Source organism: Oncorhynchus nerka, linkage group LG10 (assembly GCF_034236695.1).
Source record: "Oncorhynchus nerka isolate Pitt River linkage group LG10, Oner_Uvic_2.0, whole genome shotgun sequence".
Lineage (NCBI taxonomy): Eukaryota > Metazoa > Chordata > Actinopteri > Salmoniformes > Salmonidae > Oncorhynchus > Oncorhynchus nerka.
In genome coordinates, this window is record NC_088405.1 from 71,334,620 (window position 1) to 71,478,798 (window position 144,179).

The 144,179-nt window shown below is 42.4% G+C and overlaps 6 protein-coding genes across 9 annotated transcripts in view; 5 read left to right on the forward strand and 1 right to left on the reverse strand.

Moving 5' to 3' along the window:
• Window positions 1–7,843: 7,843 nt before the first annotated feature.
• On the forward strand, window positions 7,844–43,550 carry LOC115135948 (histone-lysine N-methyltransferase, H3 lysine-36 specific-like). Its single transcript, XM_029671201.2, has 23 exons — window positions 7,844–7,916; window positions 11,722–12,548; window positions 14,497–14,638; window positions 14,862–15,034; window positions 15,151–17,359; window positions 17,593–17,705; window positions 17,793–18,048; window positions 18,235–18,323; window positions 18,451–18,496; window positions 18,720–18,922; window positions 19,122–19,259; window positions 19,423–19,546; window positions 20,466–20,666; window positions 20,974–21,153; window positions 21,348–21,504; window positions 21,833–22,038; window positions 30,724–30,836; window positions 30,958–31,227; window positions 32,781–32,897; window positions 38,617–38,758; window positions 39,062–39,168; window positions 39,436–39,637; window positions 39,918–43,550. Exons 2-23 carry the CDS (start codon window positions 11,739–11,741, stop codon window positions 40,553–40,555), a joined length of 6,636 nt encoding a protein of 2,211 aa, XP_029527061.1. The 5' UTR covers window positions 7,844–7,916; window positions 11,722–11,738; the 3' UTR covers window positions 40,556–43,550.
• A 358-nt stretch (window positions 43,551–43,908) lies between these two features.
• LOC115135949 (ras-related protein Rab-24-like) lies at window positions 43,909–51,973 on the reverse strand. The gene is made up of 9 exons (XM_029671202.2): window positions 51,586–51,973; window positions 50,891–51,071; window positions 50,704–50,772; window positions 50,428–50,506; window positions 49,007–49,074; window positions 46,026–46,125; window positions 45,872–45,922; window positions 45,687–45,746; window positions 43,909–45,533 (listed from the first exon to the last, which is right to left on the reverse strand). Exons 2-9 carry the CDS (start codon window positions 51,002–51,004, stop codon window positions 45,469–45,471), a joined length of 606 nt encoding a protein of 201 aa, XP_029527062.1. The 5' UTR covers window positions 51,005–51,071; window positions 51,586–51,973; the 3' UTR covers window positions 43,909–45,468.
• Window positions 51,974–60,222: 8,249 nt separating this feature from the next.
• LOC115135950 (membrane-associated progesterone receptor component 1-like) lies at window positions 60,223–64,709 on the forward strand. The gene is made up of 3 exons (XM_029671203.2): window positions 60,223–60,559; window positions 61,318–61,473; window positions 61,964–64,709. The coding sequence occupies exons 1-3, from the start codon at window positions 60,265–60,267 to the stop codon at window positions 62,056–62,058; spliced, it is 546 nt and encodes a 181-aa protein (XP_029527063.1). The 5' UTR covers window positions 60,223–60,264; the 3' UTR covers window positions 62,059–64,709.
• Window positions 64,710–79,819: 15,110 nt separating this feature from the next.
• On the forward strand, window positions 79,820–81,507 carry LOC115136485 (cytochrome c oxidase subunit 7B, mitochondrial-like). The gene is made up of 3 exons (XM_029672064.2): window positions 79,820–79,929; window positions 80,957–81,072; window positions 81,254–81,507. Exons 1-3 carry the CDS (start codon window positions 79,893–79,895, stop codon window positions 81,335–81,337), a joined length of 237 nt encoding a protein of 78 aa, XP_029527924.1. The 5' UTR covers window positions 79,820–79,892; the 3' UTR covers window positions 81,338–81,507.
• Window positions 81,508–92,193: 10,686 nt separating this feature from the next.
• Window positions 92,194–120,624, forward strand: LOC115135951 (phosphoglycerate kinase). The gene is made up of 11 exons (XM_029671204.2): window positions 92,194–92,446; window positions 98,461–98,511; window positions 98,639–98,794; window positions 98,993–99,137; window positions 108,937–109,040; window positions 109,256–109,375; window positions 115,653–115,767; window positions 116,658–116,837; window positions 117,181–117,358; window positions 117,645–117,743; window positions 119,865–120,624. Exons 1-11 carry the CDS (start codon window positions 92,382–92,384, stop codon window positions 119,903–119,905), a joined length of 1,254 nt encoding a protein of 417 aa, XP_029527064.1. The 5' UTR covers window positions 92,194–92,381; the 3' UTR covers window positions 119,906–120,624.
• Window positions 120,625–139,811: 19,187 nt separating this feature from the next.
• The window catches only part of LOC115135952 (angiomotin-like), a 65,902-nt gene continuing 61,534 nt past the window's right edge, over window positions 139,812–144,179 (forward strand). For all 4 annotated transcript variants that reach the window (XM_029671206.2, XM_029671210.2, XM_029671208.2 and 1 more), the window contains exon 1: window positions 139,812–140,148. The gene's annotated coding sequence lies outside the window, so the exon portion shown is untranslated. The remainder of the gene's footprint in view (window positions 140,149–144,179) is intronic.

Consider the following 144,179-nt stretch of genomic DNA (forward strand, 5'->3'; position numbering starts at 1 on the left):
GCCTTGTTCTCAAGTTAGAGATATGCTCAATGCATGTGTATGGAGAGAGTGAAGAGCTCTGTGAAAGGCAGAGAGGATGTTCAAGGCAGTCTTTAAAAACATATCTGGCTAGTGATTCAGCCGAGGGCGTCATTACTTCTAACTTTTTGCTGATGTAAAAACGTCATTTTTCAAAATCTCAAAGATGATGATTGATCTAGTTAATTTGACAATTATGAAAAAAGCAACAGTGTAATATCAAATCCCTTCTTGTTTTATTGTAATTCTTCATTACATAAGTAGGTTGATGTGTCCTGTCCATCCCAGTCTGTTACCATTGTTTAAAACTACAAGCTAAAACTAAAACTAAAACTAATATTGTTTTAGACAGATTTTGAAAATAAATCTGAAAAACTGCGTTTAGATTATATAGTACCAATGGAGTTGATGGAGTGCTCAGATCCCCCTCTGTTATCCCCATAAATAGTGCATGTCATTTTGCAAACACAGCTACTGTATAAGAGATTCCCTTACCTCCCCTTAAGGGTGTTAATGTACCTACAGGAGAAAGTTCAAAGCAATCTTGTTAACAGCAAGCGATTGAGCAGCATAACTCCTGAAGAATTTCAACAGGGGCTATCCGCATGTGGGCTACAAACACAGACAGTGTATTATTTGTTTTCCTAACTGGCTAACAACGTTGGACTATGTTAGAGAAGAGACTGCCACAACAAACTGCAGCTCCTCACATTACAGTTCATTTATCAGCTGTGCCTAATACTGTGCCCATTGGGATATGTAGGAATGAATGGGTCAGAGGCACGTTACTTGAGTCCTGTCAACAGATTTGATGGGAGAGGGTCCATATGTTCCTTTCACTCATCATGTTCTCTATGAATTCACCATGATGCAATCAAATCAGTCCCCAAATCCCAGTTTACATGAAACTATCTTTGTAAATCAAGGTCTCTCTCTCTATACTCTCTGTGTGGAGAGATGGGTAGAATAATAGGGCAATAAAGAGAGAGAGAGAGCGAGAGTATAGAGAGAGAGTAGAAAGAGAGAGGGAGAGAGAGAGAGAGCGATAGAGAAAGATAGAGAGCGTGATAGAAACAGAATGGGATAGAGAGATAGACGGGGAGAAAGAGGAGAGAGCTGTCACAGGCAAGGACAGCTGACAGCTGAGATCGGGGAGGTGAAAGGTCGGGGGTGGAAGCAGCGGGGGAGTGGAGAGGAATTTAAAACAACAGGAAGAGTCTTCCACATACTGAGTTCCGGGAGGGAGAGGAGGATAGCGTGGGCCTCCGGAAACTCTCCTTTGTGAGATAGGGACAAAACTTAATCAGCGAGCGACCTCACCCCCCCCCACACACACACACACACACACATACATACACACATACAGTGGGGAGAACAAGTATTTGATACACTGCAGATTTTGCAGGTTTTCCTACTTTCAAAGCATGTAGAGGTCTGTAATTTTTATCATACGTACACTTCAACTTTGAGAGACGGAATCTAAAACAAAAATCCAGAAAATTACATTGTATGATTTTTAAGTAATTCATTTGCATTTTATTGCATGACATAAGTATTTGATCACCTACCAACCAGTAAGAATTCCGGCTCTCACAGACCTGTTAGTTTTTCTTTAAGAAGCCCTCCTGTTCTCCACTCATTACCTGTATTAACTGCACCTGTTTGAACTTGTTACCGGTATAAAAGACACCTGTCCACACACTCAATCAAACATACTCCAACCTCTCCACAATGACCAAGACCAGAGAGCTGTGTAAGGACATCAGGGATAAAATTGTAGACCTGCACAAGGCTGGGATGGGCTACAGGACAATAGGCAAGCAGCTTGGTGAGAAGGCAACAACTGTTGGCGCAATTATTAGAAAATGGAAGAAGTTCAAGATGACGGTCAATCCCCCTCGATCTGGGGCTCCATGCAAGATCTCACCTCGTGGGGCATCAATGATCATGAGGAAGGTGAGGAATCAGCCCAGAACTACACGGCAGGACCTGGTCAATGACCTGAAGAGAGCTGGGACCACAGTCTCAAAGAAAACCATTAGTAATACACTACGCCGTCATGGATTAAAATCCTGCAGCGCACTCAAGGTCCCCCTGCTCAAGCCAGCGCATGTCCAGGCCCATCTGAAGTTTGCCAATGACCATCTGGATGATCCAGGTGAGGAATGGGAGAAGGTCATGTGGTCTGATGAGACAGAAATAGAGCTTTTTGGTCTAAACTCCACTCGCCGTGTTTGGTGGAAGAAGAGGGATGAGTACAACCCCAAGAACACCATCACAACCGTGAAGCATGGAGGTGGAAACATCATTCTTTGGGGATGCTTTTCTGCAAAGGGGACAGGGCGACTGCACCGTATTGAGGGGAGGATGGATGGGGCCATGTATCGCGAGATCTTGGCCAACAACCTCCTTCCCTCAGTAAGAGAATTGAAGATGGGTCGTGGCTGGGTCTTCCAGCATGACAACGACCCGAAACACACAGCCAGGGCAACTAAGGAGTGGCTCTGTAAGAAGCATCTCAAGGTCCTGGAGTGGCCTAGCCAGTCTCCAGGCCTGAACCAATAGAAAATCTTTGGAGGGAGCTGAAAGTCCGTATTGCCCAGCGACAGCCCCGAAACCTGAAGGATCTGGAGAAGGTCTGTATGGAGGAGTGGGCCAAAATCCCTGCTGCAGTGTGTGCAAACCTGGTCAAGAACTACAGGAAACCTTTAATCTCTGTAATTGCAAACAAAGGTTTCTGTATTAAGTTCTGCTTTTCTGATGTATCAAATACTTATGTCATGCAATAAAATGCAAATTAATTACTTAAAAATCACACAATGTGATTTACTTATCAGAACAAATACTTGTTCTCCCCACTGTATGAACATACAAAAACACAAATAAGCATACACACACATACATAATTATGCATACACGCCTACACACACCCAATTATCAGCCCAGTCGGTACAAAGGTTAATGCTATAGCTGCTATTCAGTGCCTATTGATGGAAAGTTTAAACTCTCAGATATTGTCCTGTTGGAAATGATGTTTCTGTCATTTGTGAATTGAGGAATTCAATGGGGCCTTATTCAAACAATTCCATATGTGAGATCTATAATTTCCTTTTCTAATCAATCTACATGTAAAATACATATGTATTCCATATTCTCTTCATTTGTTACAATGTTAAATTGCATTATTACACATAAGACATAACACAGGTGCTACACATATCTGGATTCAATATGGTGACCAAATGAAAGTAATATATTTAAAAAATATATGTATTTGCAATAATTAAACCAAGTAAGTAATTGAGAACACATTCTCTTGTTTTTAATAGCAAAAGTGTAGAACTTTAAAGTGAAGATCATCCATATTTGCCAATGAGATCAAGTCAATGTGTAGCTAGATAGGTTTGAAATAATTAATGTTCATTTAATTAATGTTTCATCATCATGTTGTGTCCCTCATATCACTGGACCAGTATAAGCGACATGCAACAGATGGAACATTGTCCTCCGCCTTTACCATGATTACTGCATTGTTGGGTTTTGAGTTTTTAAGAAAGGCATTTCACTGTACTTGTCCATGTGACATGAAAAAACACGAAAGATGTGCTGCCCCTTGGTGGTAGAATCATGTCACCACAGGTTTATTTCAAAGCAAAAAAATCTAAACTCAGCTCTCTCACTGTCAACTGCATTTATTTTCTGCAAACTTAACATGTGCAAATATTTGTATGTACATAATAAGATTCAACAACTGAGACATAAACTGAGCAAGTTCCACATGTGACTAACAGAAATGGAGTAATGTGTCCCTGAACAAAGGGACAAAAGTAACAGTCAGTATCTGGTGTGGCCACCAGCTGCATTAAGTACTGCAGTGCATCTCCTCATGGACTGCACCAGATCTGCCAGTTCTTGCTGTGAGATGTTACCCCACTCTTCAGTGAAGAGCACTTTTTGCCAGTCCTATCTGGTCCACCGACGGTGGGTTTGTGCCCATAGGCAACGTTTTTGCCGGTGATGTCTGGTGAGGACATGCCTTAAAACAGGCCTACAAACCCTCAGTCCAGCCTCTCTCAGCCTATTGTGGACAGTCTGAGCACTGATGGAGGGATTGTGTGGGATTGTCCTTGTGTAACTCAGGCAGTTGTTGTTGCCATCCTGTACCTGTCCCGCAGGTGTGATGTTCGGATGTACCGATCCTGTGCAGGTGTTGTTACACATGGTCTGCCACTGCGAGGACGATCAGCTGTCCGTCCTGTCACCCTGTCTTAGGCGTCTCATAGTACGGGCATTGCAATTTATTGCCCTGGACACATCTGCAATCCTCATGACTCCTTGCAGCATGCCTAAGGCACGTTCATGCAGATGAGCAGGGACCCTGGGCATCTTTGTTTTGGTGTTTTTCAGAGTCAGTAGAAAGGCCTATTCAGTGTCCTAATTTTTCATAACTGTGACCTTAATTGCCTACTAAGCTGTTCCACAGGTGCATGTTCATTAATTGTTCATGGTTCATTCATGGTTCATTGAACAAGCATGGGAAACAGTGTTTTTCCAATGAAGATCTGTGAAGTTATTTGGATTTTTATGAGTTATCTTTGAAAGACAGGGTCCTGAAAAAGGGATGTTTCTTTTTTTTGCTGAGTTTAGTTGACCTATGTATTGTATTGCTTTTTATTTAAATGTTTTCAGTGAAGGCCCAATATTCAACATACTTCTGCTGTAGGTCAATGTTAATGGTTAATCAGGAAATTATATTTTAAATGTCTAAACATTTACCATTACTGTACCTCTAATTGTCTTTACATGCATTATGCTAATGTAATAATATCATATTGATTGCTGGACCATGCTGGACCTGAGCCCTAGGACCGTGCCCCAGGACAACCTGACATGATGACTCCTTGCTGTCCCCAGTCCACCTGACTGTGCTGCTGCTCCAGTTTCAACTGTTCTGCCTTATTATTATTCAACCATGCTGGTCATTTATGAACATTTGAACATCTTGGCCATGTTCTGTTATAATCTCTACCCGGCACAGCCAGAAGAGGACTGGCCACCCCACATAGCCTGGTTCCTCTCTAGGTTTCTTCCTAGGTTTTGGCCTTTCTAGGGAGTTTTTCCTAGCCACCGTGCTTTTACACCTGCATTGCTTGCTGTTTGGGGTTTTAGGCTGGGTTTCTGTACAGCACTTTGAGATATCAGCTGATGTACGAAGGGCTATATAAATACATTTGATTTGATTTGATTTGATTCGATTGCTTTTGTTTTTACTGAACAAAGCCATATCTATTCATCCCTTGTAGAACCTATTACAGCATACTGAAACACTAAAAGTCGCTTTGGGTGGCAGAGGTCAAGCTTATATGTGACCACTAGGTGGAGTAAGGAGTGAGTTGTGCAGTGGCGCCTGTTGGCAGCAGGCCCGGTAGAGTCGTCTGTACAGCCAGAGAAGAAGAGGCGAAGCGAGATGTTTCACTGCCCAAATTCTCCACCGAAAATAAGCCAACGAAGTGAGGAATTTTTGTATGGAGGTCAATGAGAGAGTCTTTCTATGCCTGCTACGTTAGGTTAACGAGAGTGTCGAATTTTGTCAACAAAAAATGTAATTGCTAATTTGCTAAGAGTCTTATTGGATCAAATAGGAGTTTCGTAATGGTTAGGTTGTTACAAATGGCCGATATAAGTGGATGCACGTGGCATTTCGGCAACTTTGAAAAAAATAACTTTACATCAGAGGTATGATTGTTTTCATAGAGATAGATAGAGGACTCATCATGCATATGACCGATTTTAGCATGGATATTGCCAAAAGCATGGTTACATGCACACAAAAATATGATTATGGTCGATAGTCAGATTACTATAATAGTTTAAAATGTTTACATGCTTTGCAATAAGAACAATTTCCCTAATAATCGTGTTTACATGGACACCAGAGGAAGCTGGTGGAAAGGGCTATAGGAGGACAGGCTCATTGTAATGGTTGGAATGGAATCGATAGAACGGTATCAAACACATCAAACATATGGAAATCAAGTTTGACTCCGTTACAATGAGCCTGTCCACATATAGCTCTGCCAACCAACCTCTTCTGATGGACACCTCTGAAATCAGGCTACGTGAGACTGTTTGTTAATGCAGAAAATTGGCAATCAAAAATAAGCGTTCTACCACAGTGACTATGTTATTTTTGTGAAACCTATTTGATTCTGAGTTTTAATGTACTTTATTATTAAACAAAATATTTAACTAGTCAAGTCAGTCAAGAACAAATTCTTATTTTCAATGACAGCCTACCCCAGACGATGCTGGGCCAGTTGTGCGCCGACCTATGGGACTCCAAAATCACGGCCGGATGTAATACAGCCTGGATTCGAACCAGGGACTGTAGTGACACCTCTTGCACTGAGATGCAGTGCCTTAGACCGCTGCACAACTTGGGAGCTTGGACATATAAAGTTTGTATGTGAAAACTATTTGTAAGGTGCATACTTACTCACGCATAAGAGCGAGGCTTGCGCTACTGGTGCTGGCACATGTGTAGATTAAATACACAGCTGGGATGAGATTAAACTGTTTATATTTCCTAATCATTCAAAGGTTTGCTCAGAAAACCCGATGTTTTTATCGATGTATGCTTACTTCAATTTTGACCTTACACCGATTAAGATAAGCAGAGTAGGGTGTTTACATTATTATTTCTATACTCGTCCTACTGCCATAATTAGTTTAATATTGAATAATAAGTGTGCATGTAAATATACTAATTTGAGGGCTTCCACCATTTTAAAGTAGTCAACTGACTGGGGATTCCTATGAGTTGGGCCATTGAATAATAATAAGAAAATTGACTACTTTAAAATGGAGATAGCGTCAATGGCGCTGCCCATTCAGTCACATACACTATAATGGCACAGATAGAAAGATGAGTCCTCTATCTATCTCTATGGCCTTTTCACACGTATCTGCCCTCTCATTGGCTAGAATGTTCCCACCTGATCTCGCCTCCTCCCACCTGCATTCCATCTTTGAGAACATGTATTTTCATTGTCAGAGCGGTGACTTGACTATCTTGACAATATAATAGACCATCTTTACTACAGCTACAAAGTCAAAGTTATGGCAAAATCCCGCCCATTTCTATAATTTATCTTTCTTAAAATCTGATTTTAAACCTAACCATTACCTTTACCCAAACCGTAACCACACTGCTAACGTTATGCATAATCCTAGCCTTAAATGAAGACCAAAAACCACATTTTTGTTTTCATGAATTTTTCATGATATAACCCATTTTTATTTTGAGGCTGTGTTAACTAGTGACAACCGAATGAACGTCTGGGACATTTGGCCGCCACACTTGAATTAAATTATTTTTTTTGTGACCTGAATTATATGCCATACAAATGACATACAAGTACAGTATACCAGTTCTTCTAGAGTCTGTTTCTTTTTTGGGGTGCACAGAGAGAGGTTGTATTTGTCAATGTAGTTCAAATCGTATTATAACAGTGTCATTTAGTGTAAACACGTTCTAGAGAGAAAATATAGTGCTTTCTATGTAACCAACCTAAAGTGCAAACACGTTTTTTAAATTATCTTATCTAAAGATTAATTCCCTTGGATGTTTAAATATTTAAGACTTGGAGTTGTAGGGCTTTCTTAGGCCCTCTTGATTCTAACATCTTTAATAAGTGGGTGTAGCCATGTTCAGCTGCATATCCTCTGAGCCAATTGGCTCCTGTCTCATACATAATGCTGCATGTGGGGGTGGGGGGGAGGGGGGAATAGCGGGCAGCCTAGTTCCTGTTCCCAGGCCGCGGGAAACAGCCGCCCTCCCTCCACCCTTTTTCCCTCCTCTCTCTCTGGCTTCCAACAACAGAGCCTGGCGCGAGCCTGTGAGTATACCAACCAGGGCTTTAACTCACTGCTGCATCCACCGCACAAACAGACAACGAAGATAAGGCAATGCATGCATCGTGATAATTTTGATTTGATTTCAAAACACAAAAACATGTTACGGTAGATTGGTGGTTCTGCCCTCTTCCTTCCCCACCTGAATAAGTGTCTGCTTGAGGAACACTGTATGGTATTATGCTCCAATGGCTTTGCTGAAGCACTCATTCTTATTCAGGAGAAAGAAAGGTTGTTTTGTTCAAAGACACTAGTAGCAATGTGATAGATGAGATGACAGAAATAGATAAGGTCACTCCTCTGAGACATCTCATTTATTAGTAATAAGGACAGTTTCTGTTTTTTGCCAGATGAGTCATAACTCATAAGCATGTTGGTTTGATTTGAAGGTGATGGTGGGTAGGGAGGGGTGTGGCATCTTCATTGAGGTGACAGTGTTACAGTGGATTTGAAGGGTTGACTGTCACCATCCTCAGAGCACAAAACCCAAATTAACCAGTAAATACTATAAACCATTATAATTTGCTGTTACACAATTAAAGTCACACAATCATGAAGTTGCATTATGTATAATCAATGCATCATGACTTAGTTATTTAGTTTCCAGGGATAGTGACTTAGTTTACAGAGTTTTTTGTATTCACCACCAATAGCTGTAGGGTTAGAGGTCATGTAGGGTTAGATCTGATTGACCCACTGACCTCAAATTATCAATGGGTCAATTACAGTTTTCTATACTTTTAGTAGTGTATTGAACAGATAATGAAACTTTACATAACGTTCAATCATAAGGGCTACATAACACTGTTGTAAAAATACATGATATATATCATTTAATGTCATGACAACGTTAATTAGCTAAGCCAGTTGGGTCATTTTAAACCTAGCCAATTAGCTGATCATGGTATATGCCATCATAAATCATAAGCTGACTACTGTTTATAACAAATGGCAGTGTTATAACAGTGTTATAGGCCTAACAGTGTAATGTAGCCCTTTTAACAGAGACTTCATTTAAGTAAAGTGTTACCAAATAAAGTATGAGTATGAAGACTGAAAAATGACTGAAATACATTATAGTCATGTCATGGACAGAGCCATTAACATAAGTGACAATATTGAGCTTTCAGTAAGTAGACTAATGGACAGTCACAGACTTTATAATGGGCTTGTCAATCACTCTGCCACAAGAAGACATGATGGAGACTTGTGTACAGGTAAGACACTCCTAAGGGTCCACATTGTAGGGGTGAATAGTGAAAACACCGCTTGGGTAAAGATGGAGGAGCACAGGTCTATAAACCAGGCATGACAGGTAAGCATGTTGTGTAAAAGGAGATAAGAATAGAGTGGTACATATAGCTAAGTATTGTGCAACTGAAGTGCTGATGTCTCTAACCACCATTGTTTTTCTGTTCGGACTGACTGCCGACATTACGAACTGCACAGACACAGCACAGCATAGAGGAACACACTTCACATACTGTATAGCAAGATGATGATTCAACAGTTTACTTCAACTCGATTTCTTGACGGATATGTAAATAGAGATGCTTTAAATCATGTTAGGGTATTTTTCTCTTTACAAATCTGTCTAAAAACGAAAGAAAGATTGGTTTATTAGGGCTTGGAGACGCATGAATGTGTTTGATCTGTCGGGGCGCTGTTTTGACTGTGTGTTTGCGGTGCACTGCAGGCCCTCTCCCACCAGGCTCATGCGAGCGAGGCTGAGCAGGCAGCGCAGTTCTTCCGTAGGCTTCAGTTTTTCCACTCGACGAAAAATATCGCATATTCATCTTATAGAGAGTGTGAAGACATATGTCGCCTTTTCGAAATACAGAACTGTTATTTGATTAACAGCTTTGCATATTTGATGGTTGTGTATTTATCTAGGACGACCGCCCAATAGATGTGTACTTTCAGAGGGTTATTATTGGACAGCACACTGCGTATCCACGGTCTCTACCATTGTATCATTTCCTTTGCAACAAGCAAATGAGCCAATACGTGATTAAAACCATATTTTGATGTTCAGGGCACGATGGATTCACTATGGAAATGAGCATTATGGCACACTGTCCCCCTACACACACCAGTTACATTTGCCCCGTCGTGAGTCTTCCGTAACCTGTCATATTATAGCATATACACTAAATAGCTTTGACTAAATATTATTGTGGAATGTAGTTTCTTCGAAGGTGTGTAATTAATGCAGCTTTGCATTGAGGCTTTGGAATGTTTTGGATGGATTGGAAACGTGTGCGTAATTGCGGTTACATTTTGTGCGCTTTGATGTGAACTTTATGTCGAGCATATTTTAACACTTTGTGGCCTGTTTTTTTGTGAACAGACTCCATTTTGAAGGACCCGGTGAGCAGAGGAAATAAGGCTTTGCAACTCGTCTAAAGGAAAGGAAGCCATCTGTTTTCCGGGTTTAGCCATATTACAATGCATCTACAAGAAGACATAATCCTTTAATTTATAAAGCGCATGAGGTTTCCATTTGGGGTATGATATTATGCCATTGTTGGCATTGTTGGCACAAGTTGATGAATGTGAATGACAGTAATTAGAAATTAATGTGATCATTTATCGAGGATTGGACCAGTAGAGAGGAATATGTGCGTCTTTCTTCCATCCCACATATCTTTAGGATTTTTGGTGGCACTCAAAGCCTCAGAAATACTTCATGCTGGGGGTTGGGAGGTAGTGACGATTGGTCCGCTCTCACAGACAGACACGGGCAGTCAGGGGCTGCAAGGGGCAGGTCGACAGCTAGGAAATAGTAATCATTTATTAGAATATGCATTGAATATGAGGTAACATGGAATTAGAAACTTATAGCACACTATGATATGTCGCTGTAAAGGGGTGGTTCTCTCAGTAAGTGAAATGCATGCATATATTTCTCTTTTGAAGGGGCCGCCGGTGGAGTAACAGCTATCGCAAGTAGAGACAGTGTATGTCCACAGGATCCTGGCCTAGTATTGCTGCTACTGGGATTCTCCTTATCCGTTTTCACAAAATTGGAAAACAGCACATTCAATTATATAAATTAAAGGGTTGACAGTTGTTTTTGCGGTGACGGACATTTCAATGGTAAGATTATTGCGGTATATCATTGACATCCGCTTTTGTTGTTTACACATTCCGTGATTGTGTATGTACAGTAGACATCGGTCGATGTTAAGTCTGTACGAATGTGTGGCTGTGTGAACTTGTGTGTCCATACTGTATTGTAGCGTGCCAGCTATGCACTATCTCTGGTGCCTCGTGAGCCATGGCACACAGAGTTGATGCACAGGCGGCAGGCGCTGTCAAGAGCTGTCCATTTTATTCATGGGCATTCGCGATTTCTACATCAGCCTTTTGAAATCAATTTAACCCTTCGTTGACGCTGGGGAGGACAGCGTGTCATTACAGTTATGCTGGTCTAATTTTAATATGACCGTTGGCCTTCCAAACGTGCAGTAGGTTGCCACGATTCCACGTTCTTGGCGGGATCGAGGGGTGGAATGATGACAATATTGTGGCTGCCTGATACCTATTTTCATTCTTCATCTCTTTTTTTTGAGGTGGGGCAAGATAACTATGTCACACTTTAATAGATAATGAAGCTCAGTAATAATAACTTTCTATCATATTTTTTTTGCCATGCTCTTTGATAGCTTACAATAAATAGACTATAATTATAGACAACAAAATGTATGTGATCAATAATTGAAAATCCATCCAATTAAAGTTGCTATCACTTTTTTAAACCTATTTCTGTTTTACTTTTATGTTTAGGGTGGAGACATGGCACCATGAGTCAGCCCTATGAACTGCCCATCAAAGATGCTCAGGCCTGCTGCTCTGACCCAACATTGACCTCTGCCCCCAATGACCCTGTCTCCTCCTGCTCAAAGCACCATAACCGCAATTCAAGACTAGACCCTCCACGTGCCATGCAGCTGTCCACCGCCCCTGCCCTGAAATCTACATCCACCTATGGGTTCATCAAGGACCTATCTTCCTCCTACAGCCCTCTGAGAAGGCTACAGCACCTGACCACCATGGTCAGCCACCCGGACCTGGTCCTACCTGGAGTCGGGGAGAGGGCCTCCCAGGGCTCCAGGGAAGACTTGCATACCCGGAATGCGGTTGGGAAAACTGACATCGGCAATTCCTTGGTCCTCACAGCTACCCAGCCAGGCAGCAGAGACACAGACAATAGTAAGACTAATCATAGTGTGGAGAAGAAGAGTGACTGTTGCTTCTCTGACCCACCCAGTCCAGCTTTCTCACTGGATAGCAACAGCCCCTTTGCAAATGGCTACCTGCACTTTGAGTCCACTTTGTTTGATGATGAGAATGATGATGATAATGCAGAGGATGATGAGGATATAGCGTTGCCTCTGACAGACAGAGAGAGAAAAGTTGGAAAGTCACCTGAACCTCTTCCTGGACTTTTAAACTTGAAGGTTAAAAATGTACCAGAGCCAGGGCTGTCTGTGGGTAAAGACTTGCAGTCCCCTGGTGTCCCCCCATTTACAGCACATGATGGGTCAGACGAGGACTGGGGGAGTGACTGTAAGCCTCTCTCTCTTGGGAATAGCCCCTCTGGGCCTGCAATGGCAAGTCCTACTACTGAGCTTTTACATAACATGGCTATTCACAGCAACATCATACAGTACCAAACAGCCCCCATATTTAAATCCTGTAACATGTCACAGTTCTGGCCTGGGTACTTCCTTGTCAGTCCAGATCACCTGTTTTACTGTGCAACATAAATTGTCAAGCTTATGGGTTTTGATTATATGTGAAATGTTAATGAAGATAGTGAGAGGCCTAAATTCTGGTTAATTAGCCAGAAAGGTCAAGCAAGATCACTTCCTCTATAATCGATAAGCTCCTCATACTGTAGCTGGAGAGGATCCATGTCATTCAGTTGCTGTTTGGCTCAGTATACGCCAGCATCTCATGGTAAATTATAGTCAATAGTTCTACCTTTTGCAATCAATAAAAGATGTGCACAGAGAAATGTCATTAGTCAGTCCATATCCAGAGCTTTGTTCATGTTTGCATGATCAGTTGATACAAGGTTAGTGGGATTCCTCGCAAAACTAGAACAAAAAATGAGCATGATTTTGGGGATTTCACAAAATGTTATCCATAGAAGGGTTCTATAGAGGAAGGATTCTTGACATATATTTGACATTTGTATCTAAAAGCATAGGCCCAGGCCTCATTTTCAGACCCCTTAATGTTTAATCTGTAGGTGCTACAAAGCAAAAGATTGTGTCATATGAAGCTTTACGGCTTGCTCTGTAATATGAGTAAGTATTTTGATTTCAAGAAAAAATATATTACATTAATTTCTGAATATTGAAACATGAATATTGAAAATGAACCATATTTGATTTGGCACATTTAAAAATATATATATTGTTGAACATAATATATTCTATGGGCATATCAAAGTTCTAGAGAGGAATCTCTGCTAGTTTTAAAGTTATGGCCCATTTTATAGAGAGAAATTGGCATAGTAGGCAATGTAACCACAGCCCTCCTTGTATCGTTGCACATCCTGCAATTCATGAGCAGAGGGCGAATATTTTAAATCCATTTTCACATTCACTGTGTTGGTAATGCTTACACAATGGATCATAACTAAAAGTAGCAGAAATCCCACTCTGGAACCTTCAATGCCTATAGAGTTTATTATGTTCAACAATATATTTTTTATATTTGTTTGCCAAATCAAAAGTTTTATATTTTCAAAATGCATAAATTAATGTAAGAACATTGTTATTGAAATCAAAATACTACTCATATTACAGAGAATGGGGTAAAGCTTCATATGACACCATACACCTGGGTAAGGCCAAAATGTCATAAATATTCCAACATATATTAATTATGTCTCAATTATGTTTTAAAGATACAAATATAACATATACTGTATGTCAACAATCCTTCCTCCAAAGAACTCTCCTATGGATTTAATTGAGTGAAAATCCCCCAAATCATGGTCGGTTTTATTCTGTATCATTTCGTGAAGAATCACTCGTTAGTAAGGTTGACTGACATCTAGGCCAGAGAGTGTGTACAGAGCTGATATATGCATTTAGAGTGTTTAAAGAAAGTTTCTTAAACATTTTAAAAGATAGTTGATTATGTAATATTGGTTTGCACTATGTTGTATCTGGTAAAAATTAGAATAGAGTTGCAAGGATTTAACTTTGCCTATTGACGCCGGTTCTCTCATGCGCCAGCAATTTGAGACTGGGGACGAGGTTAAACTTTACCTAACCTAATTTACCTCAATACCAACCAGATTGGTTGTAGATGTTAAATGACTGTGGTCCTGGCCACTCGGCAACGTATAGTCTTGGAAAATATTGGAATGCTTGTATGTGTTTGAAGATAAAGATTTTGACCAAATTTTTACAGGCATATTTGCATATGTGAAAGAGCGTGTACATTCTGATATAGTAATGTAATACATAACATGAATTGTAAACCTTTTGAAACATGACTTGAAGTAATTTAAATATTGTCTTATTTGGTGTCTGTCAACAGATGGGCAGCCCAAAGAAGAAGTCCTTACCACCTGTAAAGTTTTTAAAAGGTGAAGTTATATGGGCAAAGTTCAACCGAAGACCCTGGTGGCCTTGTGAGGTGACTGTTGACCCACTACAGGGAACCTATCACAAAATGAAAGGTAGGACCTGGTCCTGGATATTATAAGCCGTTGTTTGGTTTGAGTTGATCTTGTTGAACAGATTTGCACTACCATGGAAGTCTTGTGTTTAGCAATTCACTTGTCATATCTTGTTCTTGCAAAATATATGTTATATCTGTGATAAAGGTTAAATTAATAGAACATCTACAAACACTAATACCTAGTGGCCTTGGTCCTTTGCTCCTGTGTGATGATGTTGCAGAGCACAGTGACAGGCCTTGTCGGCTGTACCACATCAGGACCTTTGGGCTGCCTGTGGAACTGGCCTGGGTCACAGGGAAAGCTATACACACATTTCATGGAGGCTTTGAGTTCGAACAGCTCCCCTTGCTGCGCAGGAGAGGAAGGCAAAGGGACGAAGACTACAAATACATTGTAAATATGTGGCACAGCCTTTGCATATGTCGGACAATAATGAATCATGTTTTACCTGAATGTACCTAAAAATTCAAACATTTGTGATTACAGAAAAGCTTTATTTGCCTTCATAGATACCCAAGAGGTTTAATGCATCTTGGAAAACCAGTGTGGCTGAAGCAGAATCTGCCCTCCCAGAGCGACCCAAAATGGATGTCTCTATACCTGACTCCATAAATACAACCCTCTATGATGGGTCCACATCAGAAAAAGAGGGCAAGGCCCTTCCAACTCCCCCTTCCAATCCATCCAACTGTATACCCCTTGCACCAAGCAACTTAACAAACGGATCTCTGTCACCTCACAGTAAACATTCTCCAACAAAAGTAAGCACTTCCAAGAAGCCTCAAAGCAAGAAGAAGCCAAGTAAAGCATTTAAAGCTAAAAATGAGTGCTTGAACACCAAAACAACATTTGACAGCACTGACAAGCCAGAGGGGGACATAAAAGAATGTCCGTATTCAGACCTTGACTCTATCCCCAATATTTTGTGTCCTAAAGCACTTGAGCGTCAATCCAAGCATGCTCAGACTCAGCCCTCAGTTCCAGTAGTAAAAGAGGTGAAGAAGCAGCCTGAAGGACACAGTCGCCTGTGGTTCAGCAAACCAGGAAAAGACAGGCGTCTCAACACTACCACCTCCTTATCTAACCACAGTGCCTTCAGCAAGGGTCCCTGCAAGAAAAAGACTCAAACTGCAGCTACTGTCAACAGAAAGACTCAAGCGTCCAGTGCGGCCATCAAGGGATGCTCTATTGATCAGTTGAAGACTCCAGTGTCTAGAGTAATAGTAAAAGAACACCCTGCTGATCAGTTGAAGACTCCAGTGTCCAGCGTAATAGTAAAAGAACACCCTGCTGATCAGTTGAAGACTCCAGTGTCCAGCGTAATAGTAAAAGAACACCCTGCTGATCAGTTGAAGACTCTAGTGTCCAGCGTAATAGTAAAAGAACACCCTGCTGACCAGTTGAAGACTCCAGTGTCCAATGCAACATTCAAAGATATTACTAGTGATCAGTCGAAGACTCCAGGGTATAGTGTAACAGTCAAAGAAAGTCCTGTTGATCAATTGAAGCCTCCAGTCTCAAGTGTGCCCAAGCCTCCTGATGAGTCGAAGGCCCTGGGCAAGCAGCCTGCACATCTGCCTGCTAGCAACCGCCTGATGACCAGAGCTCTTAAAGCTATGGAGTTAGCAGTGCGGAAACAGAATCTGTTCTCTAGTCCAAAGCCTGGCTGTTTCCTTCCTATCAACAAGACAGAGGAGGAGGTGTCATCTTCCACAAACACTCCTTCTGATAAACCAGAGACCAAAACAGACTGTCATACAGAGGAAAAACCTTTAAAGGTTGACAACGATAATCAGATCACTGGTTTACCAAATTGGTCCTCCTCAAAGTTCACCAGGTCGAAGGACTTTGAAGCAGAGGTTAAGACTGAAGATGAGGGCTTCTTGATATCCCAGATGCCTGTGGACTTTATACCTCTGACATCTGGGAAGGCAAAGAAAAATAACTGTGTGTCTGACATGTCGTCCAGTTCCTCGCCATGCTTCTCTCCCATGGACGCCTTCAAAGACATTAAAGAGTTATCTTTCAAGTCCCTGGAATCAAGTGAGGGTGATGGGAAACCTGTGTCTTTTAAACCAGACACTAACTACAAGTTCAGTACTTTCCTCATGCTGCTGAAGGACATGCACGATACCAGGGAGAAAGATGGAACTCCCTTGGAGCTGGAAATCGGACCACCTAGTGCTCATGTAAAAGAGGAGCCTTCCATGATTCCACCCTTACTGGGAGAGGAGTCACTCGGTCAAGGCCCGTGTCTCGGTAAAAGTAAACAAGGCAAGAGCAAAACCAAGGCCAAGCTCAAACCCAAGTCTTCTCTGAAGGTAGAAATCCCACAACTTGAAGGCAGCACAAACCAGGTCATGAAAAGGCTATCCAAAAACAGAGGCTCATCTGAGACTAAAAAGAAACCGAATAGAAAAGTGCCTTTTGGTAAGAGGTCTCCTGGACCTGGCTACCTTGGGATGGAAGCCTTGCACCACCTTCCGAGCAATTCTTGGGAGAAGTTTGACCAGGATTTGGAGACATTAGGGGGGGTGGGGGAGGGCTGCAGTAGGCTAACGAATGAGAGACTACAGAACATGGTGCCTTTAGAGCAGGGTGGTGCAGAACCATCAGTATCCTTTCAACCAAAGATAGTGTTGGACCAGCAGACTATCACCGCCACAATTTCTGCAAACACTACACAAAGTACTGGGGAAGGCCAGGAGGCTCCCACAGGTAAAGAATTTTTGTTATTTCCTTGGCTTTATTGAAGGGTATCCTAAAGGAGATAATTACTGATCAATGCATTAACTTTGCTTCTGAAGTCATACCATAATGAAAATATCAACAGCTATGAAGTAAAAGTGTCCGATGCAGGGCCATGAACTTCTGTAGATCATGACATGTAATGATTTAACATGTGTGGTGTATTATACTAGTCATACTTTTTGCACATTTATCCTCCACAGCACATAAACGAATTCGAAAACCAAGCAAAAGACTCATAGAATGGACAGAAGAGTACAGTCAGATAATCTGCGCAAGGAAGAAACAGAAAAAGCCCCTCCAGCCTTTGGGAAAGGTAGCTCACTCAAACATTTTACATCTCTTGGATTTTCAGGATTTTGTATTATGATCCCAGCTCTATACCCTCTTCATGTTATTCCAGGTGGCACATTCCAACAGCAACAAACCAGATCCCCTACCACCAGGGAAAACCACACATGACCACGCCCTTCTGAACCCACTTCCTGAAATACAAACTCTGCCCCCAGACGAACCATCCAAGACCCCCACTGGACAAGCCTCTCCCCGAATAGAGAGTACTCCCCCTCAGGATGCACATATCCTGTCCATAGATACTCTAACCCCACCTCCTGAAGGAGACTCTTCGCTGCTGAGTGACGGTCTGACAAAGAATGTTGGTGAGAAACTATTTATATATAAAATGTATACTTTGGTTGGATTGCAAACAATTAAAAAATGTTTTCACAGTGCAGTGTGCCGTGAAACCAAGTAATTGCTGTTTTTATTACATTACTCCTCTGTAGTAGTAGTCATTATACCAGATGTGTGTAAAGGTCCATAGTAACACTGTTGTCTTGTGGCAGGTGACGTTCCTTACTTGGAAACAATCCGTAAGAGACAGAGGAAACCAACTCCGAAGATTATGGAGACTGCCACAATTCCAAAGAAGAGGGTATGGAGGTGTTAGGGAATGGTCGTGCTTTGTTCAATAAGGACTTTTTTTTGTATCTGATGGTTCCATTTATCTTCACAGTAATGAAGGCCTTAAAACGGGTTGACTGGTTAATTATGTATTACAGGTCAAGTCCCTGAAGACCATCTTATCAAGTCACCCTCTTCCTTCAGGTCAGTCTACACAGGAAGGATCTCCCTCAAACTGCCCATATTACACAGTTTTTAAGAGTCTTTCTCACTTTTGAGTAAGATGAGTATGGAAATAGCATTAATACATTTGAGACTATACACTGTTTATCACAATTCTTTGTCATACTGCTGTCATTTACTTAATGATTGTCAATTCAAAGGGCTGATTGGTCTTGGGGTCAAAGTTGACTGTTTTTCTTCCCAGGCTCTGGACAACTCTTCTCTAAATCAAAGATCAAACAACCTACCACAGCTACCCCTGCATCCTCCACATTTACACCCTGCACCTCTGCACCCTGCCCCCTGACCCAGAGCAGCCTGGAGAAGGGGCCAGACTGTGACGTCACCAAGCCCCCCAGTGAAGAAACTGATCTTCATGACGATGGGAGGGATACCCTAGACCCAGAGGTCAGACAATAGGTCAAATCTCAAGCTCTATTTTATGGTCCATGTTTGACCCGATAATAACATAGAAAGTACATGGTAAAATAGACATTACTCAATAATAATCTAATAATGAAAATACAAATGTAAAAAATGTTTCTACATGAAATCGTGTTACAGTGTTTGAACTCTCCTGCTGATTTTCCTCTTCTTTGCTCCTCAGGGTTTTACATCCAGTTTGGATGACAGCTTTTCATCCATGAGGGAGGAGTCTTCACTGTGCGATGGCCCACTCTCCCCCAATAAGAAGATCATAGGGGACAGAGGGGGTGCTGCCTCATTGAAAGAGAATGTGTGTCAGGTGAGTAGGCCTTGCATCACCAATGTAGGAGTGGTTACCTTGTGTTGTTTTAATGTGCAATATGTGATTATGGACTGACTGCACTTGCGCTTTACTCATTGTTTCAGATAGTTGTGTAAATGTTGTTGTCATGTTGTCTAAATGTTTCTGGACTGTATGGTAGGTGTGTGAGAAGACTGGGGAGCTGCTGCTGTGTGAGGGCCAGTGTTGTGGGGCGTTCCACCTCCAGTGTATCGGCCTCACAGACCCTCCTATAGGGAAGTTCGTCTGCCAGGAGTGCAAGTCTGGTGGGTCAAGCACATATTCTGTAAAAACACAACCACTTATTAACCAGGTTTCCGTCCAACCTTTTTATGGGAGTAAAGTACATGTCGGATAAAACATGTCATTACAGGTCTGATGGAAACAGATGTTTTTCAGTTAAATGTTCAAATGTTGACAAAACTAAATGCGGCAAAAAAGGTGCGAATGTTTTGTGTCTGTAAAATGATTTATGTGAGAAATGTCAGTGGAAACGCTTTTAATGCACAAGTATTGATATAATAACCATTTTATCGAAGTAAACCTGGAGTCACGCGATGACATGTTGTGTGGACTTAAACTTCACAGGGAGATGAGGTGCAAGGTGATGATCTTGATGCTCCTTTACAATAATTATTGATGGTCTTATTCTGGTGACATGATCATCGATGCTTGGCTGCCATTTGACATAAAAATTAAAATAATCTTGCTCTTTTGTCCATAATAATCTCATCATGTAGGCTATACGTGCGTAGAGTTGAAAATGCGAAGGAAATCCATTTGATCTTGTATTTGTTATTCGGTACATGGGAATTTAACCGCAGAAGATATTTTTATGTGCACTACGTCATCACACACAACCTTTGATCAGCAACAAGTCAATTTGATGGAAACACATCTCTACTGGGAAAATGCGCATATTGTTTTTATGCGGATTTTAGAATATTTGTATGAAAATCTGTCGCCAATTCAATGGAAGCGTCATGTTTTTAAGCCCCATTCCTGCTCAGACAAAATTATGGAAAGACTATTATTAGTTGCACATAGAGTTATAAGTGTTCTCTGATTGTTTCACATGCTATTTTGCTGATTCTCTCCCCTGTCATCCTCTCATCCTAGCATCCATAAATCTCTCTGGCTAGTAAAAGCAAATCCATTGATTAAAGCTGATTTGTTTGTTGCTAGGTGTCCACACCTGTTTTGCGTGTAAGAAGCCCGGGGAGGACGTGATGCGCTGTATGATCCCAGTGTGTGGGAAGTTCTACCATGGAGAGTGTATAGCCAACCACGCTCCCACTGCCCCCCTGCACCGGGGTCTCCGCTGCTCTCTCCACGTCTGTCTGTCCTGCTTCATAACCAACCCTGTCAACCCCTCCGTCTCCAAAGGTGGGTGCTGCTCTGCTTCACCCAGCACAGTTTAGTTTAGCTTTGTTTTATGCAATTCTGCTCAATTGAAATCCCGGTATATTGGTAACTCCACAGGAGAAATTATGATGTTGGAGTTAGTAAGTAGAAACATTTTTGCACGCGTTTGTGCTAAAATAATTTTCATTTTTGCACAGCAATTCAGTTTATTTCAACAGCATGATAGAAAGACAAACTAATTGAAGTGAGCTGTGGGAAGAAAAGGTATACCAGATATTCTAACTAACAGCTCATTCTGCCCGTCTCCCCTGTGTTGTGTGTCCTTTAGGTCGTCTGACACGCTGTGTGCGCTGCCCTGTGGCGTACCATGCCAATGACTACTGCATGGCAGCGGGCAGTGTGGTCCTGGCCAACAACAGCTTCCTGTGTCCCAACCACTTCACCCCCCGCAGGGGCTTCCGCAACCATGAACACGTCAATGTCAGCTGGTGCTTTGTCTGCTCCGAAGGTACGCCGGCCTCCACATATGTTGGGTTGTTAGAGTCAGATATGCATAGGTGCGCTATTATGTCATGTACATTACATGATCAGCGTCCAATTTTCTTAAACACTAGATCCCAGTTACATCTCTGTTTACTCGTGTGTTTTCAATCCCGTAGACCAGTTCAGTAGCCAAACTGTTATTCTTCTCCCATGCTACAGGGGGCAGTCTGCTGTGCTGTGAGTCGTGTCCTGCTGCCTTCCACCAGGAGTGTCTGAACATCGACATGCCCGAGGGCAGTTGGTTCTGCAATGACTGCCTGGCCGGGAAGAAGCCCCACTATAAGGACATCCTGTGGGTCAAAGTGGGAAGATACAGGTCAGTACAGCCGCCTGGGTACCAACCTTACTGGCTCAGCATTGTTTTGGCAAAACAACAGCAAGATGGCTAAAGCAGAAGCAGATTGGCATCCAGTATATTAGTAAAAGTCCTCCCCTGCCTTAACCACATTCCCAATGCTAAAATATCCTAACTCTGAAGTGTTCTGACATTACTAAACAACCAAGGTACTGAGAAGCAAAATGCACCTGCATTTCTATTCACAATATGGCAGTGGTTGCAAAATGGTAGGGTCTTTCTGCCATGGGCCGTGACCCATTTTCTTTTCTTATTCATATCGTATTTTCCCTTCCTATCCTCTGTCTAGGTGGTGGCCTGCGGAGGTCAGCCATCCCAAGAACATTCCGGAGAACATCCTACGTATGAGGCACAATGTAGGAGAGTTCCCTGTGCACTTCTTTGGCTCCAACGACTACCTGTGGACCTACCAGGCCCGAGTCTTCCCCTACATGGACGTAGACACCAACAACAAGGAGAAGATGGGGAAGGGTGTAGACGCCATCTACAAGAAAGGTATTCACACCAACAGACCTGGGCAGAAAATAGTTTGAAATAGTTTGAAAATACCAACTTTTAAAATAATAGAGGTAGTCGAATATAGTTTATATAGAGTTTCAACTAAAAGGAAACTTATTCAATATTTTATAAACAATATAAAACATACACATACAAACATCAACTACATAATACCTGCACAGACCCACTAGCACACACACCCATCTCCAGCGCTCCCATCACTCTACGCCACATGGTCTCAAAATGCACCATTTTGTTTCTCTCCCTCGCCCCAAGCAATTTACATTTTTAGATAATAAAGCATTTGAACTTTCCATTGCATTAACAATGGAAGATTGGTTGATTTCCAGTTTTTGATTGACGAAAAAAGTAATGTCCAACCCATCGGGTTATCTCACTGCGCCCTCATATGCCATGACTTGAAATATACAGACAGACGGATTGAAAGTTCATTTACATCGTAATAGTTCTGACAGCCAACATTATAACTCTACTCATAGCTTTTAGACCTTATAACATTCCCAGAAGGCATGGATTATTGAGTCATTGTTAGTGTTACACTTCAGACAACTCTGCCGTTGTGTTGTAGAATTTGTGAATTTTGTCTCTTGTATAATACATTCTATACATTAATTTATACTGGATTAAGAGTACATTTTCGTTAACTGTAATCTCATTAGTTATGTTCCAACATTCCCTCCATCTTGTGCCAACATCAGTTGTTTTTAATTCTTGATTTCAATAGTTTATATTTGTTTCTAAGAGATTGTCAGTTGGATATGCTCTCTGAAAGGTTTTGTACAGTTTACCTATCATATGAATATCCTTTTCGGACTCAAATAGGATTCCCTCAAGATTGCTCTGATGTCCAAAATATTTCTAATCAACATTTCGTGATATAAAACTTAAGTTGGATGTACTTGAAAATATCTACATTAGTCAATCCAAAATTTTAAGCTGTCATGGAAATAAATTTATTTCCTATTACCAAGTAATTTATGGTTTTTATGCCTTTAGTTTTCCAAGTGGACCAATTTATCGGGGAATTCTGAAAAGCTATCCAAGGATTGTTCCACAGGGTTGTGTTATAACAATATTTTCTTCCATGTTGTTCTTAACTATGAAGTTGTTAATTTTCTTAGCTTTTCTTTGAAAATGGACACATAAAAATATTCTGAGGGATGAGCATGCACATCTTCAATATGTACCCATTGTTCCTCTTTAGTGCATTTAACTATATGTCTCAAGTAAAAGCCTTGGGTGGTGAGTTGATACAATTCCAAGTCTGGAAGGTTAAAACCACCCTCAGACTTAGGAAGATGTAATACTTTCCTTTTAATTCTATGAGTTTTATTTGCCCCTCTGTTATTACCGAGTATACTTTTGTAGCCCTTTCCTGCAGTTAAATGACCTAGTGGCCTCATGTGTGGAATGTTATTAATATTTGTCTGGACCAAAAGTGTATGGCAGGTCATACTATTTCTAGCCAGACTGGATTAGATACATGGGCTACATATAGTAAGACCGAGGGGTGCTGTTTCGCTCACTCGGATGCTTTCTCCGGTGAGAGTTTCAGCAGAGAGGAAGAGGCGAAGCGAGAGGGCTCACTCTCGCCAAAATCTGTCCAGAATAAGTCCAATGCGTTTCTATGGGCATAATATGCAGACCTAAGCTTGTCATCTGCCTTCCCGCCTTTGGGACAACGACTCTCATTGTTAGGGTGGAAACATGAGCATCTTGTCATTATATACACATCTCAGGTTTTTGCCTCTTGCGAATTGGAAAGAAAACTGGCAGGTGCACAGTGCACTATTAGGACACTGGCTTTCCCTAAAGTAAATTTAGCAAAATAATATAATTACTCCTGTCTGAATAAAAACATTCAAAATGACTAAACCTCATAGAATCATTCGCTTTTTTCTTTCTTTTTTTTAAATAGCTGTGGATCGTTTCAAATCACAAGTTTGTAGGCCTATGCCTATTTGGGAATCCCGCAATTTGGGCAGCGCCCATGGCAATATGTCTAGCTGATTAAGTTGCGGCTGTCATTGAAAAGCATCTAAAATATGTGTGAAGATAATTTGTCTTGAGTATAATTAAAAATGTTCCAACAAGAAGAAGGAGAGTGCATGCTCTCAGCTCTCCAGAATGCATGCTCTCAGCTCTCCAGAATGCATGCTTTCATCTCTCCAGAATGCATGCTCTCATCTCTCCAGAATGCATGCTCTCAGCTCTCCAGAATGCACACTCTCATCTCTCCAGAATGCATGCTCTCATCTCCAGAATGCATGCTCTCAGCTCTCCAGAATGCATGCTCTCAGCTCTCCAGAATGCATGCTGTCATCTCTCCAGAATGCATGCTCTCAGCTCTCCAGAATGCTTCTCTCATCTTTCCAGAATGCATGCTCTCAGCTCTCCAGAATGCATGCTCCTCAGCTCTCCAGAATGCATGCTCTCAGCTCTCCAGAATGCATGCTCTCAGCTCACCAGAATGCATGCTCTCAGCTCTCCAGAATGCTTGCTCTCATCTTTCCAGAATGTATGTTCTCAGCTCTCCAGAATGCATGCTCTCATCTCTCCAGAATGCATGCTCTCATCTCTCCAGAATGCATGCTCTCATCTCTCCAGAATGCATGCTCTCATCTCCAGAATGCATGCTCTCAGCTCTCCAGAATGCTTGCTCTCATCTTTCCAGAATGTATGTTCTCAGCTCTCCAGAATGCCTGCTCTCATCTCTCCAGAATGCATGCTCTCATCTCTCCAGAATGCATGCTCTCATCTCTCCAGAATGCATGCTCTCATCTCTCCAGAATGCATGCTCTCATCTCTCCAGAATGCATGCTCTCATCTCTCCAGAATGCATGCTCTCATCTCTCCAGAATGCGTGCTCTCATCTCTCCAGAATGCATGCTCTCATCTCTCCAGAATGCATGCTCTCATCTCTCCAGAATGCATGCTCTCATCTCTCCAGAATGCATGCTCTCATCTCTCCAGAATGCATGCTCTCATCTCTCCAGAATGCATGCTCTCATCTCCAGAATGCATGCTCTCATCTCTCCAGAATGCATGCTCTCATCTCTCCAGAATGCATGCTCTCATCTCCAGAATGCATGCTCTCATCTCTCCAGAATGCATGCTCTCATCTCTCCAGAATGCATGCTCTCATCTCTCCAGAATGCATGCTCTCATCTCTCCAGAATGCATGCTCTCATCTCCAGAATGCATGCTCTCATCTCTCCAGAATGCATGCTCTCATCTCTCCAGAATGCATGCTCTCATCTCTCCAGAATGCATGCTCTCATCTCTCCAGAATGCATGCTCTCATCTCCAGAATGCATGCTCTCATCTCCAGAATGCATGCTCTCATCTCCAGAATGCATGCTCTCATCTCTCCAGAATGCATGCTCTCATCTCCAGAATGCATGCTCTCATCTCTCCAGAATGCATGCTCTCATCTCCAGAATGCATGCTCTCATCTCCAGAATGCATGCTCTCATCTCTCCAGAATGCGTTGTCTCACACCAATTATTGCCATTTTTTTGTTTCATTGTATGGATTGTTGGTTGATTGTTTATTTTCCTCATTTTATATGTCACCAGTAGGCTTAGTAAATGTACCGTTAATCCCTCGTCATTTGGTTACATACATTTCTGTTAATGCATGTAATAATTACAGTCATTTACCATTCTCATTCTTGGAGTGGAAATGTTTGCGGATGTCACAACCTGCTACACTTGTGAGAAACATGTTTTGGTTTATTCCATAACAATTACGAGTTTTGTCAATCTTTTCATTGTGTTTGTTTGGAGTCCTCCATGAGCAATGAGCATGTGTCAGGTTTCTCTGTCCTGATAACGTTGAGGGAGCGCATGTGCCTGAGCATGCATAGAAGTAGGCCTACCTGGCCTGTTGCATGCAAATGTAGGAAAGAGCCCATTCAGTAATGTCTGATTTCTGATTGTCTTAACTCACCACGTTCACCACTAATAAGTTAGAGCTTCTCAGTCATTTTTTAGTCACCTAACACATTGTAATCAAAGTTTGTTGTTTTAACATCCATTGCAAATGATAGTTCCTCAGTATTTTAAAAATCTTTCCAACACTCCTGGCCTTGATAATCACCAAGCCTCGGTGTGAAAGAGCAAAATATCATGACCTGATGATCGCATATATCCATTGGAAATATCATTACAAATCTGCTGTCTGTCCCGAGCTCACTGGCTCAGAGAGGCCTGAATAGACTAGTTGATGCAATGTTGCAAGTTTGCTAGCAACAGCTTCTAGGCCTGATCCAGTTGATGATTTGATACAATGTTGCACTTCACTAGCAATATATTTTTTTTGTTATATATATAATATTTTTATTAACTGAATGAAAGATCAAATGTAGACATTGTACATTTGTCCCCCTTCGACCCCCCGCCACAGAATGTCTCCAAACACATTTAAAAAGAAAGGCAAACTTACATATCAGAAGACAAAACAAAAGTATACAACAATGTTACTTCAATACAAGGAAAAATGTAATAGCCTTGGAGCTGTTCAAAATAGGATATCATCGGGTCCCAGGTGGAATAAAATGAGTTGGTTGACCCTCGAATGGTATACTTGTTTGTTTATTTATTTTAGGAACAGCATCAGATCTTTGAGCCAAAGAGAGGCTAAGGGAGAATTGATCGACTTCCATTTCCAATCCTTCTGCGGGCTATTAGGGAGAACAATTGTTGTTTGGTACTCAAAAAATAGCTATTTCTGCACTAGGCTGCAACTTTATATCAAATGCTTCAGATAGTGTTTTAAATATAGTGGAACAATAATCTGCCGGACAGGCACAGAACCAGAACATGTGGGTCAAGTCCACCAAGGAGCCTTTACACCTGTCACATGTACCATCAATATTTGGGTAGAATTTGGGCAATCTGGCCTTACTGAAATGGATACGGTGAAGAACCTTAAACTGTAGAAGGCTGACCCGGAGGAGGAGCTTCCATTTACCCTAAGTACCATTCCAGACTTCATCAGAGATCACCAAGTTCCCTTTCACACTCAGATCAGATTTTACTGACTGACGGATTATCAAGGGACATGATTATCTAAAAAATATGGGATATGAGTCCCTTTAGTTGGAAAGGGGTTTTCAAAAGGGCATCCAGACCAGCTCCGGTGATAGAATTGGAAAGCTTGGGCTTTGAGTGCGAATACACTGGTGTATTTGGAAATACCAAAATAAACTTGAATGGGGTAGATTACATTTGATAGCGAGATTTTTGAAATTGGCAAAGGTGCCATCAATTTCAAGGTCATTAAACATTCCTCTGCCACAGCCTGAAAGCTGAATTCAGTTTGCCTGGAAGGAAGAGGTGATTATTACATACAGTGGCTTGTGAAAGTATCAACCCGCTTGACATTTTTCGTATTTTGTTGCCTTGCAACCTGGATAAAATTGATTTTTGGGTGGGTTGTATCATTTTATTTACACAACATGCATACCACTTTGAATATGCAATTGTATTTATTTATTGTGAAACAAACAAGAAATCAGACAAAAAAACTGAAACTTGAGCATGCATAACTATTCACCCCTCAAAAGTGAATACTTGGAGAGCCACCTTTTGCAGCAATTGCAGATAGAAGTCTCTTGGGGTATGTCTCTATAAGCTTGGCACATCTTGCCACTGGGATTTTTGTTATTCTTCAATGCAAAACTGCTCCAGCTCCTTGAAGTTGGATGGGTTCCGCTGGTGAACAGCAATCTTTAAATCATATCACAGATTCTCAATTGGATTGAGGTCTGGGCTTTGACTAGGCCATTCCAAGACATTTAAATGTTTCCCCTTAAACCACTCAAGTGTTGCTTTAGCAGTATGCTTAGGGTCATTGTCCTGCTGTAAGGTGAACCCTCATTCCAGTCTCAAATCTCTGGATGACTGAAACAGGTTTCCCTCAAGAATTTCCCTGTATTTAGCGCCATCCATCATTCCTTCAATTCTGACCAGTTTCCCAGTCCCTGCCGATGAAAAACATCCCCACAGCATGATGCTGCCACCACCATGCTTCCCTATAGGAATGGTGTTCTTGATGAAAGGTGTTGGGTTTGCGCCAGACAGCGTTTTCCTTGATGGCCAAAAAGCTCAATTTTAGTCTCATCTTACCCGAGTTCCTTCTTCCATATGTTTGGGGAGTCTCCCACAGGGTTTGGGTAAAACACCCTGGTCCAGTGCGTTTTCAAACATTTCAAGCAGGAGGGGGGCCCGTTTGGCAGAAAAGTTATTGTAGAATTCGATTGGGTAGCCATCTTGGCCAGGGGATTTCCCACTTTGCATTGCTGTAATTGAATTAATAATCTCCTCTAACTGCGAAGGTTGATCAATTTCCTCTCTCTTCTCTGTACTCCCGAGTTTCACAGCAGTCTAAGGCACTGCATCTCTGACGTGTAAAGATCTGAATACATTTTTTTGAAGGTATTTTTCTATTTCAATAGGACTAACTGTTAAGACACCTGAAGTGTTGTGAATTTGAGGGATCAGCTGTGAGGCAGATTTGCACTTTAGTTGATGAGCTAGAAGTCGACCAGCCTTTTCTCCATGTTCGTAAAAAAAACAAACGGGTGCGGAGTAGCTGCTGCTCAGCCTTATCTGTGGATTGTAAATTGTACTGAGTTTGAAGACTCAGCCTTTCTTTGTAAAGTTCTGGTGATGGAGAGGCGGAGTATTGTTGGTCTAATTCCAGAATTGCGTCGATCAGCTGTTGTTGTTTAATTTTCCGTTGTTTATTGAGAAGAGAGGAATAGGAAATTATTTTGCCTCTAAGAACAACTTTAATTGTTTCCCAAAGTGTAGATGGAGAGATCGATTCTGTTTTATTTGTCTCAATAAAGACATCAATTGCATTCGATAGAATGGTGCAGAATTAATTGTTTGAAAGTAAAGATGAGTTAAGTCTCCATGGGGAGCGATCTGAATGAGAGGTCGAGCGACAGAGGAGCATCGTCACTAATAACAATGGCAGACGATTCTACTTTTTTAACAGAGGGGAGAAAGGCATTACAGTCGCATGAAAGAAATTTACAAACAAGAAAGTAACCCGAATCAAACCCTGAGATTGTAGCATTAACAAATAGTCTTTAGAAAGGTAACGTTAAATGACTAGCTAATGTCAACTTATCTGAAACAAAAACATAACAAGTTCACGTTGGATATTTACAATGTGTTACTAGTACCAGCTAAGCTATTCAGCCAGCCAATGTTACTTACATGGATACAGGTCTTCGTTTAGCCGATTCTAGCTGTAGCTAGCTAGGTAGTTGTCCAAATGTCAAGCTATCTCAGCTAGCTAGCTGCTAGAAATGGTGGAGAAGTGGCTAGCTAAATCCACCTCCACATTCAGTCAGTGCTTGAGCACTCTGGTTTTTGTTGTGCGTAGCTAGCCATGCTAGCAAGTAAGCACAATTTTGCTGTTGTCTCAAATCTTCTCAGCCAAGTATAGATGAAATACAGATATCCATGTGTGCACCTGGAGTTAAGCATTCATCTTGTTGCCATGTAAAATTGCATTTAAAAAAAAAATGGGGCATTAGCTAGCCAGCCAGATAATAAACAGTCAAATGTGTCCAGCCAGCTCCCGCTAGCCAGCCAATTTGATTGTGATGTATTGGCTAACATTGCCACTAATCTCAGTCAAATTAAACTAAATCAAATAAAGATGTCATCGGGGGCTCTCACCAAAAAAATTAAATAACATTGCTTTCATGTGAAAAGTAATATCCAAGTGGTTATCTTGAAAATCAGTTCGTTGCCTGCTAGCAAAGTAGCCATCCACATATTCCTCCCGCCATGGCTAGCCAGCCGGACCGCTTCCTCTATCAACTTTACTCTATGCACCGGACATAGAATGCTTTAACCCCGGCCAGTGTGTCAAAAATTAGCGTCTCTCCCTCAAAAAAGACTGACAGGGTGTAGGAGCTGAAACTTTATCCCCTTCTTGTAGAGACAGATTTTGATGTCCTTGAATTCAGCTCTTTTCTTCGCGAGATTGGCCACCCGGGTCCTGGTAGAAGCATATATCTTGGCCACGGAATTTTGGTTGATGCTCCCTCGCCCAGACATTGTACGTTCCTTGTCTTGGTAATGAAGAAAACACGCTATGATCATCCTAGGCCGCTCCCCTGAATTGGGTATGGGGGGGGGCGAGGGATCTGTGCGCTCGGTCGAAGTCTGGCGGCTTGTCAAAGACACCGTTACCCATCACTTTCACCAGCATGTTGAAGACAAATTTCACAGGGTTGACTCCAGTCTCAATTCCCTCCATGATGCCAACAATCCAGATGTTTTCCGTTCTAGTATATTTCTCAGACAAATCTACCTTGGAAAGTAAAGCTGTGTTGGCCATTTTCATATGAGAGACAGCTGCCTCTAGCTCGGCAATCCGCTCAGTGTTGTCAGTGGAGAAACCTTCTAGTGTAGTGAGGCTTCGCTCAGATCTGCATTCAAATAGTGTTCAAAAGTAGTTAATTTCTGAGATCTGTATTCAGATAGTTTTAAAAGTAGTACTTTTGGGGGATCTGTATTCAAATAGTTGTTGTCGCTTCCGAAGTAACTATTTGTTCCCACGTAAAAAAAGAGTTACTTTCCACAAAGCAAAGTTAAAAGGATTATTGTTGACTTAATGTTGATCTTTCCCCAGCTTTGGAGGAAGCTGCTAGCAGGTTTTTGAAACTGCAGGCAGAGAAAGAACTGAGACAGCTTCAGGAGGACAGGAGGAACGACAAGAAACCCCCGCCATACAGACACATCAAGGTAACTGCCACACCTCTTGCCACACAAAATGTATATATGAAGTTTAAGTTTTGAGCTGTAGAAGTATTAGAACATCCCCTTGACATCTTAATTCCTCTGACATCACTCTCCTACCCCTCAGGTGAATAGGCCAATCGGGAAGGTGCAGTTCATTACGGCCGACCTATCAGAGATCCCGCGCTGTAACTGCAAGGCATCGGACGAGAACCCTTGTGGCATTGACTCTGAGTGTATCAACCGGATGCTGATGTATGAGTGCCACCCCCAAGTGTGCCCAGCAGGGGAGGGCTGTCTTAACCAGGCCTTCACCAAGCGACAGTACAGCCAGGTGGAGATCTTCAGGACGCTGGCACGAGGTTGGGGCCTCCGCTGTGCCCACGACATCAAGAAGGTAATACATGTCAACTATAGAGTAAATTAAGTAGAGATCAATGTGCCGCCATGAAACTGTATCCCCTGGGGCTAAAACTATTTTCAAAAAGCTATGGAATTGAAAGGGGACTTTGATTCTTCTTCAATCACGATAGATTTCAGTCCCAGCAGACTTTTTTTCTAGAAAATGTGCACAATCTTTTGGCTGTTCAAGAAATCATGGATTTAATTTCTTACCGGTACGGGACCCCCCAAGTATACTACAAAAATTACAGGGTAGCCTACTCTGCTGACACTGACAAACAGATCAATAAAAACGATATTGTCTGATTCATATAATTGGCCTACGAAAAAGGGAGACACAAATACAATATGACATCCATCTAACCTGGAGGAGGAAATGATTTTCCAAAAACAAACAAAAGTAACACTGACCCAATGATAAAGACAGTGAATATGCACACTCACTGGGGATATGGCTGATGTTCTCCGCTGGTGCCAATAAGGCTTCTGTTCAATCAATAAAGTTAAGAATTTTGATAACTAAAAGACAGATTGGTGTCTTTTCATTGTTATCTCTATACAGCAATAGCCATTTGCTTTCCAAACTTTCCAATAGCCATTTGCTGTTCAAGCTTTTACGCGATTGTATTTTAAATATTGCGATATGCCTGGCTGGGTCTCTCTGCTTTTCACTGACAGTCACAACTCAACAATTTATTTGGTATGCGCTGCCCAAAATGCGTGCCCTTCCGACTGTAGGCTATGTGATTTAAAACAATCCATAGCTTTTATTTTGAAGAAGTTAATGATCCTCTGTGGCCGAATCATGCTTTCTGTTGTAGTAGCCTATGTTGAATCATTTTCTTTATTGCTGTATAGACAAGAGTAAGCTAATTAGGTTATATAATGTTGTCAATTTAATTACATTTATTTTAGGGAAAACTTAGTTTCCCTTAGCCTTATGGACACACCCCCTATCCATTTTAATGTGGCATAAACACAAGCAATCATAATTTTTTTCATCTGATTGTCAAACAATCACTTAACAAAGGTGCTCCTGTTGGAACATTTCAGCATCCAAACCCCAACAGTGCACTGTGCACCTGAAATTTGATGAATGGAAAGAGACATCTGTTACAAAACACCTACAGTAAATGTATTGTAATGACATTCTGCGATTGTCATTAGGCCTACGCTCGTAGCCTGAATTGATGCATCCAATGTTATCCACGTGCGCCTTGGTCTCGGCTACTCATCTCTGCCTTGACTAAATGTAAGTGTTCTCCTCGAACCACAACGCAATTTGGAGCGTATAGAGTCAATTTGCTCATTTTTCTTGCGGCTGACATGCAGTAATGTTAAGTAATGACGTGATTGACTATAGGTTTTTGGGCATGTTGTATTAATTGTGATAGGCTCACGTTTTACCAGCACAGTGTACCCCCACAATTTATTTTGCCGGGACGCCGTACTGGTCTGTACCACCTTACTTTCATACCTGATTATTAATATTAGAATGAGTGTTCCACCGTATCTCTCCTGCTGACTGTCATGGTTGTGTGTTCTCAGGGGGAGTTTGTGAATGAGTATGTAGGAGAGGTGATCGATGAGGAGGAGTGTCGGGCCAGGATCAAACACGCCCAGGATAACGACATCTGTAACTTCTACATGCTGACCCTGGACAAGGTAGGGTTCAGGCGTCAGGACTTAAAGGTTCAATGCAGCTGTTTTTATCTCAATATCAAATCATTTCTGGGTAACAATTTAGTACCTTACTGTGATTGTTTTCAATTAAAATGGTCAAAAGCAAACAAAAATAGCTTCTTAGCAAAGGGCAATTTCTCAAGCAATAATTTTTCTAGGACTGTCTGGGAGTGTTTTGAGCGTAGAGAGGAAGCTGTTGCCAGAGAGGTTTGGAACTCTCTTTCTTATTGGTCTATTAACTAATTTACCACCAGGTGGTCAGCATACTATGGAACGCCGTTTGGGTCTTTGCGTGTCAAAAAAGATACACGTCAAATAACACAATTCTATTATAGAATGTTGTGTGTGCTGAATTTGTACTTGCAAGCCAAGTGCCCCCACTACTAACAGTAGCACTGTCAAAGCTGAACAAAAAAGTATGTAAACAAGCACACACCAGCCACGAACGATGTGTTTACAATAAGTAAGTAATAAGGCATTATTTGTTTGACCTCTACTTCTGGGGTAGCTAGTTAGCTTTAGCTTACAATAAGTAAGTAATAAGGCATTATTTGTTTGACCTCTACTTCTGGGGTAGCTAGTTAGCTTTAGCTTACAATAAGTAAGTAATAAGGCATTATTTGTTTGACCTCTACTTCTGGGGTAGCTAGTTAGCTTTAGCTTACAATAAGTAAGTAATAAGGCATTATTTGTTTGACCTCTACTTCTGGGGTAGCTAGTTAGCTTTAGCTTGGTACCTAGCTGGCATCAAAACAATCAGCCTGAAAACAATGACCAGTAGAAACTGCAGTCATTTTCATTATTCTTAGCAATGATTTAGGAATCCTTGTGACTAAGTATTAGCTAGGTAGCCACTTGTTGTTTGCCTATTGAAATTGAACTTCAGTTCATGAAAATAAATAGCTAGCCAACTACTTAACCCAGTTGCCCAAAGCTAACGTTATAAGCACCCAGCAAGCTTCATCTGGCTAGTGAGGCTCAACCGGACCGGGTTATGTGTTTTGAAGCTAGCCAAATAAGGATTAGGCACAATAGTGAAATTTGCGGTTTGCCTTCAAAATAAAAGTACCTCTTTGAAAGTGATGCAGAAGGTTACAATTGGTGGAATCATGCCATATTTAGACTAGATAATGTTAAACAAGGTTGGAATATGAAGCAATGAAATGGGGTATCAGTCTACTCGGTAACACCCACAGAACACAACTGTGAAGAGTTACGCAAATATTAGTGTTGTAATTCTTTTTGCGTGACTGTGTGAAACCACCTCCCCAGTCAGCTTATTGTGTGTACATTCATATTGCACTGTACAGCTTTACCCAAGGATTGGGGATCAATGAAATGGGGTATCAGTCTACTCAATACCCAAGATATTTTTCACAACGCCCTCCTCAGAGTTATCAGACTCCAAAACATCCACACAGTATTGTTTTTCTTTTGGAATAATGTTCAATACACATAGTAGGTTGACAATAAATGTGGCTCAATTCAGTTGTTTCAGAGTCCCGCAATAAGAGCTACAACGGTAATGCTCTCTGGGTGTCACTGAGTAGACTGATACCCCATGTCATTGATCCACAATCCATAGGTAAGGCTGTACAATGAAATAAGTATGCCCCCAATGCAATTATATATTCTAATACATCCAGTGTGATTTTGACAGATTTTTGTCAAATTAACAAATTATTGTCTTTTGTTGATTTTGTATAACAACATTCCAACCTCGTTTATTATGATCTATTCAATTGTGGCATAATTATACTATTTGTATTCATTTGCATCACTGTCAATGACATACTTTTATTTTGAAGGCTAACTGCAAAGTGAACTAACTGTGACTAATCCATATTGCGGCTAGCTTCTCATAGATGGGTCCGACCACCACTATTCAAATAAGAACTGTTTTATAAATTAGGGTTATTTTAGATGATGACACCAAGCTATATAGTTAGCTAGCTAACAATAGCTACTGAAACAGATTATGTCGTTTTGCTATGTTTTTGGGGAAGAACATTGTTTGCATCCATCAGCTAGCTAGCTTTTTTTATGACCAGTACTGTAGGTGCGAGAGACAACCTTACCAGCATCATAGCATACGTATCGATGAATCGTTGTGACATATGAAATATGAGTGATAACGTCATTTCCATGGAAATTAATTTACTAAATATGACAGGCTAAAGTTTTGGCTCCGACATTGACTGGAAATATATATTGAAAACACATTTATTTGTGTCTGCCTGCAAATTGCCCAGTCCTATCAAATATATGCCAGATTATTTCAAAACGGTTGTCTTTGTTTTGTAGGCTATTTGCCATCTATTGTATTAAAAGCACCTCTGTTGCAATATTCACAAACTCTAATAACCTAATTCTTGCTGATTGACTAGTTTCAGTAGCCTACATATCTTCTCTTTTGTTGGGCGTGTGAAATCAAGTGTGCCTGTATGTGTGGTCAATTAAATACCATGTAGACTATACTATATGGGTGGAGAAGCACAGCATAGCCCTGTCTAAGCCAGGGTGGAGAGGGGGGTTCTACTAAACTATATTATATGGTATTATTTGAAGAAGGTTATACCAAGGATCATTTAGCTATTTGATTTATAATTTTAAGACGCCTTGAGGTATCACAAAATATATATTTTAAAAATGATTTGATGAAAAAAATGTTTGGCCTTACTGCTATTAGCCCATACAAACGCATTGAATAACAGATTCACTTCATGGAACAACAGAAATCTAAAGGAAGTTTGTTCTGAAGTGTCTGTCCCATATCTAAGAGATATAAGAAAGATCGAATCAAATCTTATTGGTCACATACACATGGTTAGCAGATGTTAATGTGAGTGTAGCGAAATGTTTATGCTTCTAGTTCCGACATTGCAGTAATATCTAACAAGTAATCTAAAAATTCCCAAAAAACTACCTAATACACACAAATATAAAGGGGTGAATGAGAATATGTACATATAAGTATATGGATGAGCAATGGCTGTGCGGCATAGGCAAGATGCAATAGATGGTAAAAAATACAGTATATACATGTGATATGAGTCATGTAAAATATGTAAACATTATTAAAGTGCCATTATTTAAAGTGGCATTGTTTAAAGTGACTAGTTATTTATTCAAGTGTCCAGTGATTGGGTCTCAATGTAGGCAGTAGCATCTCTGAGTTTAGTGATTGCGGTTTAGCAGTCTGGTGGCCTTGAGATAGAAGCTGTTTTTCTGTCTCTCGGTCCCAGCTTTGATGCACCTGTACTGACCTTGTCTTCTGGATGATAGCGGGATGAACAGGCAGTGGCTCTGGTGGTTGTTGTCCTTAATGATATTTTTGGTCTTCCTGTGACATCGGCTGCTGTAGGTGTCATGGAGGGCAGATAGTTTGCCCCCCGCACCAACCTCTGGAGAGCCTTGAGGTTGAGGGCAGTGTAGTTGCCGTATCAGGCTGTGATACAGCACCACAGGATGCTCTCGATTTTGCATCAGTAAAAGTTTGTCAGGGTTTTGGATGACAAGCCACATTTCTTCAGCCTCCTGAGGTTGAAGAGGTGCTGTTGCACCTCTTCGGGATGTCTCATGGTCTGATAAACACCGCTCTAGCTCTGTCACCTTTCACCGCAGATGCGGAACTTCGACATTGGCGGATGCGGTAGATTGAGACGCATCCAATGCAAAACACATATCTCTAGCTTAAACTGATTTCTATTGACATTGACTGGATATAGATATTGATAACACATGTATTTTACTCTGACTGGGCCACTCCAGAAGGCGTATTTTCTTCTGTTAAAGCCATTCTGTTGTTGATTTACTTCTGTGTTTTGAGTCGTTGACCTGTTGCATCACCCGTCTTCTGTTGAGCTTCAATTGGCGGACAGATAGCCTTACATTCTCCTGCAAAATGTCTTAAACTTGGGAATTCATTTTTACGTTGATGATAGCAAGCTCTCTAGGCCCTGAGGCAGCAAAGCAGCCCCAAACCATGATGCTCCCTTCACCATACTTTTTTTCTCCACAGATAGTGTTGTGTGTTCCTTTCAAACAACTCAACTTTAGTTTCATCTGTCCACAGAATATTTTGCCAGTAGCGCTGTGGAACATCCAGATGCTCTTTTGCGAACTTCAGACAAGCAGCAATGTTTATTTTTGGACAGCAGTGGCTTCTTCCGTGGTCTCCTCCCATAAACACCATTCTTGTTTAGTGTTTTACGTATCGTAGACTCGTCAACAGAGATGCATGTTCCAGAGATTTCTTTAAGCCTTTAGCTGACACTCTTGGATTCTTCTTAACCTCATTGAGAATTCTGCTCTGTGGTCTTGCAGTCATCTTTGCAGGACGACCACTCCTAGGGAGTAGCAACAGTGCTGAACTTTTTCTCCATTTATAGACAATTTGTCTTACCTTGGACTGATGAACATCAAGGTTTTTAGAGATACTTTTGTAACCCTTTTCAGCTTTATGCAAGTCAACAATTCTTAATATTGCGTCTTCTGAGATCTCTTTTTTTCGAGGCATAGTTCACATCAGGCAATGCTTCTTGTGAATAGCAAACTCAAATTTTGTGAGTGTTTTTTATAGGGCAGGGCAGCTCTAACCAATATCTCCAATTTTGTCTCAATGATTGTACTCCAGGTTAGCTGACTCCTGACTCCAATTAGCTTTTGGAGAAGACATTAGCCTAGGGGTTCACATACTTTTTCCAACCTACAATGTTTAAATGATGTGTTCAATATAGACAAGAAAAATACAATACTTTGTGTGTTGTTAGTTTAAGCACACTGTGTTTGTCTGTTGTTGTGACTTAGATGAAGATCAGATCTCATTTTATGACCAATTTATGCAGAAATCCAGATAATTCCAAAGGGTTCCCATACATTTTATTGCCACTGTATTTCTTAGGTAATTTTTCTTGCATTTTGATCTCAACTAGGTTGGCAAAATTTCTGGGACCAGGGCTGCAAAGCAAGCCGGTCACAAACACCTAAAATAACATTACGGGACTGCAGTCAGGTTCGGGACCAGTTCTTGCGGGAGCGGTTGGGAGTCAGAAAATAAGTCAGAAGTCTCTCATGGGACTGTCTCTTGGCATGAAGTTTTCTCTTTAATCTTATGACCTCTAACTATGATTTATGTTACTAGCTACAGGAAGTTGTCATGGGTTATTAAAGCTGCAATATGTAACTTTTTAGATGACCTGACACATTTCACATAAAAATGTGAGTTATAGATCTCTCATTCTCATTGAAAGCAAGTCGTAGAAGCAGTAGATTTCTATGCTTCCCGTTCTGAAGTTTCATTCTTGCGTGTTGTACTTTCGGGTTTGAACACCAGCTTCAAACAGCGGAAAATATAATATTTTAGGTTATGGAAAATATATTTCACAGTAGTTTAGATGGTACAATGATTTTCTACACAATGACTGCTTGTTTTGCCACATAAACTGAAATTAGGCAAACTACTAGATTTTTGCAACCAGGAAATGGCGGAGCGATTTCTGCATATTGCATCTTTAATGCTATTGGTTGTTATTAGTTATTATCACTACTATTGACCATTCTTGGTTTCTTGTTTTAAGAGGATTCTCTTGGTTTTCTATATTTCACCTCAGAAAATTACATCTGCTTTTCATGGTAATACAAAGACACCCAAGCAGACTTGATGATTGAACAGTGTTGTTAATTTCGGTGTGTTTGTCAGGATCGGATCATCGACGCTGGTCCCAAGGGGAACCAGGCCCGCTTCATGAACCACAGCTGCCAGCCCAACTGTGAGACCCAGAAGTGGACGGTGAATGGAGATACACGTGTGGGGCTCTTTGCTCTAATAGACGTCCCTGAAGGTGAGCGGAGATTTGGCATGAGGAGTTTGTGCTATGTTAAAGCTTTGACTTTGGCAACACTTTTCATTACATATGCATTAGCAGGAGAAATAGAAGAGTAGCATTGAACTAGTTAAAGAAGGAAAGGAAGTTGCATAATATTCACCAGGACAGAGTAGTCCATACGCAGTATATTTACAGTACTAGTCTATTATAAGGTAATTATATAGGTAAATTCATCAGCAGTTCATGTCCATCTCTGCATCACTTGTTGTGTATACTGGTTTATATCTGTCCTCTATGGGTCATTCTGCCTGTCTCCAGGCACAGAGCTGACTTTCAACTACAATCTGGAGTGTCTGGCCAATGGGAAGACTGTGTGTAAATGTGGAGCTCCAAACTGCAGCGGCTTCCTAGGAGTCCGGCCAAAGGTGAGAGGAGACACTGGAACCAGATGTTGATATTGGGTTTGATGACATGATCCACAGAATGAATAAGATACATGAGATAGTAGAATGAAATAGTAGAAACAATATTAATTGCTATTTTAAAATATCTTTCCACAAATCCAAGGGCACTTGATACAGTAGTCAAAATATTAGTAATGTCAAGGGGAATGAGATATTTGATTGACAGGGGCATCATCAGTTTGGGTGTCTGTGTCTCTATTAACAGCCTGACTCTTCATCCTTCCCCAGAATAACCCTCCAGCAGACGACAAGGGCCGCAAGCTGAAGAAAAAGGTCCAGGCTAAACGGAAGAACAAGATGGAGGTGACCAAGGAGAGGGAGGACGAGTGCTTCAGTTGTGGGGACGGGGGACAGATTGTGTCCTGTAAGAGACCAGGCTGTCCCAAAGTTTACCACGCAGACTGTCTCAACCTCACCAAGAGGCCTGCAGGTCAGTGGCCCAGTTAGGTTCCTGTCAGAGGAAATTATTGAGTTGTTATCATAGCTTGTAGGGGTTTGTTCTATTTCCTCGCTGTTACTGTAGGATTGTGTGATTGGAGAATTATATACTGTACATGACGTATTTCGTGCATTTTCACTGTTTGATGTCTGTCAGATCACTGGTTAGCAGTCTCAGTGTGCTGATTACTTCTCTGTTACGGTTGATGCAGGGCTGTGTCTGACTGCTTCTGTCTGATATACTGCATCTGACTGCCTTTTCTGTGCTGCAGGTCGGTGGGAGTGCCCGTGGCACCAGTGTGACCTGTGTGGTAAGGAGGCGGCCTCTTTCTGTGAGATGTGTCCCAGCTCTTACTGCACACTGCACCGCGACGGGATGCTCTTCATCTCAAAGCTGGACGGACGGCTGTCCTGCAGCGAACATGACCCCTGTGGACCAGACCCCCTGGAGCCAGGGGAGATCAGGGAGTACCTACCTGACACTGGGGCTCTCTCAACAGGCCCGGGGGCTGGTATTGTACCCCCTCCTGATGCTGCTGTGGCTGGTGCTGCTGCTACTACAACGGGGACAGGGGACCCCCAACCTAGCCCTGGCCCTGAGTCTTTCTCCCGTCTCCCCATCTCTTGCCCCATCTCTGGCCCCTTCTCTGGCCCCATCAGCACCCCTCTACCCAGCTCGAAGGCCCTCGATAGCTCTCACCTATTCCTTCCCCAATACTCACCCATCTCTTCCTACGGAGATGAGAAGGAAGAAGTTGAGGATCCTTTTGGTAATGAAGACGGGGATGGAGAGGGGATTGAGGGAGAGTTGGAGGATGAAGAGATGGCAGGCTTAAAGTTGAAAAATGAAGAGGAGGAGAAAGAAGAAGAGGAGGGAGAAGAACAGGAGGGTGAGGAAGAAGAGGAGTAAAGACCAATGTCCTTTTTCAACAACTCTGCATCCTGGCTAATCATTCATGGGGGGGTGGGGAGAAGGGCTACCTGCTTGTTCTTGAAGGTGGGACTGTGCTCAGCATCATGTAGATTCACTCATCTTTGTATATAAGGATCCATGTACAGATGATTTATAGATCTGTGAATTTGAACACCGCCTTGTTCAGACAGACCCCTGAGAAATAGCAGGATGAAACAATGTGGCCTGGAGCTGGAGGGTCGAAATGGAGTATGAGGGAGTTTTCTCTGGACACTGATTTATGGTCAGTTTTCCCCCTAATAGTCCCAGTTAGGGTTTGTGATAGGTATACTGATCCTAGATCTGTGCCTAAGGGCACAATGGGTATGATGGTAACTCTAGTCATATAGATAGGTCCATTTGAATCTCTTCTTTGTTCGTTGTCATAGTTGTTGGTTTGTGGTTTTAATAACATGTTTACATTTCTGCACCTCCTCTTGGAGAACACGGCAACTAATGTATCTGAAGCTTCACCTTTATCAAAGGGGAGACTGAAGAGAGGAGGAGCAGTACTGTCAAAGGCACAGAAATCCCCTCGTGAGAAAGAGCCTATGGTGTGTTAGATGGGCCTGTCAAGCTGGTTCTCTCTGTAGCAACGCTCCTACATGGCACAAATGAGTAATGCTGTGAAATTAATGCGTCAGCAATGGAAATTATTAGTCATACAATCAGTCATTTCAACCTTGTCATTGGTGTACAGTTTATATCCATACCTATTTGATGATGATGAATCTATCGTCTCTGCTGGCATCTGCCTTACCACACCAAATGATACAGACACCTAGACAATACACATGAAATCAAATGGCTTAGTTAATAAATGTGGGTAGTACATCAAGGTGATATTGATATTGAACATGCCTATATCCTAATCCATGACAGCACTTTGTGTTTTCCCCTAACCCTGGCATTGCATTGCTCCTCTGTACTGATATCTGTTTGGGGTGCGGTTGGTTGTACTGTAGGTCTTTGAACACAACTGAAATCTGATTGAGTGGTCAACTAACGTAAATTCAATGTCAAATCAATCAAAAATGTCACCATGTCAGGGTTTAGTTTAACAGTTGGGTGGGGAAGAAATGAAATTCCCTTACGTTGATGACTTTTTCAAAACCTAATCAGTTTTCCACATTGATTCAACATCACATTTCATTTTTTGCGTTGAAATGACTTGGAAACAACATTGATTCAAGCAGTTTTTGCCCAGTGGGAAGCTTCCTTACATGGTCTAGCTTTCCCTCAAACTGAACTGAACCTTCAATGTGAAAGTGCCAGAGTGTACTCAGCAGTTGAGTAAGCTACTTGACGTAACCTTGACGACAGCTAGCTCACTTGTGTGTATTACATTCTCTATGACATATTTATATTGACTTTTATAACGCACAAATGAAGATGGGACTGACTTCTAGTAGTGACATTGCTGTATGTCACTTTATATAATCCATACTTTCTGTTTGCTGGGCTATACTCCTTGCCATTAGTTTAGCACTAAAAAGTACACTGGTCCACTCCCCTGCTAAAATGTTTTCAATACCGTATGTATTTGTCTCAGCTATGTGTTTTCTCCCTCTTGAAGCTTGTCTCTACATCACTGTCTTTGTTGTGTCAGTTTTACTACTCTGCTTATGCCTTTCCAATTGAGTCAATCAGTGTTGGGTTTTTGTGAATGAAGGGATGTGAAGGTGATTCTAGAGGGCCAGAGAACAGAATGAAGTGGATTTGCCGCTTTCCAGTTGTGGGAATGTTGTGTTTCCATTTCTGAAGCTTATAACACACATTTACTCCAAATCTGCACAATAAGCATTATTTTTACTGCTTAATGTCTCCCAATTGTGTCACTTTAGTCATGTCGAAGTATCTCTAGCAGCCTTTATGTATTAAAACTTAACTGGCTTATTGTTAGATGAGGCGCTTGAAAAGATATGTGCAATTTCTTATATTTTAATAGAAAACCAACCTGTTTTTTAATGACTTGAAAAATGAGTAAACCGGTTCAAAGGGTCCCTTCTTGTCCGTATACTGTACCGTAAAGGTTGCCATGGTGCCCCCTGCTGTTGTTCCGATATACAGATACAGGCACCCACCGTCATGGTCATAGTAAATATTTATCTGACTTGAACATATTTATAGCACTAAAATGCCTACGAATTTTAACAACACAGATAGGTTTTAACTGATCTGTTGGAAGAGTATTTGTACATTTTAGATTGGCCTAGCCTGTCCTTCCAAAATCTTATATAATATGTATATACATTTTGTATATGAAAGCTATATATGATGAATGATTTAAAAAAACAAAAAACAAGAGATAATAATGAGTCTAGAGCCAGTGGATATCATGCGTTCTCTGGTCACAGCTTTGTCATCAACCATTCCCACAAACAGGATCACTTCAACTTTGATACATATTTGTTGTTTACGTTTGAGTTGCTGTCAACAGACAGGGTTAATAACACTTTATATTGATGTAACAGTATCACAGTCATCAAACAGTAGGCTATGAAAGCATACAGTATGAGGAGGTCGAGGGTCATTTCTGGTCACGACATGAGCTGGGAATCGGAAGAGTCGGGAGATTGAAGGCTCAACTATCACTACAGTACCTTTGGGACTTGATATGATAATGAGCTGTATATCTTTTTGCTTTAATATTTTCCATTTCTACATTGTCAGTTACCCCTCCCTCCTCTTTGGAGGGTTCTTTGATGTGGCACAAAGGAAGAGTTGGGAGGCTGTCAAATGTTTTTATACATACTACTGCTGTTTTTGTTGTTGTTGCTGTCATGCTTCTTAGCTTCTGACTCTCTTCCCTCTCTGCCTTATTAAGCCTTGTGTAATTCATCTGTTCAAATTGTAACTGTTGAAGAGTTCAATAATATCCTGCTGCCTTGTGAGGATATTGAAATGTGCTGGAGTCCTTTGTACATAATAAAGAAAAAAATGTAAGTTGCAACTCTGTTTTTGACATTTTGATTTGGGCCAGAGGTTTGATTGTTACCTTTCCCGACTGAATATTCAAGTTTGTAGGCATATTACTGTATTAACAGTTCACAATTGCATTGATCAGGGGTAGATTTGTTACCATAATCCACTATAGAGGTGCTCATGATATAGCAACTGACTTTAACACATCCATAGCTCAGTGTACTATAAGCATTGTTAATAACTAAACTGATCACTGTGCTAACCACTGTTTCACTTCACATACTATACAATAAAGTGAAGGAAAACAATGGTGAGTGCAGCAGTCAGTCTGGTTGACCAGACTAATGTAGTGTAGGTGTCACACAGACACACACTAACAGACAGACTTGCAGAAATCTAGTCTTTATTTTTTCAATTTACAACATGCTACAAAACAGTCCACACAATGAATGATCATATCAGCCGACTCTCTGTGGACCTGTAATGATGTTGGGACTATATGCATGTTATAATATCTTCAAGGCATCAAATAGACGTGGGACTGCAAACAACCTCTTGCTTTGTGCCTGTGCCCCTTGCAATAACAGTCCTGTAAGCCATTCATAAAAATGAGCTATGTGAACTAGTCCTCTTTCTCAGGCACCAGGTCTGCGTCCTGGGGAGTGGCACCACTAGAAGGTGCTGTGTGTGTGTGTAAACAATAACACATTTGATGAAGTGTATGTACACTTGAATGGAGCCTTCTATACACAGCTAATGATGGATATGTGATTCATGCCTGTGGGCCCATTGCTGCTGCTTACTTCTAGTATCCTACAGGCACAACTTCAGTGGGACTGAGAAACCCTCAGAGAGGTTCTCAAATCCAATAATATCTCTAATATTCATTTTCACACACATTGGTAAAATCAAGTAAAAATCTGCCATTGGCTAGACTGTCTCAAAAGGTCAAAGGTTTCTTGAAAAGTGTAAACAGTAACACATTCACAGAAAATTGCAACTTGTGTGGAGTAACGACAATGGTCAGCCACAGTCATGAGGCATCCGTAACATTGGAATAGTGACTTGGAGATTACATTGAACATTAGTTAAACATAGCTGTATGTAGGATTTCTTTGAGTGTGTATATATATATATAAAGAAGCCATTTAGCAGACAGTTTTATCCAAAGTGACTTACAGTAAGGCGTTCATATATTTTACGTATGGGTGGCCCAGGGAATCAAACCCTCAACCCTGGCGGTGTAAGCGCCATGCTCTACCAACTGACTTACAGAGGACCACATAAGCTATATCCTGTACTTTTAGCCATGGCGACATAATTATCATATTACATTTACCCACAAGCTTTTTCCTGTGTTGGTGGAATCTTTCTAGTTGCATTCCATACTTTCAACTGTATCAGAACTGATGACGCAAAGAAAAACACATTAGATGACAATACATGTGCAGGTACATAGTTTGGCAAGTACATTTCACCATGAAGAGTAGACAATGAAAACAGTGTTCACAGAATGCTTATTCAAATCAAGTCATTAAGAAGCACACTCACTCAAGGCATTTGACTGAGTGATGAAGGCCATTTGTGTCATCAGCATAATTCATTTATATAAGGTGGGTTGATAGACACTGAGGAAATCCCCCAAAAAATAGTGGGGTTGAGGTGCTAGTTCCTCGTATGCTTCATTCCGATATCGCTCTTGGCAGGTCCCTTGTCATGGGAGAGGGGTCGCATCCAACTATTGTGATGACTCCTTTAAATGCAGTGAGCATGTAATCGTCTATGGGACAACTGAAAAAAAGCTACCAAAAAAAACAGTAACACTGTTTGGGCTCCTCTCTCTCTTTCTGTTTTAAATGGACAGGCCCCAGGTGGGATGTGTAGCATCCATCCTGCATTTCCAGGTTGGTTTTACAGCAAGGGATCGCTGTTCATCCAGTAAAGGCTTAACTGTGGCAGCAGGAAGAGAAATAAGAGTCCTTCTTCTGACCCAAGTCAATACCGGTCTCTTCTGTAAAGAGAAAGCAGAGAATTGTCAATCAGACCCATTCAGGAATGCATTGATTCACTACAGTGGAGATTAAATTGACAACTCATGCTAGTAATACTACCATTGCAGACAAAATGTACACTGACAGCTAAGCTATTGGAGCCAAAGACTCACCGGTCAAGAATTGAAAGGAGATGCTGTTGTAGTCCTCTGCAACCTTTTGGAACAGCTCATCTGGAATGTGGTTAAAAGACAGTAGGAGTCTACATCTGCATTTTTGGAAATGTTGTCTTATGAGAATGGGTTATAAATAAGGTTACACTATATTTGAAATTAACTGACCATGAGGTGTCACTTACCCACGTTGTTTCCTGTTTTACTGGATGTTTCAAAATGTTTAGCCCCAATCTCTGTAGATGAGAATGGAAAAAAACTAAACATGAGCCTCTTTAAAACAGCCAGTCCTCCTTATACTAATCAAGAGGATGTCTGTGATTATCATTAGCAATTTACCGTCAGCAAAGTCCTGAACGTCATGGTAGTCTACTTGCCGCAGGCCCCGGTCACTCTCAATCAGGTCAATCTTTGTGCCACACAGGTATATCTTGCAGTGCTTCAATTGAGATCATAGAAAAATAAATAAATCTGTGTCATTGTGGGCAGTTACATTCATAGGATAACATACTCTCATCGGACAGTTTATTAGGTACACCATCTCATTCATGGAAACAGATCGCTCCTAAAGACAGTGCATTACGTGGCTATGACTTCCTATATAAAGCAGACAGACAGGCATTGAGGCATTCAGTTACTGTTGGATTGAACGTTAGAATGGGGCAAAACGTGTAAATCCTGTGGGCGAAAACAGCTCGTTGATGAGAGGTCGAAGGAGAATGGCAAGAATTGTGTACGCCAGGGATCATCAATTAGATTCAGCTGCGTGCTGATTTTTTCTTGAGGGGATGGTTGGGTGGCTGGAACATAATTACAAATCATTTCTAGGCTGCAAATTGACCGCAAGAATCCCAAATAGACATAACATTTAACTAAAACAATAATTTCAAACCTTGCTTACATTTGTATATGATCACATCTCCAGTATGCATAGAAATACTTGGGAACATATTTCCCAATTTAAAATTGCTTGGAGCTGATTTCCTGGTGTTTTTACAGTTCTCTCCGACAGAAAACTTGGGTGGGCCAAATAAAACCACCTGTAGGCCAAATTCAGCCAGTTGTGGGACCCTGGTGTAAGCTAACAGGAGGGCCACAAACAGGCAAATAACGGTGCAGTAAAACAGTGGTGTGCAGAACGGCATCTCGGAATGCAAAACTCCTCAATCCTTTTCACGGATGGGCTATTGCAGCAGATGACAACACTATGAACAAGAAGCGGCTCCAGTGGGCACGTGATCACCAACACTGGACAATTGAGGAGCGGAAAAACATTGCCTGGAACATGACAGCGAGTTCAGTTTACTTGAGTGGCCTGGTCAGTCCCCAGACCTCAACCCAATATGAGATGGAAAGGGCTATTCACAACATAAATGTACTGCCCTCCAATCTGAAGCAACTGCATGATGCCATCGCGTCAGCATGGACCAACATACCTGTTGAATGCTTCCGTCAACTTGAAGAATGCGCTAAAGAATTTAGGCAGTTCTACATCTACATTTTAGTCATTTAGCAGACACTCTTATCCAGAGCGACTTACGGTAGAGTGCATACATACTTTTTTCCCCGTACTGGTACCCTGTGGGAATCGAACCCACAACCCTGGCATTGCAAGCCACACGGGACCTGGCAAAGGGGGGGTCCAACCTGGTACTAGATGGTGTACCTAATAAACTAGTACAGTGCATTAGGAAAGTATTCAGACCCTTTGACTTTTTCCACATTTTGTTACGTTACAGCCTTATTCAAAAATCGATTAAATTACCCCGCCCCCCCTTAAATCTACACACAATACCCCACAAGGACAAAGAAAAAAAACAGGTTAAGAAATTGGGCAATATCACATTTACAAAAGTATTGAGACCATTTAACACAGTAGTTTGTTGAAGCACCTTTGGCAGCAATTACAGCCTCAAGTCTTCTTGGGTATGACGCTACAAGCTTGGCACACCTGTATTTGGGGAGTTTCTCCCATTCTTCTCTGCAGATCCTCTCAAGCTCTGTCAGGTTGGATAGGGAGCGTGGTTGCCTAGCTATTTTCAAGTGTCTCCAGAGATGTTCGATCGGGTTCAAATCCGGGCCCCTCAAGGACATTCAGAGACTTGTCCCGAAGCCACTACTGCATTGTCTTGGCTGTGTGCTTAGGGTCGTTGTCCTGTTGGAAGGTGAGCCTTCGCCCCCGTCTGAGGTTCTAAACAGGTTTTCATCAAGGATCTCTCTGTACTTCGTTCCGTTCATCTTTCTCTCGATCCTGGCAAGTCTCCCATTCCCTGCCGCTGAAAAACATCCCCACACCATGATGCTGCCACCACCATGCTTCAACATAGGGATGCTGCCAGGTTTCTTCTAGATGTGACGCTTGGCATTCAGGCCAAAGGGTTCAATCTTGGTTTCATCAGACCAGTGAATTTAGTTTCTCATGGTCTGAGAGTCCTTTAGGTGCCTTTTGGCAAACTCCAAGTGGGCTGGCATGTGCCTTTTACTGAGAGGTGGCTTCCGCCTGGCCACTCTACCATAAAGGCTTGATTTGTGGAGTGCTGCAGAGATGGTTGTCCTTCTGGAAGGTTCTCCCATCTCCACAGAGGAACTCTGGATCTCTGTCAGTAACCATCAGGTTCTCGTGTCACCTCCCTGACCAAGGCGCTTCTCCCCCGATTGCTGTTTGGACAGGCAGCCAGCACCAGAAAGAGTCTTTGTGGTTCCAAACTTTTTCCATTTAAGAATGATGGAGGCCACTGTATTCTTGGGGACCTTCAATGCTGCAGAATTTTTTTGGTACCCTTACTCAGATCTGTGCCTTGACACAATCCTGTCTCAGAGCTCTACGGACAATTCCTTTGACCTCATGGCTTGGTTTTTGCTCTGACATGCACTGTCAACTGTGGGACCTTATATAGACAGGTGTATGCCGTTCCAATTCATGTCCAATCAATTGAATTTACCACAGATGGACTCCAATCAAGCTGTAGAAACATTTCAAAGATGATCAATGGAAACATGATGCACCTGTGCTCAATTTCTAGTCTCATAGCAAAGGATCAGAATACTAATTTAAATAAGGCATCTTTTTCTTTTTAATCCATTTGAACACATTTCTAAAAACCTGTTTTTGCAGTATTATTATGGGGTATTGTATGTAGATTGATGAGGGGGAAAATGTATGTAATACAGTTTTGAATAAGGCTGTAATGTAAAAAAAAAAAAATACAATTAAAAAAGTCAAGGGGTCTGAATACTTTCCAAATGCACTGTATATGACAATACCCATCATACAATTCCCATTGGCAAGTGAGTTGAGTTTTTATGAGATGGTCTGTAACCTTGTCACAGTTTTGCAGCTCCTTCACCCAGAATCTAGCTCGCTGGAAACTGCTGGTGTCCGTCAAATCTACAGGAGAAAAATTAAGGTGAATGACAACATAAAACTTAACCAAAACATTGTATGTTTTCACAGTTATGAGTGTATTTGACCTAGAATATTTTGTAGTACTAATATTACTATTGCAATGTAAAATCAGCCCATAAAAACAACACTAAAAACAGAACCAGATAAAAACAATAAAAAAGACACGTAAATGAGTCATCAACTGGTTGAAATGCCTCGGTGGCTATTTTCCAAACTGTAAAAAAAAATCCCCCAATGAGGGAAATAAGAGGGGAGGACACTCATATACGCAGAAACATCCATTGCACTCAACAAGAATTTCTACAATTAAACATTTAGGATATAACGAAGCCATTAGTGCTTGCCAGGGACCTCACGATACGACATTATCATGATACTTCGGTGCCAATACGATATGTATAGTGATTCTCATGATTCTATATGTATTGCGATTCGATAATGCAATTTTACTGTGATTTGATAATGCAATTTTACTGTGATTTGATGTTCCAAACTTATTGCTCGACACTGAGTATACAAACATTAAGAACACCTGCTCTTTCCATGACAGACTGACCAGGTGAATCCAGGTGAAAGCTATGATCCCTTATCAATGTCACTTGTTAAATCCCCTTCAAAATCAGTGTAAATGAAGGGGAGGAGACAAGTTAAAGAAGGATTTTTAAACCTGGAGACAACAGACATTGATTGTGTGCGTGTGCCATTCAGAGGGTGAATGGTAGTAGGTGTCAGGCGCACCGGATTGTGTCAGGAACTGCAACACTGCTGGGTTTTTCACACTCAACAGTTTCCCATGTGTATCAAGAATGGTCCACCACCCAAAGGACATCCGGCCAACTTGACACAGCTGTGGGAAGCTTGGATTAAACATGGGCCAGCATCCCTGTGGAACACTTGACACCTTGATGAGTCCATGCCCCGATGAATTGAGGCAGTTCTGAGGGCAAACCGGGAGGGCAAACCAGGGGCCTCAAATCAATATTAGAAAGGTGTTCCTAATGTTTGGTATACTCAGTGTATGTCTGCTGCAGCGAGACAAGAGAAAATTTGCTTTGATCAGTCAGGTAAATAAGTGCTGAAAACAGGTTCTCACTATTTAAAAAGAAGATGTAGAACAAGCTATCGGATGAAAGGAGTAGTTTTGGAGCAGGTACAGACGACAACCACTAGCTAATGCTACCTAGTGTTGATACTTGGAGTCAAATATCGATAATATAGTCCAAAAATAACATTTCAATATGTAACTATAAATCCCCCTCAATCACTAAACACCATAGTAGCAAAACAAAAATGTAGCGTGATATTGAGTGTCATTCCAAGGGGATAAGAACTTACCATAGCAGACAATGGCAGCCCTGGCTCCTCTGTAGTAGATTCTACTCATAGCCTCGTAGCGCTCTGATCCAGCCGTGTCCTGGGTTGCAGAGAAGGAATCACTTATAGTCTATCCACACATAGCCTGTAGCTACCTCATATCGGGCTACAATGGATTTATTAATTTAATGATTATGCAACGATAATAATAAACCAGACAACTCCCTACGGAGTATAAAGATTCATGCAAATCTTTTTTCCATTTTATAAAGGATGCCAGCAGTCATGCTCACTCACCCATATTCCCAGTGTAACCACCTTGTCTCCCACCTGGATTGGTTTGGCAACAAATGCAGCCCCAATAGTCTATCGAAAAAAGAATGATTGCGAGAAGAATATGTACATGTACAATTTTGAGAAAGAGTCTTCACACAAAAGCAGAGAGCTTCCCACACACCGCCCTAGGCAATCAACGGATACTCACGTTCTGGTAGGGGCCGACAAGAAAGCGGTGGTGAACATATCTCTCCACAAGGCTGGTCTTGCCCACACTCTCTTTCCCAAGCATAACAACTTTTGCATCCACACGCATGGTCATAGTGCACAGGACCAGGACAAGAAAGGAGAGGAGGAGCAGGAGAGGGGTAGACCAGGATGCTGAATTGCTGTGTAACAGATGAGACAAAAACATAATAGATAGTATGATTAAGAAGTTGGGCACGATAAAACAGTTACTGTATTCCTTCTACTTTGTCCATGGCATGACATCATGACTTCGATGCAGCATGACTTGGCAGCCACCAACAGTACCAATAACACAGAATGAGTTTGAGAAACTGCACTCGAAGTTGCCACAGCAGAATTTTTCTGAAGAGAGCAGTTGGCAGGATACATTTCAAGACATGTCATGACATTTGTGGCAATGTCAACAATTCTAAGAAGTGGACTTTAGCTAAGTTAAAATGGGCATTGGTGTGTAGCTAGAAAAATAGTTAATGCTGCCATTAGCTTAACCATCAACAAATGGTACACACAATTAGCAGACCTGAACGATTACACGAAATAAAAAATAACGTTTCGTTAGCTAGCTTCACAGTAGCATTTATTAGCTAGCTAGCCATCTAACGTTAGCTAATGATGACTTGATAGCTAGCTAGCGAGCTAAAACCAAAAACTTACCTGCTTGATAAACTCAGCTAAATGTGTTCAAATGGAAGAATCAGAGCCGAGTCAGATTAACAGTATAGGTAAATGGTCGAATAGCTCTTAAAATATGAACATCTCGTTTCGAGTTAGCTAGCCAGCCAATGTTTGAGCCACTTGGTGTTGTCAGCAACGTACATTTTAGCTAAAAACTAAAATTACAAGCTACAGAAACATCCCTAACATTTATATAGCCTATGCCATTGCTATGTCATATGGCAAAGCTTACTCGACTTGAACTTCTAGACCTCATTTGTTAGCAAGCAAGCTAAATACAAAAATCCAAGAGGCTTTGTTATGAGGCCACTACTTCTTCTTTAAAGTTTTAGGGCAGACTACACCTATGGTGTATGGCCGCCACCTACTGTACGGGGTCTTCTTTGATATTATTGCGGTCCGCAAACAAATGCTAGTAGTGCATGCCGCCACCTAGTGTTTTGGCTGTATATCAGCCCAAAGAAATAACAAAATAAAAATGAACTAAACAAAACTCAATATACTCCTTTATTCAGATTCTACTGCCAATGCCCATCCCTACAGGCTCTGGAGCCTGACAAGGAAGAACTGAACAATTAATCAAATGGCCATCGGATTATTTACATTGGACCCCACCAGTTGTTTTTTCCACTGCTGCTGCTCGCTGTTTATTGTCTATGCATAGTGACTTCACCCCTACCTACATGTACAAATGATCTCGACTAACCTGTAACCCCGCACATTGTCTCTGTACCGGTACCCCTTGTATATAGCTTCATTATTGTTATTTTATTGTGTTACTTTTAATTATTCTTTACTTGAATTTATTTGGTAAATATTTTCTTAACTCTTTCTTGAATTGAACTGTTGGTTAAGGGCTTGTAAGTACGCATTTCACGGTAAGGCCTACACATGTTGTATTCGGTGCAGGTGACAAATAAAGTTTGATTTGATCTGATCTTTGGACAGTATTATTTGCAATTTTCGGCAGTGAAATCCTGGAAACCACAAAAACTTTTCAGCCGCATATACTATTATGTCCAGGTTTCTTGGGCATTTTGTTAGTTTGTGCAGTACAATTAATCACATCTGTGATAAACACCATGAAATCCACCTTCTTCACAACCAGCATATCAGTTTCCCTCAACTGTTGTACAACACCCTGAATCTCCACAGTCTACAGAGTATCCATCACCATACCTTCAGCTCACCTCGCTCCTTCAACTAGTTCACGTGCCTCTGTGTAAGAGACCTGCTGAATAGTCCTGACCTTTGCCCGGGCACTCCGGGGAATTGGGAATGGTGAACTAGTTGCCCGTTATGCTTGTTTACACTACGCTGCACTGAAATCGGAACGCAATAGACTACCACAGTATGAATCATAATTCCCTTACAACCTAGCACTTATCAAGGAAATGGTTCCAGTTGTTTTTCCACCATACATTTTTCGCATAGGGAAAGAGGGGGATGACAGCGGCTGCTTTCCAAACTTTAGGAGTCTCAGACGTTAAGAAAGAGAGGTTGAACAGACTAGTAATAGGGGTTGCAACAATGGCGGCGGATGATTTTAGGAAGAGAGGGTCCAGATTATCAAGCCCAGCTGATTTGTAGGGATCCAGGTTTTGCAGCTCTTTCAGAACATCAGCTGCCTGGATTTGGGTGAAGGAGAAAAGGGGGGGAGGCGCTTGGGCCAGTTGCTGCGAGGGGTGCAGAGCTGTTGGCTGGGGTTGGGGTAGCCAGGTGGAAGCATGGCCAGCCGTAGAGAAATGCTTATTGAAATTCTCGATTATCGTGGATTTATCAGTGGTGACAGTGTTTCCTAGTCTCAGTGCAGTGGGCAGCTGGGAGGAGGTACTCTTATTCTCCAAGGACTTTAGTGTCCCAAAACCTTTTGGAAATAGTGCTGCAGGTTACAAATTTCTGTTTGAAAAAGCTAGCCTTTGCTTTTGTAACTGACTGTGTGTATTGGTTCCTGACTTCCCTGAAAAGTTGCATATCGCGGGGACTATTCGATGCAAGTGCAGTACGCCACCGGGTGTTCTTGTGCAGGTCAAGGGCAGTCAAGTCTGGAGTGAACCAAGGGCTATATCTGTTCTCAGTTCTACATTTTTTGAAAGGGCCATGCTTATTTAAGATGGTGAGGAAAGCACTTTTAAAGAACAACCAGGCATCCACTACTGACGGGAAGAGGTCAATATCCTTCCCGGGCCAGGTCGATTAGAAAGGCCTGCTCGCAGGAGTGTTTTAGGGAGCATTTGACAGTGATTAAGGGTGGTCGTTTGACCATGGACCCATAACGGACACATGCAATGAGGCAGTGATCGCTGAGATCCTGGTTGAAAACAGCAGAGGTGTATTTAGAGGGCAAGTTGGTCAGGATGATATCTACAGTTGAAGTCGGGAGTTTACAGACACCTCAGCCAAATACATTTAAAGTCAGTTTTTCACAATTCCTGCCATTTCATCCAAGTAAAAATTCCCTGTTTTAGGATCACCACTTTATTTTAAGAATGTGAAATTTCAGAATAATAGTAGAGAATGATTTATTTCAGCTTTCATCACATTCCCAGTGGGTCAGAAGTTTACATACTGTCACGGCTCCTCTTCTGCAGTGCAGGGGCTGTTCCTCCTGCAGGCAGAGGAGGGTCATTAGTGATTGGAGTCACCTGGGCTCAGGGCATTTAAACGGCTTCACTAATCACTTGTCTCTCGCTCTCTGCTCCTCCAGGTATGAACCTGTTTTGTTTGTTCCTTTGTAGTTTTGCATAGTTTTCACTCAGTCATTCACACACACATCCCTGCACTTTACATACATCTTACATTATGATACTTTCACACCTCATTCCCTTTTCTTTGTTTAAGGTTAATAGTTTTGGTTTAATAAAAAAACTTTTTGATTGGCCTATACCTGTTGTTCGTGTCCCCTCATTTTTGCCACAGGCTATGAGCTGCTTTAGCAATTCTGCCCACATATTTTCCATAGGATTGAGGTCAGGGCTCTGTGATGACCTCAAGCCTATAGAAAATTTGTGGGCAGAACTGAAAAAGCGTGTGTGAGCAAGGAGGCCTATAAACCTGACTCAGTTACCCAACTCTATCAGGAGGAATGGTCCAAAATTCACCCAACTTGTGGGAAGCTTGTGGAAGGCTACCCGAAACGTTTGACCCAAGTGAAATAATTTAAAGGCAATACCGTGACTTTGTTGTCTGTTACGGATACCAGTATCCTGTGTGTGTATCCTGTGTTCTTTTCTCTCCTTCTCCCCTCACAGGTGAAAATCATCACTCCCCAATCAATCACCAATCCAATCATCAATCAGAAGGCACACCTCCTCCTGTTTCCTACCCTATCACAGTTCCTTTCCCTTGGTTTAAAAACCCTGTCAGTTGTTTGCTCTAGAGCTCAATCTCTCTGTAAATGCCATGTCTGTTGGTCTCTGTGTTGCACTCTCTCTTTGTGTATTGACCTCTCTTTTGTTTGAGCACCTTCATAGCACTTTGTCATCACCTGTGAGTATTGTTTTTGGTTATGGTGTTTGTTTGTTTGCTGGTGGGAAAAGGGGAAACCAAGACAAGTCGCCCATGGGCATACACTACCCGTAGGTAGACTTTGTTAAATACACTAGTTAGAACTGGGTGGACCACCCACTGTAATTTTGGTTAGTTAGCTGTTGTTAAAGTAGGCTAGTCTAGCTTAGGGGTGTTTTTAAATACTTATTGTTTCTTTCCTTGTGTCCAGCTCAGACCCGTTTTCTGCTCCCCCCATTACCGTGTGTTTATTAATAAACCCTGAGTTTGACGGGAGATATCAGTTGTCGTAGTTGTTTTGTTCTCACTTTTACTTTGTCACAATTATAATTTGCATGAGTTATGTTACGGGTCTCATTACCATCCCCCCCTAGACTGTTGGGCCAAAAGGGATTCGTAACATTGTCCTTAAGCTATTTTGCCACAACTTTGGAAGTATGCTTGTGGTCATTGTCCATTTAGAAGACTCATTTGCAACCAAGCTTTAACTTCCTGACTGATGTCTTGAGATGTTGCTTCAATATATCCACATAATTGTCCTACCTCATGATGCCATCTATTTTGTGAAGTGCACCAGTCCCTCCTGCAGCAAAGCACCAACACAACATGTTGCTGCCACCCCGTGCTTCACAGTTGGGAGGGTGTTCTTCAGCTTGCAAGCTTCACCCTTTTCCTCCAAATATAACAATGGTCATTATGGCCAAACAGTTCTATTTTTGTTTCATCAGACCAGAGGACATTTCTCCAAAAAGTACCATCTTTGTTCCCATGTGTAGTTGCAAACCGTAGTCTGGCTTTTTATGGCGGTTTTGGAGCAGTGGCTTCTTCCTGGCTGAGCGGCCTTCCAGGTTATGTCGATATAGGACTCGTTTGACTGTGGATATAGATACTTTTGTACCTGTTTCCTCTAGCATCTTCACAAGGTCCTTTGCTGTTCTGGGATTGATTTACACTTTTCTCACCAAAGTATGTTCATCTCTAGGAGACAGAACGCGTCTCCTTCCTGAGCGGTATGACGGCTGCGTGGTCCCATGGTGTTTATACTTTTGTACTATTGTTTGTACAGATGAATGTGGTACCTTCAGGCATTTGGAAATTGCTCCCAAGGATGAACCAGACATGTGGAGGTCAACAAAAAAGTATCTGAGGTCTTTGCTGATTTCATTTGATTTTCCCATAATGTCAAGCAGAGGGGCACTGAGTTTGAAGGTAGGCCTTGAAATACATCCACAGGTACACCTCCAATTGACATAATTTTCTGGAATTTTCCAAGCTGTTTAAAGGCACAGTCAACTTAGTGTATGTAAACCTCTGACCCATTGGAATTGTGATACGGTGAAATAATCTGTCTATAAACAATTGTTGGAAAAATTGCTTGTGTCATGCACAAAGTAATGTCCTAACCGACTTGCCAAAACTATAGTTTGTTAACAAAAAATGTGTGGAGTGGTTGAAAAACTAGTTTTAATGAGTCCAACCTAAGTGTATGTAAACTTCTGACTTCAACTGTATGAGGGTGCCCATGTTTACGGATTTGGGGTTGTACTTGGTAGGTTCCTTGATAATTTGTGTGCGATTTAGGGCATCTAGCTTAGCTTGTAGGACGGCCAGGGTGTTAAGCATATCCCAATTTAGGTCACCTAGCAATACAAACTGATGGTAGATGGGGGGGGGGGGATCAATTCACATAAGGTGTCCAGGGCACAGCTGGGAGCTGAGGGGGGTCTATAAAACGGCAACAATGAGTACTTATTACAGCTCGAACTGTTTGGGCATCGACCTGGATAGTATGACAGAACTCTGCAGGCTCTCTCTACAGTAGATTGCAATTCCGCCCCCTTTAGCAGTTTTCTCTTGACGGAAAATGTTGTAATTGGGGATGTAAATTTCCGAATTTTTGGTGGCCTTCCTAAGCCCGGATTCAGACACGGCTAGGACATCAGGGTTGGCGGAGTGTGCTAAAGCAGTGAATAAAGCAAACTTAGGAAGGAGGTTTCTGATGTTAACATGCATGAACCCAAGGCTTTTTACGGTTGCAGAAGTCAACAAATGAGAGTGCCTGGGGGGACACAGGGCCGGGGTTAACCTCTACATCACCAGAAGAACAGAGGAGTAGGAGGAGGGTACGGCTAAAGGATATTTAAAGGCAATCTAGTCATCTAGTGCTTTGGGAACAGAGAATAAAAGGAGCAGATTTCTGGGCATGGTAGGATAGATTCAGGTACAGTGGGGTAAACATAGGCATTGAGTGAAGATGAGAGAGGTTGCATCTCTGGAGGCGCCAATTAAGAAGCTCTAGATTAACTATCTAATGTTAGTTAAATTTTGTCATTAATAAATTGGCTAAATGCCTTTAAAATTGAGAATTCTGTGAACTGTCTTGTGCAAGTTTTAATATGACACTAACTGTTAGCAACGTTGTCAGCTAGAGATGTGTAGGAGCTGGCAGGGATTTGTAGTATTGCATGATGTCTACTTGAATGCTAATTAACATGTTTGAATCCGAGAATAAATGGAGCCGGATATATTGATAAAAGTCACCTTGTCCAAGAGATTTACATGGTTATCGTCACACCAGGGTAAGTCTACACGAAGCACAGCCATTATTTAAGTGTTTCTAAAATGTCCTATGGGAATGGTGGAAAAACATTTGGAACCATTTTCCTGTCAACACACTATGGAGCCAGCATGATATGGATCAGGAGAGATATTACTACCAACTATGGCTACAAATATTGAGGCAGTTTTTATAATGCTTGCCCAATGAAAATGCACTAAATCAAAGATTTGTCTCCTCATTGCTCAAATGTGACAAATTACAAATAGAAATTAATTTATTGAACATTAAGTGTATTTCAATGTGATTAACATAGGCCTATAGCCTACTGCAGGGTTCCCCAACCCTGACCTCCCAAGTTTTCTGAGCCAAAATTGTTGGACATAAAAAATTATAAAAAATAATAAGACAGAAAAATAACTAATAAAAACTGCCTCAATATTTGTAACCGTAGGTGGTATTATCTCTGAACGAGCTGATCCGTCATCAGTATTGTGTAATAATTCTAATGTTAATTTAAGATTTTAATGGATGAAGCTGATCAGAGAGCAGCGCTGCTTTTCTTTCGATCTTATCAGTGACAACACATGCTCCGATGACGCACTTAGCGAAAGTTCTTTCCGCGTGGTGTTTTTGGAAACGCATGTTACATCTTCGGCTGTTGTAGGAAAGCTGCATCGTTTAAACACTTGTAAGCCTAATTTCATCTCTATTGGGAAACCGGTCCCTTGTTTTAATTTCAGGATCAACAAAAACATAACAGTAGAAAGGCTATATACAGGGGGTACCGGTACAGTGTGCGAGGGCACCGGTTAGTGGAGGTAATTGAGGTAAGATGTACATGTAGGTAGAGCATTGTTAATTGTTTTTTATATTTTATTTTACCTTTTAAGTCAGTTAAGAACAAATTCTTATTTTCAATGACAGCCTAGGAACAGTGGGTTAACTGCCTGTTTAGGGGCAGAACGACAGATTTGTACCTTGTCAGCTCGGTGGTTTGAACTTGCAACCTTCCGCAACGCTCTAACCACTAGGCTACCCTGCCGCCCCTAATAAACAGAGAGTAGCAACAGCATAAAAATGGGTGGTGGGGTGGGGACAATGCAAATGATAGTTTGTTGGTGATGCGGATACCAAGGAACTTGAAGTTCTCAACCTGCATCCACTACAGCCTCATCGACGATAATTGGTGCGTGCTGGGTCCTCTTTTTCCTTTAGTCCACAATCATCTCCTTTGTCTTGATCACGTTGAGGGAGAGTGGTTTACTGTCTCATCATTGTCAGTGATCAGGCCTACCGCTGTTGTCGTCGGCAAACTTAATGATGGTGTTGGAGTCGTGCTTGGCCATGCAGTCATGAGTGAACAGGGAGTACAGGAGGGGACTGAGCACGCACCCCTGAGGAGCCCCTGTGTTGAGGATCAGAGTGGCAGATGTGTTATGTACCCTTACCACCTGGGGGCGGCCCGTCAGAATCCAGTTGCAGAGAGGTGTTTAGTCCCAGGGTCCTTAGCTTAGTGTGTTGAACGCTGAGCTGTAGTCATTGAATAGCAATCTCACGTAGGTGTTCCTTTTGCTCCATTCTTGGGTATTTTATTTTATTCCATGTGTTACTATTAAACTGCATGGTTTCTCGAGTCGTAGTGGGAGGACCACACACAATGTCATCGCGTGACTACAAGTTTAATTGATATGATGGTTTTTACAGTGCCTTCAGAAAGTATTCAGACCCCTTGACATAATGACAAAGCAAAATATATCAGAAGTATTCAGCCCCTATACTCAGTGCTTTGTTTAAGCACCTTTGGTAGCGATTACAGCATCAATTATTCTTGGGTATGACGCTACAAGCTTAACTAACAGTGTTTCTTCCGTCCCTCGCCCCAACCTGGGCTCGAAACCGGGACCCTCTGAACACATCAACAGCTGCCTTCAATGAAGAAAACGAATAATCATTACCTATTGCTCCACAAAAGCTGCGGCCCTTGCAGAGCAAGGGAAACGACTACTTCAAGGGCTCAGAGCGAGTGACGTCACCGATTGAAACGCTATTAGCGTGCCTCCTATCTGGAGGCGGTGAAAAAATCGGAAGGAACGAGTAGCAGGGTAAAAGCAATGGTAGTAGAGCCACCAAAACCAGTGAAGGTGTCCCATCAACTGAGAGAGTGAAATGCTACATGTTAAAAAGGTGGACTCGGTATTATTTATTGCAATGGTCATAAACTGTACAGCACAAGCGGAGAAAAAGTTTAAGAAAATTGCAATCGTGAATGCCGCTAAATGTTTTTTAGGTCTGTGATTTCACAGCCGAGGCAGTGCAAGAAATCCTGTCGGTGAATGTAGCCCCATCACATGCACTGAGCATGTGTAGGGATATATTTTAGAGTGGACTGTGATTGAAGAAGTATGATTTAATTAAAAAAATATACAAAAATAGTTGACGTTTTGTTTTGTATGGTGTCGTTTCCCGATGTTTTTTTTGTTTCTATTCAATACCCCGTCCAGCTGGTGGCGGTAGTGTACCATAAACATTGGATGCCAATCGCGTTAACCCTATCAAAGAAGATACCGAAGAAGAACCATACAGCGATAAACATGGCTGATACAAAGGGAGCAGATGAAACCACTCCAGGAGTTTTGCAGGAAATGTTCACGTCTCCGTTGAATTTGAGTCTGCTTGGCCTCTGCATATTTCTTTTGTACAAAATATTCCGCGGAGACACGCCTGCAGATATGGGCGAGGTTGAGGAACCTCTGCCTAAATTCAAGAAAAGAGATTTCACGTTAGCGGAGCTACAACCGTACGATGGCCTGCAAAATCCAAGAATTCTTATGTCTGTCAATTCAAAGGTGTTCGATGTTACCAGAGGAAAGACATTCTACGGGCCAGGTAAAATAAGTTACAGGCGATTTGTGCTCATGTGGCGCAACACCAGCTATTTCTGCTCAAGTGAATGGTTGGCGCAACCGTAGCTAACTGTCTTGCTGGTCAGTCAGTTTTATTCTTAGACTTGTTACTTTGTCTATTTAATTATTTTTTTGTATCTCGAAGTTGTTGCATTGGAACTACGACCTTCTAAAACGCCACATCCCCTTTTATGAATCACCCGCAATCGAATTTCACAACACGCTAAGTGGCGTGTTCATCCGAGTTGGCACAATGGCATGTAACGTTAACCTCTCACCAAGTTGATTGATCCTGCACTGTCACACAACCCCCGAAGAACACCCTTCTTTAAAATGTATAGAAATTGCATATCTGCTCAGTCTGTATTGAGGTGTGTGCTTGTTGCCTTCATGCTATTTCAAAATAAAGGTTGACACAGGTGAATGCCTTGCACAAAGGTTGAATGTTAAATTCAGTAAGACCATATGGTTGCACAAAAAAAAAATGTATTGTTGAGGAATATTGTAAAGCAGTACTAGCTCTCATTTAAAGGATTCCGTCTGTATTAGAATAGAGGACTTGTTGTTAGGGGGCTTATCTTTGAAGCCATCAGACTACAGTAAGCTGCTGTATGTATGTTGGAGAGCATGTGGAATTTAATTAGCAGATAAATAAAATTGCTCTTTTCTGTCTTCACAATCACATTTTAGTTTATCAAATATTTGGCTGAATTTCAAATCAATCTGTGTGATGTTTTCCAGAGGGTCCTTATGGAGTGTTTGCTGGTAAAGATGCCTCCAGGGGCCTGGCCACCTTCTGTCTGGAGAAGGAGGCCCTGAAAGAGACCTACGACGACCTCTCGGACCTCAACGCCATGCAACAGGAAAGCCTCAATGAATGGGAGACCCAGTTCACTCGTGAGTTGATGCAGGAGTTGGTAGTAGTTGCTACAAAACACGCACCCACTATCCACTCAACAGTGCAAGTTGTTGATGAACCAAACAGCTTTGATTACCCGTAGAACTATTGGTGTTTAAAATGGATGTCTATGTGCTTCAGGGAATAACTTGTCTTGTGGTGGTCCAGTCTTTTTGTGCCTAAGTCAACTACTGTGTTCCTCTTGTATGACTTGGCAACGATAGAAGAGTTGGCTACATCGCATACAAAAATATGGTACCATGCCAGGGGATAATATGCTACTTTGCATCAAAATTCATCTGTTAGATACACTTTCATCTACATTACATTGAATACTGCTTTAAATTTAAACCCACACATGGGAGTCTTTTGTTTTTTTTGTTTTTTTGGACAAGGCTGTTCTCCACCCAGTGATTTATCATGTTCTTGAGATGGTCTCTGTTGTCTGAAGGTCCCTGGGGGACTTAATTTTCATCTTTCCTTTCACAGAAAAGTATGACTACGTTGGGAAACTTCTGAAACCTGGAGAAGAACCCACAGAGTACACGGATGACGAGGAGGTCAAGGACAAAAAGATGGACTAGAACTCACGAGTGCACAAGGGAAAATACAGATGCCTTAATTTTTCAGGATAATGTTATGCATATTGCCTTGCGTTGCAGCCATTGAGCGAAATGCTTTCTCCTGTATGTTTTTGTATTATGTCATTGTCATGGACCACCTCTTATGCTAATTTCATATGCCATTGACCTTCATTAACCTAAAATACACTTGATTTTGGTAAAGGTTAGAATAATTATTGAATACTGTACTGTCTTTGAAGTTATACAGGTAGTATTAGTTGTAATGTAGAGGCTGTTGGAGGATCTATTACTGTAGCTCAGTGTTCATTTTGGCTCTCCTCTAGATGGTCATTTTGACTAAAATATTGTCTTAGTCACGTTTTTGTCATTTGTATAATCATTAAGTCTAGTTATTGTCAATTATAGAAACAGTTGGCCATTTTAGTCAACTAAATGCTCTTTCGTTTTAGTCACATCACATTTGTATTGCCTCAACCTATAGTAAACATAAATAACTGACTTCCATGTGTACAAATCTATATAGCCTTTTCCTACCAACATATTTTTCTGCATAACATATTCCCAACAGCAAAAATATGACTAACATATGTAACAGTTATCTGGGTGTGTAAATTCCTAATTGAGCCTACATGATATTGAGCATTGCATGCAAAACAGACATGTAAATGTAACACAATCACCAGATGATGCCGCAAAGTAATATGGGTTGGTTGCTCCTCTGCCACTCGGTCGTGTCATTTCCGTTATCGACGTTCCACTGCCAAATTGATGTCCAAAAGTAGAACGGGCTAATGACACTATTTCACCCAGTGATATAGTCAAGTCACTCAACCTCAAGTTCGGATCGAGTCCGAATCACCAGTGGTCGAGTCCTGGTCCAAGTGTTCAAGTTTGAGTCACTGGGTTCACATTAACTCAACGTTATTAACCCAGTCAGATATATAGTGTAGTGGCAAGATGGATTTAGTCAACTTGTTTGCTACTCATTTACCATTATTTTTGTGCCATCGAATGTTTGGTAGTGTTACCAGGGCCACTTTCATTTTCAAAACATTCTTGAATGTTACAAATAGAAATTCCATTACTCAATGTTATTTCTTATTCAACATGTCAATGCATTTTTGTTCTACATAGCCTATTTTTATCTGAATGTTACTGAATGTTGACCTGCTGGACACGCCCTAGTTTGTTGGCTATAACTAGGTATTGACGTAACATCACTGAAGGTGTAGCCTTAACAAATGGTTAAAGGTCTGGTCTGCAAGTAGCCTAGTTTTAAGAACGGCCGCTTTGGTTTAATGAATGTAAAATGCCAATTAAAAAATAGAAAACCGTTGCGCCGATATTAAGGGTCATATCTTTTGAACAGTAATGGCTAGAATCAAGTAGTTTTCTCTGAGGAAAAGAGATTTGGCTAGTACGTTGGCTTCAGAACCTGGCTATAAAATGCAGTGGGAGAAGTGGGAGGGTTGAGCGAGACCACAAATTCAAAAATGTTTCTATACTCAAGGGAGAGAAACAGCTTGACAGTTTTACTACTATACTTAATGCTGCTATTTTATTTTTGTAAAGCTTCTTGTGTTTGTTAACCAGGCAAAGGGTATCTTACTAGAAGGCTGGTGGGAACTTGTTAGCTATGGGGACGCAAGAGAGTCATCTGCACAATCTGTATAATCAGAGGTGGAGCCAAAGGAGCGCATGTCTACCCACACTCATTGCTTGTTCCCACGCAGCTCACCAGCTGATGTAGGCTAGGCTGTGTTTGGATGTGGAGCATCCTTCCCAGTGCAGTATAGAACTGCCCTGAGCATCTGTGCTGCAAATATTAATTGTGCGTATCACTGAAAAGCTCTCAATCTTTCCAGAAACTCTTGTCCAATCCATGTAGTAGTCAGATTATAGTCTCACTTTAGTCAACTAAAATGAAAAATCACATTTGTTTAGTTATAGTTTTTTTCAGGGTCTCTTTAGTCAGTTAAAGTATTGTCAATTGCCACTGAAAAATAGGTGTTTGATGAATATTTGAATCACTATTTTTGTTGATGAAATTAACAGCTGTAGCTTGATATGAATTTATTTTCTTTTTTTGTAATCTTGATGACCACAGATTTTCAATTACACAGAAGCTGATAATGTTCTATCGCCATTTTTAATTTTTGAGTATTCATTAAAGTATCCATAAAAAATGTCTGACTTGGCCATTCTGAGTGATCCATCACTTAGTGTAGCTAAACATCACATACTCTGACTGTACTGCAGCTAGTGTTTCTCATATGCGTTAGAGAAGATAATGCTTGATATACTTAGTCTAGCATTCACTTTCAGCATGACTTTGTAATAACACAATTGGTTTGGATATTTTCACATACTACTAGTGTATGGCTTGCACTGGATGTAGTAGGTTTTTGGATGTTCATACTGTAGCTCACATTTTTTCAAAATGTCAAGTGAACTTAGGCTGCTGCCTGTATACATTATGTATGGCATGGCAAATACTCCCAGGAATGGGCCAGAACCTGGACTCGAATACCAGTAGACACAGGAAGGGAACACTACAAAATCCATTACTAAGGAATGTCATTGTCTGTGTGATCATGAGACTGATATTTTGATATGATAAATAAATCTCCCCAAATGGATAATCAAACTAAGACATTTTTTCAGTTTTTATTGTGTGTGTGTGAATGCTGGTCATGGGCAAGATATATTCAGTAAACGAATGACAAATATTTGAGTACGATGCTAGTGAGGTATTGCTTGATGATGTGCATGATAGCCTCGATGCCCATGGAGGCGTAGTTTTTCCTGACGTATATGATTCTGTGCATGACACTCGGCTGAAATAATAAAAGGGGTTTAGGGTACAATTCCGTTACATTATCACAATGTCCTACTTTTCTCTGAAGTGTCGATTTTTTATGATGTAATTACAAATCCTGTTTGAAGGGGTTGCAGATGCGTCACAAATTTCCTAGCAACCACACCAGGCACCATGTTGGAAGACAAGAGCACACAAATAGAATGAATAGAACAGACGGCCCCATTTAAATCAATGATGGCATAATGGGTGGAATAATTATGTGTCTAAACCAATGATGTACACTGAACAAAAATATAACCACAAAATGCAACAATTTCAAAGATTTGACTGAGTTACAGTTCATATAAGCAAATCAGTCAATCGAAATAAATGAATTTGGCCCTAATCTATGGATTTTACATGACTAGGAATCAATGGTGGTTCTATTTTTACATGACTAGGAATCAGTGGCGGTTCTAGATTGTATGGCTCCCTGGGCCAACCCCCCCCTTCAACGCCCCGCCAACAAACAAAAAAAAGCACCATTCTGCACTAACTGTAATTTTTATTCAGACATTTGGAACAACACAAATAAATAATCATAACATTTAAAACTGTATAAATGACAAAATATATACAAAAATAAGACTCATAAATATCAAAAAGAAGTAACAAAGACAAATAGAAACAAATTGTAGTACATAAATACAAATAAACAAGAGAATCGAATTGTTACACTATTACCCTATTGCTAACAAAAAACACAAATAAAACTAAATTGCACAAATCCTATATCACACAAATACACAAATAGAATAACACACTTATAAAGAAGAGAACCTGATTATTACACTATTGCACTTCAAACAAGAAACACACAAACTAAATTGCACAACTGCCATCTAAACTGGGATCTTTCTTGCCTTCCTTGATGCAAAGTCATCAATAACATCCTCATAAGAAATCTTCCCAGCAATTGCATGTTTAATACTGATGACGGCAATGCCACTAAGGTGTTCCTGTGACATGGTGGACCTCAGGTAGGATTTGATGAGCTTAAGCTTTGAAAAGCTCCTCTCTGCTTCAGCTACGGTCACTGGAAGAGTAAGACATATTCTGAGAGCAGTCCACAAATTGGATACATTTCTGGAGCTCCCTTTCGTGTATAAATATCAGCAGCTCAAGCAGGGTCATGGTCTTCGATGGAAAGTCAGGCAAGTTCTTCAGTTCCTGTGCAAGCTCTCTGCCGTCCAAGTCTGAGTGTTCTTTATAGTGCAGTGTCATACTAGGGGCCTCACATTGTTCTGTCAGCTCCTCATTTGAGAGACTTTGGAAGGTTGACAGCACTCCAAACTTCTCTCCCACATTTACCAATCTGGAAAATCTTTCCTGAAGGGCTGAGGCTGCTGCATCCACAACAACATTGAAAAATGTCACCTCCAGCTTCTTCAGGGCATCACTCTTAACCCTCCCTGATGTCCACGTTTTTTTCAGGATGGCCCATCGCTGTATGGAGGCTGAGAACAAGGTGTACAGTTTGTGTACGATGCCAAAGTAACCTGTGGCATCGACATACCTTTTAGCAGCATCAGCCACAACCAGGTTCAATGTGTGAGCCCCACATGGCACAAATAGAGCTCTTGGATTCATTTCCAGGAGTCTGGCTTGGACACCTTTGTTTTTGCCTCTCATGTTGGCCTCATTCTCATAAGACTATCCTCTGCAGTCCTCAAAAGTCATTTTTAGCTCCTCTAATCTTTTGAGAATCATGGATGCCAAATGTTGGAACGTGGACTCTTCTGCCTCTAAAAAACCCATATAATGTTCCTTTACTTGGGCTCCTCCTTCAGTGACACAATTCTAATCACAACTGACAACTGTTCAGTTTGGCTGACATCTAAGGTGCAATCTAGAATGATGGAGAATCATTTTCCAACTTGATGTCACTCACCATTATTGAAATGACCTTGCTGCTCAACAAATCAATGAGTTCATTCTGTATTTGGTGGCCAAGGTAGCTGGTGCTGTGACTCCAGGTCCCTTTTTGGACACGGTTAAGGTGCTCTTTCATGACTGGATCAAATTGTGCCGTCAGTTCAACCTCTTTTAGGAAATGTCCATTTGATGGAGAGTACAGTGTTTCTATGTGTCCCCTTAGTGCCAGATTTCTAATAGCCAGAGACTGCACAATTGCAGTCAGACGTGTCAACACCTCTCTCCATCTTATCCTCTCAGCCTCCATAAGTGCCATCTCATGCTTGTCAATTGTTTCCCCTTTTTTGATTCTCATTGCCAGTTCTTTCCATGTTTTCATGCAGTTTTGGTGTTTTTGACTGCTGTCGTGTGAAGTCAAATCAAATCAAATCGAATCAAATTGATTTATATAGCCCTTCGTACATCAGCTGATATCTCAAAGTGCTGTACAGAAACACAGCCTAAAACCCCACAGCAAGCAATGCAGGTGTAGAAGCACGGTGGCTAAGAAAAACTCCCTAGAAACGCCAAAACCTAGGAAGAAACCTAGAGAGGAACCAGGCTATGAGGGGTGGCCAGTCCTCTTCTGGCTGTGCTGGGTGGAGATTATAACAAAACATGGCCAAGATGTTCAAATGTTCATAAATGACCAGCATGGTCAAATAATAATAATCACAGTAGTTGTCGAGGGTGCAGAAAGTCAGCACCTCAGGAGTAAATGTCAGTTGGCTTTTCATAGCAGATCATTAAGAGTATCTCTACCACTCCTGCTGTCTCTATAGAGTTGAAAACAGCAGGTCAGGGACAGGTAGCACGTCCGGTGAACAGGTCAGGATTCCATAGCTGCAGGCAGAACAGTTGAAACTGGAGCAGCAGCACGGCCAGGTGGACTGGGGACAGCAAGGAGTCATCATGCCAGGTAGTCCTGAGGCATGGTCCTAGGGCTCAGGTCCTCCGAGAGAGAGAAAGAAAGAGAGAAAGAGAGAATTAGAGAGAGCATACTTAAATTCATACAGGACACCGGATAAGACAGGAGAAGTACTCCAGATATAACAAACTGACCCTAGCCCCCCAACTCATAAACTACTGCAGCAAAAATACTGGAGGCTGAGACAGGAGGGGTCAGGAGAAACTGTGGCCCCATCCAATGATACCTCCGGACAGGGCCAAACAGGAAGGATATAACCCCAGCCACTTTGCCAAAGCACAGCCCCCACACCCCTAGAGGGATATCTTCAACCACCAACTTACCATCCTGAGACAAGCCACAAAGATCTCCGCCACGGCACAACCCAAGGGGGGCGCCAACCCAGACAGGAAGATCACATCGGTGACTCAACCCACTCAAGTGACGCACCCCTCCTAGGGACGGCATGAAAGAGCACCAGTAAGCCAGTGACTCAGCCCCTGTAATAGGGTTAGAGGCAGAGAATCCCAGTGGAAAGAGGGGACCGGCCAGGCAGAGACAGCAAGGGCGGTTCGTTGCTCCAGAGCCTTTCCGTTCACCTTCCCACTCCTGGGCCAGACTACACTCAATCATATGACCCACTGAAGAGATGAGATGAGTCTTCAGTAAAGACTTAAAGGTTGAGACCGAGTTTGCGTCTCTGACATGGGTAGGCAGACCGTTCCATAAAAATGGATCTCTATAGGAGAAAGCCCTGCCTCCAGCTGTTTGCTTAGAAATTCTAGGGACAATTAGGAGGCCTGCGTCTTGTGACCGTAGCGTACGTGTAGGTATGTACGGCAGGACCAAATCAGAAAGATAGGTAGGAACAAGCACATGTAATGCTTTGTAGGTGAGCAGTAAAACCTTGGAATCAGCCCTTGCCTTGACAGGAAGCCAGTGTAGGGAGGCTAGCACTGGAGTAATATGATCAAATTTTAGGGTTGTAGTCAGGATTCTAGCAGCCATATTTAGCACTAACTGAAGTTTATTTAGTGCTTTATCCGGGTAGCCGGAAAGTAGAGCATTGCAGTAGTCTAACCTAGAAGGCTTCTAGCGAGGGCCATTTTGGGGCTTCACCATGTTTCATGGAAATGTACAGATGTGTGTCATCCGCATAGCAGTGAAAGTCCCTAGTGAAGTCAGCAAAGTGAACTCAGCAAAGAGCTTGCATGTTTCCAGTCTGTCAGTCCTGAGTTTGCAAAATTAATTTTCTTCTTAGAAAATAGTTTACAACAGAAGCAGAAGAGGCTGTTGTTTCTTACAGAATACACCAACCAACTTCTAGGGATTTTTTCATTACTCTCATTCCTTGGGAAAACAAAGTTAGGTGGTACCTCACTTGGTCCTCCCCAAACTAGTTGTGTCCGAATTCTGTAAATTAGAACTGATGGCTAGTCAGCAGTGTCTGTAGACAGTGGTTCATCCTCAGCAGCAGGATTTGGTGGGGATGCTGCTACAGGCATTTCTAAAGGAGAGCACATGGGCATTACTTTACACACTTTATTCACAGCGTTTATAGTGGTGGAACATCTCACATACAAACCCAGTAATAATAAAACCATCATTACCTACAATATGGAAACTTAAAGCAAAAGGGAAATTATTTATTTTGTTTATGTTATGCAGGGATGCACACATAAACACATGTCTGTGTACCCACACACACACATGTGCGTGTGAACACAAACACACCTGAAGAATCCTGCTGGGGAGAAGTGGAAGCAAATGGGTCTTCATCCTCATCCTCAGACAACATTTGTGAAAACACCTGTGTGGCTGAGGAGGTTGATGGCTCCTCATCCTGGCCAGTGCCAGAGGGTGTTCCAAAATATTTTAAGAAGTGCCCCTAAATTTGCAGTTAAATACAGTATATGAGTCTGACACCCTAAATACATTTGTTGCACAATTAAATATCATTATGCACAATTTATCCATTTATCAAACTCAGAATAGAAACCAAATGAACCATACAACCTCCTTGGCTAATTCTAGGCCCAAAGACTCAATATATCACAAAATATACAAAATATCAGCATAATATAGACGTCTTTTAAGTTAGCCTACAGCATTGTAAATTCCCCTCACTCAGCTCAGGACCTAGTCAATACAATCACAGAAAACATTTATGATGTCACCTCAATGAAAGTTAACCAAATCAATAATGTACTAGTTAGGTTGTAATCGTTTTTCTGCAGGCTACACACATTATCATGATGAAACTGTTTGAAATATATTGTCGCCCTATGTGTAATATCATAGCAAGCAACATAGGCAAAAAAAAGTGTTATACTAGCCTATTTTATTTTCATGCATAATAGTATTCTCATAAAGAGATGACATAGCTGCATACCTTTATCTTTTGGACGTTTCTCCTCTTCTTCTTTCCCCTTTTTTCTTAACTGGGCACCTGATGGCTTAGACCTTTTCTTATCCATTTGTGTTGATTTGGCACTTGAGCATCAATACATTACCCATCCCCCAACACTGTCAACCCAGAGTCAAGACTTAATCAATTCACCTTGGTGGTGTGCAGACTGGTTTTATATTATTCTTAACGATTTCACACAAACCAGAAAAAATGCAACAATATGTCTGTGAAACTATATATTCACAGTATTATGAAGGAATTGTGGTTTATTTGGTAGCATTTTGTAGTGTACTGTATAAAGTTAGAGTTGCGCTATTTGATAGATTCCCCCGCTCCCCCTACCTCGGGCTTCCAGTGAGGAGACCTGAGGTCAACCTGCCCCCACCCCGCTCCCCATCTCGTACTTATCGATGAGTGGGAGACCTTCCCAGACAGTAGCCTGCCTAGCTCACAAACTAGAATCAGGGCACCCCCCTCTGACAAGATTATTTGACCCACAGTCCCAGATGCTGACATGAGATCATTGACGTGACGTGCAAATGAGCGATAGAAAACCGATTGCACAAATGTCATCATTCCCCAAAAATTGGTGCGGGGCGCCCCGTGCTGCCCCTGGCAAGATGTCGACCTGGGCGGCTGCCCATGTCACCCATACCTAAATCCGCCACTGCTAGGAATACAGATATGCATCTCTTGGTCACCGATACCTTAAAAAAAAGGTAGGGGCGTGGATCAGAAAACCAGTCAGCATCTGGTGTGACCACCATTTGCCTCATGCAGCGTGACACATATTCTTCGCATAGAGTTGATCAGGCTGTTGATTGTGACATGTTTAATGTTGTCCCACACTTCAATGGCTGTGCGAAGTTGCTGGATTTTGACGGGAACTGGAACACGCTGTTGTACATGTCGATCGGCCATGGAACATGTCGGCCATGGAAGAACTGAGACATTTTCAGGTTCCAGGAGTTGTGTACACATGCGTGCAACACTATCATGCTGAAACATGAGGTGATGGCGGAGGATGAATGGCATGACAATGGGACTCAGGATCTCATCACGTTATCTCTGTGCATTCAAATTGCCATCCATAAAATGCAATTGTGTTTGCTATTCGTGGCTTATGCCTGCCTGTACCATAACCCCACCGCCACCAAGGGGCACTTTGTTCACAATGTTGACAACAGCAAACTGCTCGCCCACACGGTACAGTTAAAACTAGGATTCATCCGTGAAGGGCACATTTCTCCAGTGTGCCAGTGGCCATCGAAGTTGAGCATTTGCGATTACGAGCCAAACTGCAGTCAGGTCAAGACTCTGGAGAGGATGACGAACACGCAGATGAGCCTCCCTGAGAAGGTTTCTGATAGTTTGTGCAGAAATTCTTTCGTTGTGCAAACCTACATTTTCTTCAGCTGTCCAGGTGGGTGGTCTCAGACAATTCTGCAGGTGAAAAAGCCAAATGTTGGCTGGCGTGGTTAAACGTGGTCTGTGGTTGTGAGGCCGATTGGACATACTGCCACATTCTCTTAAACGACGTCGGAGGCAGCTTATTGTAGAGAAATTAACATTCAATTTTCTGGCAACAGCTCTGTTGAACTGTTTATGCCAATTGCACGCTCCCTCAAAACTTGAGACATCGGTGGCATTGTGTTGTGTGAAAAAACTGCACATGCCAGAGTGGCCTTTTATTGTCCCCAGCACAAGGTGAACCTGTATAATGACCATGCTGTTTAATCAGCTTCTTGATATGCCACACCTGTCAGGTGGATGGATTATCTTGTCAATGGAGAAATGCTCACTAACAGAGATGTAAACAAATTTTGTGCACAACATTTTAGAGAAATTAGCTTATTGTGTATGGAACATTTCTGGGATCTTTTATTTCAACTCATGAAACATGGGGCCAACACCTATTATAAAAACCCTAGATTGCTGATGATGTTTATTGGCCAATGAGAGACTTTGAAGCCACCGGTCGGCCATATTGGCACTCTTTAGAAAATCTGTCCCCAATTGAATTGAATGGAAATCTACAGTATTTTATTAAAATGTTTCAAGAACAAAATTAATTATTTTTTGTTGTTATAGTGGGGAAAGTAACATTTGTACTTTTATTTTTTTTTAGCTCATATAATATAATTTTGAAGTACGTGTTAAGGTGTCTGTAATAGAATAAACAAACAACTGTAGATGCGTTTCTATAGCATCCAAATGACTTTTTACAACGGTGGGGGCGTGCCAAGATGGAAGCACGGTGGCTCCAAAACAGCATCCCCTGGAATTCATCTAGTTTATATATAAAATATTAGTATAAAGCCTTGATGACTGACAGGGGGCGCTGTTTTGATGCCACCGTGCAGCCATTTAGAAAAATTCTTCCTTAGTTGTTAATTTTCTCAAAATCTAAAGCCACAACCTAGATTCTACCATGGCTGCATTCCAAACACGTAAAATACATACTTTCTGCCCTCAGCCCTCAAATGAAGTGTACACTTCTGATGACGTATCATGACGTATGAAGAGTTGATTCTTGCAGGGCAAGGGGTGAGGGAAGAATCAATTAATTTTAAATGGATCGCCGTTATCCGGAAATGTGTCACTCGTTCATCCCACGGTTGTGTTTTCAGTCATCGTGAAACCGCCGGTAGCTGTTGTGTGTGCTTTATATGTGCTACAGTCAATTATAATTGCATTTCATATTTTGTCTAGAAGACAACACATTCACAGACATCGAATGCTAGCCATCCGTCAATATCAGGTAAATTGAAAATTACAATGTATAAGTGTGATGTCATGGAAATTTGTATGTGCTAGCTAATGTTTCCAAAAGCTAACCAAAAGAAAACATCATTACTTTTGCGTTACGTGTTTGTGCCAACATGTGCATTAGTGTAACTGCTTACTGACTGTACACTGTAACGGTACTGCATGATTGTAGGGTTTACCTCCCTCATCTTAAACGGCACTGAGCGCCACTGTACTGTACCAAAGATTTTTATAACTAAACCAAGATAGACCACAGCCCATCGTTTCAAACTCGAACAAATTAGTCATAGTGGGCAGAACAAGCAAAGAGGTGGGCAGTGCCAAGCACGAACTAGCGAGATCCTATTGGTGCATTGTAGCATATATTTGCATATTTCCATTAGGGAACGCCTACTCTGTGAAGTGTGTGTGTGCAATAACTAAATTCACCTTTCCAATCCTAAACAATGCAATTTTTAACTGTACTGTCTTCGCTGTTAATGTACAAAAGCGGAAGTCGCGTCACAGGCTCTCTCTGTCACCTGTTGTTGGGGACTCGGCAGAGGCTAGGTCAGAAATATTAGAGAAAGGTATCTCTGGTGCCCATCAGAAAAGTAATACTGAAAAAAGTGTGGCAAAGTAGTACATTTTATGTCCTGCATACAAAGTGTTATGTTTGGGGCAAATCCAATACAACACATTACCGAGTAACACTCTCATATTTTCAAGTATAGTGGTGGCTGTATCATGTTATGGGTATGCATGTAATCGTTAAGTACGGGGGAGTTTTTCATGATAAAAAAGCTAAGCACAGGCAAAATCCTAGAGGGAAACCTGGTTCAGTCTGCTTTCCACCAGACACTGGGAGATGAATTCACCTTTCAGCAGGACAATAACCTAAAACACAAGACCAAATCTCCCCCTGGAGTTGCTTATCAAGATAACAGGGAATGTTCCCGAGTGGCCTAGTTACAGTTTTGACTTAAATATGCTTGAAACTATATGGTAAGACTTGGTTGTTAAGCAATAATCAATAACCAATTTAACTAGGCAGGTGAGTTAAGTACAAATTCTTATTTACAATGACAGCCTACAACGGCCAGACCCAGACGACGCTGGGCCAATTGTGTGCATCCCTATGTGACTCCCAATCACAGCCGGTTGTGATACAGCCTGGATTCAAACCAGGGTGTCTGTAGTGACACCTCTAACACTGAAATGCAGTGCCTTAGACCGCTGCGCCACTCAGGAGCCACTAGGGAGCGACTCGGAAGCCACTCGGAAGCCACTCGGGAGCTTGAATAATTTTGAATAGAATAATGGTTAAATATTGTACAATCCAGGTGTGCAAAGCTCTTAGAGACTTACACTAAAAGACTCACAGATGTAATCTCTGCCAAAGGTGATTCTAACATGTATTGACTAAGAGGTGTGAATACTTATGTAAATAAGATATTTCTGTGTTTCATTTTCAATAGACTTTCAAAAATGTCTAAAAACATATTTTACATTTAACATTTACATTTAAGTCATTTAGCAGACGCTCTTATCCAGAGCGACTTACAAATTGGTGCATTCACCTTATGACCTCCAGTGGAACAGTAGTGCATCTAAATCTTTTCAGGGGGAGGGGGGGTGAGAGGGATTACTTTATTTTCACTTTGTCATGATGGGTTATTGATCAATTTTGAATTCAGGCTGTAACACAACAGATGTGGAATAAGGTGTATGCATATTTTCTGAAGGCACTGTATACCTTCAGGGTTGTGTTTATGGTTTGGTTGTGTTTATTTCATTCAGGTGTTTTAGTGTCATATACATATTTAATCTATTGTTGGGCTGAAAAAATCAATAGTCAACACAGCAGGTTGCCCTCTCCCACGAGGCCTTTGTCCGATGCTGTAATGTTCTCTTATGAATAAAGTTCTCAACAAATTGCCGAGTTTTTGGGGAAAATAATGTCCTCCTTCAGGCTAGTTGGACGTCATATTGTAAAATTTGTTTGTCCACTTTTCTTAAGCCTACTGTATGTAGATGGTTGTATTCAAGACAAGGTAGTTTTTATTGATCTGTTTGTTAGTGTCAACAGTTTCTGCTTATGTCTCCAGCCATATAAAGTGTGGTAGAATTGCATGAAATGTGTTTATCAAAGAGCACATTTTTCTTTTATATTGTGGCAAAAGGTATATGTCAGAAGTGGGATTTGAACCCACACCTCCATTCAGAGACCAGAATTCTCATTCACCTGAAGGAAATTATCCTTGAGAACTGACACTGATGCCGAGAGCAGGAAAGCTTTGGTATTTGTACACTAGAAACATTTGAGATTTTAACCACACTGCTAACCTTATGCCCAACCCTAACCTTAAATTATGATCAAAAGCAAATGTTTATTTTCATGAATTTGTATGATATAGCCACCCAGCTAGCAATGAGGAATTGTCCCAGAAGCGGCCTTCTTACGGAGGGACGAAACTGATTGAATCGGCCCGGAATCGGGTGTCGGACTCGGCCCGGAATCAAAATAAATGACTGCCCAGAATCGACCCATTTACATCGGGCCTTTTCCTTCTACCAGAATTCAGCCGACTTTGCCGGCATCTTACCAGAATCCCCTCAGAAGCGGCCCAATGCAAATTTAAATAAATGTATACAAAATGTATACAAAACCCGATTTAGTAATTTTAAATATTACTATTATACATTTTATACATACAAATTATACCCATCCACAAAAAACATTTTGTGTCAGTGGAAACACCATACACCTGGTGACGAGTCAGCATGCATGCTCCTGGCCCGCCACAGGAGTCGCTACAGCGCAATGGGACAAGGACATCCCGGCCTGCCAAACCCTCCCCTAACTTGGACGACACTGGGCTAATTGTGCGTTGCCTTATAAGTCTCCCAGGCGCGGCCAGCACGGGTCTCGAACCAGCATCTGTAGCAACGCAGTTTGCACTGCGATACAGTGTCTTAGACCGCTGTGCCACTCGGGAGGCTCCAGCCACAAAGTTTTTAATGCTTATCAATTGCCCTGCACAAAGTATCAAAATACTAAAATACTACACAGAATTTCACTTGAATGTTAATTGTATTTTTTGCTCACGGAAACAATTTGAAAATGTGGAAAAATAATGAAATGTTAATTATATAAAGTAGCCCATGTAATCATCTGCCAATCGGCCCGAGCATCAGTCATACATTTGGGCCAGATAACTCTCACCGGAATCGGCCCGAACTCAATCCCTGCATCCTAGCCATAAGTAATACTGCCTAAGGCAGCCCAGACTTGGGCCACATGACGTCGGGCGAGTCTGACTCTCAGCCGAGTGCCCAGACTCTCAGCCGGAATGGCCCGAATCCACTGTGCTAGCTGGGCAATTATGACTTTGTGGCTGTGGTAACTAGTGGACACCGACCAAAATCAACAATGAAGAATAACTAGAAAAGGACATTTACTGAAGTAAATGGGGTGTGCTTGATAGTCTTGAAGTAGTTATGGTTGTGAAATAGTACTAGTAGTAGTGGTAGTGACGGCAGAAATAATGGTCCTGCAATGTCCTGTGTAATTGCTTGCTATTCTATGGGTGATGTAATCCATAGTTTCTTCTTCTTCTTCTTTTTCTTTATTAAATTTTAGGGCAGACTACACCTATTGGTGTATTGCCACTACCTACTGTACGGGATCTTCTTTGATATTACTGCGGTCCGCAAACAAATGCTATAAGTGCATGCCGCCACCTACTGTTTTGGCTGTATATCAGTCCAAATAATTAACAAAATAAAAATAAACAAAATAAATAAAACAAAGTTTTTGTTTTTTTTTTTTATGTGACGTTGGAGCTCCAGTCCGCCCACACTAGTCGCCGCACAATTCCATCGTAAATTGTGGAGTTGAGTTTAAATCGGCAAATAATGGTAGTAGTAGAAATATCAAGTACAAGGAAGGAGCGAAAACCCGCAGACACTCGGCCCTCCGTGGAATGAGTTTGAGAAGTATATTAGGGAGTGAACTTTCATTATAATACTGGTTACATGGAGAAAATTGGACCTATCTGAAATTAAAATGGATGGCCCTACCTTCAGCAAAATATATTTTATGTAAACCCTCCCTGAACGGTTGAAAAAAAACAAGTGACCCTCCCCTATACCCAAAATAATAATTAAAACAAAGTGGATAGCAGAGAACACGTCTACTGTTTACCCTCACTTCTTGGACAGACCAGAACCTTAGATATGCAGTTTTAGAAACTTTTCTTCATCCTGTAACCATTACATGGCAACGCTGGAATTTTCATAGAAGGTTGTGGGTTCGCAGACCACCGTGGACAAGAGTAGGGGTGGAAAGATCTCCTTTATCGTGAAAGCATTGAATGAATCTATCATCATATTTGCAGGTCTGAGAAAAATAGCCTTTTATAAACATTTCAAACATTGAAAGTTTTGTGGCGGTCATTTCAGTTTAGAATGTTGAAGCCTGCACTACGCCATTGAAATGAATTGGGATACAACAAACTTTGTAGTTCATGAAATGGTAGCAAAATGCTGTGTTGAAGCCATCTAAATTGAGTCAGTCTGAACATGTCAACGTTGGGGTGGTGTTTGTAGCTGAAACGGAATCCCAATTTTGCCTTTGAAGTCTATGGAGCTTTTATGCTAATTTAAAATTATTATAGTTCAAACAGTGCAAATAGCATCAACAATCTTTTCACAAGCAATCTAATTTAAGTAAGTCTGTACATGTCAATGTTGGTTTGGTGTTTCTTGCTTAAACGCTTCAAGAGCAGTGGCTAAATGAGCTGTATAGGGCCATAAGCAAACAAGAAAATATCATCCTGAGGCAGCACTCCTAATGGCCGGGGATTTTAATGCAGGAAAACTGAAATCCGTTTGACGTCATTTCTGCCACCATGTCACCTGTGCAACTAGAGGTGAAAAAACACTAGATCACCTTTACTTCACACACAAGAGACTCATACAAAACTCTCCATTGCCCTCCTATTAACAAATCTGAGCATAATTCTATCCTCCTGATTCCTGCTTACAAGCAAAAACTCAAACAGGAAGTGGCGAAGCAGATGCTAAGCTACAGGACTTTTTCTCTAGCACAGACTGGAATATGTTCCAGGACTCATCCGATGGCATTGAGGTGTTTACCACATCATTCACTGGCTTCATTAATAAGTGCACTGACGACATCGTCCCCACATTGACTATATGTACATATCCCAACCAGAAGCCATGGATTACAGACAACATCCTCACTAAACTAAATGCTAGAGCTGCCGCTTTCAAGGAGAGGGACCCTCACCCAGACGCTTATAAGAAAAACTGCTATGCCCTCTGACGAACCATTGAAAACAGTCAAATTGTCAATACAGAACTAAGATTGAATGCGGTGAGTCAGAGCATATGGTGACCAGCTGGCAAGTGTCTTCACTGATATTTTCAACCTCTTCCCGACCCAGTCTGTAATACAGTACCTACATGTTTCAAACAGACCACCATAGTTCCTGTGCCCTAGAAAGCCAGGGTAACCTGTCTAAATAATGATCACCCCGTGCACTCACATCTGTAGTCATGAAATGCTTTGATAGGTTGGTCATGGCTCACATCAACACCATCATCCCAGACACCCTGGACCCACTGTTCACCCAACGACTGCGTGGCCGCACATGACTCTTTCGCCATCGTTAGGTTTGCAGACGACACAACGTTGGTAGGCCTGACCGCGACGATGAGACATCAGATATGGAGGAGGTTAGAGAACTGGCAGACAACAACATCTCCCTCAATGTCAGCAAGACAAAGGAGCTGATTGTGGACTACAGGAAACGGAGGGCCGAGCACATCCCCATTCACATCGACGGGGCTGTAGTGGAGTCAAGAGCTTCAAGTTCCTCGGTGTACACATCACTAAGGATCTATCATGATCCAAACACACCAACACAGTCGTGAAAAGGGCATGACAATGCATCTTCCCCCTCAGGAGGCTGAAAAGATTTGGCATGGGCCCTCAGATCCTCAAAAAGTTATACAACTGCATATTGACTGGCTGCATCACCGCTTGGTATGACAAATGCTTGCTGCTAGCAAAAGTGCTACAGAGGATAGTGCGGACGGCCCAGTACATCATCCCATCCAGGACCTCTATACCAGACGGTGTTAGAGGAAGGCCCTAAAAAAGACTCCAGCCACCCAAGTCATTGACTGTTCTCTCAGTACCGATACATCAAGTCTGTAACCAACAGGATCTTGAACCGTTTCTACCCTCAAGCCAAAAGACTGCTAAATAGTTAGTTAAATAGTTAACCAAATAGCTACCCGGACTATCTGCATTGACCTTTTTTTAACTAACTTTTTTACTCATCACATACACTGCTGCAACTGTTTACTACCTGCCACTTTATTCCAAGTAATATTTACATATCTACACCAATTACCTCATACCCCTGCACATCGACTCGGTACTGGTACCCCTTGAACATAGCAAAGCTATCATTACTCATTGTGTATCTATTATTACTTTTATTATTATCTGTTTTACTTTTGTATTATTTATCTATTTTCTTTCTCTCTGCATTGTTGGAAAGGGCCCGTAAGCATTTCACTGGTAGTCCACACCTGTTGTTTATGAAGCATGTGACTAATACAATTTGATTTGAAGAAGTAGAAAAAGTTTCTAAAATTGCTAAAAATAGCTTATCATGTTTGATCCTAGCTATCCACCGCCCTTGGGACTTCCCAACTCTGACGTTACCCCATTGAAGTTGAAGTGTAAAATGGTTAAGGTTATGGTTAAGGTTAGAGTAGGAGTTAAGGTTAGGATTAGGGTTTAAGGTAGGGACGTCCGAAGGATCTCAGATAGCACTAACCGAGGTTTAGCAAATTATGCGCATGCGCGTATGAGTTACTTTGAACCATTTTCCGGTATTTGTCGTAAACGTTCTTCCAGTTTGGTCTTCAAGGGCATTTTACGAACCCGAGTCAACATGCTTCGGTTTGCTAAAGCAGCCCTGAACGTCTCCGGTAAGAGATCGTTTAAAAGGGATAGATTGCTGCTTCTTCATCTTGTGTCTGTTTGAATATTTCTGTAAACTGGAAATTATTTTTAAGTGTTATAAGTGACTGTCCTTACTTAGCCTAGCTAAACTATCTGACAGCTAGCAGTCTAGTGAGCTAGCCTACCTAATTTAACCATATTACGTTAGCGCTTGTAAATTGACTGACTGATTGTAGTAGTAACGTTATCTAGTAGTTGGCTTGCGTTCGCTAGCTAAGTTAGTTGTTGAAGGTTCTTTACTTCGCTAACTCCACTTTGAACATTAGTCAGGTCTGTGTTATTGTTTTAACACTCATTTGACACTCATTTACACTTGACACTTGACACTCATTTACAGGCAGTGAGGGGCACAATTAGATGGTCACTTACAATGTCAACTTGCCTCCTAACTGTCTTCACTTCACCCCATCCCCAGAGTCATGTATTGGTTAGCGATTGCACCATTTTTTTTTACATACTCAAATGCATTTAGGTGTTAAAGGCAGATACTCAAGATACTGAGGGACTTTTTAATTGAATAATCCAACATGACAATATAGTTAATCCGTGCAGAAGTAATCTTGACATTCCATCCTACCACTCTCTGGATAAAATGAGAGCGAAGTCTTGGGGTGCTAAAACGGAGAAGTTGGAATGCCGAAGCCTGTTAATTATTTTACGCCTGTGTTATCAGTATAACCCGAGTTGTGCAGTGGTCTAAGACACTGCTTTTCAGTGCAAGAGACGTCACTGCAGTACCTGGTTCAAATCCAGGCTGCATCACATCCGGTTGTGATTGGGAGTCCTATTGGGCTGCGCACAATTGGCCCAGCGTCGTCCGTGTTTGGCCAGGGTAGGCCGTCATTGTAAATAAGAATTTGTTCTTAACTGACTTGCCTAGTTAAATAAATACAAAATAACCAAGGGCTCATGACCTCTGAATCACTGACATTTACTCACTGTGTGGATGGTTGTGCCTTGGCCCTACATGTTTGTTTTATCTATTCAATGCAGGACAAGGTGCCCGTCGTGTGAGGTTCAGTTCAACCCATGCCCCCGAATTCCATGCCAAGTATGGCACTGGCCTGATGGTCGGAGGATTCGCGTTCTGTGTGTCAGTCTGGGGATTTGTATGTTTATTTTTTTATCTTTGTTGTGCCAAGTTATAGTAGGCCTAAAACAGTGTATAACATTTGTATAGCCTAGTCTTTCTTGGTGTATTATTCTTTCCCCACACCAACATAAATCCTAACTTGCTGTGTACACACTCATTTGTTATTTGGGATGCTCAACATCTGTCCTCGTTTTCAGGTACTAACACAAACCGGCATCACATGGAATCTGTCTCCAGTTGGGAAGGTCCAACCCAAACCATGGAGGGATGCGGAAGAATAATGGACTGAGACTGCTCTCTTGAGAAATCGACCACAGCAGACCACAAAACACTTATTCCAGATATCCCTTATAAACATTCTGGTTGTACAGATGGATACCCATGTTTTTAACTTGTTGCCGTCCTGACATTACCCATGTAATCAATCAATTAAATGTAAACCAAACGTTGACTGAATATCTTTTACTTAAGCACTCTGTTGCGGTGTCCCCTTTCATGTACCTTTCAAATGGTAAGTGGTGCCTTTGTCAAATGTAATCAGGAAAGTTAGAGTCAAGAATATATCTGTACTATCATGTTTTTCTAAAATCCTAGAAGAATTGGTGTATAGGAGAATGTTGCCACATTTAAATCAACACGGTATTAGGCCATCATTGTAAATAAGAATTACTGACACGCGTAGTTAAATATAAGCACCATTTTTTTTGCTGTTGTAAGAACTACTCTACAGATATTGCTTTTTTGCAACTTGTGGGAAAATATTTATAGCCCTTAACAAGAGTGAATACGCTATTGGCATCTTTAGATATATCCAAAGGGTTTGACACAGTTGATCATGAAAGATTACTTGCTAAATTGCATTATTACAGTTTACATGAGTATACATATCATTTATGTTTATAGAGAATTTGTTTGAACTGCTATGCATCTACCAGGGCCAAGAGATACTGTGGTGTGCCACGGGATTGGATAATTGGACCTTGTTATTCCTAATCTGTGTCAATGACCTAATCAATAGTTATTTGTCACATGTAACAAATACAACTGGTGTAGACCTTACCATGAAATGCTTACTTACAAGCCCTAAAGAAAGACTTAATAAAATATTTACTAAATAAAAGTAAAATATTTACTAAATAAAAGTAAAAAGTAACACAAGATAACGAGGGCCTTCCTCTGACACCGCCTAGTATATATAGTTGCAGTCGGAAGTTTACATACACTTAGGTTGGAGTCATTATAACTCATTTTTCAACCACTCCATACATTTATTGTTAACAAACTATAGTTTTGATAAGTTGGTTAGTACATCTACTTTGTGCTTGACACAAGTAATAAAAAAATAAAAAAAAGTTTACAGATATTATTTCACTGTATCACAATTCCAGTGGGTCATGAGTTTGCATACACTACATTGACTGCCTTTAAACAGCTTGGAAAACACCAGAAAATGATGTCATGGCTTTAGAAGCTTCTGATAGGGTAATTGGCATAATTTGAGTTAATTGTAGGTGTACTTGTGGATGTATTTCAAGACCTACCTTCAAACTCAGTGCCTCTTTGATTGACATCATGGGAAAATGAAAAGAAATCAGCCAAGACCTCAGAAAAAAAATTGTAGACCTCCACAAGTCTGGTTCATCCTTGGGAGCAATTTCCAAACGCCTGAAGGTACCACGTTCATCTGTACAAACAATAGTATGCAAGTATAAACACCATGGGACCACGTAACCGTCATGCCGCTCAGGAAGGAGACACATTCTGTCTCCTAGAGATTATTGTAATTTGGTGCGAAAAGTGCAAATCAATCCCAGAAGAACAGCAAAGGACCTTGTGAAGTTACTGGAGGAAACCGGTACAGAATAATCTACAGAAAAACGAGTCCTATATAGACATAACCTGAAAGGCCACTTAGCAAGGAAGAAGCCACTGCTCCAAAACTGCCATAAAAAATCCAGACTACGGTTTGCAACAGGGTAGCTCCAGAAAATGCTGCCCTCGTAAATCTGCCGCTATAGGTCACGTGCAACCAGAGGACATTTTTTTAGACCACCTTTACTCAACACATAGAGATGCATTCTCCTGATTCCTGCTTACAAGCAAAAACTAAAGCAGGAAGTTACAGGACTGTTTTTTACACTATAGGACTGTTTTGCTAGCACAGACTGGAATATGTTCCCGGGATTCATCCAATGGCATTGAGGAGTATACCACCTCAGTCATCGGCTTCATCAATAAGTGCATCGACCTCGTCATCCCCACAGTGACCGTACATATCCCAACCAGAAGCCATGAATTACAGGCAACATCCGCATCGAGCTAAAGGTCAGAGCTGGACACTAATCCGGACACTTATAAGAAATCCCACTATGCCCTCAGACGAACCATCAAACAAGCAAAGCGTCAATACAGGATTAAGATTGAATCCTTCTACAATTTTTCTGACGCTCATCGAATGTGGCAGGGCTTGAAAACTATTATGGACTACAAAGGGAAACCCAGACGTGAGTTGCCCAGGGACGCAAGCTTACCAGACGAGCTAAATGCCTTTTATGTTCGCTTCGAGGCAAGCAACACTGAAGCATGCACGAGAGCACCAGCTGTTCTGGATGACTGTGTGATAACGCTCTCGGCAGCCGATGTGAGCAAGACCTTTAAACAGGTCAACATTCACAAAGCCGCGGGGCCAGGCGGATTACCTGGACGTGTACTCAAAACATGCGCGGACCAACTGGAAAGTGTCTTCACTGACATTTTCAACCTCTCCCTCCCTCACCAAGTCTGTAATACCTACATGTTTCAAGCTGACCACCATAGTCCCCTGTGCACAAGGAAGCGAAGGTAACCTGCCCAAATGATTACCGCCCCTGTAGCACTCACGTCGGTAGCCATAAAGTACTTTGAGAGACTGGTCATGGCTCACATCAACAGCATCCTCCCAGATATCCTAGACCCACTCTAATTCGCATACCACCCCAACAGATCCACAGATGACGCAATCTCAATCGCACTCCACACCTTTCCCTCCTGGACAAAAGGTACACCTATGTGAGAATGCTGTTCATTGACTACAGCTCAGCATTCAACACCATAGTGCTCACAAAGCTCATCACTAAGCTAAGGACCCTGGAACTAAACACCTCCCTCTGCAACTGGATCTTGGACTTCCTGACGGACCGCCCCCCAGGTGGTAAGGGTAGGCAACAACACATCTGCCACACTGATCCTCAACACTGGGGCCCCTCAGGGATGTGTATTTAGTGTACTCCCTGTTCACCCCACGACTGCATGGCCAAACACGACTCCAACACCATCATTGAGTTTGCTAATGACACAACAGTGGTAGGCCTGATCACAGACAATAATGAGACAGCCTATAGGAAAGAGGTCAGAGAACTGTCAGTGTGGTGCCAGGACAACAAAGGAGCTGATCGTGGACTACAGGAAAAGACGGGCCGATAACGCCCCAATTAACATTGACAGAGCTGTAGTGGAACGGGTTGAGAGTTTCAAGTTCCATCACCAACAAACTATCATGGTCCAAGCACACCAAGATAGTCGTGAAGAGGGCATGACAAAACCTTTTCTCCCTCAGGAGACTGAAAAGACTGGCATGGGTCCCCAGATCCTCAAAAAGTTCCACAGCTGCACCATCAGAGGGTAGTGCGTACGGCCCAGTACATCACTGGGGCCAAGCTACCTGCCATCCAGGACCTATATAATAGGCAGTGTCAGAGGAAAGCCCATAACATTATCAGAGACTCCAGTCACCGAAGTCATAGACTGTTTTCTCTGCTGCCACACGGGAAGCGATACCGGAGCACCAAGTCTAGGACCAAAATGCTCCTTAACAGCTTCTACCCCCAAGCAATAAGACTGCTGAACAATTAATCAAATGGCCACCGGACTATTTACATTGACCCCAGTGGATACAGCTGGAGAACTGCAAGGCAATCTCTTTGTGCGCCACTCAGGAGCCATGACCAAAATGACCAATATATATTGTCCTGCTAATAACAGGGTTAATAATATATCTGTGAGAATATCCAAGGGGCTTTATATAATTCTAAATTAATAATAATCGCTTTGTTTAAAAAATAATATTTTTTAGATTATTTTGTTTTCAAATAAAGTAAAATGAGCGAGAAAAAGGCCATTCTTGAACATGGGGTGAGACATTGTTACTAATTTGTAAGTAAAGCCAGTTTCTTATTTTGAATGATTCATTGCTGTTTTTAGAGTGAGAGAAACAAAAAACCTACAGTCATCTCATGGGTTTCCCAGTCGAGGCCAGTACAGGTATTGAATCAGCATCTGTAGCAACACAGCGATTCAGTGTCTTAGACTGCTGTGCCACTCAGGCACTGTACAATGTGACCGGTCGGGAGAGACAAAGTAGCGCCTTGGGACCCAAAAGCATAATCAGTGCTCTAACTCCCCCTTGCGCTGTTCTGGAGCAATGAAGTAGTGACACAGGGTACTGTACTAAACCACAAATTACCTCTATGTCCTGCAGCATAATCACAAAACTTTTAGTGGAGCAACCACTGTAGTCACTTCACCCCTACCTACATATACAAATGACCTCAACTAACCTATATCCCCGCACACTGACTCCGCTACCCCCTGTATATAGCCTCGTTATTGTTATTTTATTGTGTTACTTTTTATTTTTTACTTTAGTTTATTTGGTAAATATTTTCTTAACTCTTATTGAACTGCACTGTTGGTTAAGAGCTGGTAAGTAAGCATTTTACAGTAAGGTCTGCACTTGTATTTGGTGCATGTGACAAATAAAGTTTGATTGATTTGATAGGTGGCCGGTTAATCCTGCCTAATGAGCGGGCCCGCCCTGGTGTCCAGGGGATTCTCTCTACCACATGCCAATGCTTCCATGGAGCCCATAAGTGTAGCCATGCAGCCTATTTTGGCAGTTCACAATATCCGATGTACAGATGTGTAATGCGAGTGGAGGAAGCCAGCCGTGCCCAACCAGGTGTAGTCATTGGATGACCTGGTAGGTTACTTGCTACTGGTAGATAAGAGTTTGCATGGAGAAATGTGGAGGTCTTTCTCACCCTGTGCCTTGAGTACTTATGTCAAAGCTTATGACAGGATGTGTAGTTCTGTATGATAGCCACATTAGCAGCTAATTAGCATTTCATTTTTGGGCGAATATATTGATAAAAGTTACCTTGTCTGAGAGAGATTTGCCCGGTTATCACAACGTCACACCAAGGTAAGCCTACACGAAACACATACCTTGTATGAAGTATTTCTAAAAACCCCTATGGAAATAGGAATGATAGAAAAACTATTGGAACCATTTCTGGGTTTTATCGCTAGGTTTTATAGGAATTATGACTCAATGTACTCAATGGAGGGCAGGGCTCATATGACTGGCACTGACATAACCCAATGGCAAGGCCTAGAAAATGGCGTCCCTTCAGGGCAAGAACAAAATGTATGTCAGGAAAAGTGCAGAATTATCATAAGGAGATGTATACTTCAAATCAAATTTTATTAGTCACATGCGCCGAATACAACCTTACAGTGAAATGCTTACTTACAAGCCCTTAACCAACAGTGCAGTTTCAAAAAATACAGATATGAATAAGAGATAAAAGTAACAAGTAATTAAAAAACAGCAGTAAAAAAGAACAATATATACAGGGAGGTATACAGAGGACGAATGGAGGGAAAAAGAGAGCCAGAGGAGGGCGGAAGAGCATGTGCTTGAATCAGTTAAAAATGGCAGAAAAAAAGGGAGATAGTTTGTTAAAAAAGAATGGCAAAAAGCTGTACACCGGATTTGCGACCGCTCGCTCCGGGTTGGAGCGAGCGGTCGCATCCGCACTTCGGTCCGCAGGTAGTATAACTTTTCATTACATTTCATTACATTTCATTATAGTACAACGGTTTGATTTGTCTAATCTTAGCAATTTCTTCTTAGCTAGCTACATAGCCGTCATTGTATCAAAGATAATTGCGTAATTATCGTATTTCGTCGTCCTAACGTAGTCTACACTGCTATCTGCCCAGCAGCTAGCCAGCTAGCAAACGTCCACCGTCTACCGAATAGCAGCACTGTACAACGGTTTGATTTGTTTGATCGTAGCTAGCTACATAGCTAGCTACATAGCCGTCTTTGTATCAAAGATAATTGTGTAGTCTAGAGCGATTTTCTAGGTTAGCTAGCCAGCTATTGTCGTTCTTTTAACGCAACGTAACGTAATCAACACTGCTAGCTAGCCAGCTAGCCCCCGAATAGCAGCACTGTAGCCACTGCCAGCTAGCCTACAAAGTCAACAACGCAGCCACTGCCAGCTAGCCTACTTCAGCAGTACTGTATCATTTTAATCATTTTAGTCAATAAGATTCTTGCTACGTAAGCTTAACTTTCTGAACATTCGAGACGTGTAGTCCACTTGTCATTCCAATCTCCTTTGCATTAGCGTAGCCTCTTCTGTAGCCTGTCAACTATGTGTCTGTCTATCCCTGTTCTCTCCTCTCTGCACAGACCATACAAACGCTCCACACCGCGTGGCGCGGCCACCTAATCTGGTGGTCCCAGCGCGCACGACCCACGTGGAGTTCCAGGTCTCCGGTAGCCTCTGGAACTGCCGATCTGCGGCCAACAAGGCAGAGTTCATCTCAGCCTATGCCTCCCTCCAGTCCCTCGACTTCTTGGCACTGACGGAAACATGGATCACCACAGATAACACTGCTACTCCTACTGCTCTCTCTTCGTCCGCCCACGTGTTCTCGCACACACCGAGAGCTTCTGGTCAGCGGGGGTGGTGGCACCGGGATCCTCATCTCTCCCAAGTGGTCATTCTCTCTTTCTCCCCTTACCCATCTGTCTATCGCCTCCTTTGAATTCCATGCTGTCACAGTTACCAGCCCTTTCAAGCTTAACATCCTTATCATTTATCGCCCTCCAGGTTCCTCGGAGAGTTCATCAATGAGCTTGATGCCTTGATAAGCTCCTTTCCTGAGGACGGCTCACCTCTCACAGTTCTGGGCGACTTTAACCTCCCCACGTCTACCTTTGACTCATTCCTCTCTGCCTCCTTCTTTCCACTCCTCTCCTCTTTTGACCTCTCCCTCTCACCTTCCCCCCTACTCACAAGGCAGGCAATACGCTCGACCTCATCTTTACAAGATGCTGTTCTTCCACTAACCTCATTGCAACTCCCTCCAAGTCTCCGACCACTACCTTGTATCCTTTTCCCTCTCGCTCTCATCCAACACTTCCCACACTGCCCCTACTCGGATGGTATCGCGCCGTCCCAACCTTCGCTCTCTCTCCCCCGCTACTCTCTCCTCTTCCATCCTATCATCTCTTCCCTCTGCTCAAACCTTCTCCAACCTATCTCCTGATTCTGCCTCCTCAACCCTCCTCTCCTCCCTTTCTGCATCCTTTGACTCTCTATGTCCCCTATCCTCCAGGCCGGCTCAGTCCTCCCCTCCCGCTCCGTGGCTCGACGACTCATTGCGAGCTCACAGAACAGGGCTCCGGGCAGCCGAGCGGAAATGGAGGAAAACTCGCCTCCCTGCGGACCTGGCATCCTTTCACTCCCTCCTCTCTACATTTTCCTCTTCTGTCGCTGCTGCTAAAGCCACTTTCTACCACTCTAAATTCCAAGCATCTGCCTCTAACCCTAGGAAGCTCTTTGCCACCTTCTCCTCCCTCCTGAATCATCCTCCCCCTCCCCCTCCTCCTCCCTCTCTGCAGATGACTTCGTCAACCATTTTGAAAAGAAGGTCGACGACATCCGATCCTCGTTTGCTAAGTCAAACGACACCGCTGGTTCTGCTCACACTGCCCTACCCTGTGCTCTGACCTCTTTCTCCCCTCTCTCTCCAGATGAAATCTCGCGTCTTGTGACGGCCGGCCGCCCAACAACCTGCCCGCTTGACCCTATCCCCTCCTCTCTTCTCCAGACCATTTCCGGAGACCTTCTCCCTTACCTCACCTCGCTCATCAACTCATCCCTGACCGCTGGCTACGTCCCTTCCGTCTTCAAGAGAGCGAGAGTTGCACCCCTTCTGAAAAAACCTACACTCGATCCCTCCGATGTCAACAACTACAGACCAGTATCCCTTCTTTCTTTTCTCTCCAAAACCCTTGAACGTGCCGTCCTTGGCCAGCTCTCCCGCTATCTCTCTCAGAATGACCTTCTTGATCCAAATCAGTCAGGTTTCAAGACTAGTCATTCAACTGAGACTGCTCTTCTCTGTATCACGGAGGCGCTCCGCACTGCTAAAGCTAACTCTCTCTCCTCTGCTCTCATCCTTCTAGACCTATCGGCTGCCTTCGATACTGTGAACCATCAGATCCTCCTCTCCACCCTCTCCGAGTTGGGCATCTCCGGCGCGGCCCACGCTTGGATTGCGTCCTACCTGACAGGTCGCTCCTACCAGGTGGCGTGGCGAGAATCCGTCTCCTCACCACGTGCTCTCACCACTGGTGTCCCCCAGGGCTCTGTTCTAGGCCCTCTCCTATTCTCGCTATACACCAAGTCACTTGGCTCTGTCATAACCTCACATGGTCTCTCCTATCATTGCTATGCAGACGACACACAATTAATCTTCTCCTTTCCCCCTTCTGATGACCAGGTGGCGAATCGCATCTCTGCATGTCTGGCAGACATATCAGTGTGGATGACGGATCACCACCTCAAGCTGAACCTCGGCAAGACGGAGCTGCTCTTCCTCCCGGGGAAGGACTGCCCGTTCCATGATCTCGCCATCACGGTTGACAACTCCACTGTGTCCTCCTCCCAGAGCGCTAAGAACCTTGGCGTGATCCTGGACAACACCCTGTCGGTGGCCCGTTCCTGTAGGTTCATGCTCTACAACATCCGCAGAGTACGACCCTGCCTCACACAGGAAGCGGCGCAGGTCCTAATCCAGGCACTTGTCATCTCCCGTCTGGATTACTGCAACTCGCTGTTGGCTGGGCTCCCTGCCTGTGCCATTAAACCCCTACAACTCATCCAGAACGCCGCAGCCCGTCTGGTGTTCAACCTTCCCAAGTTCTCTCACGTCACCCCGCTCCTCCGCTCTCTCCACTGGCTTCCAGTTGAAGCTCGCATCCGCTACAAGACCATGGTGCTTGCCTACGGAGCTGTGAGGGGAACGGCACCTCAGTACCTCCAGGCTCTGATCAGGCCCTACACCCAAACAAGGGCACTGCGTTCATCCACCTCTGGCCTGCTCGCCTACCCTACCACTGAGGAAGTACAGTTCCCGCTCAGCCCAGTCAAAACTGTTCGCTGCTCTGGCCCCCCAATGGTGGAACAAACTCCCTCACGACGCCAGGACAGCGGAGTCAATCACCACCTTCCGGAGACACCTGAAACCCCACCTCTTTAAGGAATACCTAGGATAGGATAAAGTAATCCTTCTCACCCCCCCCCCCCTTAAAAGATTTAGATGCACTATTGTAAAGTGGCTGTTCCACTGGATGTCATAAGGTGAATGCACCAATTTGTAAGTCGCTCTGGATAAGAGCGTCTGCTAAATGACTTAAATGTAAATGTAAATGTTGAAGACAGGAGGATAAATGGACGTGAGTGAGGGCGAAGTAGCGGAGGTGGTAGGTGTGGTGTAGTGTTCGGAGCCTGAGGCTTGCACCGAGGGTCAGGATAAAGAGGGTCAGGATAAAGATGAGTCTGTGACGGTAGGATTGAAATTCTTTGAAAAAGTGTACCATTGTCTTTTGGCTGATCCATTTGTGATTTCAGGGTGGGTGAAAACAGAATTGGGTGCTGTGGAGTCGGTGAGGGTAATCAGAAGTGGTCTTGTGATAATTGTTTGTGTTTCTGCTGGTCAGAGGGAGTAGGCACTCCGTGTTAAATGAATGGGGGCAAGAAATGTGAATTCTTCTGCTCTCAAGAAAAGGGTGCCATTAAAAGGAGTGATTACTGGGGTAACGGTAAATGAGAAAGTTGACCAACTGAAGGGGAAGATTCCCAGTGTTTGTGATGCTCATCGTTTGGTGAGACGCACAGGCTGGCGTGAGTGAGGAAACATAAGAGTCGTTGTCTGTTCTTTTAAGTTTTGATGTTGTGTCGTTGCCTGATGAAGTGATGTTAGAAATATAAGTTATCCCGTACGAGCTTTTGTGCAGAATATATTACGCTGTAACAGGTGTCAAGCTTATGGGCATGTGGCAGCAGTGTGTAGGAAGTAGGTTCAGCGGTCTAAGGCACTGCATCTCAATGCAAGAGGTGTCACTTCAGTCCCTGGTTTGAATCCAGGCTGTATCACATCCGGTCGTGATTGGGAGTCCCATAGGGCGGCGCACAATTGGCCCAGCATCTTCAGGTTTGGCCGGGGTAGGCTGTATCACATCCGGCCGTGATTGGGATTCCCATAGGGCGGTGCACAACTGGCCCAGCATAACATAGTCTGGGTTTGGCCAGGGTAGGCTGTTATTGTAAATAAAAATGTGTTCTTAACTGACTTATTTCAATAAAAACACACAAAAAATGAATGTGTAGCATTGGGGAAAGTAGTGGTATGTGTTAATTGTAGGGGTGCCCATGGGGCTGGGGATCAGAAATGTCCCGTGCGAGAGAGGCAGGTTGAGGTTTTCAGGGTTAGAGTAGTGCAGAAGTTGTCGTATGCTGAGGCAGTGAAGAAAGAAGAGGAAAATGGGTCAAGGGGGAGGGACCCTGAGAGGAGTGGTATGAGTAGTATATCTGTACCAGTACAGAGGGATAGGCCAACAAGTGATATATGATTCAGTAAGATTGGATTTTTAGCATTTATAGCAATGATTATCGACTGTACTGAATGTATGGAATGTAATTAGAAGAAAATTGAGATTGTGGTGGCAGCTGCAGAGAGGTTTTTGTGTGTAGGAGACTTGACTTCAGAAGAGTTACAGGGTGTGTTGAGTGGTGGTGTCCTGTCCTTTCAGGCTGATGGCCTGAGGTAGGACAAGATATATTTAAATAGTGGAATATGGTGGTGGGTTTTAGTGAGTGTAGGGTTAGATGGTAGGACATTTGTTGATTAAATATAATTTTCTTTTTTTTAAGCAAAGTACAAGTTATACTCCACTGTAGTAGGTGGCAGTAATGCAAAATGTATTGAATGCCAACCGCAGTTATACCGCATCGAAGTAGAAGAAGAACAACACAATGACAGTGCTGATGCAGCAGTCTCGTATTAGCTTTTGACCAAAGCTAACGTCCCGGCCATCAGAAGTTCCTCCCTGCGCTAAGGTCATTTCATTCGGGACCTACCCGGCATCAGCAGAGTGAGGTGAAGATCGGAACACAGCAGAGCAGGTGCAAGTAAAACATCAAAATGTCGCTGTCAAATAAACTCACCCTGGACAAGGTGGACGTAAAGGGGAAGCGCGTGATCATGAGGTGAGTTCCAATTATGTGACTTCGAAGAGCCAGTGGAAAGGAGATTATACCATCGCTAGCGACCATCTTTGCCACGGTGATTCGTAACAAGAGCGCTACCGAGTTGCCTGCCAATTCGTTACGGGGCTTTCACACCAGTTGGTTTACCCCCTTAGTTCGGTTCGTTTGGGCTGGTGTGAACACTATCCGCACCCGGGAGCCCAGATAGCACCAACATCTGGCCTGATTCCGGCATGCCAAATCTAAAACTGCTGACCTGGGTCTGGCAGACAGATCCGGCCCGTGTCCGAAATGAATGACGGTAGAGACTAGGCGAGAGTCATTCGGCCTAGATCTGGCAGCCTGAACTGAGCCCAAAGCTGCCATTTTAGGCCGGGGGTTAGTAATATTGCAGATATCAACCGAACTATAAACATAAAAAAAATACATGTTCTAGTTATAAAACATGTATACATGAAATGTACTTTATGTGGGTGTCATCCTTCAACAGGCACTACGTATGTACAATAGCATGGATGACGTGACCGTGTTAGCCATAAATTTAAATCTGGAGTGCCAGAGTGTGCTCTGGGCGTTCGTAAACGCAGAGCTTCGTCAGATTGCCCGTTTGTAAATTCAGAGCGTTTCGTTCTCGGCGCGTTTAGAGCGCAGACAGGACGCCCTTGGTGGAGAAGTAGTCTTGATCCGAGAGTTCTGACCCAACAGCAGTCATGCTTGCTAGCTACTTCCAGACACAAATGAGAGAACAGCTCACTCTGACCATTTTACTCGCCCTAGTAGAGCTGGTTAGGCTGTTTTTATGTTATCCAGAGCGTTGGTGACTGTGTTGTTATAATGAGTCAAATCACGTTCGTATCTATTCCTCAGAGATCCTAGAAGGTAACAAGACTTCACTATCTCAGTAGGGGTGTAGTATATCCTATAGGACACCATATTTGGTCAGAGAGCGACGCCTTCATGGGACGCCGATGACGAGGGGCGGCCATCACTTGAACTACTGTATCTTGTCAAATAAGCACCAATCGGGGTCAAACAAAGCTAGCTAGATAGCCAATGAGTTGGGCTTTATGGGAGTATCCGGAAACCATGTATATGTCGTAAAATGTAGCTTCTAACCTTGTACGACAGCATGCCTTTTCATTTTGGACAAAAATGCTAAGGATATTCAGAGTTATGAAGTTATGAAAACTGGTTGTTTTGGAAATGTTGAACTTATTGCTACTAATGCTTGGAAAGCGAAATCAAAGTCCAAGTATACAGATTTGACGATATTCTTGCAGAAAAATGGAATATGAATGCAAATATCTCCTTCACGATTTGCCCAAATGTACATGGGGACTTCACACTAAAAGTCTTGAGGATCAGTCATACTCCAAGTTATCCATCTGAAACTTTGCACAATCACTGCTGCCATCTTGTGGACACTATTGGAACTACAACCATAGTGATGGCTATAACAAACCTTTTTCTTGCATTTCAAAGATGGTGGTAAAAAAAAAAAAAATCCTTTGTATTTTCTTCTACCATATCTATGGTCTTATATTCTCCAACATTATGGAGGTAGTTTTGTGCGAAGAAAAATAAGGTGTTAAATATGTGTATTAAAAAAATAATACTAATCTATACAGTACCAGTCAAAGGCTTGGACACACCTACTCATTCCAGGGGTTTTCCTGTATTTTTATGATTTTCTACATTTTAGAATAATAGTGAAGACCTCAACTCTGAAATAACACATATGGAATCATGTTGTAATCAAAATATATTATATCCACCCTTTGCCTTGATGACAGCTTTGCACACTCTTGGCATTCTCTCAACCAGCTTCATGAGGTAGTCACCTGGAATGCATTTCAATTAACAGATGTGTCTTGTTAAAAGTGCATTTGTGGAATTTCCTTCCTTAATGCGTTTGAGCCAATCAGTTATGTTGTGACAAGGTAGGGGTGGTATACAGAAGGTAGCCCTATTAGAACAGCTCAAATAAGCAAAGAGAAACGACAGTCCATCATTACTTTAAGACATGAAGGTCAGTCAATCCGGAACATTTCAAAAACGTTGAAAGTTTCTTCAAGTGCAGTCTCAAAAACCATCAAGCGCTATGATGAAACTGCCTCTCATGAGGACTGCCACAGGAAAGGAAGACCCAGAGGAGACTGTGTGAATCAGGCCTTCATGGTCGAATTGCTGCAAAGAAACCACACCAATAAGAAGAAGAGACTTGCTTGGGCCAAGAAAGACGAGCAATGGACATTAGACCGGTGGAAATCTGTCCTTTTCATCCGAGTCCATATTTGAGATTGGTTCCAACCGCCATGTTTTTGTGAGACACAGAGTAGGTGAACAGATGATCTCTGCATGGGTGGTTCCCCCCGTGAAGCATGGAGGTGGTGGTGGTGTGAGGGTGCTTTGCTGGTGACACTGTCTGTGATTTATTTAGAATTCAAGGCACACTTAACCAGCATGGCTACCACAGCACTCTGCAGCGATAAGCCATCCTATCTGGTTTAAGCTTTGGCCCACTATAATTTGTTTTTCAACAGAACAATGGCCCAAAACACACCTCCAGCCTCTCTAAGAGCTATTTGACCAAGAATGAGAGTGATGGAGTGCTGCATCAGATGACCTGGCATCCACAATCACCGACCTCAACCCAAATTGAGATGGTTTGGGATGACTTGGACTGCAGAGTGAAGGAAAAGCAGCAAACAAGTGCTCAGCATATGTGGGAACTCCTTCAAGACTGTTGGAAAAGCGTTCCTAATGAAGCTGGTTGAGAGAATGCCAAGAGTGTGCAAAGCTCTCATCAAGGCAATGGGTGGCTACTTTGAAGAATCTCATAAAATATATTTTGATTTAACGCTTTTGGTTACTACATGATTCCGGATGCGTTATTTCAGAGTTTTGAGGTCTTCACTATTATTCTACAATGTAGAAAATAGTAAAAATAAAGAAACCCTTGAATGAGTAGGTGTATGTATAAGAAAGCGCTGGAAATAATATAATCTACATATAGTACAAACACTTCAAAAATATATTTCTTATGATTTATTTTTGACTGACTTTTTAAAATAAATCTTACTGGAAACCCCTACAGTATACACAATAAAATAACGTTTGACTCTTTGAGCTGTCATTGTGAGTCTTCAGACAGTCATACATTTGATAGGCCTATGCACAATTTACTACATAGGCATCTCTGTCAGACATGAAGTCTGTTAACAATTTAAGGAGTCATTAGGGAAAATGTATATCTTCTCCTTTCCTAGAGCCTAGGCTATTTTCCTATCCAGTCCCAATCCCGCTGAAACCAAAAATCCTGACTCCTGTCTCGCATGAAAATTTCAAAATGTATTTTGTAATCCATAGGTTGCATAATGTTTTTTATTTAACTAGGTAAGTCAGTTAAGAACAAATTGTTATTTACAATGACGGCCTACCAAAAGGCTAAAGGCCTCCTGTGGGGACTTGATGGGTAAAAAAAAAAAAAAAAAGGACAAAACACACATCACAACAAAAGACAACACTACATAAAGAGAGTCCTAAGACGACAAAATAGCATGATAGCAACACATGACAACACAGCATGGCAGCTGCACAGCATGGTAGCAGCACAAAACATGGTACAAACTAGAGGTCGACCGATTAATCGGAATGGCCGATTAATTAGGGCCGATTTTCAAGTTTTCATAACAATCGGAAATCTGTATTTTTGGGCGCCGATTTGCCGATTCTTCAATTTATTTATTTTTTATACCTTTTATTTAACTAGGCAAGTCAGTTAAGAACACATTCTTATTTTCAATGACGGCCTAGGAACAGTGGGTTAACTGCCTCATTCAGGGGCAGAGCGACAGATTTTCACCTTGTCAGCTCGGGGGATCCAATCTTGCAACCTTACAGGTTGCTAGCTAGCGTTAAACAACGCAATAACGACCTGCCTCTCTCTCGTTGCACTCCACAAGGAGACTGCCTGTTACGCGAAGGCAGTAAGCCAAGGTAAGTTGCTAGCTAGCATTAAACTTATCTTTATAAATAAACAATCAATCATAATCACTAGTTAACTACACATGGTTGATGATATTACTAGATATTATCTAGTGTGTCCTGCGTTGCATATAATCTGACTGAGCATACAAGCATACACGTATCTAAGTATCTGACTGAGCGGTGGTAGGCAGAAGCAGGCGCAGAAACATTCATTCAAACAGCACTACCCAAGAGTGGTAAAGCGGCCTTTACTGGTTCTAACAGCAGACCTATAAGCTTGCTGCCAGCTTTTAGCAAACTGTTGGGACAATGGTGTTTGACCAAATACAATGCAATTTCTCTGTAAACAAACAGACTTTCAGCATGTTTCTAGAGAAGGGCACTCAACGTGTACTGCACTGACACAAATGACTGATTGGTTGAAGGAAATTAATAATAGGACGACTCTCAGTTCCATTAGATTACACATAATACTGCCTAGATTTTATAAAGAGCTAGACCAGCTCTACCTAGCTAGGTAGCTAACAAGCTTGTGTGCAGAAAGGCACCAGAATTAAAATAAAAACACGTCTTACCTTTTTGTAGTTAACCTGTTGATCCTACCCCCTACTTTTTCGAACATTCTGTTAAAAATCGCGCAACATTTCAGCGCCCTGCTACTCATGCCAGGAATATAGTATATGCATATGATTAGTATGTGTGGATAGAAAACACTCAGACGTTTCTAAAACTGGTTAAATCACGGCTGTGACTATAACAGAACGTGGGTTTCATCGAAAAGCGCAGGAAAATCTGATCACTGAAAATTGGAAAATATATCAATGCGCCACTTGTATGTATTGTCTATGGAAAAGCAAATTAACTGGAGCCAAGATTGCAATTCCTACAGCTTCCACACGATGTCACCAGTCTTGTCATTTGCCTGGGCTTTGTTTCTTGGTCAAACGAAGAAGAGACAGCCCATTTCTTCCGGTCTCCGACCGGATATTTTGGTTGAGATTTACCCGGACATTATTTCAAGACGTACAGCTATAGAATATACATCGCCTCGTGATCAATTTGATCGATTATTAACGTTTACTAATACCTAAAGTTGCATTACAAAAGTATTTCGAAGTGTTTTGTGAAAGTTTATCGTCGACTTTTTTTATTTAAAAAAATGACGTTGCGTTATAAAACACTGTTTTTTTCCTTGATCACACAGTCTTCATAGATCGATATCTAGGCTATATATGGACCGATTTAATCGAAAAAAAGACCCAATAGTGATGTTTATGGGACATCTAGGAGTGCCAACAAAGAAGATTGTCAAAGGTAATGAATGTTTTATATTTTATTTGTGCGTTTTGTGTAGCGCCGACTATGCTAATTATTTTGTTTACGTCCCCTGCGGGTCTTTTGGGGTGTTACATGCTATCAGATAATAGCTTCTCATGCTTTCGCCGAAAAGCATTTTAAAAATCTGACTTGTTGGCTGGATTCACAACGAGTGTAGCTTTAATTCACTACCCTGCATGTGTGTTTTAATGAATGTTTGAGTTTTAACGAGTGCTATTAGCATTTAGCGTAGCGCATTTGCATTTCCAGATGTCTAGATGGGACGCCTGCGTGTCGGGGGGTTAACTAACATTGAATAATTAATCCATTGTTCTCTAATAAAAAATATTTGGAGGGAGGGACAGGTAGCCTACACCATACTGGCAAAGATTTTCAGCTGGCAGGCATGCAGACACTGGAATACGTTTCTGAGTGACGGCGAGGGCTCTGCATAGGCGCTTTGTTGCATTTATTTGTGGGACTGGGGAAAAAAATACCCTGAACATAAAGTAACATTAACTGGTTCCGATGCTTTTAAAACGGTTCTGTTCCGAAACCGTATAGATCACTTTCTTTCTCGGTTCTGGTTCTGTTCTTCAACGTCGTTATTTTTCTGTTCTGTTCCCTGAACCGGTTCCAACCCCTGCTCAAAACACAATTCACTATTACTGTGTCCAAAATGGATGTTTGACATTTCTCTTTTGCAGGGTTGATTTCAATGTGCCCATGAAGGACCATAAAATCACAAACAACCAGAGGTAATAATGAGCTTGTTTTAATTTGATCATCTATTAGTAATACACCTTATTAGACCAAATGCTGCTATGTCATTCTATAGGAGCCCTATTCCAGCCTTTGCTCATACTTTGTACCTGTGTGTTCCAGGATCAAGGCTGCTGTCCCCACCATCAAGCACTGTCTGGATCATGGGGCCAAGGCCGTGGTGCTGATGAGCCACTTGGGTCGTCCTGATGGGAACCCCATGCCTGACAAATTCTCCCTGGAGCCCGTGGCCGCCGAGCTCAAGAGCCTGCTGGGCAAGTGAGACCTCCTGGCTCCTTCCATGGCCCTCCATAGCTGCCTATTACCATGCGCCGAGTGAAATATTACTCGTCCCAATTAATTAATCAGATTTGTCATTTTGGAAATATTTGGATTCTTTGTACTTAGTCAGTGTTTCATTATGGAGCCCAATAAAGTACTCAAATGTGCATGTGTTTGCTTTGCACTCATTCTCAGGGATGTGCACTTCCTGAAGGACTGTGTGGGTCCTGATGTAGAGCAGGCCTGCGCCGACCCCGCAGAGGGTTCCGTCATTCTCCTGGAGAACCTGAGATTCCACGTTGCTGAGGAGGGCAAGGGCAAGGACACCTCCGGAAACAAGGTGGGTGCATATCACCGGCTGCAGCCGCAGTAGCCATTCCCAGAGGCCTTTTCTATTTACATAAATGGAGGACTCCTGCCCTGCAGAGGCCCAAGCTGCAGCTGCGTCACCATCCTTTGGTGTTAGCGTCAGCAGGGCCGCTAAGAGCAGAGAAGAAAATAGAACCAAGCTTACAGTGGCATGAGTCACCAGTCAGACATCTGACTGAAAAAACAATTTTTCAGATTGAGAACAGGGTAGAGAAAATGGTGTCTTATCTCGTCTGTTTGAGACGTACTGTGAGTACATCCATACTAGGGTGATTCCTTATGAAACTAGGAACATAAAAAGACCATGATTTGGGGATTTTTCACAACATGTAATCCTTTGTAGGGAGGATTGTTGACACAGTGTACAAAACATTAAGAACACCTGCTCTTTCTATGACAGACTGACCAGGTGAATCCAGGTGAAAGCTATGATCCTTCATCGATGTCACTTGTTAAATCCACTTCAATCAGTGTAGATGAAGGGGAGAAGACCAGTTAAAGGATTTCTAAGCCTGGAGACAACTGAGACATGGGTTGTGTATGTGTGCCATTGAGAGGAAGAATGGGCAAGACAAAATATTTAAGTGGCTTTAAACAGGGTATGACAGTAGGTGCCATGCGCACCGGTTTGTGTCAAGAACTGCAACGCTGCTGGGTTTTTCACACTCAACAGTTTCCCATGTGTATCAAGAATGGTCCACCACCCAACGGACATCCAGCCAACTTGACACAACAGTGGGAAGCATTGGAGTCAACATGGGCCAGCATCCCTGTGGAATATTGGTGTCATATGAAGCGTACCGCTTGCACTGTAAAATGAGTAGTATTTTGATTTCAATAACACATTTCTTACATTAAATGAGGATTATTGAAAAATATAAACCTTAATATTGAAATATACACATTTGTTTTGCCAAATTTCTTCTTTTTTTTCCTTTTTCTTGAACAGGATCTACTCTACGGGCAAATCAAAGTTCCAGAGTAGGATTTCTGCTACTTTTAGTTATGATCCAATTTGTAAGCATTACCAACAGTGAATGTGAAAATAGATTCAAAATGGTTGCCTTTGCAGGATGTGCAATGATACAAGTAAAAGGAGGGCTGTGATTGGTTAAATTGATTGTCTACTATGCCAATTTCTCTGTATAAAATGGGCCGTAACTTTAAAACCAGCAGATCCCGCTCTGGAGACTTCGATATGCCCGTAGAATATATTATGTTCAACGATATATTGAAAAATTGGCAATCCTTCCTCCAAAGGACCCTTGTATGGTTAAATGTTGTGAAAATCCCCCAAATCATGCCCTTTTTTAAATTCTAGTTTCGAGAGGAATCACCCGCTATAACAGACAGCAGCTCTTAAGAAGGTTGCACCTCTGAGAGTATTATGTCAATGCATAGGTTTATAGGATAAGTTTTGTAGTATCTATGCTTGTGCCTGAATCAAAGGCCAGGAGGCTACTTCTACCACCTCCATCTCCTCTCATACAGCCGCAGTGCTGCCCTGACCTGCTGACATTTTGAGTGAAGGGTAGTGGGTTGTCCATCTTATAGATACACTGTATAGAATCGAAGCACCGCTGCAATGCATTATTTTATGTTGGTTACTTTCGTGTGCGCGATTTAACTGGGGGACAATGCATGTGCTGGTGGCTTCGTTGCTCCGTGGGGAACTCATAAAGGCTCTCATATCTTTTCAGTGGGTAAAATCAGTTAAACCTGTCCTGAAGGCTCTCATATATTGGCTCATTTAAGCCCTAAAATAAATTTGTTCATATGGGCCAAATATTGTATAAAATAAATTAAAATGCTCTGCATTTGTTGCATGCCTTTTAGAATAAATAAAACTGGGTTGGGTGAATAACTTGAAAAATGTCATCCATAAGCCTACTAATACATTCATTCATTAATGAATAAAAAAACTTTCACATAATAAATTACAAGGTTGAAATAACATGTATTTTTCTTTCAATTTGATCTATGGAGTCTAATTATAAATATAATATAAACTAGGCCTAGCCTACTCAAACATCATTGGCTTTAGCCAGGGCTGTGCAGATTCATTCATTCAGCACAAGGAGTTTTTTTAGGATTCAGTTTAGGCTAATTATTAGAAATACTGCACTGCTGTTTGTCGGCAGCACACAATCTTTCAATCAATTGGAGTATTAGGCTATAGTGATAATGGCCTATGTAAAGTCTGTATCAATAGGCTAACAGTTGCATTTTTTGATTTGAAAAGGAGAGGGAAATATTACTGACCTGCACTGCACACAGGAAAGTGTACAGATAACTGAGCTGATTGTCCAGTAGGCTAGGTGTGAATGTTCTGAAAGATCAATCATCTGAATATGAAATCCACAACCCTTTATGGGGGCCATCAGTGGGACAAAGTTTTGCTGAGTCTATTAGATTGTGTTCATAATGATATGTTAGGCTACGCTGTTAAACCCCTTTTTCATGGGCACACAAATCCAAAGGATTTATGCAATTGCAATATCACGCTTTAAAAAAAAATGCTTTTAACCAAGTCACCTAACTCGCGTGGTTCTTCAATAGGCTATGCATAGTCTAATATACCTTACTTGTTGGGTGCGCATTTGGTATCCAGCTGTTTAGTTAGGCCTTGTGATATTGTCGACCATCATCAACTGATCCAGGAAATATTATTTTGAAGGAGAGTCAAGTGACAAACCGTTGTTGTGATAGGCCTATAGCACACAATGCAAAAACAGCCAGTGCGGGAAAACGGTGTTTGGAAGAATGTCCAGAATATTTTGATGTCTCGTTGGGATCCACGTTGGATCCAATCCAATACCCCTATATGGTGAATTTGAATGATGTAAATAATGATAATAGTGAGAGCCCAGTAACAGATGGACTCCGGTCCCTTTAATCATAGAGGCTATTGTTACTTTGTCTCTAAAATCACAATGTTTCTGTTGTCATGTGAGTCTTTTTCTTTAATTGAAAAGATCAAATGTCGGCCTTTTATCATATCCGAATATTTGAGCTTGATCTGTTTATTTAATACACTGCTCAAAAAAATAAAGGGAACACTTAAACACCACAATGTAACTCCAAGTCAATCACACTTCCACTTAGGAAGCAACACTGATTGACAATACATTTCACATGCTGTTGTGCAAATGGAATAGACAACAGGTGGAAATTATAGGCAATTAGCAAGACACCCCCAATAAAGGAGTGGTTCTGCAGGTGGTGACCACAGACCACTTCTCAGTTCCTATGCTTCCTGGCTGATGTTTTGGTCACTTTTGAATGCTGGCGGTGCTTTCACTCTAGTGGTAGCATGAGACGGAGTCTACAAACCACACAAGTGGCTCAGGTAGTGCAGCTCATCCAGGATGGAACATCAATGCGAGCTGTGGCAAGAAGGTTTGCTGTGTCTGTCAGTGTAGTGTCCAGAGCATGGAGGTGCTATCAGGAGATGTGGAGGAGGCCGTAGGAGGGCAACAACCCAGCAGCAGGACCGCTACCTCCGCCTTTGTGCAAGGAGGAGCAGGACGAGCACTGCCAGAGCCCTGCAAAATGACCTCCAGCAGGCCACAAATGTGCATGTGTCTGCTCAAATGGTCAGAAACAGACTCCATGAGGGTGGTATGAGGGCCCGCCGTCCACAGGTGGGGGTTGTGCTTACAGCCCAACACCGTGCAGGACGTTTTTCATTTGCCAGAGAACACCAAGATTGGCAAATTCGCCACTGGCGCCCTGTGCTCTTCACAGATGAAAGCAGGTTCACACTGAGCACATGTGACAGTCTGGAGACCAGCATGACCGGTTTGGCGGTGGGTCAGTCATGGTGTTGGGTGGCATTTCTTTGGGGGGCCTCCATGTGCTCGCCAGAGGTAGCCTGACTGCCATTAGGTACCGAGATGAGATCCTCACACCCCTTGTGAGACCATATGCTGGTGCGGTTGGCCCTGGGTTCCTCCTAATGCAAGACAATGCTAGACCTCATGTGGCTGGAGTGTGTCAGCAGTTCCTGCAAGAGGAAGGCATTGATGATATGGACTGGCCCGCCCGTTCCCAAGACCTGAATCCAATTGAGCACATCTGGGACATCATGTCTCGCTCCATCCACCAACGCCACGTTGCAGGAGTTGGCGGATGCTTTAGTCCAGGTCTGGGAGGAGATCCCTCAGGAGACCATCCGCCACCTCATCAGGAGCATGCCCAGGCGTTGTAGGGAGGTCATACAGGCACGTGGAGGCCACACACACTACTGAGCCTCATTTTGACTTGTTTTAAGGACATTACATCAAAGTTGGATCAGCCTGTAGTGTGGTTTTCCACTTTAATTTTGATCCAAATCCAGACCTCCATGGGTTGATAAATTTGATTTCCATTATAGCTTTTGTGTGATTTTGTTGTCAGCACATTCACCTATGTAAAGTAAAATATTTCATTCATTCAGATCTAGGATGTGTTATTTTAGTGTTCCCTTTATTTTTCTGAGCAGTGTACATTTGGTAGCCTATGCTACAAAATATAATATTCTGCCTATATGAACATGTTTATTTTAGGCCATAAAGCCTAAAGAACACCTACATGATTTCATGAAAAGCAGAAAATACACATTGTTTCACATTCTTTAATAAAAGATTCAGAAACAGGAAATAGGCTACAGCTACCTTCAATTTTTCCGCCAAATTGTCTTACATGAAACTCAATGTATCGCAACGATGTTGCGTGTGCGGGGGGGGTCTGTATGCAGCGTATCACTATCCACAAAATCATGGATTAGTCTCTCCTGGCCCATAGACTACTTTCAAAGTGAGGGACCGTCCAACATTACGTTTTAAAATATAGAACTTCCCCTTTATGTTCAGTAATGATCGAAGTGTGGAGGCCTGTGTCTTCTCAACGTTTGCACCATTTGTGTAAATCACCTTACCTTTGTATCGTGCCTTTTGTGTTGAGCCTCTGAATTGTCTTGCATCCCAAATTCTGCCCTGTCCCCCTGCCGAGCCCTGCCAAGAGGTGTAGTGCATGAAGGAATTCAGAGCACACATTTGTACACAATGGCTGCAGACATTCATGGATGGATGACGGATCCCCTCACTGTTCTGGCTGCAGGGGGAAGGCAAAGAAGTACTACCTGAAGCTCAAAGGGAGTTCCTTCTAAACTTTCTGAAGAAGCCACCAGGTGCCCAGAGATGGAAAAAGGGTTAATGGAGCTATGGAAAGCTATAAATAACATGATGGATGTGGCGCTAGACACTCACCAAAAGGCCTGGCAAGCAGAACTGGATGCCTTGGCCAGGAGTAGTACTCTACAGTGTTTTGTCAGCATGGAGGATGGACATTTACTCACCCAGTCCCCTGAGCAAGAAGGGTCTGGGTTTGAGCAAGAAGTCCAAGTTTCTGTCAGCAAACCAGATAAAAGGGAAAATGTGCTAACTGCTGAAGCTGAGAAGAGGAAGAAGGCTAAAGAAAGCCTGCTGAAACAAAGAGCAACGGCGATCCGCCAAGCTGGAGAAGTATTGGAAGGGTACTTTGCAGGAGCTGCGAACTTTGAAACTGGTAAATAGAAGAAAATGTGCTCCACATGATGAAGCTGAAGACTTGAAGAGGAGGCTGAAAATGTTTCAAGATCTCCTGTGCAAAACTGAAGAGGAGAAAAGGTGTCTTCGAGAAGAGGTTGATGACCTCAATGAAGAATGCACAGTCCAAGAAAAGTGCATTGAGAACTTGAAACTGGAGAGGAGTGAGCTTATGAATCTCATAAGAATGATGAGTCTCAAAACTGCCCATCCCATGCTGATGTTAACCATGATTCATGCGAGTGTGACCCCAGTGCAATGCTGAAGGCCCAGTGCACTCAAGAAGAAGAAGAGTGGTGGTGGGATGCTGAGTGGGAGATGGATTATAAGTGCCAAACGCTGAACTACCAGGGTCCCTCTAACTCGGTGAGTGAATCCATTTCATATGGTAATGTTTTTTATGGGAAACATTCAGAACCAGAGATGGCAAATGAAGAGACATGAATGACTAACCACCATGGAAGCGAGTCTCCCCTCCCACACCACAAGGTTGCAGCTGCCAGCCAGGAGGAATCCTGGTACCAAAGTCGCCACAACAAAGATGGGCGCTCGGAAAGATTGGACCAAGTTGGGCCATTTCTGTAAACCACCGGTTCATTTGATAAATATACCAGCTTTTGCTTGGTTTTGAAACGTGCCTTATATGCTGCACCTCTGAATTGTCTCGCATCACTATCCTCCAATGTTCCACACCTAGTGATCTGCCACATGTATTATAGACCATTAATACACTTGATTAACTTTGCCATCAGAACAGCCTCAATTTGTAGGGGCATGGTATTGTTGTGACATTGCTACCATTAATGCGATGATGGCTATTCATGGTATAATTACATACCATGTTCAATTATTACGCATTTAAATTAATCATATAACAATTTAAGTAGTAATCTGGGGCACCACGGGAAAAGTTTAACGAGTTACCATTTTCCTAATTAATTATCAGAATATCTCGATATACTATCTGTCATCAATAATTTTCTCCAGTTTTAGTCTCATTCTGAGCGCCGTAATATCCTATAAATCTGCACAAACCCTAGTCACCATGATGAATTGGTGATACACAAATTGGCTCAATTATTTATTTACTAACTAATGAAATGAATTACATACACACACAATAGAGTATACATTGATTACTAACACAATGCAATTAAAAGTCCCTAGTGGACTAACCCGATATGACGGCTGGTTACACAAAGTAATGGGGTTGGGAAAGAGAGCGGGAGAAAGTGAGATAAAGGAACTCAACTATCGTACATACTAGAGGTCGACCAATTATTATTCAATACCAATTTATTGGAGGACCAAAAATGCCGATGCCGATTTAAAAATAAATAAATAATTATTAAACGTATTTACTTGTAATAATTACAATTACAACAATACTGAATGAACATTTATTTTAACTTAATATAATACATCAATACAATCAATTTAGCCTCAAGTAAATAATGAAACGTGTTCAATTTGGTTTAAATAATGCAAAAACAAAGTGTTGGAGAAGAAAGTAAAAGTGCCATATGTGCGATTGTAAGAAAGCTAACGTTTCAGTTCCTTGCTCAGAACATGAGAACATATGAAAACTGGTGGTTCCTTTTAACATGAGTCTTCAATATTCCCAGGTAAGAAGTTTTAGCTTGTAGTTATTATAGGAATTATAGGACTATTTCCCTCTACCATTTGTATTTCATTAACCTTTGACTATTGGCTGTTCTTATAGGCACTTTAGTATTGCCAGTGTAACAGTATAGCTTCCGTCCCTCTCCTTGCTCCTCCCTGGGCTTGAACCAGCAACACAACGTCAACAGCCACCATCGAAGCAGCGTTACCCATGCAGAGCAAGGGGAACAACTATGAGAAGGCTCAGAGCGAGTGATGTTTGAAACGCTATTAGCGCGCGCTAACTAGCTAGCCATTTCACTTCGGTTACACCAGCCTCATCTTGGGAGTTGATAGGCTTGAAGTTATAAACAGCGCAATGCTTGACGCACAACGAAGAGCTGCTGGCAAAACGCACGAAAGTGCTGTTTGAATGAATGTTTACGCGCCTGCTTCTGCCTACCACCGCTCAGTCAGATACTTAGATACTTGTATGCTCAGTCAGATTATATGCAACGCAGGACACGCTAGATAATATCTAGTAATATCATCTACCATGTGTAGTTAACTAGTGATTGATTGTTTTTTATAAGATACGTTTAATGCTAGCTAGCAACGTACCTTGGCTTACTGCATTCGCGTAACAGGCAGTCTCCCTGTGGAGTGCAACGAGAGAGAGGCAGGTCTTTATTGCGTTGGACGAGTTAACTGTAAGGTTGCAAGATTGACAAGATCGAGCTGACAAGGTGAAAATCTAGTGTACTGCCCCTGAACAAGGCAGTTAACCCACCGTTCCTAGGCCGTCATTGAAAGTAAGAATGTGTTCTAAACTGACTTGCCTAGTTAAATAAAGGTTTATAAAAATGGCAAATCAGTGCCCAAAAATACCGATTTCCGATTGTTATGAAAACGTAAAATCGGCCATAATTAATCGGCCATTCCGATTAATCGGTCGACCTCTAGTACATACAGTTGAATACTACACTCATGGTAAATATGGATATTTAACATCATAACAACTGCTCATTTGGGTTTTACAAATGCAATGTACATATTTACGTATGTATGTCTTTGATCGAGTGATTTCAACAGAGATAGCAGTCTGTGGAGAGTAGTTTGACAGAAGTCTCTGGTTGTCCACCAGAAGTCACAATGTACTTAGCCCACTTCCACAACTATTATCTTTGTTCTAGAAGTGTTCGTTAGACTGGATCCATCAGAGTACCACACAATGGTGGGAGGAAAATGTTCTTCCCCTCTGCAACATGTAGTCTTTATCTTCTTAACTCGAGAGTTTGAGTCTTACAATTTCTGGTCTGGTAGAGTCTAACCCATTCGTGACATCCGGCTCAACACTGTCCGTATACTGGTCTCAATGGTTGATTATTCAGGGTACAGCTAGAACCATTTTACATGCCAGCAGCAACCCGGCAATATACTGGTCTGTAGAGATTTTCTTCTCTGTTGAAAGTTTCAGAGTTTCTGTTCTAGCACTCGCCTTGGAGGGTGGTTCCATCACGTTGCCCCAATGTCTGTGGTTACATGGGTGTGGTTACTGACTTGGAAAAAGTCTAGCCTTCTAAATGATAATGATTTCAAAGTCACATTTCATCTTCTCACTAATAGTTTATTTAATCATATGAGTTATACAACATTTAGATGTAAACCTGACCCCTTGAATGCGTACACTTTCAGAGATAGTTATACCGTCCTTAACAATATCACAAAGCAATAACTGATTTGATAGGATTCTTGTCCCACCAACCATTTCCCACATTATTTACGTTAGAAATATTGTTTCAATGTACAACCTTTTTATATTACAGTACTGCATAGTCTCTCTCTGTTGTAACAACGGGATTTTTAACTTCCATTTCTGCAGAGTGGGAGAGAGTACCTGCAAGGTATTTATGACCGTCATAAAACTGGCCAACTCCCCCAGGAGTGGGGGGTTTTGAAACCTTTGGTTAGCCTGCACTTTTGATCTCCATCCAGGAGGCCAAGTCATGACAGTATTCTACAAAGTGTCAAGTGTTCCACAGGGATGCCTGCCCATGTTGACTCCAATGGTTGTCAAGTTGGCTGGATGTCCTTTGGGTGGTGGACCGTAGTTGATAGACACACGGGAAACTGAGCGTGTGAAACCAAGCAGTGTTGCTTTTCTTGACACACTCAAACCGGTGCGTTGAATGGCACACTTACACCATCCATGTCTTGGTTTGTCTCAAGGCATAAATATCCTTCTTTTCAACAGTCTCCTCCCCTTCATCTACACTGATTTGAAGGCAATTTAACAGGTGCCATCAATAAGTGACTGTAGCTTTCACCTGGATTTATCTTTGTCAGTCTGTTATGGAAAGAGCAGTTTTGTACACTGTGTAGATATGGGTCATATTGTTGAATTTCAAAAAATGAACTATATCTTCACACAAAGAATGACTAGGCATTGATACCATCTATATGAATAAATGAGGCCTCTCTGTATACAGCACAATGGGTCGTACAGCTCTCTATTCTAGATGTAATAGAGCCTGTTGGTTGTAACCCGAGCCCTCTGCCATCTGTAACAATGTGTTCTATCCTCTCTCCTTTCTCTGCTAGACCAAAGCAACCCAGGAGCAGATTGATTCCTTCAGAGCCTCTCTGTCTAAACTGGGAGATGTCTACGTCAATGATGCCTTTGGCACAGCACACAGAGCCCACAGGTAGGTTCACTGGACACTACTGTGGAGTGATTATTATTGTCCTTCAAAATAATAATTATTAAACAATTATCACTCATTGCCACTCAGTGTCTCCTACTTTCCTTAATCTTATTCTCTTCTTTCTACCTCTATTACTATTTTTTCTCCTTGCTTCTCACACTGCTTTTCCTCTCCCTTTCGCCCCTTCCCCGCATACCTGCCTCTCCCTCCCCCAGCTCCATGGTTGGAGTGAACCTGTCCCAGAAGGCTGCAGGTTTCCTGATGAAGAAGGAGCTGGACTACTTTGCCATGGCTCTGGAGAAACCAGCCAGGCCATTTCTGGCCATTCTCGGAGGGTAAGTAAACTGGTCCACGGCTCTGGTTATGGATGGGGCTGGGAGAGCTCATCGGTGATCAATTAGGAATAAAGTACCCAGAGGCCTGCATCTGCTTCTCTGGTATCACTTTATTGAGCACTGGCTTTTCAACTAGCAGCACAAAAAACACCCACGTTTTATATCAATTTTATTTGTTGAGTGTTCTTTGTTACAACTATGAAACAGAAAGAGAATGTATTACAACACGGTGACAGCTTTTTATAATGATACCCCAACCACCAAGACGCATGGTCAGCAAGATGCACGGTCAAATGAAAACATCAGTAGCCTAAAATCACTATAAGCGCCAAGTGTGCTTGATAAATAGTGAAAATCAGCACAAAAGCAATAATGGCATTATAATGAATGTGTCGATATGACAGCAGTCAGCCTATTATTTATACGTTGGATACCATGACGAATTGACAAATGTCTGTTTCTTTGTCATCAAAATGGAGGTAACGCATGATCTCTCTGAAGCGATCCCGTGACATGGTTTCTCTAAAGAAAAGTATCCCATAGATGTCTGACCAGAAGCTCTCCATATAGATGCTCTTTACACCAAATGCTCCATGGACACACAGGATTGAAATGAATGCTTCCAGCTCATCAACAGTCTGATCCCAGGCAGTGTCTCCTTGCTCCGTGTGCGCCTTAGCCACAGTACAGTCCCTGAATGCTGTAGCATGCCCATCTCACATTATCAACAACAGATGGTGAGTGCATTGCTGATGTTGTTTTTTGCTTGAGATGTAGGACCTGCGCTCTTAGTGATGAGATTTTGTGCTGATAATCGACCTATAGCGTTGTCACCGGCTTGTTCTATGTAAACGGTGCTGTCCCTTCCTCGCTCCTGTCTCACTGTTTCATTTGGTAGTGGCACGGGCACATGCTTAGTGTGCACCGTTCTGCCTTTTTTGCGCTTAGGCCTCTGTGTTATTCAGGCTGAGGCTCAGAATCTGAAGAATAATCATCAGCGATGTCAAGATGAAGTTCTTCCCCGAGTCGTGTTCATTCAGATCTTGTAGCAGCCCTAACGCAGTATGTGCATCCATTCGTCTTGGTCTCCTTGACATTTTAAATGATGCACTCTCTCACGGTGTATTCCAAGTAGCCAGAGTAGACTGATAAAACTTCTTGGATTTGAAGGACAGATAATGGGTACTCAGCATTTTGAGATAATAATTAGAATATACCAACACAATTGGTGATTACATCATTATGCATCATCCGCTTTCCCTCACTCATCAACTCACCCATTCTCCCCCTTTCTCCCCATCACGCTTTACTTAATTTATTTAATCTGTTATAGGTGTGAAATTAGTTTAGGTTCAGTTGAGGCACTGATCAGGGTGATGTATCAATTGGGCACGGCACATTCCACGATCAGGAGAAGGAGCGGAGCAGGTCCTACTGTCAGGAGGGACAATGGGGAAAACCATTCAAAAAAGGACGTGCCCTCATTAAACTGTTTAACTAATATTAAAGAAGTTGATGTATTGCTTGCCTGAGGAAAAGTACCTCATGATAAGCTGTAGACCACACTACCAAAAGTTCTCATCTATATTATTCTTGGCCATCTATTTATCACCACAAACCAATGCTGGCACTAAGACCGCACTCAACAAGCTGTATAAGACCATAAGCAAACAAGAAAATTGTCATCCAGAAGCTGCGCTCCTAGTGGCCTGGGATTTTAATGTCGGCAAACTTTAATCTGTTTTACCGAATTTCTAACAGCATGTCATATGCAACCAGAGGGAAAAAAACTCTAGACCACCTTTACTCCACACACAAAGACGTATACAAAGCTCGCCCTCCATTTGGGAAATCGGACCATAATTCTATCGTCCCGATTCCTGCTTACAAGCAAAAACTAAAGCAGGAAGTACCAGTGACTCGCTCAATACAGAAGTGGTCAGATGACGCGGATGCTACGCTACAGGACTGTTTTGCTAGCACAGACTGGAATATGTTCCGGGATTCATCCAATGGGATTGAGGAGTATACCACATCAGTCACCGGCTTCATCAATAAGTGCATCGACATTGTTCTCTCCACAGTGACCGTATGTACATATCCCAACCAGAAGCCATAGATTACAGGCAACATCCACACCGAGCTAAAGGCTAGAGCTGTCGCTTTCAAAGAGCGGGACACTAATCCAGACGCTTATAAGTCCCACTACGCCCTCAGACGAACCATCAAACAGGCAAAGCGTCAATACAGGACTAAGATTGAATCCTACTGCACTGGCTCTGACGCTCGTCGGATGTGGCAGGACTGATCAGGAAAAGACCGGCCGAACAGGCCCCCATTAACATTGGCGGGGCTGTAGTGGAGCGGGTCGAAAGGTTGAAGTTAATTGGTGTCCACATCACCAACGAACTATCATGGTCAAACACACCAAGACAGTCGTGAAGAGGGCACCACAACACCTTTTCCCCCGCAGGAGACTGAAAAGATTTGGCATGATCGTCAAAAAGTTCTACAGCTGCACCATCGAGAGCATCCTGACCGGTTGCATCAGCGCCTGGTATGGCAACTGCTCGGCATCTGACCGTAAGGTCCTACAGAGGGTAGTGTGTACAGCCCAGTACATCACTGGGGCCAAGCTTCCTGCCATCCAGGTCTTATATGCTAGGCGGTGTCAGAGGGAGGCCCAATAGATTTTCAGACTCCAGTCACCCAAGTCAGATTATTTTCTCTGCTACCTCACTGCTGCTACTCGCTTTTTATTATCTATGCATAGTCACTCTACCCCTACCTCCATGTACAAATTACCTCGACTAACCTGTACCCCCGCACGTTGGCTCGGTACCGTTACCTCCTGTATATAGCCTTGTTAATATTTACTAAATATATATACAGTGGGGCAAAAAAGTATTTAGTCAGCTACCAATTGTGTAAGTTCTCCCAATTAAAAAGATGAGACGCCTGTAATTTTCATCATAGGTACACTTCAACTATGACAGACAAAATGAGAGAAAAAAATCCAGAAAATCACATTGTAGGATTTTTAATTAATTTAATTGCAAATTATGGTGGAAAATAAGTATTTGGTCACCTACAAACAAGCAAGATTTCTGGATCTCAGACCTGTAACTTCTTCTTTAACCTTTTGCGTGTAGGGGGCAGTATTTTTGTTTTTGGCTAAACATACCCATTTGAAACTGCCTGTTTCTCAGCCCCAGGAACCAGAATATGCATATACTGGTCAGATTAGGATAGAAAACACTAAAGTTTCCAAAACTGTGAGTGAAAACATCCGAAGATCATCAAAGGTAAACGATTCATTTTATTGCTTTTCTGATTTTCGTGACCAAGCTTCCTGATGTTAAGTGTACATGATGTTATGCTATGCTATCGATAAACTTACACAAACGCTTGGATTGCTTTCACTGTAAAGCATCATTTCAAAATCTGAGACAACAGATAGATTAACAAAAGGCTAAGTTGTGTTTTGCAATAATGCACTTGTGATTTCATGAATAAGAATATTTTTTAGTAATATTATTTGACTGTTGCGCTATGCTATTCAGCGGTTGCAGACAAAATTATCCCGCTAACGGGATGGGTAGCGCCAAGAAGTTAAGAGGCTCCTCTGTCCTCCACTCGTTACCTGTATTAATGGCACCTGTTTGAACTTGTTATCAGTATAAAAGATACCTGTCCACAACCTCAAACAGTCACACTCCAAACTCCACTATGGCCAAGACCAAAGAGCTGTCAAAGGACACCAGAAACAAAATTGTAGACCTGCACCAGGCTGCGAAGACTGAATCTGCAATAGGTAAGCAGCTTGGTTTGAAGAAATCAACTGTGGGAGCAATTATTAGGAAATGGAAGACATACAAGACCACTGATAATCTCCCTCGATCTGGTGCTCCACGCAAGATCTCACCCCGCGGGGTCAAAATTATCACAAGAACGGTGAGCAAAAATCCCAGAACCACACGGGGGGACCTAGTGAATGACCTGCAGAGAGCTGGGACCAAAGTAACAAAGTCTACCATCAGTAACACTACGCCGCCAGGGACTCAAATCCTGCAGTGCCAGACGTGTCCCCCTGCTTAAGCCAGTACATGTCCAGGCCCGTCTGAAGTTTGCTAGAGAGCATTTGGATGATCCAGAAGAAGATTGGGAGAATGTCATATGGTCAGATGAAACCAAAATATAAATTTTTGGTAAAAACTCAACTCGTCGTGTTTGGAGGACAAAGAATGCTGAGTTGCATCCAAAGAACACCATACCTACTGTGAAGCATGGGGGTGGAAACATCATGCTTTGGGGCTGTTTTTCTGCAAATGGACCAGGACGACTGATCCGTGTAAAGGAAACAATGAATTGGGCCATGTATCGTGAGATTTTGAGTGAAAACCTCCTTCCATCAGCAAGGGCATTGAAGATGAAACGTGGCTGGGTCTTTCAGCATGACAATGCCAAACACACTGCCCGGGCAACGAAGGAGTGGCTTCGTAAGAAGCATTTCAAGGTCCTGGAGTGGCCTAGCCAGTCTCCAGATCTCAACCCCATAGAAAATCTTTGGAGGGAGTTGAAAGTCCGTGTTGCCCAGCAACAGCCCCAAAACATCACTGCTCTAGAGGAGATCTGCATGGAGGAATGGGCCAAAATACCAGCAACAGTGTGTGAAAACCTTGTGAAGACTTACAGAAAACGTTTGATCTCTGTCATTGCCAACAAAGGGTATATAAAAGTATTTAGAAACTTGTTTTTGACCAAATACTTATTTTCCACCATAATTTGCAAATAAATTCATTAAAAACCCTACAATGTGATTTTCTGGATTTTTTTTCTTCTCATTTTGTCTGTCATAGTTGAAGTGTACCTATGAAAATTACAGGCCTCATCTTTTTAAGTGGGAGAACTTGCACACTTGGTGGCTGACTAAATACTTTTTTGCCCCACTGTATATAAAAAGTTATTTCTTAACTCTATTTCTTGAACTGTATTGTTGGTTAAGGACTTGTAACTAAGCATTTCACAGTAAGGTCTGTTGTATTCGGCGCATCAAATTTGATTTGAACTCCAATCCTGTTTGTGATATTAAGATTCTAACAATGGCAGTGTGTTCTATAGACTTATTTAGGAAAGGTCAAGGACAGAGGGGGTCAGGACTTTAAAAAATGGCAGAGTTATTAAAACAATTACCTTCATGAGCAGTCAAAATGACTGCTTTAGCTAGAGATTCTAGTGTTAAAGGAGAATTCCACTCAAAATCTATCTTTTGGTATTTGTTTCATTAGTCCATTGTTGATATAGTCCCAAAATGTTTTGAATGTTAACAATCAAGTTTTCCAGATGTAGATATTTTGAAATAAAGCCAGTATTTGGAATCATAGGATGCTAAATGCATCCTACCTTCTGTATTTTGAAAGATGAATGTCTTAAACTTGATTGCTGACATTAAAAATATTTTGCATATGTCAACAATGGACTAGTTTATGTTAAGTTTGTTTGTAATACTTCAATCTGTGTGACAGTACTCTACTTCTGCATTCTAGTCTTCCCTTCTCACTGGCCACTTCACAGCCTTGCACAGTGGGAAAGTTGAGCCACACACACAGCTAGCTACCGTTGGAAACATGTCGAAATTGGCCAGTGTCGGAGTCCATTTCAGCCAGGCATTGTGCAACCGCTATATCCAATCCGGTTCTCTCACTGCTGCAGTTCAGCTTTTTGGCCCTCTGCCACTGACAAAGTACATTTGATGTGAATTGGCTAATAAATAAGCCACACGACAATGCATGTAAGGCGGTAGGATTTAGTTCTAAATTCATTAAACAACAAACAAATAATGTAACACCAAAAAAATGACTATCTTCCTCAACTAGAAACCTTTCCGTAACTGAGTTTTACCATGTGAGTTTTACCATGTGTGTTTATAACTACGCTTACACTGCATTATGACTGTGGGGCGTCGGGTAGCCTTGTGGTTAGAGCGTCGGACTAGTAACCGAAAGGTTGCAAGATCGTATCCCCGAGCTGACAAGGTAAAAATCTGTCATTCTGCCCCTGAACAAGGCAGTTAACCCACTGTTCCTAGACCGTCATTGAAAATAAGAATTTGTTCTTAACTGACTTGCCTAGTTACATTTTTTAAAATTGGACCTTTATTTGACAGTGTGTTTTTATAATGGATTATAGATAGATATGGGATTCAAATAAATGAGCTTCATATCATTGTTTTACTATGTTTACCAGTATTTTCATAGTTTCTTTCTGTTGTGTGCAGAGCGAAGGTCAAGGACAAGATTCAACTGATCAACAACATGTTGGACCAGGTCAATGAGATGATCATCGGTGGTGGCATGGCCTTCACCTTCCTCAATGTCCTCAACAACATGGAGGTGAGGACAGGGGGGGGCTGAGGGAGATGATACTTTGTTTAAGGGAGACACTGGAGGGGAGAAGAGTGGAAGAAATGGAGAGGAGGATTCTGCCCCTTTTTTTGGCCAATTGTGTTTCTATCATAATTTCAACCTCTTTGATTGAATGTAACTCGGAACTCACTCGTGCCTCAGCACAATCTAGTTAAATCTGGGGTCACAATAGCTTTCAGAAATATGCATTTAAAAAATGCAGACCATCAAAAAATCAGATTTGTCAACCATTTCACCTACTTTTTATATTGAAAGTTTTTTTTTCTTCAATCGAGTAATAAGGGGCATGCAACTATAGTTTTTCACAAAATACGTTAGTACAACACATTCGGCAGAATATTGTTTTCATTAGAAGTGCAACGCTATTTGGCTTACAATGAAAAAGCAAGGTATTATTTTTCAAAAATGATGTATGGCCATCAAATTTGTTATATTTATCATAGAAAGAATTTTGCCAGCTACATTTCCTAATGTTTTGTTTGAAGTTAATCTTGCAGTTTAACTTGCTACCAGAAGGAAAGTACTGGAGAAAAGTAGCCTACACATCAGTCAGAGCGCTGTCTGGTGATCCAATGACTTGAGAAAATGTATTGCAACTGAAGCAGGAAGTTACTCCTTCTACATGTATGATCTGGAGCGAACCCTGACTGAAGCTGAGCACAATTTCAACAAGAAACATTTTAGATCTGCGTTTTAAAATGCAGCAAGAGAAGAAGAAAAATGTTTTGTCTTTCCTTTTCTGTGTGGAAAAATACAGAATCCTTAACGCGACCCCTAGTTAAATATGTTCAATGATTGACTGTGGTGTATATCATGGTGGTTGTAGTTAAAATGAGTGATCCTCTCTTCCCTGGCAGATCGGCACCTCCCTGTATGATGAGGAGGGCGCCAAGATCGTCAAAGAGCTGATGGCCAAGGCTGAGAAGAACAATGTCAAGATCAACCTACCCGTTGACTTCATCACCGCCGAGAAGTTTGACGAGCATGCCCAGACTGGCAGCGCCACTGTGGCTGCTGGCATCCCCGCAGGCTGGATGGTGAGGAGAGCAACCTGGGTCATGTTCATAAGGGCATGCAATGGAAAACATTTTGAAACAGAAAACTAAAACGAGCTTTGGACAAGTCCAGGGAAGTCCCTCCAAGTTTCAGTCCGTTTTCTTCAGTTTGATACCTAATGAACACAACCCTAATTGGGTTTTATTGTCTTTTTGAGGGGTGGTCATGGGAATTTTCCTTAGTTATTGTGCTAGCTAGCAATTTGATATACTGTATAACTTTCATAGTGAAATAAAATATAGGATGGTTTTATGTAGATATTGTAGATCAATACGTAAAACTGGGGTTGAGCTCTGTGTCCCTCGCTCCCTCTGTTCTCCCCAGGGTCTGGACTGTGGACCAGAGAGCAACAAGCTCTTCGCAGAGGCTGTAGGCAGAGCCAAGCAGATTGTGTGGAACGGCCCCGTGGGTGTGTTTGAGTTTGAGAACTTCGCCAAAGGAACCAAGAGCCTGATGGACAAAGTGGTGGAGGTCACCAACTCAGGCTGCGTCACAATCATCGGTAAGACCCTCTACTACTGTTTGCACAATTACCATGAAGCACGTCTTTCACCAGGCACCTGGCACCTGAGACAATGTTTGCAAATAAATACATGTATACATTTATGCTTGCTCTGCCGTTTTGATTGGAAGTTTTTCTTCATCCACTCTTTATCATTCTCGCCATTAGATGGCGCCAAATACCAACACCCTTTCTTCCTCACATCTATAGTAGTGAATGATCACTATCACAGTGAAGGGTCTGTATGACCTTAATTTTAACCCCATGTTGTCTTGTTGATGCCCAGGTGGAGGTGACACAGCTACCTGCTGCGCCAAATGGGGCACAGAGGATAAGGTCAGCCATGTCAGCACAGGAGGCGGAGCCAGTCTGGAGCTTCTGGAGGGTGAGTGATGTCACCACGGTCTCATCCAGACTTTTGACCTATGTCCAGTTCAAAATCAACCCCCTAACCGCTGCCCCATGACATTATGTAGTTTCTTCCCTATTGCTTACACACATTAAGTTGTTTCAGATCTGCAAGGTGGCATAATGTAGTGTCTGTAAGTAGATGCAACAGCAGACTAGCAACAAATGACTGCATTTCTGTATGGTAGTTCCCTTTCAATCAGTTAACTTCGGTACAACATACTATAGGGAGTTGCACTTTTGCGTCTTCGATTGAAGGATCTACAAGCACGCTTGACAAGGCAAATTAAATCCGCGCCTCACTGGAAGCCTCGCTTTCCACAGGTGATAAGCGTGAGGCTCAGATTGATTTCTTAAATTATTCCGCTCTTCACCTCAGTATGAAAAGAAACGATTCACATTACTAAAGCAAACAATTGGAATCTGGATTTCGTTGACGAATGGACAACAGCCTGGTCCAACCCGCATTCAGCTAAGCTGATACTACATGGGTGTGCCCCCTTCATGGACCTGGAGGGGGCAGGGCTGATGCACACTCCTCCAGTGGATGGCAAGCTAGCCGGCTACCTATCACCGTTTGCTAACAAGGATGTGGATAATGTGAATCCTACACTCCTGAACAAGCACTGTCACTTTTCGGCTGCTCAGCTGGGTGACGTTTTATTGTCCAGAGAGGCTGGTTAGGGTGCACATGTAGTTTTTGGCAGTTCCTCCGCCTACTGGGTATAATGGCTTCTATCATAGTTGTCATTCCCCTGGGATTATTGTTGGTGTAGCCGTTCTACGCTGGGTGCTGGCAACGCGATTGGATGCATCTCGCCACCTAAACCAGTCGATTTGGGTGTCCCCGACATGCCTTCGGGCACTAGCCCAGTGGAAAGAACCCCGTCTAATGGGCCAGGTGTTATCCCGCAAGATGGCCATGACTCGTCCCCCCCAAGGGTGGGGAGCGCTGTGCAAGGATTACTCAATTTAGGGAGTATGGACAGTGTCAGAGAGCCCGACATATCAATTACCTGGAACTTCTGACCGTGTCCTTAGCGCTCAGGCACCTCCCGTTTGTCAGCAAGCATATTCTGGTCAGATCCAACCACATGGCGATGGTGGTATACAGTACATCAACAGGCAGGGGGGGACTCAGTCCATCCCCTCCTCATCTTGGCCTGCTCCCTGTAGCTGTGGAGCAGTGTGCATTTGCTCTCACTTCGGGTGATGCATGTTCCCATTTGCCTCAACTCAGGTGCGGATCTGCTATCCATGGGGGGCCCTCTTCATCAAAATGGGGGCTACACCAGTGGCCTCTGACCCTCCTTTACACATTTCTGCCAGTGGTTCTGATTCAGCCCATGTGCAGAGAGTGATCCGGGAGGGCTTCATTCACTCATTATTTTGACTGCCTGTTGGCCCAGGCAGCCTTGTTTCACAAAGATCATTGTCCCAGGTGCATGGGCAGGTTTGACACGTGAGGCCAGAGATTTGGTTCCTATGGGCCTGGCCCCTGAAAGGAACAATCTGATGGCTAGAGGCTTACCTCAAAATGGTATTGCTACCATTCCGTCTGCAAGTGCGCCCTCCACAAGAGGGCTATATGCATACAAGTGGAAAGCGTTTGAGCTCTGGTGCCGAAAGAAAGGGCTTGTTCTTTTTCAGTGGTCTGTGAGGGACATCCTTATGTTCCTACAGGAGCTTTTTCGAACAGGGGTGGGGCCTTCTCCACGTTTACAAGTGTACATGGCCGCAATCTCAACATGTCATGTGGGAAATGGCAGAGCCTCGGCTAAACATGTTGGGGACCTCCACGCATTATCTGTACACCCTTCCTGTACTCAGTTTGCCCCAAAAGTCAGGTCCTTAGCTTTTGAGCCATTTACTTTTTCACCACCACATTTTGCTTCTGAGGAGCAACAGAGGTTACACCTGTGGAAGACGGGGCTTCCAGCGCAGCACCGATTTTCATTGGCCTTGTCAGGTATGATTGTAGATACTTCAACCGAAGTCGCAAGAGTGCGACTCCCCATAGCGTGTTGTACCTCATTTCCCTCTTTCAGGGGACAGTATTGCGGTGACCATATTGTATGTCCTTCCTCTCTGCCCACAGGTAAAGTGTTGCCCGGTGTGGATGCCCTCAGCAGCGCCTAAGCCCCATCCCCATCACCTAGGAGAGGTGGGAGTGAAGACAAAACACACCCGCCAGAGTTTGGACACCCACCCAGCCCCCAAGGCAAAGTGCTCCCTAAGTTTCCCACCCTGCGCTTGTCTAGCACCACCCCTGCTCTCTAGTCTACTACTGTACAGACTGCTGACACAAACTGCAATATCTCTCTCGCTCCTACACGTGCCCAACATCTGCCATTAGCAGTTTCCACACTGAGGAAGTGGAGGTGTTCTCAGCAGAAACCACCCTCACTCCCTCATATGCACTTATGTTCCTTCGAGCTGTGTTTTTCAGAGACCAGTCAACTGCAGCTACAACTGTTGTCATCATACAGAAATGTGGGAATTTGTCATCTGTATCGCCTGTGTAAAAGAGTGCTTGCTTGTGTTTGTTTGTATTACTCTTGTATAGCCAGCCAGCCCAGGGAGTTTTACAACCCTTCAAGTGTAAAAATGTGCTGTAACTCTATCTAGACCTTTATATTTGTTTTCACACAAATGTCTCTGTGTCAGTTGCCCCCATTGTCTCAATCATGTTTCTCCCCCCTGTTATGTCATCCATCCTATGATCCTGTGGCTTGTAAGATGGTTGTTACTCAGTGGTGGTTTCAGGGGTCGAGCTACTGCAAATCATGTGACCTGAACAGACCCTCACAGAATAAAACAGTTAAAACAGTTAATAAAAAAGTGACTATTTATTTGTATTTCAGTGTCCTTCATTTTTAATTTTGTAAACTAAAATAGTGACTCAAATATTTGTCAAACCTATTTTTCAGTGGCAATTGACGAGACTATATCTGACTAAATAATAGAACCAGAAAAAAATGAGAAGTAAAGGAAAACATTTATTTTCAGACTACTAAAACAAGGTGAATATTTGACTAAAATATGACTACTAAGAGGACTGTGCAAAAGATTATGATTTGAGAGATTTTCAGTGATGAGCACACTTAATACAGTTCAGCAGTGGGGAGGATGTGGCACACACAGCCTGTATCAGCTGGTGAGCTGTAGGGGAGCAAGCAATGAGCATGGGCAGACAGCCTCCGCCTCCTCTTATAAACATTGTGCAAGCGGTTCTTGCTTCCCCATAGCTAACCAGTCACCACCAGCCTTCTAGTTAGCGACCCCTTGCCTGGTTAATAAACACAAGCGGCTTTACGAAATTTAAAAACAATAGCAGCATTGAGTTTATAGTGAAACAGTTGTCTAGCTAATGTGTCCCTGAACAAAGGGGGGTCAAAATCAAAAGTAACAGTCAGTATCTGGTGTGGCCACCAGCTGCATTAAGTACTGCAGTGCATCTCCGCTTCATGGACGGCACCAGATTTGCAAGTTCTTGCTGTGAGATATTACAGTACTCTTCCACCAAGGCACCTGCAAGTTCCCAGACATTTCTGGGGGGAATGGCCCTAGCCCTCACCCTCCGATCCAACAGGTGGGATGGGATTGAGATCTGGGTTCTTCGCTGGCCATGGCAGTACACTGACATTCCTGTCTTGTAGGAAATCGCACACAGAACGAGCAGTATGGCTGGAGGGTCATGTCTGGATGAACCTGCAGGAAGGGTACCACATGAGGGAGGAGGATGTCTTCCCTGTAACGCACAGCGTTGAGATTGCCTGCAATGACAACAAGCTCAGTCCGATGATGCTGTGACACACTGCCCCAGACCATGATAGATCCTCCACCTCCAAATCGATCCCGCTTCAGAGTACAGGCCTCGGTGTAACGCTCATTCTTTCGATGATAAATGTGAATCCGACCATCACCTCTGGTGAGACAAAACCGCGACTCGTCAGTGAAGAGCACTTTTTGCCAGTCCTGTCTGGTCCAGAGACGGTGGGTTTGTGCCCATTGTTGCGGATGATGTCTGGTGAGGACCTGCTTTATAACAGGCCTACACTCCCTTAGTCCAGCCTCTCTCAGCCTATTGCGGACAGTCTGAGCACTGATGGAGGGATTGCGCGTTCCTGGTGTAACTCGGGCAGTTGTTGCCATCCTGTACCTTCTGAAGTTTTCATCCATCACCATTCAGCAGACAGTTCCAGCTAATGGAAAACCTAAGAAAACACACACTGCCTTATCTGAACATTCCAGAGCTAAGTTGAGTCAGTTCAACCACAGGTTAATGACCCTTTCTGCTTACTTAAAAAAAAAAACATTTCCAATCTTCTCCAACCTGGCTGGAATGGTATTTATTTAATTGATTTACCCCTGTTTCAGGCTCCACAATCCCTAAGTTTTACTAGGGTATGTTTGGCGGCGTGAGTGAAGGAGGCTTTGTTGCGAAATAGGAAGCCGATTCTAGATTTATTTTTGGATTGGAGATGCTTAATGTGAGTCTGGAAGGAGAGTTTACAGTCTAGCCAGACACCTAGGTATTTGTAGTTGTCCACATACTCTAAGTCCGTACCGTCCAGAGTAGTGATGTTAGTCGGGTGGTTGGGTGCGGGCAACGAACGGTGGAAGAGCATGCATTTACTAGTGTTTTAAGAGCAGTTGGAGGCCATGGAAGGAGTGTTGTATGGCATTGAAGCTCATTTGGAGATTTGTTAACACAGTGTCCAAAGAAGGGCCAGATGTATACAGAATGGTAATTAAAAATTAAAAACCGATACTTTATTTACCGAAGTATTCAGACCCATTGTTATGAGACTTCAAATTGAGTTCAGGTGCATCCTGTAAGCATTGATCATCCTTGAGATGTTTCTACAACTTGGAGTCCACCTGCGGTAAATTCAATTGATTGGACATGATTTGGAAAGGCACACACCTATCTATAGAAGGTCCCACAGTTGACAGTGCATGTCAGAGCAAAAACCAAGCCAAGAGGTCGAATGAAGTGTCAGTAGAGCGCCGAAATATTATTGTGTGGAGGCACAGATCTGGGGAAGTGTGCCAAAACGTTTCTGCAGCATTGAAGGTCCCCAAGAACACAGTGGCGTCCATCATTCTTAAAAGTTTGGAACCACCAAGACTCATCCTAGTGTTGGACTCCCGGCCAAATTGAGCAATTGAGGGTGAAGGGCCTTGGTCAGGGAGGTGACCAAGAACTCGATGGTCACCCTGATAGAGTTCCAGAGTTCCTCTGTGGAGATAAAGGAATGGAGCTAACAGAGAGGGCTGCAATGCTTCTAGCGCTTAGGAAACTTTGCAGTATTTTGTTTTTTAATGTGTTATTTCTTACATTGTTAGCCCAGAATTTTTGGGGGTGTTATTACATACAGCCGGGAAGAACTATTGGATATCAGAGCAGCGGTAACTCACCAGCAATACCAGCATTACGACCAGGAATGCAACTTTCCCGAATCAGATCCTTTGTTCGTACCCCCAAGGGCAATTGAACTGATTAGAGGCCGATCCAAAACACCGCCGGCGGACGAGATGTACTCGGAGTGGTCTTCTAGTCTGACTCATGAGGTGCGCAATCCACCTACCACTTCCAAGTATATTACTCGCTAATGTTCAGTCTCTGGATAATAAAATTGACAAGCTCAGGGTAAGGATTTCCTTCCAGAGAGACATCAGGAATGGTAACATACTCTGTTTCTGTAGCGTTCGTCGTCTTCCTCTGACGAGGAGTATGAAATGTCTGACCAATGCGCAGCGTGGTATATGTTCATATTTATTAAATGAACACGGAAATAACAAAGAGAAATGAACGAAAACAGTTCTGGCTGGTGCAGGCACACAACAGAAAACAGAAAATCACCCACGAAACACAATAGAAAACAGGCTCCCTAAATATGGTTCTCAATCAGGGACAACGATTGACAGCTGCCTCTGATTGAGAACCATACCAGGCCAAACACAGAAATAGAAAAACTAACATAGACAATCCACCCAACTCACGCCCTGACCATACTAAAACAAAGACATAATAAAATAACTAAGGTCAGAACGTGACAGTTTCACGGAAACATGGCTCTCTCGGGATATACTGTCTGAGTCCGTACAGCCAGTTGGGTTCTCAGTTAATGGTGCAGACAGGAATAAATATAATTTTGGGAAGAAGAAGGGTGGGGGTGTATGTTTCATGATTAACTATTCATGGTGTGATTGTGATAACATACAAGAACTCAAGTACTTTTATTCATCCGATCTAGAATACCTCAGAATCAAATGCCGACTCTATTACCTCCCAAGATAATTATCTTTGGTTAAAGTCACAGCCGTGAATATTCCCCCTCAAGTCGATACCACGATGGCACTCAAATAAATTTACTGGACTTTATGCAAACTGAAAACCACAGGAAGTGTACAGGAGATGTTCTACCCACTCTGACTTTTAAAACCTACCCTAACCAGAAACCATGGATAGAAAACTGAAAGTGGAGTTGCAAAAAAATGGCTCAGACACGAGACGTACAGTTGCCAAATACATTTAATCTCAGTTTTTCACAATTCCTGACATTTGATCTTGTTAAAAATTCCCTGTCTAAGGTCAGTTAGGATGACCACTTTATTTTAAGAATGTGAAATGTCAGAATAATAGTAGAGAGTGATTTATTTCAGCTTTTATTTATTTAATCACATTCCCAGTGGGTCAGAAGTTTACATACACTCAATTAGTATTTGGTGGCATTGCCTTTAAATTGTTTAACTTGGGTCAAACGTTTCAGGTAGCTTTTTTTCAGGTTTTCCCACAAATTTTCTATGGGATTGAGGTCAGGGCTTTGTGATGGCCACTCCAATACCTTGACTTTGTTGTCCTTAAGCCATTTTGCCACAACTTTGGAAGTATACTTGGGGTCATTGTCCATTTGGAAGAACAATTTGCAACCAAGTTTTAACTTCCTGACTGATGTCTTGAGATGTTGCTTCAATATATCCACATAATTGTCCTCCCTCATGATGCCACCTATTTTGTGAAGTGCACCAGTCACCCTCCTGCAGCAAGGCACCCCCACAACATGATGCTGCCACCCCCATGCTTCACGGTTGGGATGGTGTTCTTCGGCTTGCAAGCCTCCCCTTTTTCCTCCAAACATACAATGGTCATTATGGCCAAACAGTTCTATTTTTGTTTCATCAGACCAGAGGACGTCTCCAAGAGTACGATCTTTGTTCCCATGTGCAGTTGCAAACCGTAGTTTGGTTTATTTGTGGCGGATTTGGAGCAGTGGCTTCTTCCTTACTGAGCGGCCTTTCAGGTTATGTCAATATAGGACTCGTTTGACTGTGGATATAGATACTTTTGTACCTGTTTCCTCTAGCATCTTCACAAGGTCCTTTGCTGTTCTGGGATTGATTTGCACTTTTCGCACCAAAGTACGTTCATCTCTAGGAGACAGAACTCGTCTCCTTCCTAACGGTATGACGGCTGCATGGTCCGATGTTGTTTATTCTTGCATACTATTGTTTGTACAGATGAACGTGGTACCTTCAGGCGTTTGGAAATTGCTCCCAAGGATGAACCGGACTTGTGGAGGTCTTGACTGATTTCTTTAGATTTTCCCATGATGACAAGCATCGAGGCATTGAGTTTGAAGGTAGGCCTTGAAATACATCCACAGGTACATCTCCAATTGACTCAAATGATGTCAATTAGCCTATTAGAAGCTTCTAAAGCTATGGCATCATTTTCTGGAATATTCCAAGCTGTTTAAAGGCACAGTCCACTTAGTGTATGTAAACTTCTGACCCACTGGAATTGTGATACAGTGAATTAATCTGTCTGTAAACAATTGTTGGAAAAATGTCTTGTGTCATGCACAAAGTAGATGTCCTAACCGACCTGTAGTTTGTTAACATGACATTTGTGGACTGGTTGAAAAACAAGTTTTAATGACTCCAACCTAAGTGTAGGTAAACTTCCGACTTCAACTGTATGTAGCAGTGTTTACAGACAATCACGGACTACAAAGGGAAAACTAGCCACGTCATGGACACCGACGTCTTGCATTCGGACAAGTTAAACACCTTCTTCCCCCGCTTTGAGGATATCACAGTGCCAGCGAAGCAGCCCACTACCAAGGACTGTGGGCTCTCCTTCTCTGTGGCCGACGTGAGAAAGACATTTAAGCGTGTTAACCCTCGCAAGGCTGCCGGCGCAGATGGCATCCGAGCATGCGCAGACCAGCTGGCTGGAGTGTTTACGAACATATTCAATCTTTCCTTAACCCAGTATGCTGTCCCCACATGTTTCAAGATGTCCATCATTGTTCCTGTACCCAAGAAAGCGAAGGTAAATGAACTAAATGACTATTGCCCCGTAGCACTCACTTCTGTCATCATTAAGTGCTTTCAGAGACTAGTCAAGGATCATAATCACCTCTACCTTACCTGACACCCTAGACCCACTTCAATTTTCTTACCACCCCAACAGATCCACAGACGATGCAATCGCCATCGCACTGCACATGGCCCTATCCCATTTAGACAAGAGGAATATCTATGTAAGAATGCTGTTCATTGACTAGCTCAGCATTCAACACCATAGTACCCTCCAAGCTCATCATTAAGCATGAGGCCATGGGTCTAAACCCCGCCCTGTGTAACTGGGTCCTGGACTTCCTAACGGCCGTCCCCAGGTGGTGAAGGTATGAAAAAAAAACTCCACTTCGCTGATCCTCAACACTGGATCCCCACAAGGATGCATGCTCAGCCCCCTCCTGTTCTCCCATGACTGCAAGGCCACACATGCTTTCAACTCAATCATCAAGTTTGCAGAGGACACAACAGTAGTAGGCCTGATTACCAACAATGACGAGACAGCCTACAGGGAGGAGGTGAGGGCTCTGAGTATGGTGCCAGGAAAATAACCTCTTACCCAATGTCAACAAAACAAAGGAGCTGATCGTGGACTTCAGGAAACAGCAGAGGGTGCACCGCCTTATCCACATCGACGGGACCGCAGTGGAGAAGGTGGAAAGCTTCAAGTTCCTTAGCGTACGCATCACTGAGGAACTGAAATGGTCCACCACAGACAGTGTTGTGAAGAAGGCACAACAACGTCTCTTCAACCTCGGGAGGCTGAAGAAATTTGGCTTGGCACCTAAAATCCTCACAAACTTTTACAGATGCACAATTGAGAGCATCCTGACGGGCTGTATTGCCGCCTGGTACGGCAACTGCACTGTCCGCAACCGCAGAGCTCTCCAGAGGGGGGTGCGGTCTGCTAAACGCATCACCGGGGTCCAACTACCTTACCTGCCTTCCAGGACACCTACAGCACCTGATGTCACAGGAAGGCTAAAAAGGACAAGGACAACAAGCACCCGAGCCACTGCCTGTTCACCCCGCTATCATCCAGAAGGTCGAGGACTGTTAAATAGCCATCACTAGCATATAGAGGCTGCTGCACTATATACATAAACTTGAAATCACTGGCCACTTTAATAATGGAACACTAGTCACTTTATAATGTTTACATACTTTGCATTACTCATTACTTATATTCTATCCAATTCTACTGTATCTTAGTCTATGCCGCTCTGACATTGCTTGCCCAAATATTTCCATATTCTTAATTCCATTCTTTTACTTTACATTTGTGTGTATTATTGTGAAATTGTCAGATATTACTTGTTAGATATTACTGCACTGTTAGATCTAGAAAAACAAGCTTTTCGCTACACCCCCCAATAACATCTGCTAAACACGTGTATGTGACAAATAAAATTTGATTTGATTTGAGAACCTTCCAGAAGGACAACCATCTCTGCAGCACTCCACCAATCAGGCCTTTACAGTAGAGTGGCCAAAAGGAAGCCACTTCTCAGTAAAAGGCACATGACGGCCCGCTTGATTGAGGCACCTAAAGACTCTCAGACCATGAGAAACAAGATTATTTGGTCTGATGAAACCAAGATTAAACTCTTTGGTCTGAATGCCAGGCATCACGTCTGGAGGAAACCTGGCACCATCCCTACTGTGAAGCATGGTAGTGGCAGCATCACACTGTGGGGATGTTTTTCAGGGACTGGGAGACTAGTCAAGATTGAGGGAAAGATGAACATAGGAAAGTACAGAGAGATCATTGATGAAAACCTGATCCAGAGAGCTCAGGGCCTCAGACTGGGATGAAGGTTCACCTTCCAACAGGACAATGACCCTAAGCACACAGCAACACAGGAGTGGTTTCGGGACAAGTCTCTGAATGTCCTTGAGTGGCCCAGCCAGTGCCCGGACTTGAACCCGATCAAACATCTCTGCAGAGTCCTGAAAATAGCTGTGCAGCGATGCACCCCATCCAACATGACAGAGTTTGAGAGCATCTGCAGAGAAGAATGGGGGATCTCCCTAAATATAGGTGTGCCAATTTTGTAGCATCAAACCCAAGAAGACTCAAAGCTGTAATTGCTGCCAAAGGTGCTTCAACAAAGTACTGAGTGAAGGGTCTGAATAGCTATGTAAATGTGACATTTCTGTTTTTTTTATATACATTTGCTAAAAAAAAAAAAAAAATGGTTTTGCTTTGTCATTTGTGTGTAGATTGATGAGGGAAAAAACTATTTAATAGATTTCAGAATAAGGCTGTAACATAACAAAATGTGGTAAAGTCAAGGGGTCTGAATACTTTCCGTATGCACTGTGTGTGTATGTATGTACACACACACACACACACACACACACACACACACACACACACAGTGGGGAGAACAAGTATTTGATACACTGCCGATTTTGCATGTTTTCTTACTTACAAAGCATGTAGAGGTCTGTAATTTTTTTTTATCATAGGTACACTTCAACTGTGAGAGATGAGATCTAAAAGGAAAATCACATTGTATGATTTTTAAGTAATTAATTAGCATTTTATTGCATGACATAAGTATTTGATACATCAGAAAAGCAGAACTTAATATTTGGTACAGAAACCTTTGTTTGCAATTACAGAGATCATACATTTCTGTAGTTCTTGACCAGGTTTGCACACACTGCAGCAGGGATTTTAGCCCACTCCTCCATACAGACCTTCTTCAGCTCCCTCCAAAGATTTTCTATTGGGTTCAGGTCTGGAGACTGGCTAGGCCACTCCAGGACCTTGAGATGCTTCTTACGGAGCCACTCCTTAGTTGCCCTGGCTGTGTGTTTCGGGTAGTTGTCATGCTGGAAGAACCAGCCACGACCCATCTTCAATGCTCTTACTGAGGGAAGGAGGTTGTTGGCCAAGATCTCGCGATACATGGCCCCATCCATCCTCCCCTCAATACGGTGCAGTCTTCCTGTCCCCTTTGCAGAAAAGCATCCCCAAAGAATGATTTTTCCACCTCCATGCTTCACGGTTGGGATGGTATTAATGGGGTTGTACTCATCCTTCTTCTTCCTCCAAACACGGCGAGTGGAGTTTAGACCAAATAGCTCTATTTTTGTCTCATCAGACCACATGACCTTCTCCCATTCCTCACCTGGATCATCCAGATGGTCATTGGCAAACTTCTGACGGACCTGGACATGCGCTGGCTTGAGCAGGGGGACCTTGCGTGCGCTGCAGGATTTTAATCCATGACGGTGTAGTGTGTTACTAATGGTTTTCTTTGAGACTGTGGTTCCAGCTCTCTTCAGGTCATTGACCAGGCCCTGCCATGTAGTTCTGGGCTGATCCCTCACCTTCCTCATGATCATTGATGCCCCACGAGGTGAGATCTTGCATGGAGCCCCAGACCGAGGGTGATTGACTGTCATCTTGAACTTCTTCCATTTTCTAATAATTGCGCCAAAAGTTGTTGCCTTCTCACCAAGCTGCTTGCCTATTGTCCTGTAGCCCATCCCAGCCTTGTGCAGGTCTACAATTTTATCCCTGATGTCCTTACACAGCTCTCTGGTCTTGGCCATTCTGGAGAGGTTGGAATCTGTTTGATTGAGTGTGAGGACAGGTGTCTTTTATACAGGTAACGAGTTCAAACAGGTGCAGTTAATACAGGTAATGAGTGGAGAACAGGAGGGCTTCTTAAAGAAAAACTAACAGGTCTGTGAGAGCTGGAATTCTTACTGGTTGGTAGACGATCAAATACTTATGTCATGCAATAAAATGCAAATTAATTACTTAAAAATCATACAATGTGATTTTCTTGATTTTTGTTTTAGATTCCGTCTCTCACAGTTGAAGTGTACCTATGATAAAAAATAACAGGCCTCTACATGCTTTGTAAGTAGGAAAACCTGCAAAATCGGCAGTGTATCAAATACTTGTTCTCCCCACTGTGTGTATATATATATATACATATATATATTAGTACCAGTCACTTACTCATTCAAGGGTTTTCTTTATTTTTACTATTTCTACGTTGTCAAATAATAGTGAAGACATCAAAACTATGAAATAACACATATGGAATCATGTCGTAACCATTAAATTGTGAGATTCTTCAAAATAGCCACCCTTTGCCTTGATGACATCTTTTCACACTCTTGGCATTCTCTCAACCAGCTTCATGAGGATTGCTTTTCCAACAGTCTTGAAGGAGTTCCCACATATTCTGTGCACTTGTCGGCTACCTTTCCTTCACTCTACGGTCCAACTCATCCCAAACCATCTCAATTGGGTTTAGGTCGGGTGATTGTGAAGGCCAGATCTGTCACGCGGGACTAGGTGGGTGAAGGAATCAGACGCAGAGAGTTCCACTGGGGAAAAGTGCTCTTTACTTCGGCAAACAAAATGATAAGCCCAACAATACAGGATGCGGACAACAACGTGACAACCCAAAAAAACACATGTTGCCAAGTTAAGAAAATAAATCCACCTCTACCTAAAATGCACACACGTAACATAAAGACAATCCCGCACAAAACCAGGGCGGGTCCAGCTACTAAAAATAGTGAAGCTCATTAAACCAAACAACAGAAACACAGGTGAAACTAATAAGACAAAACAAACAGACAAACGAAAAAGGGATCGGTGGTGGCTAGTAGGACGGTGACGACGACCGCCGAGCACCGCCCGAACAGACAGGGGAGCCAACTTCGGCGGAGGTCGTGACAAGATCATTTGATGCAGCACTCCATCACTCTCCTTCTTGGTCAAATAGCCCTTACACAGCCTGGAGGTGTGTTGGGTCATTGTCCTGTTGAAAAACAAATGATAGTCCCACTAAGCGCAAACCAGATGGGATGGCGTATCGCTGCAGAAAGCTGTGGTAGCCATGCTGGTTCAGTGTTCCTTGAATTCTAAATAAATCCCTGACAGTGTCACCAGCAAATTTCCCCCACACCATCACACCTCCTCCTCTATGCGTCACGGGGGGAACCACACATGTGGAGATAATCCGTTCACCTACTCTGCGTCTCACAAAGACATGGCAGTTGGAAATAAAAATCGTACAGTTGGACTCATCAGACCAAAGGACAGATTTCCACGGTCTAATGTCCATTGCTCGTGTTTCTTGGCCCAAGCAAGTCTTCTTCTTATTAGTGTCCTTTTGCAGTGGTTTCTTTGCAGCAACTTGACCATGAAGGCCTAACTCATGCAGTCTCCTCTGAGCAGTTGATGTTGAGATGTGTCTGTTACTTGAACTCCGTGAAGCATTTATTTGGGCTGCAGATTCTGAGGCTGGTAACTCTAATGAACTTATTCTCTGCAGAAGAGGTAACTCTGGGTCTTCCTTTCCTGTGGCGATCCTCGTCAGTTTCATCAAAGCGCTTGATGATTTTTTGCGATTGCACTTTTAGAAACGTTCAAAGTTCTTGACATATTCCGGATTGACTGACCTTCATGTCTTAAAGTAATGATGGACTGTCGTTTCTCTTTGCTAATTTGAGCTGTTCTTACTATAATATGGACTTTGGTCTTTTACCAAGCTATCTTCTGTATACCAACCCTACCTTGTCACATAACAACGTTTAACAAGGCACACCTGTTAATTGAAATTCATTCCAGGCGACTACCTCATGAAGCAGGTTGAGAGAATGCCAAGAGTGTGCCAAGCTGTCATCAAGGCAAAGGGTGGCTACTTTGAAAAATCTCATATATATTTTGATTTGTTTAATACTTTTTTTGGTTACGAGATGATTCTATATGCATTATTTCAAAGTTTTGATGTCTTCACTATTATTCTACAATAAAGAAAATAGTAAAAATAAAGACAAACCCTTGAATGAGTAGGTGTGTCCAAACCTTTGACTGGTACTGTATATAGCCTATATAAAGGAAGTGAAGTTATGGCCTAACCCCAGAGAGATCGAGATATGCTGGTGGACTGCTATGACACCAACATCCATTTCTTTATGTCAGATGGCAACTGCTTCTGCTATACAGATATAGACGTACAGGAGGGTAATTCATAAATGTTCCATCCTCATATTTTTTTGAAAGATAAGAATCATATTGTTAGATTATATAAGTAACTGTGGTAGGCCTGAAACAGTCATCCTCACCTCAAGTTCAACTGTCGGAGTCGGTTGGAGCACCAGGGTGCACTGACTTCATATCATAGGCCTGCAGTAGCTAAAGCTTAATAATATCACACCATACCAAACCTTCACAAACGTTTATTAACTTTGTTAGGGTCATAACAAAAGCAGAAGAGCAAATGTAAACCAGGGTAAAAACACACTACCCTCCCCTGTGCTGCCCCACAAAACCACACAACCCTCCCCTATTTTGGACCACCCTTTGAAGTAGGGAATGGCGGTGAGATTTGAAGAAAATACTAATATATTATTGTACATGTTAAAGGCCGCCGGATTTACAGCTCTTTCCAAACTTTGGAACAATTTAGAAGAGGCCACAGATTTCTTCCCAATCCCTATTGCACTTCATATTTCCACCACACAGTGGTGCACAGCATACGCCAAACAGCATCCGTAGGCTACATTTTGGCTGTAATGTAGCCTACAAGAGATCACAGTATGGTGTTCAGCATTGTCCTCAAAACACATTTCTCTTTTCTCTCACATAAAATCACCGGCCTGGATCTCTTGGAAGTCAGCGATTCAATGTTAAGTGAGTTAGGATATGAGGTAGGCTACAACTTTTCAGACATATCCCTTCAAAAAGCTTTAATGTTATTCGATTTCTATTGAACGCACATAAGGAATAGTTGTTGTAAAGTTCTGCAAGCCTTTGGTGGGCTTGAATGGGGAACCAAACAATCATATAGTCTACTACTGGGGGTAGGATAACATTGTTTAGTGGGGAATGAAACAGTCTACCTTGGCCTACTTCCATATCACATAATGAGTGAGGTGTGTTATGTCCTTTGTTGAATGATCTATTGAATCTTGACTCTTGTCAGTGATGCTTTTGCAGTCAATTTGTCTGCGATGGGTGACATTCCTCTATGCTAATGTCTAGTCATGCATTCTAGCTTCCTCGAGTCATTCCATGTCATTTCAACAAGCCATGACACCCACCATCACAGATTGTTCTGAAATCGTTTTTTTAGTTTCTGAAACATTATTTTGTTGAAAATTAATTTTGGTTTCTGAGAAATTCCGCTAATTGATTGCACCTAAATTGGCCCTTTTGTTTTATAGGATTCACATAATATTCAACAAATAAAGTACATCTGTACCCAACATCCGATTTGGACCAAACCTCTTCCTACCTTTGAGTAATGGGGAATCCAATAAAATGGTCAAAAGCCACCCATGGACAACCCACATCCCACACCTATCCCACCCCAACAAACATTCTTTCTCATTGACCCCCATTGTAAAAGAGCCAACTTCCTTGTAGATTTTTTTGTCATACAGAAATAACAAAACATGCCAAAAAAGCTGCTGTGTTGTTAATTGTACGTGTAACCAGGTCAAAAATCCAGACAAACATTTCTCAAAACTCTAACTTAGGGAAATAGAGCCTGCGGGAAGAGCCTTATGGCTTCAGGTTATCTGGCATGGAAAATGGAGACCCGTTTGTAACTCCACTCACTAATTTTAGCTTATAGTTCATCTGTTGGTTTTGCTGGTCAAATCAAATCATTAAAGAAAATGTTATTCGTCACATACACGTGTTTAGCAGATGTTATTGCAGGTGTAGAGAAATACTTGTGTTTCTAGCTCTGACAGTGTAGTAATATCTAACAAGTAATATCTAACAATTTCACAACATATACCCAATACACACACATCTAAGTAAAGGAATGGAATTAAGAATATATAAATATATGGACGAGCAAAGTCCGTGGCATAGACAAAGATACAGTAGAATAGAATCGACTACAGTATATGAGATGAGTAATGCAAAATATGTAAAGATTATTAAAGTGACTAGTTTTCCATTTATTAAAGTGGCCAGTGATTTAAAGTCTATGTATATAAGCAGCAGCCTCTAATGTGCTAGTGATGGCTATTTAACAGTGTGATGGCCTTGAGATAGAAGCTGTTTTTCAGTCTCTCGGTCCCAGCTTTGATGCACCTGTACTGGCCGTGCCTTCTGTATGATAGCAGGGTGAACAGGCAGTGGCTCGGGTGGATGTTGTCCTTGATGATCTGTTTGACCTTCCTGTGACATCGGGGGCTGTAGGTGTCCTGGAGGGCAGGTGGTGGTCTTGGCTAGTTTATTGTTCTGGTCGGTAGCTAGCTAGCACTCACTCACGTGGCTGCTAGCACCTTCATGAAAAGGGGCATGAGGGAAAGCCTACAATATTAAGTTTTTCTAAGTAGTGAGAATGCTCAGGAGCAGGAAATGTAGAAACATTTTGACATGTTGTACTTAAATGTAGTTTTGTAATTGACGAAAACAAGCAGAAAACCAGAAGATTGAGTTTAAAAAAGGTGAAGTTTTTGTGTGAGACAAAAGGGTAACCTAGCGAGGCAACCACAGGTTGTTTTCCCCAAAGGCGGGCTGGTTGTGACGATCTATCTAATTCCGACTGGGACTCATTCCAGCATGATGATGCAAGAGGACAATGGTTGAACCAATAAGCACATTATTTTTCATTTTATTAAGGTAAGCAAAGTTGATTAATAAATTCAAATATATGAAGCCAAAATCATATGATAAACTATAGCTAGGCTAGATAGATAAAGTTTTATTAGAATTTGAGCATTGTTTGTAAGCTAGCTAGCTTGACAGGAAAAAGCTAGATTACTTTAATTAACCACTTTACCAGATAGTTAGCTAACTCTTACAAACATAAGTTATTTTTCTATTATGGAATAGAGCTACAGGCCCAGCCTGACATTACCAATGAGATAATTGTTACTTTTTTTATTTTAGTATTTCAGTGTGGAGTCTATGTTGAGGTGAGGGGACTATGTTTCATGAAGCCATTAGAAGACTGTTGCTGACCTCTTTTGAATGCAGGTGATGGGCAGAGAGCTGACTGAGAGGAAGTTTGTATCTAAATGATTTATAATAAATTGTGTAATTAGTCTTGGTGATTCAATAGCCTAGTTAATCATTACATTACCTTTAACATGGTCTTGTCACGATTTACTAGGAGTGGTGGGTGGAATCAGGTGCAGAGAGCAGGGTTCAGTAGATTGTCAATTTATTCTCCGGTGCACAAAAACGGTCACGCCAACACACAGGGCGCATACAATTGACCAGCCCAAACACAGGACCAAAATAGTCCGGAGAATAACACACGAAAACCACCATACAACAGAGTAACAAAAACAATCCCGCACAAAACAAGGGCGGGACAACCTACTATATATTAGTAGTAACCATATGTCACCTATACGCTGGGAGTCAGGAAGCAGGTACAGAAGGTGAGTTTGATAATGAAGAATGCAGATAAATAAAACATGAGAAGCGTACAGATCGTGAATGAAAACAAACCAATACTGCCTGATGACTGAGGCTAATGAGGGCTAAATAAGGGAAGGTAATCAAGGTGATGATGAGGTCCAGGTGTGCGTAATAATGGGGAGCAAGTGTGCGTAATGATGATTGCCAGGGGCGGTGGTTAGTAGACCGGCAATGTCGAGCGGGAGTAGGCGTGACAGTACCAGGAGTAGTAGGTTCCTGGTGGAGAGCCAGACGCGATCACCAGGATGGAACATGGGAGCCTTACTGCGGTGGCATTCACCTGCTCCTTCTGGCGGTGGATGGCATGCTGGAGCCTCACGTGGGCAGCGTTGCAAAGCTCCTCTGTGCACCGAAACCACTTGTCCACTGCAGGGGCCTCGGTCTGGCCACGGGGCCAGCTGATGCCCCAGGACGCAATGGAAGGAAGTCAGCCTGGTGGAGGAGTGATGAAGTGAGTTCTGGGCGTACTCTGCTTTCACAAGGCAATTCAGAGAAACAGATGGTAATTTTTGTGCGCATAGAAATGAGTCTCGAGTGCATCCAGGTGTGTGTGCCGCAGCGACTTTTCTTCACAATAAACAAACCGGCTCATTTTGTTCAGAACCGCCCAGGGTATGATGCCTTGTCCTCTTGTAACTGTACATTGCCCCCCCCCACTCACTCAGTTTGGCTTTAAACATACTCTTGGAAGTTGTAATAGTAGAATGCACAAGGTGCAATTTTGAAATTGGGCAGTGCATCATCAGTTCCTCTTGTCATGTTGGTCATTGCAGACCTTAGAGAGCTAGAAATGTCCAGATCAACTAACCCATGTCCAGCTGATGTATTTTTATTTAGATTTTTTATCCCATTTATATTGTTGTACTTTTTTAGTCACTCAAATATCACATTAATACACATTAGACATGGCAAAATGTATAGAATTTCATGAAAATGACATTTTCTTTGAAACCCATGACAAAATTTGAAGAATTCCAGGACATAAGCTATAAAACTGCAAAATTCTCTCCACCAACCAGTTTGGACACTACATTACAGTAGAGTAGAGGGGCGGTAGGTAGCCTAGCAGTTAGAGTGTTGGGCCAGTAACCGAAAGGTCGCTGATTCGAATACCCAGCCGACAAGGTGATGAATCCTACTCTGCTTCCGGGCTCTGTAGTATCGAGATTGGAATGTGACTGTTGAACACAGAAACACTTGGACATCAAAAGGTTGAATAATTGAACAGTATTTCTGTATTACAAGCAGTTGGAGTGGTCCATGGACACTTAAGGTACAGTCATGTCGAGCTTGTTTCAATTGGTGACCTCATGAAGGACAGGAGACAAACATGACTGTTTCTTTGTTTGTATACACATCTCAATTATGGGATTTGCATCTGAATGTTGAAAAAATAAATGATTGAGTATAGGAATACTTTTGGAAAGATAACAATGTGATCTTAGTTTTCTAAATGAAAATAGTTTTTCATAGTAATTTAGGATCAGTCAGTGGCCACGCCCCGGTGAGCACAGATATTACACGGCGGCATGGAACGCCCCCTTTTCTACTAAGTATAAAACCCACTTCCGACAAAATTGACATTAGACCAGAAAACATGGCAGCTGGCACACATGTTGAAATGGTTGGCAACTCTACCAAAGGACAAGGCCAGAGAATGGGGAGATCATTCTCACGTTGAAATGGCTAAGAAATCTACAAACTAAAGAACAATTATTCAGGCTGTAGTTGTTTAAGTACTTTAGTTTGGTAAACGCATCCGGTCGAATGACCAAATTGTACTCTGATGTATCCATTATAACAAGATACATCTACGAAAGACTTTGTTTGATCTCTGGTGGACAAACCAGAGACTTTCTGTCGACAATCTATCCAGCACACAGACTGGAGATCACAGAGAGGGACAACAAAGGCATACACTCGTAAATATGTAAATTGCTATTTATTTTCGAATGAGCGGTTGTTCATGTTCAAAGTATTAGCATTTCCATGAGTGTAGTTATCAACTCTGAATTTCCCACTTTTGAGCTGTCCCCACCCCTTCCCTTTCTCTACCAAGGCATCATATCGGTTTCGTCCACGAGGGATTTTTCTTTGTGTCATGTTAGTAACCAATGTATGACCTACTGTGTGTTTATGTAATTCTGTGATTGATTAGTTAGTTAGTAAATCAATAATTAAGCCAATTTATATATCGCTGATTCATGATTTATGTTAGGGTTCGTGCAGATATCCAAGGTGTTTGCAACATTCAGGTATGAGATTGAGGTAATAATACTTAATAGAAGACTGTAATTGATAAGATATGAAAATATCTGAAGAGTTAATTCGGGAAATAGAGACTCTATAAACATTTTCCCGTGGTGCCCCAACTTCCTAGTTAATTAAAGTTACATGATTAGTTTAATCACATAAGGAATAATTACACATAGATAATTGATTTGATAATATAACAGTCTTCACATTTAATGATAGTCATGCTACGACAGTGCAGTATTGTAGAGTTCAGTACAGTAGAGCACACTAGGGTAGAGTATATCGTACTGTACTCAACATATCTACTTTACTGTACTGAACTCTACTGTGCTTTACTGTGATGTCCACACTTGTGAAGATGTCTGATTGTTTCAGATTTGGTCTGGTCCAAACCAACCACATGTGGTCTTGTTTGGGGGAGGAGCTCATTACAATAATAGCCTGTGTGTAGAATAATACCCAAGTATGCAAAATAAAGATATTGCACATTTCTACCTTTGTGTACCTATTCAGGATTCATCACCATGAAGATAATTATATTAATTTCCATAGTTATGCATTTCTATATACTACAGATCAGGGACCAATGATGTAATTCTGTTACCATAATTCCATTACCGGATGTAAATCCACTTACCTACTGGAGCTCAGTAAGACATCTTTGAAAATCAATTCGGAGCAGATATTTAAGAGTTTTGTAGTTGCATAAAAAAACCTGAAGGAGATTATACTGTAATTCTGTTAACAAACTTTGCATCTGCACATTTCCAGTAAATGTGATAATGTGATTTTTTTTGTGTGTAAATTCTTCAAAGAAGTAATTGTGCATAGAGATGTATGGTTTGTTTGGCAAACAATTTAAGTGAAAAATCTGAGTCAAAGCGTAATTCCATTATCGTGGAATTGCCCGTTATCTAAAGTGCACTTATCTGAAATCAGGAGTGGACTGTATCAATACATTTGAATCACTTTGGCATTCCATGGTGCAATTCACTTTCCTCTCCCAGTAGAATATTCTGACTTTGTCTTGATTCAAATACATTATATGTTTTGGCTCTGAATTGTTTTATTTCCTCAGTTGCTATTCCCTCATAATGCTCCTTGTGTTTTGAGGAAAACAATCTTCTCAAATAATAATGGCATGTGTAGGCCTAATACTTCGATTTCCCAGGTATCTTTAGAGCTGGTTTGGATTACAAAACATGGACTTGGCCTGTAGCATTTGTACAGTTGGGAGAGGAATTTGAGATGTGCTGCTATTGCACCTTTGGACCACAATCATTGACAGATGAGGGAGATGCCTCTCATCATACAAGTTGCATGCCTGTCTTGGAGACATAACGTTTCCAAATGCATATATTTAGATACATGGAATTTACCTCCATATATATTTGACTTTGTCTGAATCATCAGACCATGCATTATCGATTTCAAATTGAAGCTTGGAGACTCGTTTATCTTCACGTGCTTATTGCCCTTCTCTTTCAACTTCCAAAGCGGTCTCTATCCTGTGGTATAAAGGCACATCTGTACTACACAGGATGACTTAGTTAATAAAAGCCGGTGAACAATACCACAAGTCTATGTGCGTTTGTAAAGATGGAAACTTCTCATATAGATACAGTACATTTACGGACATATATTTTACTCTTGCAACCATTTTCACATCGAAAAGTTCGTATAAAGTGAAATAGGAGAGACACTGATTGGGTAGGTAACTAACTACACGATGCGTAAAAATAGTGACTGGAGCAACCATCTACCCGTCCGGTCCTGGAGTGGCTTTGGGACAGGCCCGCAGAGTTGATACCTTAACTTACAAAAAAGGCTTTTGTCATTTTTTTGTTATTGCATGAGCGACGATTCCAAAAGCCAACAGAAAAGCCGGCAAAATTGTCTTACTTCCTATAGCAGACTGGAGAAGGAGGGATTTCCCTCCTGAAAACTTCTTTCCAATGAGGGGGTTGGGGGTTGCACTTGCCCGGTCTCAGATGCATACACTGCTGCCGCGGTTTGTAGAAGGGGGCCATTATTTTATGCATTCCCTTCGTAGCGCAGTCAAGTGGAAAAAAATATTCCTCAACGTTTTAAGCAGTTGAAATTGGAAGGGACGCATACGCGTTATTATCTGGATAAGAGCAAACGTAGCATGCTATTCGAAGGAAACCCGTGAAGTAACATGGATTAGTCGTATCATCATTTTTTAGAATAGTTTGGGAAATTTTGCAAAATATCCGCTCTTCATCGAATCTTTGGAAATACCCGAGCAGGGACGTCAACAACGGAGCAGTGGTGTAGTAGTTTCTCTGTGAAGTTTCATTGAAAGGTAGACACGACTACATAACGGAATAGTCTAGGCTACTGTAAACATTTGCTTATATTGTTTGCCATGACTTGTGAACGTGTATGATTGGATAGGCCATTTGTTGGTCACGCTACCAGAGGTATGTTTGTGTAGAGAGCTAAACAGTAGTCCAAGATGCATTTGTAGACATTTCCGTAGAAATAACAGTGATCAGACGATGCTCATGTTTGGACACACCTGTGTCAGCCTACCCTGACACCGTGACTTTGACAGTCTGCAGATGTGTGTGTGTGTGTGTGTGTTGTTACCTTTTTATTGGGATTGTATTGGCACTGGAAGAATTGACCATGTTTACTCTTTCTCTCTCGACAAATGTGATGTACTGTAGCAGTACATTGACACTATGTTACAGCATACAATGTTATATGTTGCCCTGCCCCACGTTTATTCAGTAGTTACCAATACAATACCCCACCCCCTTTATTCATTCCATATGAGCCAGCCATGTATCCTGTAATTGACTACTGTACCTTTCATGCATTTTTGTGTCCTGTGCTCAGTTCTGAGCATTGCCTTCTATAAATACATTGCATGCCTTTAATTATGCATATATTATACAGTAGTAAAGACATAGACATGGGACCATTTAATTTTGCTTGTGGAGGTCCTCAAAAAGCTTTCCTACTTTATCATAACAAGATGAATGAACCTTATCAGTGTGAGCATATTATCAGTCTACATGTATCTTCACTCACGTTCAACCTCTAGCCTTTGTTGTGTGGTAATACCATGGGGTAGCTCTGTTTGCCTGTGTGGAGACTCCTGTTAAATTACGTTATCCCCTGTAGGTTCACAGATGTCCCTCTGCTCCTCATGAATGTGGTAGGCTAGTAGTAGTCAGGGGGATAGCTGGGCTGGCACACATAATGTCTCAGCTAGGAGAAGGGTTAGTATAGTCAGAGAAAGGACATGTAGACTAAACGTGTTAAATAACTTGTATCATTATAGACTATAAGTATGCTTTACATCAGGGGTTTCCTTTTAGCTGGTCACTTGGTAGAACATACTATGGGGGAGTCAATGACTAATCATTTTCACCTGAAAACGAATGGGTCAATGGATGCCGAGCTGGGCCATTGGAAGCACCGCCTTCCTGGCTATAATACCAGGGTTCGCATTCATTTCCTATATTCTTCGCTCTTCACTCGCCTGAACGAAGAACGTGTTATGCAATTTACAAAGTTTCAAGTACGCAAAGACTAAGAGAGATATTGAGAAAGATTGGGGCTGCTGGCAAAGGCTCTTCCCGTGTGGTCGGGAGAGGGCAGCAGTGGTGGTTAGTTGATACGGGTGTTATCCCGGTTTCTCTGGCAATGTTCAGAGTGTGGGGATGGTATACTATCCCTGGTTGGCTCTGGAGGGTTTCCAGAGTGTGAATCGGATGACATCAGTCCGGGGCAGCCTAAAACCCCAGCTTTGGATTCGACAGGGGAGAGTGAACCATTGGTGGTTAATGTACCTTTGATGGAGCTGTGTCATAGAGCGGCAGATCACCTAGGGGTGGATGCTGCCGATGGATCATATCAATATGCTGCAGGAGCGGAATAACACCATGGAGACGGGGAAGCCAGTTTCAGAGCTTCTCAGCGCCACCTCTGACTGACATTGTCCTGTATTCCTGAGAGGGACATGCAGTTGTATTTTGATGAGCCAGTTTCTCCAACAAGGTTGTTTGGCTCGGCTATGGAGTCCTTACAGGCCCGTTTCGAGGAAAAAATAAAACAGGATGCAGCTCTTCGGGTCCTTTTCCCAGGAAAATCCTTCATGGAGGTGGCTTGGCAGTTCCCAAGGTGTGAAGGAAAGGGTCCAGGCCAAAGGCGGGTTGCTCACGGCATCAAGTTCTGTTTTTGACCATGTTGGTGCTTCTGGACGTCTTGGCACAGACGCCATGCTGGTTCGAAGGAGAGCGGAGTGGAAAGCGGATTTGTCCGCAGCGCGGGGAAAGAAGCAGTCATCTCGACCTTAGCTGGAGGCCAGGGGAGGGGACGTGTTCCCTGGGCCCTCCTCCCCACGTATTTACTGTGGCAACCGTGCTTCAAAGTGCTTCGGTTAATGTGGGAAAGTTACTGGTTGCCGTAGTGCCTAGCAGCGTGCTCTGTCAGTGGCAGACAATTTTGCCATGGGGGATGAGGATAGTGACGAAAGGTGTACGGTCTGCAGTTCGCTGTGCGTTCTCCTCCATTTCGTGGCAGCATTATGTCAAGGGTCCCTGAGGTCCTAGCTCTTGTCTTGAGAGAGGACATTGCCTCTCTCTTTCAAAAGCAGGCTATTCGGGTGGTCCATGTTTCAGGAGTACAGAGCAGTCCCAGCGATTGGTTTGCATCCATAGATCTGAAGAATGCATATTTTCATGTGGCTATATATCCTCCCCACAGCGGTTTCATTTCGAGGGTGTGGCCTACACCTTTTTGGTTCTGCCTTTGAGGTTCTCCCTATTGCCCTGCACCTTTTCTATGGTGATGGAGGCGGCTTTGGCACAGGTGCCAGGGGATCAGAGTATTGGCCTATCTGGACGATTGGCTGGTTGTAGTGGAGTCGAGGGAACTGCCACTCTGGTGTTCATAGTAAATCACAAGAAGTTGTTTGACTCCGGCTTAGTTTCTGGGTCTCGTTCTGGACTCGGTTCCGAATCATGTGTTTTTCCCAAACAGTCGCCTTCAGTCCTGGGCTGCCATGGCAGCGCACAAGTACACAGTTTCCTGGTTACTGCAGGTTTTCTGTGGTTTTTGGTCGATTCTATGTAGCATGTGTGCTGTTGTTTTGGATTTGTGGTTCCTTTTAAGACTTCTGACATTCAAGGCTTGCAAGGTAAGTATTGTTCTTGGAACAGTGGGGTCTATGGTCTTGGGCTGGGGCACTCTGTGCCTTTTCGCTTGTACCTGCGGTTATTGGGTCTGATGGCCTCTGATAGCTGTGGTGCTTTTGGGACTTGATGTGCTTGTTTCAGTGCTTTGTGATTGCTACGCGTCTGGACGCATCTCACCACTGCCATTGGTTGCTCGAGGTATCCGCATCATGTCTAAGGGCGTTGACTCCTTGGAGGGACCCGAGACTGCTGTTGCTGGGTATTCATATGGGCCGCAGGGTGATCATGGCAGACATAACCTTACTGGGATTGGGAGTGCTATGTGTGGGTTATTTGGAAAGAGGGATTAGGTCAACAGCGCCGATGTTGGAGGACCAGCATGGGTTGGTAAGGTCTGACAACAGGACAGCGGTAGTGTACATCAACAGGTAGGGGGGGACGGGGTCTCTCCCTCTCCTAAACCTGTCCCGTTATCTGCTCGTATGCATTTAACGTCGCCAGGTTGATGTATCTTCCCAGATCTCTCAACGTGGATGCGGATCTACTTTCTAGAGGGGTCCTATCTCTACTGAGTGGAGACTGCACCCCTCGGTGGTTGCCCAAATATGGGACCGGTTCGGCAGGGCTGATGTAGCTTTTTGCACATAGCATGAAATGTGAATTGTTGTCTGTTCTTCTCAATGAGGGATCTGGGCTCTCCGTTGGGAATGGATTCTTTGGTGTATCAGGGACATCCTGCTCTATGAGTTTCCTTCGGTGGACCTGATTCAGGCCACCGTGGAGAGGGTTTGTCAGAAGGATCTGTTGATCTGAACCCTGGTTCCCAGAAATTATCCACCTGTTGGGCGGGGACCCGTGGAGGGTTCCGTGTCGTCGGGATCTATTGTCCCAGGCACACAGGAGAGTTTTTCACCCACAACTGCAGATATGGGATCTGTGGATTTGGCCCCTGAAAGGTTGCATTTGATGGCCAGGAGTTTACCCTCAAACATGATTACGTCCATAGTCGGTGGGTTGTATACACAGAAGGGGTGCTCATTTGAGGGTTGGTGTCAGGTTCAAGGAGTTTCTCCTTTTCAGAGCTCTTTGGTGGACATTTTGATGTTCTTGCAAGAGCTTTTTGAGCAGGGCCTTTTTCCACATTGAAGCCATATGGCAGCCATCTCGGCGTGTCATGTAGAGATTG

What these genes read in the sequence shown, in the direction of transcription:
- LOC115135948 (XM_029671201.2), top strand. Translation starts at nt 11,739, where the DNA reads ATGAGTCAGCCCTATGAACTGCCCATCAAAGATGCTCAGGCCTGCTGC. An exon ending in ACGAAGACTACAAATACATT is followed by an intron (nt 15,035 to 15,150) that starts GTAAATATGTGG and finishes TTGCCTTCATAG; the next exon opens with ATACCCAAGAGGTTTAATGC. An exon ending in TCTAATAGACGTCCCTGAAG is followed by an intron (nt 38,759 to 39,061) that starts GTGAGCGGAGAT and finishes GCCTGTCTCCAG; the next exon opens with GCACAGAGCTGACTTTCAAC.
- LOC115135949 (XM_029671202.2), bottom strand. Translation starts at nt 51,004, where the DNA reads ATGACCATGCGTGTGGATGCAAAAGTTGTTATGCTTGGGAAAGAGAGT. An exon ending in TTGTCGGCCCCTACCAGAAC is followed by an intron (nt 50,773 to 50,890) that starts GTGAGTATCCGT and finishes TTTTTTCGATAG; the next exon opens with ACTATTGGGGCTGCATTTGT. An exon ending in TAAAACAGGAAACAACGTGG is followed by an intron (nt 45,747 to 45,871) that starts GTAAGTGACACC and finishes ACCACATTCCAG; the next exon opens with ATGAGCTGTTCCAAAAGGTT.
- LOC115135950 (XM_029671203.2), top strand. Translation starts at nt 60,265, where the DNA reads ATGGCTGATACAAAGGGAGCAGATGAAACCACTCCAGGAGTTTTGCAG. An exon ending in AAAGACATTCTACGGGCCAG is followed by an intron (nt 60,560 to 61,317) that starts GTAAAATAAGTT and finishes GATGTTTTCCAG; the next exon opens with AGGGTCCTTATGGAGTGTTT. An exon ending in ATGGGAGACCCAGTTCACTC is followed by an intron (nt 61,474 to 61,963) that starts GTGAGTTGATGC and finishes TTCCTTTCACAG; the next exon opens with AAAAGTATGACTACGTTGGG.
- LOC115136485 (XM_029672064.2), top strand. Translation starts at nt 79,893, where the DNA reads ATGCTTCGGTTTGCTAAAGCAGCCCTGAACGTCTCCG. An exon ending in AGCAGCCCTGAACGTCTCCG is followed by an intron (nt 79,930 to 80,956) that starts GTAAGAGATCGT and finishes TATTCAATGCAG; the next exon opens with GACAAGGTGCCCGTCGTGTG. An exon ending in GTGTGTCAGTCTGGGGATTT is followed by an intron (nt 81,073 to 81,253) that starts GTATGTTTATTT and finishes CCTCGTTTTCAG; the next exon opens with GTACTAACACAAACCGGCAT.
- LOC115135951 (XM_029671204.2), top strand. Translation starts at nt 92,382, where the DNA reads ATGTCGCTGTCAAATAAACTCACCCTGGACAAGGTGGACGTAAAGGGG. An exon ending in AAAATCACAAACAACCAGAG is followed by an intron (nt 98,512 to 98,638) that starts GTAATAATGAGC and finishes TGTGTGTTCCAG; the next exon opens with GATCAAGGCTGCTGTCCCCA. An exon ending in AGGACACCTCCGGAAACAAG is followed by an intron (nt 99,138 to 108,936) that starts GTGGGTGCATAT and finishes TTTCTCTGCTAG; the next exon opens with ACCAAAGCAACCCAGGAGCA.